Below are 144,179 nucleotides of genomic sequence, written 5' to 3'. Positions count from 1 at the left end.
TATTGCTTTTTTGCATGTTTTGATAGAGGGAAGTGTGAGTCTTCCTACTTTGACCTTCTTTTTAAAGATTGTTTTGGCTATTCTGAATTAGCAATTAATTTTTTTAAAGATTTTATTTTTAAGTACTCTCTACACACAATATGAACTTACAACCCCAAGATCAAGAGTCGCATGCTCTTCTGACTGAGCCAGCCAGGCGCTCCTGAATTAACCAATAATTTTTTTAAAAAGATTTTATTTATTTATTTGACAGAGAGAGAGAATGAGAGAGAGCACAAACAGGGGGAGTGGGAGAGGGAGAAGCAGACTCCCCACTGAGTCTGAGCAGGGAGCCCAACGCGGGACTCAGTTGCAGGACCCCGGGATCATGACCTGAGCCGAAGGCAGACGCTTAACCGACTGAGCCACCTGGGCACCCCAAAACCATTAATTTTTGATGCAAAATAAATGCCGGGACTTTCTTTCGATAGCAAGTATATGTGTAATTATTCAACTATCTTATTTTTTAATTGTTTCATTTGTATTTGTGTCAATGATTGTGCTCATCAGTTTATATATATAAAAGTCTTCAAGATGAGTACATAGATTAGATAGATAGATAGATAGATAGATAGATAGATAGATAGATGATAGATAGATGATAGATAGATGATAGATAGATAGATAGATATAGAAAAAGAGAAAGAATGGATTTGCAATGTGCTTCTGGATTGTGAAACAGATATGCACACACGGAGGAGGATTTGCAGGGCTGGGGGATACTTTGACCCAAAGCACTTGCCTGGCTGAGCCAATAATGAGTAGCAGAGGTCTAGGGAAGCCTTTGCGGCTTTGGCTCCAGGTATGTATATTAACCTGAGTCTACAAATCCCAGAAATTCCAAAAAGCAATCAACCCTGAAATTTGCTCTCCAGGGACTTTCACCCCACCTATTCCCCTCTGCCCAGACATCATTCTTCTCTGCCACCTGTCTTCCAGGTGGGTGGACCCTGGGGCTGTGAGCTGAAGAGGAACCCCTTGCAAGGGCATTATAACTGGAGCTCCTCGTTTACCTTGACTACTCTCACCTTTGGTTCTCACAGCCCACGTTCGAACGTGGAGGGACTCGGGTGTACGGGGCTGGGTAGCATCCGGCAGAATAAAGACGAAACAGGCTTTCACTGCTTCCTTTTGTGCATTGCAGGGCCCACATCTCCCTAAGTTTGGTGAGTTGCTAGGAAGACTGAAAAGACTCCATAGTAATTGTACTCAGGGCTAAGATTTATGACAGCGAAGGATGCAGAGAGACAGCAGCTGGAAAAGCTACGCATCCGGGGAGGCCAGAGAAGTCCAGCACTCCCCTGTCCTGCCTCCTCATTTGAGCCCTCTCAGAATGTGCTTTTTCTCTGGCAGAAAACTCCGGGGTCATGTGTGGAAGGCCTCTGTCCAGGGAAACCCATGCAGGTCTCAGGGGCCAAGGTGTTTATCCGGGGACGGGTTGCCGGATAGACTTATCCTGCTATAAATCACCCATGGCAACTGAAACTCAGGACTCCCAATAATGAAACCAGGCATACATCGTCAATCTTAACATCTGTGAAAGCGTCCCAGCAAGCTGGTAGGGCCTGGTCCACTGCTCTAGGTGTAACAGCAAAATCATCCATCACTGACATAATAAACCTTCTGAGAGCCACCTTCCCAAGGACTGGCCAAGGGTTCATCATGCCTCCAGGTTTCCTTGGAAACATGCAAGCAAGGAGCCAGCGACCAGGCCTGCTGTCCTGGCTCTTTTCCCCACATTTTAACATTGGCCAAGTGGTCGTCAGCCTACAGTTAACAGATGCATCTATACAGCTTAGGCAGCCTTAGGAAACCATTTACTGGCCACTGGACGTCAGTGCCATGGCCCTGGTCATAGGAGACCCAGGCAATGAAGCACACACATGGCCTGTCTTTCAAATCTCTGCTCCGTATGTGTCCTTGAGAAAATCACGTCACCTCTCCAGGCCTGCTGTGGTTTGATGCATCCCACCCAAGGGAACGTTTGCAGGATTGCTATGGCAGGTGACACGCAAGGTAAGTTCTTACTCTGACTGACTGTCACACTGGCTTAACCTCTGTCTTTCCTGTGTTGGCTCCTCATATCTGAGAGGATCTGGAAATCCATAATCTCCACTTACAGACTGATTCAAGAAATCAGCACCAACCCCCTCTAGGCCATTGGCTGATCTTTTTTAGAGGATTTATCCTGCTAAACTTATCCTACTCGGCACTTTCTACTTACGCAAAAATCTCTAATTCCTTTCAGACGAATCTGTAAATCCAGTCTGTCCCATTTTGTGTTAATATATTATCATATGGAAAACAATTCATTTACTGGCAAGGGGACATTTATTCAGCAAATATTTACTGAGCATTTCCAGTAATCATAATTCCCTTTTGGCAAACATTTATTGGATGCATACGCTGTGCAAGGCACCGGGTCTGAGCGGGGTACAAGAGATGCCACAAATACCAGACACTAGGGCCCTGGCATGGAAATTTCCATCTGTCTGCAGAGTAGGGTGACCAAGGGTTCTGGTTTGCCCAGGACTGAGTGGGGGCCCTGGGGTGCAGTATATTCAGTGCTAAAATTGGGGAAACCATGGACAAACTAGACAGGTTGGCCGCCATATTTAACAGATAGCTGGTTACCTTATTGCTGAGGCAGATACGTCACAGTTAATTATTGCCTGGAATTGTTGTCAGTGCTATGCAGGGGTGCGGGGAGTAGGGGGAGTACAGGGTGCAGTGGGGCTCCTACCAGAAGACTATACACTCAACAACACACTCCCAACCCAAGCCACTGCCTCTGCCCCCATAGAACCACCCCTGGGACCGACACTGCCTTCCAGGACCGCCAGAGCCTGGGACCCCAAGGCCTGCTGCTGCTGGAGCTGAGGTCAGAGCTTCAATGTGCCAAAGCTGGGCAATAGTCTAGAACAACCCCTCAAGCTCTCCACTGGGGCCACGGTCGCCGTGGGTGCTGCCCTGACTCCCTCTAAAGCTTGGAAAGGTCTCACCGGACCCTCTTCAACACCCAGGAGTGGAAACCCCCGTTCATGGTGGGTGTCTTGCTGCCCTCTGCTCTAAACACTCATGGAGGTCTCCTTACAGCTTCAACAGCAGAGGAGTTAAGCACCAGGCTTTGGCGTGAGGCTCTCTTGCCCCCGCGCTGGGGGGGGGGGGGGGGGGCGGCGCACAACCCCCCTGCCCAACCCCACAGACACGGCCCTCCCAGGGGTATGCATGAGCCGCCTGACCCCCCCCCCCACTTCTGCCCTAACCTTCCTCATGTGACCCAGCCCTGGGCATTGTATTTTCTGATATTTTGCAAATTTCTTATAAATGGACTTGTATGTTTTATAATCAGAAGAAAACAGGTTTTTGTTTGTTTCCTTTTTGGAGAGAGCAAGTGAGAGTGGGGGGGGAGGGAGGGGCCGAGGGAGAGGGGGAGAGAGAATCCCAAGCAGGCTCCACACCCAGCACAGAGCCGGAGACCCTACGACCCTGAGATCATGACCTGAACTGAAATCGAGTCGGACCCTCAACCGACTGAGCCACCCAGGCGCTCCAGAAACAGTTCTGTTTTAAACAAGCAAACAAGAGAGCCTCATTTTGCCAAAATATACACCAGTGTCCTATTTCTGTCCCTAGTGTGGCCACAGCCGTGAAGTAGAAACAGCTTGTCCAACCAATTCATTGTCTTGAATTATTTATCTCTTTTAAGATGAGCTGTTTGAGAAGTAAAAGCTAGACTTCCTTTCTTTATTTTAATGAACTATTTTTGTCGTCTGAGGTTGTGTGCTAGCTGACTTCTCCTGAGCGGGCTGTGCTGAGCCCCGCAATCCGCTCACTGCGCGTCTCCACAGCTGTGCTCCCCCGGGGCGCCCTGCTTACACCGGCTTTTCCTCTTTAATCCCCGAGTTCAGGATGGAAAACAAGGCTGTTCTGATTTCATTAGGCCAGCAGATTGTTTTTGCAAATCACCTAGACAGTGTCTTAAAGGTGCCGGTTAAAACAAAGGTTGTTCAACATGTTGGAAATGACCCCAAGGAAGGAAGTGTGCTGCGGTTCTGACGGACCAGGTTCTAGAAACGGGAACCTAACGGCAGAGACGGCAAACACTGATGTCGACGACGTGTCCCTGAAACTTTGCTGTTTCATTCACTCGGTGATCGTGTGATGTGTGCCGTGCACCCCACTGCCTACCCCCTGTTGGAGACGCAGAGAAGATGAAATATGGTCTTTATATGAGTGAGGGCTTTGAGGGGAAATCTGACACATGGCCCGAATCACTCAAAAAGGGCGTCGGGTGTGGCTGGCTCTCAGCGACACCGGGGACAAAGCAGACACTCCCTGCAGGGATTACCTTGGCTTCCGTCTTACTTCCCTTTCTCCTACCCCCATCCAGCCTCTGCCACCAGCCAGGACCCTGGGCGCTCACCGCCAACGAACAGCCACCATCCACTGCTCCCCCCCAAGCTCAGAAATCCAAGGAAGGGCTCTGATTGGCCCAGCGAGGGTCCGGTGCCCGGCCCTGACCAATCAGTGCTGGGCATGTGGGTGGAGTCTATAAGACCAAATGGACTTGAGATGGGAAGGGTGGACCCTAATCCAATATGACTGAGGTCCTTATAAGAAGAAGAGAGGAGACACAGAAATGCATGTGAAGATGAGAGGCAGAAATTGGAACATCTGTCGGCAAGTCAAGGAATGCGAAGGATTGCCGGCGACTTCAGAAGCCGGGAGAAAGGCAGGGAACAGAGCCTTCCCTAGAGCCTTCGGAGACAGCACAGCTCTGCTAAGACCTCAGCCCTAGCATCCAGAATGGTGAACGAATAAATTTTTTGCTTTTTAAGCCACCCAGGTTGTGGTCATTTAGTACAGCAGGCCTAGGACATGAATACAATATACAACAAAACATCCTAAAAAGTTAAATATTTAAATGCTTAAAAATAAAGCATGAGAAGAATAAGGGAGAGCATATAATTTGAGGAGAGTAAAGTCTTTCTTGTCCTACCACTAAAGCCTGAAATTATGAAAGAAAAGACTGGCCGATTGACTACATAAAAATTATGTATTTGTGTATGGTTCATAAAAAAGAATAAGGTTAAAAGGAAAATATTTGCAGTATGTGACAAAGAGCTAATACGCACAATGCTTACTGGCTTCTATAAATTAGGAAAAAATAACAGTGACCCAACACAGACATAAACAAATTCAACGACTAGACAAAGTACAGAAGAAATCCCAATGGCCATGAAAGGTGCGGAGGGTTTTCCTGCTTCCCTGATAAGTACATGAAAATTAGGATCAAAACATCTCATTTCTCCCAAAACATGCTGGCAAAGACGAGTCAGACTGGTAACCCCTGGCATGATGGTAGCAGCTCCCAAATGTCTCAGCCAGAGGGACTTAGCGATGCCAGTCGTACCGTGCAAGGTTAGCTCGGCAGACCTGGGAGCTTACGCCCCAAGGGCCGCCCTTGATTGGCTCCTGGCTTCCTGCTAACAATGATTTTGTGTGTCTGAGAGTGTGGGCCACACCAGATAGTTGACGCTCACCACGGGATTTATGGAGAGCACCTGTTTTTGTATGTCTGAGGCTATATCGAACATTCTATCAGGCTGTGGAGTCTGGGCATTTTGCCTCAGACCAAAACACAGCCTGGAAGCCTTTGGGAGCCACTTAGCAGTTACTTTCTTCTTGTTATGGATGGAATTGTGTCCTTTCAGAATTCATACACTGCAGCTCTAACCCACAATGTGGCTGTATTTGGAGATGGGGCCTGGAAGGAGGTAATTGAGGTTAAATGAAGCCAAAGGGTGGGCCCCTGACCCAACATGACTGGTGCCCTTGTAGAAAGACAAAGGGACACCAGGGATGCACATGCACAGAGAAAAGGCCACATGAGGACGCAATGAGAAGGGGCCATCTGCAGGCCAAGGAGAGAGGCCTCTGGAGAGGCCAGCCCCGCCAGCACCTTGATCTTGGACTTCCAGCCTCAGGGACTGTGAGAAAATTAATTTCTGTTGTTTAAGCCCCCCAGGCTGTGGTATTCTGTTATGGCGACCCTAATCTACCTCTGGAATGGATTAAAAAGAGAGAGAGGCTGTTCTCAGGTATTCACTTGGCCCTATAGCTCCGCTCGTGGTTCTTCTTCTGCTCTCCGAGGATCCTGAGGAGCTGGCTTTGCAATAACTTTGTGGATAGTTAAGTCACATTACAGCACTGACGTCCCAGCGCAGAACTTCTGGTCACCCAGGAAGGCAGTTTCTCTTGGAGCAGGGCTGGGAAGAGCTCTTCCCACTCAGGCTCTTGCTCCCATCGAGGATAGATGAGGCTGGGGGTGAGGGGACAGTCCCAGCCAGGCTGAGGATGTTACCCCAGTGAGCAGACAGGGAGAGCCTCTTTTCCCATGACCTCAGCCCAGCCGGGGCTCCTCCAACCTGCCCCGAGGAGCCTGTCCCCACCCCTGGGAGATGACTGTGTCCACCACCATCTCCCATTCTGGGAACCCTGAGCCCCAAGCCCACCACAAGCTCTGGAGCCGGGGTTCCTGTTGCAGCTGGCGGGTACCTGGGCGCTCGGGGGTCTGGGGGACAAGTCTCTACTCCAGGTGGGCTGGGGAGAGGGATGCGGGAACTTGGGTCCAGCGTCTCTGCTCCGGGCTCATGTAGGAGGCCCCCTAATTTCTCCTGCCCTGACCCAGCCTTCACCCCGACCTGCCCTCATTTCCAGGGTGTTACCATTTGCAGTAATGCTATTTCCAGGTAAGGCAGGGAGGCAGCTCTTGCAAGACAGGGCGCACCCACTGGGGTGTTTCCACGGGCAGGACAGGAGGCAGAGAAAGTGCTCTAGCAAGTTAGCTCTGAGTTCATGATTAGTTTTAATATTATATAATTGTGTACATTATGATAGCCAGCATCATCTTTTTACTCCACATTTATTTCATGACCACTCCGCGCTGAGCACCGTGCAAGATAAACTATTGAGTTTTGTCAATGAAGCCAAAACAAGTCATGGATTCGATTAAAAAAAAAAAAAAGTGTATTAACAGAAGGCATAAAGCACCTTATGCAGTTAAGATGATCCGGAAAAACTATTTGGAACAAGCCAGCGTCAGAACAGGGCAGGGGGGGAGCTCTTTGAGGGGGAGCAGGTCACAGGGTGGGGGGGAGACCTCCTGCTGAGCTGAACTTGGTCAGAACTGCTGAGAAGCTGAGAACGAGCTTCCCAAGGCCCCTTCGCACTTCCCGGGCTCAGCTTCTGTTTTCAGAGCAAATGTCCCCTTGCCCCTGGGACGGTGTGATGCAATCCTCTCTTTGCTTTCTGTTTATAATTTCTGTGAAACAAAGAGGTAATTGCGGCTCGCAGTTTGGTCTAATGACTTGGCTGATGCCCTCGAAGGGAGTTCAGCCCTGTGGTTCCCGGGTGGGTGCCAACCCTCTCCAGAGTTGCGTTTGAATTGCAGGCTTTCTCTTGGAGGCAGTGTTGACTCCGGGCGGGGCGGGGGCGGGGTGGTACAAGGTAGGACTGAGGGTTCCTGGGTCTCTAGTCTTTAAAAACTGTAATATGCCAGTTTATTGACATGCAGGCACATCGTTATCTTTCCTTCTGGAAGCCACAGGGCCAGATGCGAGGGTCCCTTCTTCTCAATTTGAGTGGTTAGTTCCTCTGATGCTGAAAATTCGGGAGAGCAGCCCTTGTCTCGAGGCCCTGGGCGGGGGGGGGGGGGGGGTGGGGGGGGCGGAATCTGACTTCACACCTCCAGAGCCCTCTTATAGCGGTCTTCCAGCAGCTTGCTAGCCAGGCTCTCCCACGGCCTTCCAGCAGCTTGCCCATCTGCTTATATTTAAGGATTCTTTAAAGCGTCCGAAACAAAATCATGGTAAAGAAACTGAAAATTGTTCAGTTCTGTGGGCCAAGCACTGTTTCCACGTACATCAAGTCACTTGGGCATATTACCTGACTTCCATGTGCCTTGGCTTCCTCATCTGGACAGATACACCTGATGGTACTGGGACTTACTCAGAGGAACACTGTAGAGACGGACACAAAATGCTCAGAACGAGCTCCAGGATGGGAAGTGCTTGATAAATGTGAGTCGCTATGTCCTCCTCCTTATCAAGGTAATCATTTAGCCCATTTTACAGATGAGAAAATGGAGGCTCAGGGGAACGCAGCAACCCTCCCAAGTACTTCCTGGAGGGGGGAAGTGGTTCAGCCACGATCCAAACCCAGCCCAGGGTTACACCATCTCTCCTGCTGGGATGCACAAAGCATTTGTGAAAACCAGAACATCATTATCCCCGCCCTGGTGTCTGTTTATCATCTACTTTCAAGTTTCAGTAGCTTTCAAATGGTTTTGATTGCAACCCTTGGTAAGAAATGCTTTATATCACAACCCAGAACAGATATATATAAAGAGAAATCAAAGTTTCCCGAAACATATTTTCTCTTACTATGTTCTATTGTTCGGTGTACCCTGCTATTTTTCTATTTGGTACTATTTTATTTCATTTTTAAGAACTGGCTTCTTCCTGGCCTCATGTGGCAGTTTGAAAACCACCAGTCAGGTAAGTGAGAGAGTGAGTTTAATCTTTGGAGCAGCGCTGCCCAGGTGTGGTCCTGGGCACCCCCTCTGGCTACCTGGGCCCCCAGCTCCCCCAGGACCAGGCCCTCCCACCAGGGCCCCAGTCTCAGGAGGCAGGGTTGCAAAGCCCCTGGAGGCAGAGGTAGCCTGAAGTTCATGAATCCCATCCGCAGGCCCCCTGCTCCGGGCCATCCAGATTCCCTTAGGCTGTGTCCAAGGACACGGATTTAGGATTTATCCAGTGAGGGTCACCCTTCAAAAGGCCGATGCTCCTTTGATGTTTGCATCTTGGTGTCCAGGGGACTAGCTCTACAGAGTAGGGAGACTAGGATGTACGAATGGAGGCCAGCTGGTGCTTAGCAAGATAGACAGAAGAACCAGAGGAAGAAGCCAAAGGAAAATTCCTGCTGGGATGAGCCTGTCCTCAGTGCCACCTTGATCTGCTCGTCCCAGCTGTGCTCTTCCCTCAGCCCACTCTTCTTCTTCCAGCCCCCGGCCCCTCCAGTTCCAGCTACCTTTGCCCTTCAGCGTGGCCTGGGCCTGCAGAATGCACGTGGACGTGACGGGCAAATTCTAGGCCCCGCCTGGGTAAACCTGCCCAAGCACCGCCCTGCGTGCTCTCCCTGCCGAGGCTTGTTGTGGACGAGCACAGAGAACAGGGAAGCCAGTTCTGTTCTGGGTTGTGATATAAAGCATGTATGTAGAGACGGACACAAAATGCTCATATACAATATGACTGGCATCTGTATGAAGAGAGAGATTTGGACACGGAGTCACAGACCACAGAGGACAAGGCAGAGACTGGAGTGAGGCGGCTCTAAATCGAGAACCCGGAGGATTGGTGGCGGCCACAGAGGGAGAAGAGGGAAGGGAGGGTCCCTTTTGGGACGTCCCACCCCCAGAACTGTTGCAGAATAAATTTCTGCTGTTTTAGGCCCCCCGACCCACAGTTTGTGGTGCCTCGTTATGGCAGGCATGGGAAGCCAATATACTCCGTAATCAAAGCCTTGTGTAATTTTAAGAAATTGCACTATTTTTAGCCCCGTCCTGGGTCATGTGTTCTTAGGAAGAGCGCATCCTAAATCTGTACTTCCAGCTGGAGGATGTGAGCGCAGACCCCAGGGAAGAGACCTCCCCTCCTCTCAACCTTCCAGAGAAATCCCCGAGGGGTTGAGTTGCCGAGAGGCTTCCAGGGCAGGCAAGCTCTCTGCCCAGGAAAAATACTGGTTCTTCAGGCTACCCACCAAGGTCTAGCTACCCTTGAAGATGGCTTGGCCCAGCCCTCACAGTGCTGTGCCTCGGACAGTGGCTGGAGGGGGCCACATGCAACGTTAGACAGGCGTGGAGGGAAACCTGTCTGGGAGAGGCACTTGTGCGGACGCCCACAGCGTGTGTGTGTGTGTGTGTGTGTGTGTGTGGCCTGGATGCAGAGAGAGGTGAGGGAGGGGGCGTCCCCGGGAGGGTAGGGCAGGGGGGAGCCGCAGGGGCCAGCCCAGCCGGACAGGAGACCAGGGAGGTCGGGGAAGGCACGGTGGGTAAAGGCCGTGACCCGCCACACGCCCTCCTCTGCTGTTCTGTGTTATGGCCGCTCCCGGAACCCCACCCAGGGGGCCACCCATGTACTGAGGCGTGCTGACCAGAATCAGCTAGCTGCTCATTATCACCCTAGTCATGTCTTACCTCCCTTGCAAGTTTTCAGAAACACAACAAATCATGCATTCCATGGCTTCCTGAATCAAATTTTATTTATTTTTTTAAAGATTGTATTTATTTATTTTGAGAAGGGGGAGGGAGAGAGCATCTCAAACAGACTCTGTGCTGAGTGTAGAGCCCGATGCAGGGCTCCATCTCATGACCCTGATATATGACTAGAGACGAAATCAAGAGTCGGACGCCCAACCAACTGAGCCACCCAGGCACCCCATTAAAAGGCAAAATATGTTGTAAGCACAATAGCTACTCAGGCTACCTCAAGGAACACTAACGTGGTGAGCATTCTTTACCAAACAGACATCTTTCTAAAAGTGAATAATCACTCCGTATACTATTCGCTAAGGCTACCATATAAAGTACCGTAAAGTCAGTGGCTTAAAGAACCGAAATTGATTGTCTCACAGCTGTCAAGCCTAGAAGCCCAAGATCAAGGGGTCAGCGGGGTTCGTCTCCCCCCAAATTCTGTGAGACAGAATTTGTCCCAGGTCTCTCCTCTGGCTTCTGGAGGTTTGCTAGCAATCTTTGGCTTATAGACACCTTACCCCAATCTTCATATGACATTCTCCCGGTGTGTGTACCTTTGTCTGAATTTCCACTTTTTATACGACACCAATCGTACTGGATTAGGACTGCTCTGTTCCAGTATGACCTCATATTAACTAATGACATCTCTAATAACCCTATTTCTTTTTTTTTTTTAAGATTTTATTTATTTATTTGAGAGAGAGAGAGAGAGCACACGAGCAGGGGGAGCAGCAGAGGGAGAAGGAGAAGCAGACTCCCCAGGACCCCGGGATCATGACCTGAGCCGAAGGCAGACGCTTCACCGACTGAGCCACCCAGGCGCCCCTCAAACAGTGGGATTCTACTCAGAAATAAAAAGGATAAACTCAGCCTCACACAACAATACAGACAGATCGAATGAACATTCAATTCAGGCACCAACACCAAACAAAATCAAAAGATGTAGGAAGGAAAGAGCAGAAGCAAGGATAAGGAAAATATAAAAATAGGCCAGGAGAGGCATGTTTCACCTGCTCTTTGATTTAAAAAGCTCTGTTAACTGGAAGCCTGCGTATGTGGTGAGTCAAGAAACACAGAAGGGAAGCTCAGTGGAAAATGTGGGGTCATTCCCACTGGAAGAATATTCAGGAATTTAGCCCAGCCCAGGGAAACAAATACGAGCTTCCTTTGCCTCGCTCAGATGGACTGGTTTCAGCCTTGCGGTGAGACAATGAAATAAGAGAAAGGCGTTAACCAAAAGGAAGTGCTGTTTCCTGTATTTCTGAGACCACAAAAACTGTGCAGAATGAAGCCGTTCAGTCACATCGGTGGCCCTGACGTGAGCTGCCAGAAGCATAGGAATCTAATGTCTCTTCAGCGGGTGCCCTTCACCTTTCCAGTCTGGAGGTGCTTTCTGGAAATGGCCGGAAGTTATTCAGAATCAGGTCAGCTGAGTGAGCTGGGTGACCGAACCCAGTTCCCTACTAGGAGGCAAATCCAAGATTTGGCTGCAGCGTGACATCCCTGGCTTCCTCGTGTGGGTTGTCATCTGGTTCTAAAGGCATTTCCGTATACAAGTCCCAGTGCAGTCTGAGCAAGGACAAGGGCACAACGGAAGCCTGGACTTTCTGCAGGTGCCTCTTTTGAAGGGCTAAAGAAGTTCTGTCAAATATCGGATCCCTGACTGTCATGCTCCCCTTATCGGACTCCCACCCTCAGTTGGGTTCCCTAATGGTCATCAGCCATTTTCAGACACAGGACAAGGGTGCTGTTGTGGGTGCCAAGGAGGAAAAGAGGGTCCACCCTTGGGGGCTGGCCAGGGACCGCGGCAGAGGGGCAGGCAAGGACAGGGTAGACACTATCTGTATTCATCTCCGGGGGCCACCATAACCAAGTACCGCAGACCAGGTGGCTTAAGCAACAGAAACTCATTGTCAAAGTTCTGGAGGCTAGAAGTGCAAGATCCAGGTGTTGGCACGGCCTCCGAGATTCTGGTTAGAGTCCTCCTTTGCTTCTCACCTACCTGCTGGTGGCTGGCCAGCAATCTTCGGCATCCCTTGGCTTGTGGATGTAAGACTCCAGTCTCTGCCTCGGACATCACAAGCATTTTCCCTGTGTGTCCCCATCTTCACATGGCCGTCTCCTTGTAGGACATCAATCCTACTGGAGTCAGGCCCACCTGACTCCAGGAGGACCTCATTTCAACTAATGACATCTGCGAAGACCCAGTTTTCAAATAAGGTCACATTCTGAGGTCCTGAGGGTTAGGGCTTCACCATATCTTTTTGGGGGGACACAATGCAATCCATAACACCACCTTTGTCACGACTGGGATGGTGTTAACTAGGTTTGTTCACCCTCAGGTACTGTTTATTCCTATACACCATGCTGTTCAAACAAATCCTTTCTTGGAGATCCAATCTGTTGTGCCCCAGAAGATCTCAAAATAAAATTTTTGTGCTTTTTTTTTCCTTCCCTTTGTCTCTGACAGGTGCCCACACACGGAACAGGCTCCTTACTGCAGGAACACAAAAGATAGGGCTTTTAACAGATAGAGCTTTTAATTCACACACCAGGCTCTTGAGACCCAGAAGGGAAGGTAGGAGGGCTTTGGAGCAGGTTTGAGTCCTAATAAAAACAAAGGGGAGGGAAATCCATGGCCCCACCCACTGATGCCTCGGGGGAAGTCATGGGGGTGGGGCGTAGGGGCGGCGTGCCGTGGGGGTGGGGGAGGGTGGGGAAGGATGGGGGGGTTCCCGGTTGCTGGGCCACGGAGAGGGGGCGTTAGGGGAAGAAGACTGAGTGTGGACAGCCTGACGTTGCGTGGCCAGAGGCTGGGTGGGAGCCAGGGGAAGCTGAGTCCGGGGGGCACAGACCTTCCCGGTGCGGATGTGGATGTCGTTCGTCGGGGTCATGGCTCAGCTTCCCGCCCTGCCCTTTCACCTTCAGCTGTCCAGGCCGCCTGTGGCTCATCCCCGGAACAGTCTCCACACCTGAGTCTTCGCTGCGCTCCCCCCCCCCCCCCCGCGGACACCCCCACTGTCAGCAGCGCGACGGTGCGCCTCGGCCCTGCAGAGACGGCGCTGGGGAGGAGGGGCGGTCTCTACCTGCGCCCGGGAGGCTGCACCCCGTTCCCAGGACTCCTGCAGCAAAGGACCACAAACCGGGTGGCTTCGAACAACAGAAGTATATTCTCTCACCGCTCCGGAGGCCAGAAATCTGAAGTGAAGCTGTCAGAGGCTTCACTCCCTCCAGAGGCTCTCGGGGAGAACCCCTACCCTGCCTCCTCCAGCTCAGTGGGCGCGGGGGGGGCGGCGGAGGAGGGGTGCTGCCTGCATTCCTTGGCTTGTGGCTGCATCACTCTGCTCACCGCCTCCCTGGTCACATGGCCCCTCCTCCTCTGTGTCAGCCTCCTTCTGCCTCCCTCTTATAAGGATCCATGTGATTGCATTTAGCGTCCCTCCTAATGAGGGCCAGGGCCTAATGATTAGCCAGGATAATGCCCCACCGCCAGCTCCCTAATTTAGTTGCATGTGCAAGGACTTGACCACATAAAGTAACACTTACAGGTTCCAGAGGTTAAAGTCTGGTATCTTTGAGCGTCGTTACTCATCCTACAATAGCGAGAATGGGAGTGGGGCACCCATCCTTGCTGCCAAGAAGAGCTGATGGGTCCCTCCCTCTCTCACCCCCCACAGGTGCCCTGAGGGGCACCCCGCTGAGGTCCTCAGGCTCTAATCCAAGGGTGAGAGCAGATCCCCCCTTCCCTTCTGCTCTCCACAAACGCCCTATGTGTCCAGGGGGCAGGTGAGTGGCCCCGAGCACTTGGACCGGCGCCAGCCCGGAGAAGCCCATTCCCTGGCCCGGCTCCAACACTTCCAGCTCCGCCTGGCTGAGGGAAACGCCGGGTCTCGCCGTCTGGGTGGCTGCCAGGACAGGCAGCTCACAGCTTCGTCCATCACTCATCGGTTCCAGTGATTCCGTCCGTACTCTAAGTGCTCGTGACGCAAGTGGGGTGTGGGGACCACGGCATCACCATCGCCTGGGAGCTCGCTGGAAAAGCAGAATCTCAGGCCCTGCCCCGGATCTCCCGAGTCAGGACCTGCACTTGGACCCGCTCCCCAGGGGAGCCTTGGGCTTGCTGCAGTGAGAGGAGCCCTGGTCTCCGCACCGCTAGGACAGCTCCCTTCTCAGCAGTACCACTGCTCGCTCCGGGCCAGGTCTGACCTCTCCTCCGCCAGCAGGAGACCGCGGGCTCCGGCTCCCTAGGGTAGGGGCCTGTGGTGTGGAGGCAAAGCCCTACTCATTGCGTTTCTTTCTCTTCCTGACCATCTGTCTTGAATTTCGGCTGCCATTCTAGAACGTGGCTTGGGCTGCCATTCTCAGGCGCGGGGCAGGTGCGCTTGTGCTTCACGAAGTTGAGAGACTCTGCTCTGGACTCGGGGAGGACTGCCTACATCCGGGAGCCGCAGGCCCAGCCCTTCCCCCGCCCGGCCACCTGCCCAGGAAGCCCTAAAGCCACGCCGGGTCCAGCCTCCCTGCCGCGAACACCTGCTGTTCTCCCACCGGCATTTCACCCCTTTCCTTCAGAAAAGGTCTCCTGCCGGGCGGGGGCTGCCAGTCACGGCGTGCTCACCTCCTTCCCCCCACCTACGTCGGGCCGCGGTCAGGTGGTAGTCACGTGACCCGGGCCTGCCTGTGAGCTCTGTTCTCCCGGCCACAGTGATTGGTCCGGCGTTGGTCATGTGACTGAAACTAGACCAATCAGAGTCCTTCCCTGGGGCTTTTCATACTGAAGCTGGGAAATCGGTCTCTGTTCCCTCTGTTCAGGGTCCCCTAAACTCGCATGATGTGAGTCAGTGCTACCACCCCAAAGTACTCCCTCATGGCAGCCTCCACACAGAGGCACCTGTCCCATGGCACCTGCCTTGTGGTACCTTGCCCCACAGAGGGTCCCCACCACATGAACAACACCCATCCGCCGAGGGATGGATTCTGCCAATCAGGGAAAAGCCTCAATCAGAGTCAGAAGTAAAAGGGAGTCCTGGCTCCACCCCAAAGCCCGCTTCTAGTCCTGAGGTCATTGCAGTCCTGTCCCCAGAGTCCTTCTAACACATTCCTTTTTCTGCCTACCCCAGTTTGGATTTGGTTTCTGTCCTTTTTAACTGAAAATGTCCTGACTATCGCGTTCCCATCTTGAAACCTTTCATTGTCTGCCACGGCAGGGGACAGGGTCACTCCCCTTGTGTAGGCATTCATAGACACACACACACACACACACACACACACACACACCCTCCCCACGATTTAACTCCGTATCCATTACTTCCTCGCACTGGCCCTAATGTCCTGCACTGGGAACTCTCCAAAGGCGCCGGCGCCCGCTGGGAAGTTCCAGGCCCCTTGTTTCCCCGCCGTGTTTCAGGGGCTGCACCCAGGAACGGCATCATCCCGCCCCACTGCGATCCTGTGGATCTGTGCTTCCCCTCCTTAGGCTGTGAGCATCCCGGAGGGACACAGCCTCTTAGCCCTGGGGGCCGTGGATTTCACAATCGTAGAACACCTTTAGCAAATACTGTGGCGGGAACATCCAAACTCCATGCGCGGTTTTTCAACTCCGGTTCCTGAGCATGTTGTGTTTCAGTGAACGTTCATGACGGTCAGGCCATAAAGTGCCTCCGTCTCTGCATCCTTACGAAGGGGGAAATCATAACTCCTGAGCATGGGCTTGTCTGGACCATGCTGATGAAGCACTTAGGACCATGTCTGGGGTCCGGTGAACATCCCCGAGGATTCGTTTGTATGATGTACATCTTCTCTCCTCCCCCCACTTCCTCTGCCTTCTGGCACCTTCCACTTGTCTCTGCCTCTCAACACAGGGGTGACTGGCTACCACAGGCACGTGCCCCACCACAGGGGGATGCTCGAGGCAGGCTGTCTGGCCGCTGAGATATGCTGAGATGCCCCTAAGTAGAAAATAAAGTACCCCTGCACCTCCATTTATGCGTCCCGTTTGCTTCATTCCATCCCCACCCCCCTGCCCCCTATTTAGAACCTATTTCCAGCCAGGTGACCCAGGACACCCATGTCCTCATCCCCGAGACATAATCCCCAGCTTATCCCCAGGATTGGCGGGTCTAAGACCCCCGTGGCAGACGCTGGGTGGCTGCATGTCAGAAGGAATCAGCACAGGCCCCAGGAAGCTCCCCCAGGCCCTGAGTAAGAGCCTTCAAAAGGTAAAAGGACACATTTTCTCCCGTACAACATCTTTTCGCTCTGATTACTATATTCTCCCCAGTGAGATTCACCTAGGAAATTTTAACGTGGATAATCAGTGCTGATCGTCTGGGTTCACTCTCTGAGAGGCCAGGTGAGTCATGAAATGGTCATCCAAGTGGACTGCCCCGGGCCCCCGAGTCAGCAGCAGACAGCACACCTGGAATGGTGCTTCTTCACAGCTGGATCATTCTGCCAAGTCCCACGACACTGAGTGTTCAACGCGACACTTAGTGTAGTCACTCGTGGGTGAAAGAGCTAAGGTTCAGAGGGACACAGAGGTGGAGACGTGGAGTGCTTCCTGGTTACAGCTTCTGTTGTTTCTGCCCGTTCAGATCCCTGTCTGCTTCTCTCAGTAACAACACCCCACTTTCCCTTTGGGAGGCCCCCCGTCCCTGTGTCAGTCCAAAGATATGAGTGGGACCCGGGTCTGGCCACACAGATGGCCCCACTTCCCCACCTGCTCTGACCCATCTGGACCAGCAGCTCCCCATAGCCAGGCCACAGAGAGGCTCCTGAGCGCACCACATCTCAGGCTGAGCCAAGAGATGGAGAAAAGAAAGGTTTTAGATCGCTTTTTCTGAATGACCAGATCCAGCCACTCTGAAGCTGAGGCTCACTGGCTATTTCAGGTAGGGGAACCCATAAATTCTCTTTACTACACACCTGGTGAAGCTGGGATCCCTGACCCTGCAACACGATCCCCACATGCCTTCCCATTCCTCGGCCCCGCACCCCATCCTGGCAATCTGCACCTTTGCCCGCAGGCAGGCCTCTATCCGTGTCCTGGGGCTGCCCTGGCAAATGACCAGCGTGACACGCTGGGCGGCTTCAGACAGCAGGAATATATTCTCTCCCAGCTCTGGAGCCAAAGGTCTAAAATCAAGGTGTCACATGTTGTGATGAGCACTGGGTCATTGAACACTACCTCAAAAACTAATGATGTACTATATGGTGGCTAATTGAACTTAATAAATAAATAAATAAAAATAAAATAATAAAATAAAATAAAATAAAATAAAGGTGTCAGCAGGATGGGCTCCCTCTGAAGGCGAGGGCGGATCCTTCCTGCTCTTGCAGCTCCTGGTGGCCCCAGGCGTTCCTTGGCTTGTGGCTGCATCACTCCCAGATCTGCCCCCATCGTCGTGTGCCTTCTCCCCGCTGTGTCTCTTTGTGTCTTTCCCTCTTCTTATAAGGACGTGAGTTTAAATCGAGATCCATCTAGTGACATCTGCAAAGACTTTATTTCCAAATAAGGTCACATTCACAGGTTCCAAGTGGACTTGAATTTGGGGAATTTGAGGGAAATCTGAGGGAAAACTATTCAACCCACCGCCATGCCCCATCCCTCCCTATTCTGCCAGGACCCTGGTCCTGTGATCCCCCCAGTTTTGCCTCCACATTCTGTAAGGGCCCTGGCACTCAAGCTGAAATGGTTCAGGATCCAGATCCCCCCCAAATTCTGAAGATCTCTCATTCCAGGGACTCCCATATGCCACTTAAAAATTTCCAGAATTTATGGGGGAAAAAATGGATGCAATATTGACGGTATAAAAAGGTCCATGAAATGACCCTAGCTTCTTTTTTTTTTCCTTTGGAGCGGGTCTTTAATATACCAGAAAGTCCTTGATAGGAGGAACTGTTTATGGCAAATAACAGAAGCATTGGAAAAGGTCTGTCTTTCAGTAGTTTTTGTTTTGTTCCTTTTGTGTTTATTCTTAATGGTGGTCAAATACACATAACAAAATTTATCATTTTAACCGTTTTTAAGTATACAGTTTATTCGGTGGCATTAGGTCCATTCACATATTGTGTAACCATGCCCACTATCCATCTCCAGAACTTTCCATCATCCCAAGCCCAAATTCTATATCCGTGAAACAAAAACTCCCCATGCTCCCTAAGCAGAGCCCAGAATTGCTGAATTAGGAGACAAAACATTTTGACAGCCAGGGTTTTTCAGAGTGTAAGTTGAAAGCTCAGCTTGGCATCAGTTTACCCCAGGATGAATAGCGGGATTTCCCAGGGCCTGCCTGCTTGTCCCCTCCTGCCACACCCTCGTCCCTGCACTCCTGAAGGGCCTTGCGACCCCCTTCACTGCTCTGAGTCCTCGTTTTTAAAGCCAGAGGTGGGCCTGAGTTGCTTGAAACCCATACAGCTTGCTCTGAGGGGGTGCGGCTCTCTTCTGAGGGCTCAGAACTGACAGACGGTTCGCTGAGTCTCGGAGGAGGAACCACAAGTGTGACGAAGAAGGTTAACTCCAAAACTCGTGTTTCCCCATCCTCGAGGCAGGGCTGTCCCGGAGAAGGTGCTTCCCAGCGGGCCCTACGTTTCCCAGCAGCCCTGTGGACGCATGGGGCCCATGGCAGGTGAACAGAGTGTTGTGGGTACCACCCACCTTAGGGCAGGGAAGAAGTGGGTTCCCTCCCCCTCCTGCCTCCCTACCTTCACTTTCCCTAGAGGAGCTGAGGCCCAAGGGCAGGAGGACAGGAAACTTCTGTGAAGATGGCAAGTATTTGCAGCTTCCAGAACCATACCCTTTCTGTGACAGCTACTGCAGGAAAGCCACGACAGACAAGGTGAGAGAGGGCGTGTCTGTGTGTCAATAAAACTTTATTTACAAAAGCAGGTGATGGGCTGGATTGGGTCTCCCGGCCTTAGAGAGCAGGGTCGGTGCTCTGCCCTCCACTCACCAGCATGCACGCCCCTCATCCAGGGCCTCAGGGCAGCTGAGCCCCCAACAGTGAGCAGACGGCTGTGGGCATCACGGGAAGGATGAAACATCATCCGTTTGTTTCTTTGCCAAATTTGGGGGCCAACCACCATGCCTGACGTGGGAGACCACTATGCACCAGGCGGGCAGACCCCTCACCAGCTCACCCTGGGGGAGATGGCCAATAAGGTGTGCAAGAGGCATGAACGAGGCGGGGGGGCTGGGAGGAGGGAGCATGGCAGGTGACACACAGGGGACAGATGGGACTCGGACGGTGTTTGAAGGAGACCCATTAGACAGGGGGCGCTGGGGAAGACTTCTCCAGGAGACATGTGGGAGCTGAGGCCCATGGGGAGCACTGGAGAGGCCCTCCTGCTGGAGGGGTGCAGAGGGGGTGTCCCAGGGGATCAGTGACGGCAGGAGGACGGAGGGTGGGCCAGAGCCCCCGGGAGCCAGGTGAATGAAGCCTTTAAAACATCACTAGGCCCCCCGCCATGTAAGAATGGCTTATGCTCAGTAGCTCATGATTCGAGAGTGAATCAGAATCTTCCGGAGGGGGTTTAAACCCAGACCTGATCCTGTAGGTCTGAGGTGGGCCTGGGAATTTGCATTTTGAATGTATTTCTAGGCAATGCTGACACTGCTGGGCCCGGGGAATCTGAGAATCACTGGGTTTCTGGAGAACTCGAGCATCCCCATCACCCTCTCTGTCACATCACCTGTTGGATCCCCTTCTCGGGACATGCCAGCTCCGAAATGCTCTTGAGTCTCATGCGGAACTGCTTCCTTTCTTGTCTTCCTTCATGGGGAGCAGAGCCCTTGTCTGTCTCCTTTAAGATGGTGTTTCCACCACTGAGAAAGTGTGCGGCATGCAGGAGGTGCTCAGTGGGTGTTTCCTGGCAAGAAATGAACTGAATGAGGGTGGGAGCATGAGCTGGGGAGGTGGGGGGGCAGGGCCAGCAACGGGGTGGCCTGCCTTGTTCTCCGTGGTCTCACATTTCTGCACATCCTATGAGTAGAGGGACTAACTGCCATTTTGTCCCAATCTTTCAAGGATGTTTGTAGAGCAGACCTCCTTGGAGGAGCTGGAGGAAGTGTTTCCTGGCAGAGGAGAGGGTGGGTTGGTTATTGTCTAGTAAAATGAATGGGGCCCCTGGGTGGCTTAGTTGGTTAAGCAGCTGCCTTCGGCTCAGGTCATGATCCCAGGGTCCCCGGGATCAAGTCCCGCATCGGGCTCCCTGCTCGGCGGGGAGCCTGCCTCTCCCTCTCCCTCTGCCTGCCTCTCTGCCTACCTGTTCTCTCTCTCTATCTCTCTGTCAAATAAATAAATAAAATCTTTAAAAATAAATAAATAAATAAAATAAAATAAAATGAAGGTATTGCCTCCCTTGGGGGTAGTGGCTGGGTGCACTTGCTAACTGCGCGTTATAAAGCACGCATGTTCCCCGAGCTCGGGGCTCGTCAGCTGTGCTGTAAGCCCATTGCGTGGCAGCAAACACCTGAGGCCTCTGAGTCTCCCCGTGGGACTTGGGGACAAGGGGAGCCAGCGCAAACACTAAGCTTGTATTAGCCACGTCTTGCATTTTTAGGGTTCTGATGCTTTGGCGTCTGGCACCTTGCTGAGCCTGGGGTGACCGCCTGTCCCAGGGATAGCCAATCCCCAAATGTAGTAAATGACTCTTCTATGAGCGTGCTTTTGAAAGATAAACAATCCAGAGCCTAGACCCCAACCCCCTCTTTTATGGGACTGTCATTCCAGGCCACCATTCCCCTGTTGGAATCAGCCCAGGGCCAGGTACCAGACTCCTAGGGGCAGCCCTTCTGCCCAGAGCCCATGGAAGTTACCCAAACTAGCCAGTTCTAAGCCTGCCTACCATGCCTGCCTTCCCCCTCCCCATGGAAACCACAACAAAGGCTCTTGTCTCTTGCTGGAGACCCACCTGGTGCTTCCCCATGTGGCCCCCATGGGGCCAGGCCCACACCTCTTGGGAAACGTGGGTAGCAACCTATCTTTCCGATCTGTCAGCCTTACTTATACCTCCAGTTTTCTAATAAGACGTTATATTTTAAAACAAAGCTTGGGCTGCTTGATCTGCTGTGAGTAACGAAGCCCCCTCTGTCTCTGCCCCAGGAGCCATGTGTCCCCGGGCAGCGTCCAGGACACCCCGTGGGAGCAGGCAAAGCCTGGGAGTGCTCACAGTCTGACCAGACCCAGGCCTGATACTGCAGTGGGAGCTGTGGGGTTTGAAGAAATCAGTGGAGGGTCTGGAAGCAAAGAGGACGCCCATCCCCACGCCCAAGCCCCGGTCAAATTGGGCATGAGAAGAAGCAGATCCTCTTGAAAGAGCTGACTACTGGGGAGCCTGCTTTCCAGCTTTTCCAAAAGGGGAGGGACTGTGAGGTCAGAAGGGAACACCAGGCCTGTGGAGTCCAGAGCAAGTCCCCCACCCCCAGGCTTTAATGCTCACAGGACCCCATCCCCCAGGGAGCTGGTGAAAAGGCAGATGGACTCAGGAGGTCCGAAAGCTCCCAGGGGGATGCCTGACTCTGCTGACCTTGGACTACGCTTGGAGCAGGGGCTGAAGGACGCACTCAGCACAAGGCTTGCATTTACCCATGCGCCTGGAGGATGGGACGGAGACGGTCTTATGCCTGGCCTGCACCACCCCGTCTCATATCAGATACCATTGCCCTGTCCCCACCTTAATACACACAGTCCCCATTCCAAAGTCAGCATTAATTCAGCAACCCAAATGGGACCCTGGTGGCTATGACTGCCGGGACCTTAGGAAATTTCTGGAACAGAAGATGGGGTTCTCAGAATGGCCCTGATCTCTCTCGAGGTGCCTGGGTGGCTCAGTCGGTTAAGCATCTGCCTTGGGTTCAGGTCGTGATCTCAGGGTCCTGGGATTGAGCACCACGTCATCGGGGTCCCTGCTCAGTGGGGAATCTGCTTCTCCCTGTCCCTCTCCCCCTCCCCCCAGTTTGTGCTCTCTCTCTAGCTCTCTCTCTCTCTCTCTCTCTCTCGCTCTCACTCTCTCAAATAAATAATCTTAAAAACAAACAAACAAAGAATGACCCTGATCTCTAGTCCCCTCCTAACATCTCCTGAGGGACCTCCAATCTCTCAGAAATCTGGCTACTCTGCCCATCCCCTTACACATAGATGGGGGTCCAAGAAATGGCTTCTGAATTAACGAGAAAAATCTATCAATCTGTATTTGTGTATTTTATAGCTCCAGGGGACCACTGAAAGAAAGAAACCTCCCAGAAGAAATAACCACATTTGCTTATGGCCTGTTTGTTCATTTATCTGCTCTTCTGGAAACTGAGAAGTCCCTATTTTTAGCACCTCCCATGCTCAAGCATGGATTTTTTTTTTCCCCCTTCAAGCTCTCTTAAAAAGTTGACATTTCCCAGCCTATAAACTGCAAAGTCATGTCATGCATTCAACAGGAGGAGACAGGGGGACAGCCACTCGGGGAGGAGGCCTCCTCTCCCATGGCCCTCAGGAAACACTCATGAGGCAGGAAAGGCAGAGAGCGGAGCCTGGAAAGTCAGCAGTGCTGTTCCGGAGGCAGCCTCCCAGCAGAAGGCCCAGCTCTTCCACCTTGGCTGACCCCTGCTTTCCCTGGGCTTCCAGGGAGGGGGGTCTGAGGGGCCCCGCCTCCGCCCACCCTGTTCTCTTTTCACTCCCGGGGTGCGGAGCTGGGGAGGCTCCTCCCTGCGTGGACGGCTCGGCCAAGCCAAACTCACCAAACGGTCATTTATGAGCGGCTCCCCGAAAAATGGGGGGCGTGTGAGCCAAGCGTGAGCCGCCATTGTAAAAATCGTTGCGAGAGGAGAGTTGTCACAACTGGGGTTCTGGGCTCAAGATTTTTCTAGCTCTGGCTCACTGGAGGAACTTGGGCAAAGCTGAATTCTCTGGGTCTCCTTTTCTCCCTGAGTGACATGGGAATGATGATTGTAGACCCCGGCCCCCAGGGATAGTCCTGGAACTGGAAAGCGCTCTCACATGGTCCAGGGGATTAACGCACCACTCAATCATTCGTGACATCTCTCTAACGTATCCACACAAGGAACAGTAATTATAGCAGCCGTCTCAAAAACAGACCCGGGGAGTCATTAGAAGAGCAATAATAATGCAAGACTAGAATAGAGAAGATTTCCGAGGCGTTCATCTTCTTAATGCCTCCGTGAGGATGGGAGGTGGCTGATATGAGTGAGACCATCACCACTGATCTTTTCAATCAGAAGGTGCAGGCAGACTGGGGCGGTGCCCCCACGAGCCAAGGATCGCTGGCAGCCACCAGACCCTGGAGGAGGCGAAGAAAGATTTTTCCCTGGAGACCTGACAGAGAGCACAGCCCTGAGGACACCTTGGTTTGCACTTCCTGCCTCCAGAGCTGTGACAGTACACTTCTGCGGTGGGAAGCCCCCCCCACCCCCCAGCGCGTGGCACTTTGAAACCAGCACAGAGGGGACCCAGGACCTGGAACCAAGAGGACCCCAAAGGGAGCTCTCAGGGGCTGCGAGAACACTCAGCGGCAGCAAGCGGGGCACCAGGAGAAGACTCCAGTCCCTCTGGTTCCATCTGACCCAGGGCAGAAGCAGATGTTGTGGGAGCCAGCCAGCCAGGGACAGTCGCCAAGCCAGCGTGCCTCCGCGCTCTCCGCCCGCCCCGTTGAGCAGCCCGGCTCCCCATCCATCTGCTTGTACCTGTGGAAGGAGAAGCTCCATCCGACCAGACCGATGGCAGGTCCGGATCAGGAAGGGCTGTGGTGTGTGTGTTCTCTGAGCTCTGAGTGCTCGCTGCTTGGAAGGCTGCCTGGCTGTGAGTTCTCTAGTTGGGAAATTACAGGGACAATGAGCCCCGCGTCCTTGCCTCTCATCCTTCTTTCTGCACCGTATACCCTCCCTGTTTTCTCACTCCTTCGTTTCCCCATTTTGCTAAGCTCCTGTGAGTGCCTTGCATGCCAACCCAAATCCTTCCCGCCCGTCCATCAGCAGATCTCAGCACCGGTCCTCATCGGCCGCATGACCCTGTCCTGCCTTGTCCCAGGGACACTGGGCTTCTCCTTCCACCAAGTTCGGATGGAGCGCCTTCCTCATCGGTGAAGGCAGCAGGTCTTCAGGGAACGGGGAGCGGGGCACAGGAAGCTCTCAGCGGAGCTCCCGGGACAGTCAGGAAATGATGCGCAGCTTCACGAATCCACGGAGCATCAAGGTTAATTGCAAAGACCAGGGGCCGGCAAACAGCCTGTGAGCCAAGAATGGGTTTTCATGTTTTTAAATAGTTGAATAAAAAAAATAAAAGAAGAAGATATTTTGTGACATGTGAAAATGATATGAAATTCTCAGTTCGGTGCCCATAAATAAAGTCTGATTGGAACACGGCCACGCTTGTTCGCTTCCACATTGTGGGCGGCGGTTGCCTTCGCCCTTCAGCCTCAGGGCAGAGCAGCTGTGACAGACCGCACGGCCCGCGGAGCAGAAAATATGTACTAGCCCATGCTTACGAGAAAGGTTGCTGGCAGAGACTCTGGATCCGAATTGTCCAACCTCAGACCCTAGATCCACTGCTCACCTACTGCATGATTGGGGGCAAGTTCTCGCTCTCTCTCTCTCTCTCTCCCCACCTGCATTTCCGTACCTCTCAAATGGACATAATAGTTCTTATTTCAAAGTATCCTTGTAAGGATTCGATGAGTTATCACTTTACAGTCTTTGACCGGTGCCCAGCACACAGAAGTACCAAGGATGGGTGAACTTACTTTCAATCTCCCAGATTCTTAAACATCACCATCCCATAGTAGAATAACGTATATAAGAATTCTTTTTTTTTTTAAAGATTTTATTTATTCATTTGACAGAGGGAGACACAGCGAGAGAGGGAACACAAGCAGGGGGAGTGGGAGAGGGAGAAGCAGGCCTCCCGCTGAGCAGGGAGCCCGATGCGGGGCTCGATCCCAGGACCTGGAATCATGACCCAAGCCGAAGGCGGACACTTAACGACTGAGCCACCCAGGCACCCCGTATATAAGAATTCTTAAGCCTTCCTTCGATTCGACCCGCAAGGGTTCTTGAAACGTATCATTTCCTTTGCTTTTCATCATTGCTCCATATGCAAACAGATCCAGGAAGTCTTGGCTCAGACTTTGCAAATCCCAGATGGGTTCTAACTTGTTACGTCAGAGGGGAAAAAAAGTCTGTCTTCCCCAGCAGGTGCAGGCTTTGTTAGACAGGCGCCACCTCCTTACTCTCCAGCATTAAAAGACGTCTTTGCAAGCTCTACAAATCTTGACTGTAAAGCAAAAGCAGAATGATGAAGCCTGGATTTCCCACAAGCACAGGGATGTTCTCCTTCCTTAACCGTGGGTGGCTGGGGTGGCGTGCGGAGGCTCCGGGACAGCTAGCACGGGGCCGGTGGGCACCGACGATATCCCCCACCTCCTGCTGCTTCCATGTGATGGAGTCGTGGCTGGGCTGCTGACCGCTCCGCGGGAGACTCGGCGGCCCAGCCTCCTGTGCAGGAGGGCGTGGTCACGGGACTAAACGCCCCCCCCCCTCACCTGGAAAGGAGGCGACAGGCCCCGCCTCTGCTCCCGGCCTTAAGGCGTCAAGCCCGTGCTCCGTGATGCCCTCCGCCCTCCCGAGAACCACACAGTTGACAGCGACACCCGAAGCGAGGGCCAAACAAAAAGATGGTCAAAACCTGGGTCCCTGAGTGACCATGTGGAGCAAAGCAGCCCGTCACCTTGGACCCCCTCCCGGAAGGGTTCTTCTTTGAGAGTAAACATCTGTTAAGTCACCGCACAGGAGCTTAGCTTTTACCCTTAACTGACACCAAGGCCCTGCAGTCTGCTTCCTTTGGGTTACAGGTGAGGAGACTGGGCAATCCTCGCCCCCACCCCAAATCCCATGCTAGGCTGCAGAACGTGGGCTAGACCCATTCTCTTACCTCATAGCCCCGAGCTCTGCCACTTACTTAACATGGACACGATGTTTACTTTTTGGTGATGGGCCTGTGTCACCTCAGGTCTCTGAAAGAATCCACCCGGTATTTAGCACACAGAGCCACCTGCTGCTGGGGATCAGTGTGGGTCCAATCAGGAGAGAGAAACCACATAGTAATTCAAACAGGGGAGGGTTAATGCAAGATTCAGTCACTGGAACAGGACTGGGGTTCGAGGAATTGGCTGGTAAGAAGCAGTAAAAGAGTAAACAAAGAGCAGACCTCATCAGGAGTAGCCCTTGCTCCTCAGGACTGGGGTGGGGCACTCGAGGGAGAGGCCCCCAGGGCTGAGATCCAAACGTCCATGGAAAGGGCCTGGCTGTGGCTGACGGGAAGGCAGAGAAGTGGCCCAGCTCGCAGAACTTGCCAGAAATCTGCCCTCCAGGTGTTGGGGCTTACGGGAGAAGCTGCTGGCCCGCGAAGAAGAGCGGGCATGCCATTGCCGTGGATTTCAAGAACATTTACGTACACACAGTGATCAACTTTTGCCCATCTTTTTTCTGTTTTCCTTAGAGACTTTCAAACCCTTTCTCTTAGAGGGACACCAGTCATTGGACTTAGGGTCCACCCTAAACCCAGGGTGATCCCATGTCAAGAGTCCCAACTTAATTGCATCTGCAAAGGCCCTTTCTCCAACAAGCCACATTCGTACGTTCCACGGTCAAGCCTGAGACACGTCTTTCTGGGAACCATCATTCAAGTGATTACTATGGATTTAGAAATCCGGTTAGGTCTATAGCAAAGACCAGGTATTTCCCTTCCTTCTGCTTCAGCATGTCAGGCCCTTGACTGGTAGGTATAACTAAAGTGAGGGCCCAGCTGAGGTGGTACTCCCATCAGAGAGGAGGGGGCCAGGACCCTAACCCCTCAGGCCACCACGCCCCTGATATAGACAGGCTCCTCCACACTAGAGCCCGTAGCAGAGGGGGAGTCAGGTGAGCACCAGAGGGCTCTGGTCCCCCGCTGTGTGATGTGGGAGAAGCTACTCTTCCCTTGCTGTCACATCCGTAGGGCAAAGTAAATAACAATAATACTCACTTTCTGGGGTTGCTATGGAGCTTAAGTGAGTTAATGTATGTAAAATGGGCAGAATTCTAAAACGGCTCCCAAATTCCCACCCCACTGGTGAACACGCCTTGCACAATCCCCTCTCCTTGAGGATCTGGTGTGTATTTGCTTCACCTAGATGACCTTGCCCTTTGGGGATGAAAAATGAAGTCTACCCGTAACTTATGAGTTTCAGTGGCATGGAAGTGATCATGGAATCATGTTAGCTGCTGTTACCACATACAGCTCTAGACCCACATCCCGATGGTTCCTCATCCACAAGAGAGGGAAAGAACCTCTTCCTTCCAGCTCCAGCATGAGAAGTTCAAAAACAGCAATTCTTGTGAATGATTGGTGGATGGATGGATGGATGGTGCTCAGCGGGAGGAAATCCAACAGTTACACCACAGAAAGTAGGCAACTTCTTCTCGGAAGTTTCCACCAGTTTCTACTGTGTGCTTATCATTCCAGAAATCCTTTCTGTGTCTCTTAGCATGCATATGAATATGCGGAGATCTGGCTAGGCAAGCCCTTCACCCATTTTTCATGCAAATGACTGAGTGCCAGATGTTTCCCTCTCTTTGTCCTGAGCATTGCACCCTCGCTCCAGCCCAGGGCATCTGACCTCTGTGTCATGAGGCTTCCTTTCGTCTGGTTTCTGGTTTTTCTTGGCCAACACCAGGCCCTGGCAGAAGATCAGAGAGTGGGGGGTGAGGGGGGGCGTAAATGAGGCAGGAGTATTTGTTCCTGTGGCTGCCTCCCGGGAGGTCCCCGGGCGTTGGCTACTCCTCTACCGAATCCACAGCTCCCGCTTGGGGTCCCCTCTCCAGCTCCAGTCCTGTGACAGCCCCCCCCACCCTGTCAGCCCTAGGGTCATAAAGTCCCTCCCGTGGCTGCCGTCCCTCGTGGGGTCCCCTCCCCCTTCCCCACACTCTGGTAAGCCGTCTTCTGTGAAACGGTGCCCCCAACAGCTGTCCCACCCCACGCTGTGTCCTCACCTGCGGCGAAGGCCAGCACCCACCTCCGGTGGTTGGTGTGAGAATCCAGTGAGCCATAAAACCCTTAGCACAGGCCCAGACCTTACCCGGTGCTGGGTGAATGCACTTTGATCTCAGCCAGGCGTTATGCCAACCCAAGAGTCCCCGAGGCCCCACTGGGCGGCGTTTGCCAGGACACTTGGGACCGGCTGTCCGACTTCTGGTCACGCCACTGTTCCAGCCACTTCACGTTGGATTCGAGCATGACGCTGGGGTTTGGGGGGTGACTGAGTGGCCTCTGTGCCCGGAAGGGAGTCATTCTCTATCCCAGGTCTACACCGGCTCCATCCGAGCAGGGGCGAGTTTGAGACCTGCTCCACTGTGGTGGGTTACACACCAGCCATCCACGTGGCTCCTGGGAAGGACCCAACCGGGAAAGATAGGGCCTTCATGCATCCTGTGACCTCACGGAGAGCCCGCACCGGGGAAGTGGAGCAGATACGAGGAGGGAGGCAAGGGGACAGAAGTGTGAGGTTGGGGCACCTGGACACAGTGCTTCTTAGCTCTGGTTCAGTCTCCTAGAAAAGGGGGTTAATTATATTTCTGCACCCACCTCAGGGGTTCCAGTGAGAATGTGCTTTGATAACCAGGGAGAAGTAATTCTGCTTAAGAGTTAGAATTTTCCCTGGGGAGTGTCTGACCCCTTTCATTCTTTAGACGCCAAGACAAAGAGCCTCAGGCCTACGAGTGCTTCAAGGACCTTTGGAAAGGTTTAAGACTTGAATAAAATTATAGGCCTCGAATTATGGACATAGCAATATGACACTCAGTCAATGATTACTTTACCTATTCCTTCTTCATTAATTGTGAAATTGAGTATACATACAAATCTCCCTACATTTGAAAACCATTTGTAAAGCTAGATTTTCTCATGTTACAAGAATTCGTAAGTAGGCCAAGCGATTGCCAGGAAGTAACAGCTAATTGTAGTTAAGTGATCGACTTGCAGCTAAATCATTTTCAGAACAAAATCCCAGCCCTGCCTAACTGCCTCAGAACTCATCGTGCCAGGTGGTTGCGCATTCCAGAATCATCTCTACTTCCGCCTTTTCTCTTTCTCACACATCACGAACACCAACCAACAAAACCCACTTTCTTTAAAGATGAAAAATGCAGAAGCAGACAAAGAGAGTTAGGTCGAAGACCAAATCCTTCTGGTTGCAGCTTCAAGAACAACGGCTTTGGAAGTGCATCTCCGCAAGACGGAGCTCCTAAGTCACAAGGTCAAAGCCACTATCAGCCGATGTGCGCCTCTGGCTTTTCCAGTCCTGCTTTCCCCCAACCCACTCCCCTGCAAGGAAGGGAAAGCAGATATTTTCCAAACCCACACCTCACAAAGACCAGGGATTTTTTTTTTTTTTTTTTTAGTGTTCACTCTCCATCACTGTAAAGTCTGTTTTTTAAGTGACTAATTGGAAAAATCTTTTTTGGCTCCCGAGGTGCTGAATCCAGATGAGGCCATCTGCCTCCTCTCAGTGTGTGTGCAGAGTGTGGTTCTGAAGCCCCAACGATCCTATTGGGGTCCTCAGGGACCCCACCTGTCTCCCTACCACGGAGGAGCGTTTTTGCGGGTCTCCCTCCAGAGAGCCTTTGTTCAAACACTCCAGTCACTTTGAATGGTTTATTTCATCCAACATGTTAATGAATGATTCTTGCAACAAGCTTGCAGTTAAAGCATTTGACTGAGGCCCCCAAAGACAGTTAACAGTCTGATTGAAAGCCAAACTTCCTATGGCTGTTTTAAAAAGAAATAACTACAGGATATGAAGAAGAAGAAGAAAGGCGATTCAACTACGGGACAGGAAGAGTCCAAATCAGCAAGGGAATAGGAAAAGTGTTCTCTTTAATGAGACGAGGCCTGCTGGCCGAATGTTAGGAATCTCGTTGTCGAGGAGCAAACGGTCTAGTTTTGGCACACAGCGTGGTAGCTTAATTAGGTGCTAGAACAAGATGTTGGAGGCTCTCAGGCAAAAATGAGACAGAAGAGTGCTTCCCTTTATATGCTTTGTTAGTTATAAAATTAGTTCATTTTCTACCTTCTGTCTGGGCACTTGGGAGCCTTCAACACGGAGGGACAGCTTCTGGGGCTGAGGCTAAGCTGAGAGTGACCCAGAGGAAGACCCACTGTGCTGTGGGAGGGGCAGGAACAGAGCCCCCAGATGTCAGGCTGGGGTCAGTCTAACCGGCTACTTCGGCAGTCCTTGCTGGGACTGCAGTAAGGGGACAGGATTGGGGTGGACAACCACTTCCAACTCTGCTCAGAGGCCACCCTAAAGAATATTCTGGAAACACAGCTTGAACCTGACTGTTCAGATATGCACTTACCCAGAAGCAGAACCTGCATTCTGGTTGTCCCGCTGAGGTGACATTTGTGTTCGGGTGGCATCCGCTAGACAAAGGCCAGCTCAAGCTTCTGTACCCCGTTCTTTTTGTTTGAACGTTAGGGCTCGTGGGCATCAAATCAGACCAAAACAATTTTGAGGGGCTGGAAATTTTTTTTAAGGGAATGCTATTTCCGGTTCTATGACAAAGTCATTCTGAAGACCTGCCTTTCGTGGGGCACCTCGGTGGTGCAGTCGGTTAAGCGTCCGACTCTTGGTTTCAACTCAGGTCATGATCTCAGGGTTGGGGATCGAGCCCCCCATCTGGTTCTGTGCTGAGCACAGAGTCTGCTTCAGTTCTCTCTCCCTCTCCCTCTGCCCCTAACCCGCTCGCACGTGCGCACTCTCTTTCTTTCTAAATAAATAAAATCTTTAAAAAAAAGACCCACCTTTTGAGACGAAGGACAAACAGCAGAGCCCGTTCACCAGCAGGGGCCGTTTACTCACCCGTCGTAGCCCGTGTCCACCAGCTCGTTCCATACACGCCCTGCACAGAGACACGCACGGCCTCCCCCGCTGGCAGCATCCAGAGCCAGAGGGACACACTTGTGACAGCCGATGAAGCTCACAGCCTACCTAAGGGCTCACTCCTGGTGCTGTACGTTCTACGGGTTTGGACACACGCGTAACGATATGTATCCGTCATTATGGTATCCCACAGAGTACTTCCACTGCCCTAAAAATCCTCTGCGCTCCACCTGTTCACCCCCCCGGCAGCCATCTTTGTACTGTGCCCATAATTTGCCTTGTCCAGAATATCATACACCTGGAATCATACAGTAAGCAGCCTCCCAGACTGGCTTCTCTCACCTAACAATATGCATTTTAACGTCCTCTGTGTCTTCTCCTGGCTTGACAGCTCATTTCTTTTAGAGTGGATAATAACCCAGTGTCTGGATGCACCAGAGTTTATTTATCCACTCACCTACTTCATTCCCTTTCATTCTCTTAACACCTTATGATTTTTTGATAGAGTGAAAAAGTATCCCGATTTACATTTTTTAGTTCAGATGTCCATGTTAGCAAGTTTATTTATGATCATATTCATCTATTTTCAATCTCATAAAACTCTGTCCACGTTTACCTCCTTGACCTAAGCCAGCGTGACTGGTTAGCAATTTGATGAAGTTCTTCTGGTAAATGTTGGTGGCCTCCAGTGATGACAGGACGCAGGGGCTCTATGTCCCTCCCCTATAACCTCCCAACAAAATCACTAAAATGAAAGTATGGCTCACCCCAAATTCTACCAAATGCACAGACACTTGTTAGCAAGCAGGCCCCAAAGTCATCAGGTCCTTGGTCCCCTGGATGGACACGCTGCATGATAAGCTCTCTCCAGGGCTGACTCAGTGACATCTATGGCTGGCCTTCCAGCTGGGCCAGGCAGAGGGTCCCCTGGGAAAGAACCAGGCGAGGCAGGGTCCCTGGCTCTCAGGTAGTGATTACACAGGAGGGGGCTCTCTCCTCCCTGAAACAAATTCTTCCTGCTAACTTTGGGTTTTCACAAGTCTTTGAACAGGGATAACTTTAATTAGCATGGCGACCAATCTACAGAGAACCAACAAGCCAAACCATTTTTAAGTTCTCTGAAAAATGATCTAAGGTGTATTAATTGCCACTTCATTTTGAAGACTTGATATAAAGAAAGCAAATAAAGGATCTGGGATGCTCATTTCTGTTCCGTGGACCAAGTGCTGGTCTAAATTGTCTATTTTGGGGGCACCTGGGTGGCTGAGTCTATTCAGCGCCCGACTCTTGACTTCGGCAGAGGTCATGATCTCAAGGTTGTGGGGTCAAGCCCCACATCAGGCTCCACACTGAGCATGAAGCCTGCTTGAGATTCTCTCTCCCTCTATGCTTTTCCCCCTGCTCTCTCTCTCTCTCAAATAAATAAATAAAATCTTAAATAGTCTACTTTGTTTCCTGGGGCCATGATGCTCCTCCAGCTAGCAGGTGCTCCCAGGCCCACCCCTCCAAGAACAGATCCAGCTTCAGCAGAAGACACTCTTCCTAGGGGGTCTTAGGTGTGGTTGTCCGGGGAGCAAACATCAGCATTCCTGCTGGTCAGGAGTTTCCAATGAGGAAAAAGAACAGCCAGTTTTACACTGCCCATCCCCCCCCCATAGCATCCAAATAGACTGTTTTACGCAAAAAGATTGTTTCCTTGCTACAAATCCTTTCCATGTAAGGGTCTGCCAGGAAACAGGGTGAAGAGCAATTATTAAGTAGATCCCAGGACACACTAACTACACTGGGCTTCCACTATGAGAAAAACTCACATAACACACCTATGTGGTTAAAGACAAGCTGTATTTGGTGCCAAGGTTTTAAAAAGCACTATTTGATATTAAAAAGTGTTCTTCTCTGTAATAATGGCCTCTGTCTTCTGAATTTTCTTCTCGAGGTTTTCTAAACTTTCCTCGTCAGAACGAAGAAATCTGAAAGTCCTATCATGCCATTCTTTCTAGATTCTCTAGATTGGAAACAGATAAAGGCACTTATTAGTCATTTCTCACAGCACACAACGCAATTCTTATGAAATGCAATCTAATTTAAAGGTTTTACTTAGAAAAATAGATGATTTCCAATCTCTAATCAGTAATTTTTAACTCTAAAACTAAAGCATTATATTTTCTTGTACAAAAGTGGGCATTTATTTCTAGGTGAAAAAATCAGTACTATACATTCTTCTTTATTGGCCACTCAAATTTTAGTCACTACTGAAACAAAAGTATCCTTCTGTTGGAAAATTTGGTCCAGTGAAACTCAAAGGTCTTGAGTCTATGAAACTTTGGCATTGCCAACAGCATGTCCCTCGCTTTTTCTATCTATAGATACTTCTATTTCTTAAGAGATGGTGAAGCATTAGCACATTTCTAGTGCCAACATCCGTGGATGTAAAAATACTGAACAATATTCATTCTCTATGTCGGTGGGGGAAAGGAGAACCATCTCGAGGGCTCATATTTTCAAGGTAAAGGGAACATCAGTTAGTGGTCCTAAACCACATTTTACCATAAACAGCAACCATCTCTCACAGCCCCAGGGGAATCACAGGTGTCCAAGCTTCTCACTGTGGCTGCTTAGAGGTGAAGAATAGAATGCTGGAGAATGGTGCCTGTCACCCTGACCCCATGCTCTCCTGGGCATGAGGATTTCCCGCCACGGTGGCCCCTACAGCTCTCCTCAGGCTGCCGGAGAAAGTGGGTTTGCTGTCTTAGCTGTGCTAACAGCAAATGGAGGCTCAGCTGGAGTGTATCTCCCCAGTTAAGGAAGAGCCATTAACCAAGTGATAGAAGAGAAACACCAAATGGGATGTTCTTTGGACTTCCCTTGTGAACTGATTCTTCACCCCGGGTACCAGCTAATGGCTACAGAACAAATCTTGCCATGAACACACCATGTCAGATCCTTCTGGAAACAGGAAGGGGCCACCAACCTTCCAGGGGCTTCCCAAGCCTCCCAGGCTAGGTCCTTGAAAAGCCACCTCCGGGTCGGCCCCCAGGGCAACCCGTCGGCCAGGGCCCCTGGTCAGCCTGCCCAGCCCAGCCTGTCTCCGCGCATGCACGCCCTCAGCTCATCAGTACCTGAGTGTCCAGCACCTTCCACTAGGGACGCGTGGATGGGTCTGAAACACTCTTGGAAATGAGCAATGAATTCATGAATGCATGACTGAGTGAATCGATTACTGAATAGGCAGAAGTCCCTCCCACTGCCGAGAGAGGCCAAGTCAGCCCGTCTACAAAGGTGGGTGGGGAGCGGGTGGGGAGAGGAGTGCTCTGACCCAGGCCAGCCGGCCACAGCGCTCACCCACTAAGCTCCGCTGCCCCCATCCTGTGTGCCTTCCAGGCGCTTGCTGCTGGGATGGATTTGCTCTCAGTGGATGAGCAGAAGTTGTAAGATTTAGACAAGCCCAGCTCACAAACTCTGTGCCCTGATCCAAAATGGGTTACTGGGGTGCCCAGGTGCATTCAGGCTTTTCCTGTGAGCTCTGAGGGGGCTGTCCGTGTCGGGGTGCACAAGGCACCAGGTTATACACCTGACCCCCCACCCACCCGGCAACTGAGTGTGCTTCTCCTTTACCTTCAGCCCCTCCCTCCAGGGGCCACCCCCGTCTGCAGGGTCATCTGGGGGAGCTGGAGCCTGCACTGTGTTGGCTCCTCTGCCCCACGACTCCTCTGAAATCACCACTGCCAAGGTCACAATGTAAGGGACAGCTCTGCAGCTGGCCGCACTGGGCAACGCCCATCCTTGTCCACCCCCCACCCCCCGCCCTTCCTGGTGCCCTCTGTCCCAGGGTCACTCCTCCTCCTCCTCGTGCTCACCCCCCTCCTCAAAGCCTGGCGCTCCAGCTGCGCCCCCACCAGCCAGCGCCCTCCTCACCCGGCCACACCCGGCACCACCTGGGGGGACTCCAGCCCAGGCTGCGCTCACTGGACAACCCCCCGGGTCACCCCACAGGCCCACCAGCTCACGAGGCCTCCTCCCCACCACAGGGCATGTTCTGGGAGACAGCAGCACCCTTCGGGGCAGGCCTGGAAGCCTGTCGCCCACTCCTCACGTCCAGTTAGCCTCCCAAATCTGGGGCAGCCCTACAGCCTCGCCCTTCTTGGTCCGGCCCTTTGCAGAAGTCTCATGCCTCAGGGGGGGAAGGGGGTCCTTCCAACCAGAACCCACCACCCGCTTCCCTCTCTAAGCTCTTCTCCGTTGTCACCAGACTCAACCCAAACTCCCCAGAGGCTCCCGTGCCGCTTCACCTCCACCGCCTGTGGGGGGGCAGGCAGCCCAGGGGTGCCGTCCACCCGCCAATGTGCCCCGAGCACCGCTGGGCGAGCAGACACCACCCCAGGCCGGTGAACCAGCCCGCGTCGCTGCGCTCCATGAACATCCCATACGGTGACTTCGGTGACTTCTCGGAGGGACGGGGGGGGGGGGGGGGGGGGGCAAGTGAAGCTGCTTTATGGGGAGGGCCCTTTAGCAGAGGCCTCTCGGAGCAGGCGACATCCGGCAGCCGTGCAAAGGGGGCGGGCTGTTCCAAAAGCACAAGTGCGAGTGCGGAGCCCAAAGTGTGTTTGGGGGGCAGGGAGCTCGGGCTGCTTGAAACCCACAGACCCACGTGGCTGTGTGGGGCCCAGAGGCCATGAAGGTGTGGGTGAGAAGCCTTTGGAAAGTGACTCGATTTATCGTTTTAAAGGACAAGGGGCTGCGGGGGATGGGCTGGGGCAGGAGGAAGCGGGGCCCCAGGAACGGAGGGAAGGACAGGAGGTGGGATGGATTAAGGGGGTGTGGGGGGAGGAAAGGGGCATCGTCAGGGGTCACCCACATCTCTGTCCTGACCTCATGGGGAGCTGGTGATGCAGTTTACAGAAGGGGGAAACTGAGGAACGAAATGTATGGGAAGGATGTGGATTTCTGTTGGGACATTTTCAGCCTGGCGTGTGACATCCCAGTGGAAAGGTCAAGTGGGCAGTGTGATATCGGAGTCTGGAGCTGGGAAGCAAGGCCAGCTCTGTGACAGGACGGCGGTCCCCGCAGGAGGGGCCCACACAGAGGGCCAAAAGGGCTGAGATTTGCAGAGGTGGGGCAGAGGGAGGGAGGGAAGCGGGAGACCAACGGGAGTGTGTGTAGGAAAGCATGATGGAAGCTGCCAGCGGCCTCGGTGGCCTCAGAGTCAGTGGGACAGGTTGGGTCTGGAGTCAAATAGGGAATGAGTCTGGGGGGAGGGACAGGACAGCGTCTATGCAGCCCCCACTGTCCCGGACCCAAGATGGGGCAAGAGCTCTGACGCTGACACAAGGAGCTTGCCTGTGTCCCGGCGAGGTGGGATGGGGCCAGGAGGACGCTGGTGGTGAGGAAGGGGACAGTCCCAGGGCAGGCACAGTGGGGGCTCAGCTGGGCTGGGGACCAGGTCAGACTCAGGAGGGCGGCAGGTCAGGTGGGGGTGATGCCGGTCCCCTCCTATGGCTCACCACTGGTGGGCAGCTGCGGGTGGTACTGGAGGAAACAGGAAAGAGAAGGGTGGCGCCCTGGAAACGGGGAGCCGGGCCGCAGGGCAAGGGGCCGGTGAGCGTGGCTGCGGAGGAGGGGAAGGTGAGCGCCTGCAGGGACATTGGCGAGGGGAGGGTTGAGTCCCCAAGAACTGTGGGTGTTGGGGGTGTCGGGGCACGAAGAGAGTGTCCCCCGGAGGAGGAGGGCAAGTCAGTGGACGGCACACAGAGGAGAGGGAAGACCGGCGGGGGGAGGGCAGGGATTCTGAAGGAGGGAGGACAGGACACGGTCTGGGAGGGACGAGGCGGCAGAGCCGAGGAGAGATGGCCACGGTGGCAGCAGGGAGTCCCGGGGCTGGCCCTGGTGCCCCAGGCACGGACGGTGTGGGAGGGCAGGAGGGACCCGAGTGTGGCGGTGATGACAAGCCAAGTGGCCCGCCGTCCCGTTCTCACGGCCCTCCACCCTGCCTGCTGGCGGGGTCTGTGAGTCTGGGGTCCGTCTGCTCCCAGGACGAGCAGGACGGGGGCACAGGAGCCGGCACCCGATAAACATCCAGGGAACAAGGGCGTGACATCACACCCTCTACCTGCGGGGTCGCTGAGACGCGCCTTCTATCTTCCTCGACATGCTGTGATTTTAAACCACTGGACACACTGGACTGAAGAATCAAGATCAATTCTGATGAACTTTTCTTAGAGACGGGATAAAGAGAACCCGACTTCAGTCCAGCACTGCCCTGAACCACGCGTGAAGAAAAGCTGCCTCCTGAGGTTCAGCTTTCTTTAGCACGGCTTGGGGACATCTGGGGGACATCTGGAGCGCAATGTGTGTTGCTCTCCCTCCTGGCAAAGGCCGGATTCCCCGGAGCAAAGGTACCGAGAGGAGAGAGAGAAAGACCTTCTCTAGCGGTCCGTGCACTGGAATTCCAGGGAGGGCTCATACTTACACAGTGTCCTTTAAAGTGGCGAGATAGGATTCCGTGTCCACTTCAGGGATGTCCGAGTCCATTTTGGACAAGTAACGGTAGACGTAGGAGAACGTCTCAAACGGGATGCGCGCAGGCCCGCCCTCGGGGTCCGCGGTGAGGATCTCGCACAGGTGCTTCATCGAACTGTTCAGTGACTAGAAACACCACAAACCAGGGGAGGAAACAATTACTACCTGGAATCGCTACAGTGAAAGCAAGACAGCAGCAGGATCAGCGCTTGGGTATATTTTACAGAAATTCTCCAGCAAGTATGCTTCAATCAAAATGAAGAACTAGGTGAATTTACACTTGCCATAAACAAAGAAATAAAAAGGAAAGGTTTGATCAAGAGGCCTGAAAAGAATTTTAATCCACAGATTTTATTTTATATTAAAACGGGAATGAGGAAGCGTAAGTCTCCTTAAAGCTGGGCCCTAAGCCAGCCCAGAACCCCCCAGCCCCTTCAGCGCCGTGACACACCCGGGGATGGAGCTGTCAGTCACCAACGAGAAGTGCCATCTGGGGGGGGGGCTCTAGGACAGATGGCCTCGTGAGCTGTCCTGATGCCCACCTGCGATCAGCCTCCATGCAGGCTCCACACAGGGCTAGCCCTGCTCTGGGCCTTGTCTCGGTTCCAGAAAGTACCAGACCTTTCTCCCCTGCACACTGTGCATCTCGCTCATGCTCCTTCTCCCTGTCTGGGTCAGTCACCCCACCTACCCTGGCCGACACCTTGACTTTCAGCCTGAAAGCCGGTCCCTGGAGAAGCCATCCCACTCCTACAAGGCACATGCTCAGAGCATGCAGACCCTCCCTCCGAGCCAGGAGGGCAGAAGGATTGTATCCAATCCCTGGTGATCTCACAAGAGCCTGCAGGCTTGCAATCAGCCACGGCAGAAACATTGACACCTCCCTCATTCATGGGCTCACGCTGCAAGTCAGGACCCTTTGCCCGGAAGAGAACAGGCTGTTGACACTTAGGGGGCTGCACTTAGGAGGGAAGAGCAAGGAAAACACAGGTGGGACAGGCACAGAGGAAAGCTTCCCAAGTGGGGAGAGTCACACCCAGACCTGCTCGACCGGGACCGTGACTGTGTGCAGGGAACGAACCTGACGCCCTTAGGGACGCACAAATGGCTGGAGCCCCGTTTCCTACCCCGACGTGTCTGTGGGTCGGGATTCTGGGCACTGTTTAGCTGGGTCGTCCAAGGCTCCAATCGGGGTGGTGGCCAGGGTTTGGGCCTCCTCCAGAGGCTCGACTGGTGATGGACCTGCTCCCACCCTCACCGAATTTGCCGGCAGCTGCCGGACACACGGCAGGGCGCTGCCCCAGGAGCTCGGCCAGCTTCTCACAGTCGTATCGGGGAAAATCCCTTCTGCTTCGGCAGGGAGAGGGGGAAAAGGACTAAAGCGAAGTCCAGGGGCCCAGAGAGGCTGGGTGGCTGGCCCGAGGTAAGCCCGCAGGACCGCCACACCCCAGCACCTCGAAGAGCACCAGGCTGGCTCGCAGGGTGAGCTGCCCTGTCCGGGGGGCGGGGGGGCGGCTGCCTGATCAGCCCGGAGCTCCCCCCATCACCACAGCTGGGGCTCGGCGCATCTGGAAAACCCCTTCCCACACTCCCCGGGACCCCTGGCCGCGGCCGTGGCACAATGCCGGGGTGGATGGCACAGCTCTGACGTTAGTCTAACCCCGGGGCAAAATGATGCTCCGACGGGAGAAGCGACCGTGTTCTGTCTGCCCAGCAGGTGCTTTCTCCGGGGTCACCGCCCGCGCCCCTTCCTCTCAGCACTGGCCTTGAGAGGACTTGGTGAAAATAGAGCTGCACGTTCTATGATCCATGTTCCTCGCTTGAAACTTTTCCGAGACGTGCAGTTATGTTAGCTTTTGCTTTTCCATCCGTCACAAGCGAGAGAGTCATTGCTGAGCCTCAGGAAGGAGGCGGTTGGCGCGCAGCAAGCAGATGAGGTCTGTGAGACCGAGCTGCAAAGGCTTCCAAGGCGGAGGTATTTAAGGAAAACATGCATCAAAGCAGCCCAGCGTCACTGCCTTCTGCAAAGGCCCGATGACGTTACCGGGGCGAACGTTTCTGACGACGAGATGAGACGTGCGGCAGTTTGTACATCCAGAAGGATTCCTAAAGCAACTGGCTTGGCTTTGCCGTGCGAGCCTGTTTCCCGGACCCAGACTCCTCAGCTCCCAAGGGCTGTCGCCAGGGAGGCCACATGCTCGCCAGCCAGGAGACCCTCCAGGCAGGTGCCCCTCCTCCAGCCTCCTGCCCCGACCCCCCCCCCCACCCCGTCCTGGACACAAGCTGTCCTGGGAGGTGGGGCTGCCAAGCTGCACTTGGTCTTGGCCAAGCATCTCAGGCTGGGCCGGCGTGTGAGATTGAGGCAGAGACGTGAGAGGAAAACAGGCCTGCAGACACCTGTTTCCTGAGCATCTCGAGGGTGCCAGCTCCGTGGGATCTCTGTTTCAGAATTTTAGCTGCTCTTGTGATGACACACAGAGCCAGCTCACGCCTCCCCCAGTGCCCTTCCAGCTCGCCGGGACGTGACAATCTGCACAACATCTTGCAGGGACCCTTTTGTCCAGAAGAAGAGGGGGCCTGGCTCCGAGGTGTGGTCTGAGGGCGCTCAGGAGGGACGGCTCAGCGTTGCAAGCAGGGGTCCCACCCCAAAGTGCACTTTTTGTTTTTTATAAAATATTTTATTTTTATTTATTTGACAGAGAGAGAGTGAGAGAGCACAAGTAGGGGGAGCAGCAGAGGGAGTGGGAGAGGGAGAAGTAGGCCCCCTGCCGAGCAGGGAGCCCCATGCGGGGCTCAATCCCAGGGCCCTGGGATCACGACCTGAGCCGAAGGCAGTCACCCAACCGACTGAGCCACCCAGGCGCCCCCCAAAGTCCACTTTTAAAAAGCCGGAGGTCCTTTGCACCTACTTCCTCACCCTCCCAGGTCTTTTCTCATGTAAAACACGGTTCTGTTCATGGACTAGTGGCAGGGGAGGGTGGGAGACAGGTATCCCCCAGCTGGCTGGGATGCGGTCCTCCAGAGAAGCCAGTTCGTTCCAGCGTCACCATCCAGGGGAGGATGCAGGGCCCCCACGTGTGAGCAGTGACCAGGCCAGCGGAGACATGGGGGTGGAGTGCACCCCAACTCTCTTCTCAGCAGTGGGGTGACTGGTGCTGGGGGCCCAGGGGCAGCCTTCCCACTTCAGGGGGCAGCTACTAAGCAAGTGTGCGGCTGGAGGCTCCCACCCACGGGCGTGGCTGTATCTTTTCCGTGGCCACAGCGAAAAAGGAGTGTTCATGGTCACCCCAGAATGGGCTTAGAGGCCTAGCTGGGGGAGCTGACTGGAAAGCAGGAGGGGAGCGAGCCGGGACACTGCCTCTACCACTGGGCCCCCAGGCACCGGGATGGGGCGCAAGCACAGCTGTGCTGGGAGGATGCTCTACGAATGCCAAGGTGAGGGCCGTTAGGAGGCTGACACTGAGAGCTTTTCAGGGTAAGAACCATTTTCGGACAGCAAATGATATTAAGGATCTTCCTTAGGAGCTGTTATTCTCTGAGACAGGAAATGGCAGACTCTCATTCGGTGTCCCGACCTGTGGGCAGCACGCATCTGGGGCTACAGCTTCTCTAGCGAGGGGCCCTCCCCCCACCCGCTCGGGGTCTGCATTCAAATCCTGCTCAACCACTTCCAGTCTGAGTCACTGAGCTGCAGTGAGGTTCCCAGAATAGGCCCTAAGTCAGAGGGGCGCTGGGGGGATTAAGGAGAACCCAGACAAAGGCTCCGAATGTTCCAGCCCATGATGAGAACTCTAGGCGTGAGGCCCGTTCACAAGCAATGTGTTTGGACCGAAGATTGTTTGCACACGTGCACATTTGCCCCTGGACACAGGGACACGTTCTTGTGATGAACAAAGTCCGGTGCTTCTCAGAGCCTCACAGAGTTGGGCTGGTGGTTTGTCATCATGGACTTTCTCAGTCAGTGGGGGGGTGCGGGGATGGGGGACTTCCTTCTCAGTTTTTTTATGTAATAAAAAAGATCTTCGTGCTTAAAAAACAAAGCAGAGGATTTTGATCCATGGCTTTAATGCTTAGGATCATTGCCGGTGCTGTAGAGATGTAAAGATAAAGGTCACAACATAAAATGTTATTCGGCCAGGCAAGGATCTGCACAGCATGATCTGCCCAGGGCAGCCCCACTGCCCCTTCGCCCCATTCCTAGCTCCCAACACCATAAGCAGAGCAGTGCTTGGTGCTCCGGGGCAGGACAGAGCGGACGGACAGTCGGCTCCAGGGGGTCGGGTCGCCTGCTTACCGTGTTCACTCCCGAATCTTCAGCTCTCAGAACAGGACCCGGCACAAAGCAGTGCTCAACAAACATTTGGGAAGGAAGGAAGGGAGGAAGGGAGGATACAGACGACTCTGAAATGTAAGCGGAGGTTCTAGTCTTTGCAGAGACCTTAAGCTGGGTTCATCTGACCAGTGACTGTGAAGAGAAATTTAAGAGCATGGAGAATGCATCTGCCGCCGGCCATGCAGAGGCCGGGGATGAAGGAAGCAGAAGCAGAGCCTATTGTGTTGACAGAGCAACTAGGTTCCAAGGTAACAGAAATCCTACGTGGAAAAGGGGATAGGCAGCGATCCACTGTAAATTACTCATCCTGCATTTCACTTCTCCGTTTCCTCCTTTTTTGAAGGTTTTTTAAAAAGCATAAAGATAGGGGCACCTGGGTGGCTGGTCAGTTCAGCATCCGACTCTTGATTTCGGCTCAGGTCAGAATCTCAGGGTCGTGAGATCGAGCCCCACGTCCATGCTCAGTTGAAAGTCGGCTTGAGATTCTTTCCCTCTCTCTCTGCCCCTCCCCGCCCCTGCCGGGAACAACTGCATAAAGATGAAGGCTAAGATGCCAAACTACACCAAAATTGTCACCTCATCACCTCCATGTCACAGCTTTGTCTTGGTGTACCTCCAAGCTCCCCCAGCCAACGGGGGCACACAGTGGATTCTCCCCATGTGCGCCTGGCCGCCCCAGGGCTGTCTGCACTAGGGGCAGGAGTGGGGGTAGGCCACGGCAGAGCCGACACCCTCACTTCTGACACCTCCCGCTCACCCTTCCCCCAACCCTCCCTGCAACACAGACATGTGAACCAGAGGGGACCTTCCCGGACAGTCTGGCCTCAGAGTCCACAGCCCACAGCAGACACGACTATCGAGGTGGCCCAGCTAGGGGACAGGCCGGACCCCACACTGACCAGCAAGGGTGAGAAACAGTAGAGGAGGAAAGGAGAGGCGCCGAAGCTTTCTCGTGCCTTCCCCAGTGTTCAGTCCAGAAGGTGACCAAATGTCTCCACCTAGTGTCCCACACGACACATGGACAAGAAACCCTCTCTCTTGCTCCGGCTTGGTTTTAAATCCTGCGCTTACTTTTCATGATTGGGGAAGTAAACCTTACAAAGATGGATCCCCACAATATGAAATATTCTTTCTCACCCTTGCTAAAATCTAAATTTCACAACTAAGTTTAAAGGCACAAACCATAAACATTAATTCTAATATTAGATATTCATTTTACAGTATTAAAATCTTGCTTTCACAGAGTTCCAGATAAACAAAGCGCCGTGAAATTATCTTCAGTAGGTACATCTGTCTTTGTCCTTCCCTCCCCAACACCCCACGCCCCCGGTTATGTCTGAGCCCCGCTCTGCCGCAGGACGGTCCCTGGCACAAATCAGCCCGGGGCGGCAGTCCTCTCTACCGCTGGCGGAAACACTGCCTTTGGGCACTTAGGTGACTCAGTATGCAGCAACCAGCCAGCATCTGGCTTTATGGAGTTTCAGCGGTTCTCACTGGGGCCATTACGAGAACCAGTAAATGGGGGTCTCTTCACGGAGTGGATATTACACAGCGGAGACAATGAATGACCTACAACAGTCTGTGATGTTGCAGAGGGAGATGGAAATCTAATTGGGAATGAATACAAGTTCCAGAAGATTGCTAACCACAGAATTAGCTTTTCATAAAGTTAAAACCCACGAAAATTAAATACTGTATTTCTTGGGGTATGTATGTGGCCCACAGGAAGCAGGAGATTTGGGAGGGCGGTTGCCTCAGGCTGGGGAGGCAGGGGGACGGGATGGAGGAAGAGAGTGCAGGCAGTCACGTCAGTGTGTTCGAGATCATGTAGGGCCCAGGGGGGTTTCCTACACAAAGTGACTTCTAAAAATTAACATCAGAGCTGAGTGTGCGCCACGAAGCGAGGACTGAATTATCCAGTCTCTGAGGTCCAAAGACGGAAGGGAGGGGCTAGGGGCACCTGGGTGGCTCAGTCGTTAAGCATCTGCCTTCGGCTCAGGTCATGGTCCCAGGGTCCTGGGATCGAGCCCCGCATCAGGCTCCCTGCTCATCAGGAAGCCTGCTTCTCCCTCTCTCACTCCCCCTGCTTGTGTTCCCTCTCTCACTGTGTCTCTCTGTCAAATAAATAAATAAAATCTTAAAAAAGTGGGGGGAGAGGTGAGAAAAGGACCCAGCTCTGCAGAAGAGGGAGCCCCTTCTTCACACATATAAAATGGTAACACTCCCTTCCCTGGACCCCAGTGTCTCACACAGACACTCAAACACTGGAGCTGAAGAGGGGCTTCCAGATTCCCAAAGAAGTCCTGCCAAAAAAATTAACAAAACAGGAGACAACAAATGTTGGAGAGGTTGTAGAGAAAGGGGAACCCTCTTACACTGTTGGTGGGAATGCAAGCTGGTGCAGCCACTCTGGAAAACAGTATGAAGGTTCCTCAAGATGTTAAAAATACAACTACTCTATGACCCAGCAATTGCACTACTAGGTATTTACCCCAAATACACAGATGTAGTGAAAAGAAGGGCCATGTGCACCCCAATGTTCATAGCAGCAATGTCCGCAATAGCCAAACTGTGGAAGGAGCCGAGATGCCCTTCAACAGATGAATGGATAAAGAACATGTGGTCCATATATACAATGGATTATTACTCAGCCATCAGAAGGGATGAATACCCAACTTTTACATCACCATGGATGGGACTGGAGGGGATTATGCTAAGTGAAATAAGTCAAGCAGGGAGAGATAATTATCGTATGGTTTCATCATATGTGGAACATAAGCAATAGCATGGAGGACCACAGGGGAAGGGAGGGAAATCTGAAGGGGGAGACATCAGAGAGGGAGACAAACCATGACAGACTATGGACTCCGAGGTCTCGGGGGCGGGGGGGATGGGGTAACAGGGTGATGGGCATTAAGGAGGTGTCACACGCAACTAATGAATCATTGCACACTACGTCTGAGACTAATGATGTGCTATACCGTGGCTAACTGAACATGATAAAAAAATAAAGAAAGAAAGAAGAAGTCCTGCCAAATCTTCGCACTCCAGCCCTTCCCTTTCCACCCCTCCTTGGTTCAGAGTCCCCTCACTTTGGGAACTGGAGGGTCATCTCTGTCTTCATTCACAAAGTTCATACTTCAACGCCACCAAAGTTGCACCATATCTGTTAGCTACTAATCATATATTTTAACTCAAATATAAAATAATTTTACGCCTCTTCCCATAGATGAGGAGAACATAGTATCTGTTTACCAAATGATGTGCAGTTCAATAAAAAGTCACCGATGCATTCTCTTCTAACACTTAAATGCATTGTCATAATATCTGTATGTTTTATCTACTGTTAACAATTTTAAAATTGAAGCATTCCCAAGTATTTAACTTCTGCAAATTAAAATAACTATAAGCCTGCGGGACGCCTGTGTGGCTCAGCTTGCTAAGCAGCTGCCTTTGGCTCAGGTCATGATCCCGGGGTCCTGGGATTGAGCCCCGCATTGGGCTCTTTGCTCAGCAGGGAGTCTGCTTTTCCCCCTTCCTCTGCTGCTTTTCTGCTCGCTCTCTCTCTCTCTCTCTCAAATAAATAAATAAAATCTTAAAAAAAAAATGTAAGCCTAAAAATACAACAGGCACTTGAAAAAGAATTGCTTCTCTCAAAGTTACTAAAGTAGTGAAAGTGTTTCTTTCGGTTACTGAAACACCGACATTACTTTTAAGCCAGGCCCCTGATTGCACAGAATTATTCATATGCTACTTGTAGGTACGTACCCCACCAAGCATGCTACATCCAAGCGCTAAAAATTTTATCCACTCCATTTTGTCTTCGCAAGGATCCAATTGCAACAACGCTCTGAAGTTCTCTATTGGCAGGCACAAAGTTTTCCATTTCTGCTCAAGATCTGCTAATTCCACATACCGCTTGTGGCCACACTGTAGAGAAAACACAGTATGATGAAATTCCTAAGTTTTTAAGTCTATAAGTATATTTTTTAAGTTTTAGAAACCTGTGAAATAAGATAATGCTTATGAATATTTAAACATATCCCAAGCGCCCAACCGCATGCAGGGAAAAGATGAACTCTGGTTCACGACATGGTTAGCCCTGGGAAAGCAGGGTGGGAAGGTGTGCGGCGGGAGGAGCACGGGCAGGGAGGGGGCAGCAAGCTGATATTGGCCTGTTTTACTTCTCAAAAGGAGAAAGGCCTGAGACGCAAATATGGCATGATGTTACGACTGAGTAAAACGGGCATACACAGACTGGGTATGGGATTCTCTGCTGTCTGTGCGAAACACTTCACAGCAAAAAATGAGCTTCAGTAAATAAAATAAAAACATTTAAAATCCAACCCGCTAAATGTGTTAACAGTTAAATGGAAGAAACCTTAAAAGTGAAAAGAAATTCCTTCCTTCCATTTTTTTAAATAATCTGTGAAATTGGTAATGCTTGTGATCTGTTAATAGCATTCTATGTGAAAAGTTCTGAGCAATTTTAGCGTGTTTTTCCCCAAGTTACCCCTTCCGATGGTTATCCGTTAGAGAAAACCATGGAATCATCCTATTTTCAGAAGTCAATGTACCACAGAAGCATGGTATGTCAAATGTAGAATAGGGACAAATCACTTTAAAGACCAACGTTATACCACTGATGTCACTTTTACTGACACGACACGGTCATTAGGAACGCCAAGCCTGACTGGGTGATACCCTCCCGATTAACTGGTTTCTCTAAAAGCAACGTGGTGGGGCGGGTGAGGACGGCCCTCGGTTCCTGGGCGAGGCCCTGCCAGGAAGGATCTCACCCCCGCCCAGGCTCTGGACCACACTGCACACCAGACGCCAAAGGGCAGTCTGTTGATCAGGGGAAGGCGGCAGCAGATTATTTCTTTAGCACGTACACAATTTTTACAAGCATATTTCAAGAAGAGACTTGCAGCCCCCATTTGGGAGTTGAATTTCCAGACTTTTAGTCCAGCAGCATCTAGTGTTTTAATTTGGTATTTAAAAGCAATTCTATTTCACTTGCCTACCATCTAATCACGAATAGCTATTTGGGGTTCTTTAAACTAGAAAAAGGCCTCTGAACACAGCAGATTCCTCCTCTGAAGAAATCTGGCAGGTGTGCGCCGGGAAAGCTGGCCTTGCAAAGGTGAGCCGGCGAGTCTGCCACATGCCACGCAGTGGCCATGCTGTACCTCGTGAAGCTGGCGGAGAACAGAGACCCCCTCCTACCTGCTTGTGCAAAACTTTCAGGAGTCCTTGAGTCAGGCCTGTGTCTGTTTTCTGAGTGGCCACAGGCATCTCGATTCTGTCCTTGACAGGAAGTGGATCTCCTCTAGACAAAGCTGAAAAATACCTAACAGCAACAGACATCTTTGAAGGCTCATCAGTACCCAGAAAACACTGGAATTCACGCGGTTTCTTAAACAAGCCATGAGCGTGACAGTGCCCAGGACACCTCCAGGGACACCAGATCCGAGGGCGGGGCTGCAGTCATGGCTCCTCCACTCCGATCCCCAACTTAACCCTCTGTGCATGCCTCAGTTTCTCCGTCTGCAAAGCCGACAATGGCAGGCCCTGTCGTAGGGCTCCTAGGAGTAGTGAGCTCAAGCTGCAACAGGCTAGACATGCTGCTAGGCACCAGGCCATCGGGGGGCTCCTGAAACTGTGCTATTCTTATCAAGCACACGCTAGGAGGGGTCCTGACCTGCTGCCAAAGGAGGTGGGAGATTCAGGACCCAGTGACCCAAGGGCAAGGTCATGGTCCAGTCATTCTACTTTGACAGTTAGTGTTTGGTCTTCCCTTCACTTGGCCCTGCTGCTTTCCAAGGGGGTTGACTTCAACCACCTCTGTTCAACCCTACAGGGTCTCGGATCAGGGAAGTCACATGTCTGCTCCGCTGGGGACCAACCACTCCACTCCATGACGTCAGATGCCATGCCTCCCCCCGCCCTTCACTTTTCCTGCCTGGTATTTTCTTTAGTATTTTTTCCCCTTAACTGTTCCTTTCTGGGATGCAGATATTAGTGCTTAGATTGGGGGCTGGGGGGGTATGGAAATAGCTTAGGGCAACAAGTCAGGAGGGGGCACACACCGGCTTCTGGCTGGTGGGGACCAGGAGAGGGTGCCAGGAGTGCTAGAGGTGGCCGGCTGCTGAAGCCACGTCATTCGCCACTCCAATGACTAACACAACAAAAAAGAAACAATATATTCAGGAAAACGAATAGTGTATCATCCACCAGGGCCACAGGCCATCATGTAAAAGATACGAATAATTAGAAACATCTCTGATTATGTAACAAAGATAGCTGTTGATAAATAGATACTTGATAGGCTAAAAGAAATGTTATACCTCATCCCCTTTTCTCTCCCCGTCCATATTTTGTTGACTTAACAGTTGGAGGGAAAGTCAAAACAAGGGCAGCAATGTGGGAGATGAAGGTGAACAGGAAGATCTAAGGTGACAGGGAGGGGGCATGGGGGCATAGTTTTGCCATATTGTTCCTAATTAGGGTTTTCACTTATTCCGGGGACTTTATTCCTTCCTCCCCCTCACCGATCAAACCACAGCGTCTAAAGCAGCGGTTCCCAACAATTCTCCCACCCCCCTCCCCAGGAAGGCACTGGCAATTTCTGGAGACATTTTTGGTTGTCTCCAGAGGGGATGGATGGTGCCTCTAGTGGGTACAGGTCAGGATGCTGCTAAGGGTCCTATTACGCCCAGACACCCCCACACCACCACCTTTCCCCCGTACACCCCCCCAAGCAATGATCCTGTCCAAAGTGTCAGCAGTGCCAAGGCTGAGAAAGCCTGCATTAGGGGCGAGCCCCCTGGTGCTAATCCCTGGAGGCGCGTGTGAGCAGGGACCAGTTCTCACTCCAGTCACATGCACGAGGCACCAGTGACAGACCCTAGCTGCGGCATGACTAGCGAGGCTGACTCACCTCCACCACCTGAAAGCCTCCTCTGTGAAGAGGTTAACCTGAATGCCTCCTGCCGTCTTCCACAGCAGGAACCTTCCTGTGATTCCTGGTTCTCTGCTTTGTCTTTAGCTTTTTTTCTTCTTCTTGTCACCGCCCCTTTGTTGGTATGCTAGTCTTCTTCCCAATGCCCTTGCCTTGTCTTAACCTCAAAGGCCAATGTGCCCTCTTCTGAGCAACATCCCTCCCTAACAGATTCTCCTTTGTGACAGCTGGGACACATCTGAGCCCATTTCACATACACTGCTTAGTGAATAAAGCTTGCTTTTTCTCCTAAACCCCAAAATTGTTCTTGAGAGAAATTAAGTGCATGGAACATCCAGAAAGTGCTCAATTACGCCTTTTAAATTAAAGTGAAGCTTAAGTTAAAATAATTTAATGTCCCAAGGAAAAAAAATGATTCAATCTTGGAATGTCCTGTCGACTACAAATAAACTCTCGTGTGTCCCATCTTTTATTGATGCTTGGATGATGGTTAAAAACAGAGGCCGTAATTTTTTTGGCAAGAACCTTGAGAGAATCTTTCAGAAGCAACTGACAGAAGTGTCTGTCACAAGACAAAGCACTGGATTAATAGGTAGCCTTGTGTGGTGGGTTCAGTAAGGGCCCCAAAGACACCCAGGTCCTAATCCTGGAATCTGTGGATCTTATTTTGCATGGTGTCAGGGACTTGTAGATGGGAGAGAGGATTCTGAGATGGGAAAATTATCCTGAATTATCTTGATGGGTCCTAAATGCAATCACAAGCATCCTTGGAAGAGGGAGGCAGAGGGAGAGAGACTTGAAGATGCCACACCACAGGCCTTAAAGATGGAGGAAGAGAACATGAGCCAAAGAATACAAGGAATGCAGCTCCAGAAGCTGGAAAAGGCAAGCAAGGGATTGAAGTCTCCCTAGAGCCTCTGGAGAGAAGGCCTGACAACTCGACTTTAGCTAGGTGAAACTGATTTTGGACTTTTGGCCTCCAGAACCGTAAAGAGAATGCATGCCTGTTGTTTTAATTCATCAAATTCTGTAGTTGTTATAGTTGCCACAGGAAACTAATTCACCTTGGATATACAGTTTAGAGAAGGTCAGTGAAATCTGACATGCTAGTTACTAAAACATTTAATTTTTTTAAGATTTTATTTATTTATTTGACAGAGAGAGTGTGTGTGCGCAAGCAGGGGGAGCGCCAGGCAGAAGGAGAGGGAGAAGCAGGCTCCCTGCTGAGCAGGGAGCCCGATGTGGGGCTAGATCCCAGGACCCTGGGATCATGACCAGAGCTGAAGGCAGACGCTTAACCGACTGAGCCACCCAGGTGTCCCAAAACATTTAATTTTATACTGGTTCTTGTGATCATAAAATTGAGTTTCTAACTCTGTCTACTGAAAAGGGACGAAGAGCTTTCCTTTCAAAACGAAATGGGGTTTATTTTAATGGTTCTAAAGTCTGTTAACTTTGTAACCTTAAAATTATGAATGTCTGTTCCTGAAAATAGGATGTTTGTTGCAAGAAACAGTGAAGGCTCATTTGCCTTCAGTGAACTAAGCTGATCAAAGTTTAACCTTATAGCGGCCTTGGGATAATTACCCCAATATGACCTCTGTTGCTTTGGTTCTAATAAACTCAACCAGATACCGAACCCTGGGAGGATTCTCTAGGATGAGGAATTTAGCCTTACAAGATTCCTTACAAAAATCATTTTGCAGGGCGCCTGGGTGGCTCAGTTGGTTAAGCGTCTGCCTTCGGCTCAGGTCATGATCCCAGGATCCTGGGATCGAGTCCCACATCGGGCTTCCTGCTCAGCGGGAAACCTGCTTCTCCCTCTCCCTCCGCCTGCCACTCCCCCTGCTTGTGCTCGCTCTCATTGTCAAATAAATAAATAAATAAAATCTTTTAAAAAAAATCATTTTACAAATAAAATAAAGGGACTGTAGTAGTTTGATTTTATAACACAATGCAGAAACGTTTTGCCCAATGCAATTGCTTTGTGTTAGTCTGAGGAAGCACCACTCTCCAACAATGGAGCTGTCATCACTTCGTGGGGAAGTGAACATTTTGCAGTAATTCCCGGGAAGGTCAATCGACCCTGATGCCCCCTAGACAGACACTCAGGTGCAGACACCACCGACGCGTCGGAGCGGCGCTCCAGGTGCGGGGGCGGGAGGCGCGCGCCGTCCCGCGGACCGGCCGGCCAGCCCAGGCGCTTACCCCGCGGACCACTGCAGCACGTCGGCGGGCTGGGTGCGGATCGCAGCCTTGGTGAACTGCTTCAGGATGTCCGGCAGCTCCGGGGGAATGCGGATCTGCTGCGCGCAGAACATGGTATCGGGAAGCGGCATCGCTCTCCGCAGACCGGGACCAGGCCGGGAAGAATCAAGGTGTGCTGCGTGGAGGGGGAGGACGGGCCGGTGAGCCTCGGGGCGCGGGCGCCCCCGAAGGGCCGGGCCGCCCTGCCTCCCCCGGATTTGGAGCCTGGAGGGGGGACCGGGGTCTGTGGCGGGGCCGGGCTTGGGGGCGGGCGGCCGGCCGGGGCTCTCACCCGCTCCTCCTCGAGCTCTTCGGAAAGTGAGGGCCAACTGCCCCTTCTAGCGACAGCCGGGAAGCGCCCCCGGCAGCAATTGTTTCACAGAGGTATCCGAGCAACCGGGACGCCTGATGGCCCCGCCTCGTGGCCCCGCGCAGGCGCACACGCCTCGGGCCAGGCCGGGCTGTCGCAGGCGCGGGCCTGGGAGGCAGCGCTTGCGCAGGTGAGGCTCCGGCCCCTTTCTGCCACTAACTGGCAGTTAAGGGCGGCAGGAGCTGAATGTTTCACCTAGAAAAGGACCTTTTGATCGATTTCCCACTGCCAAATGTGAAGGGCGAATTCACGAAGGACACCGCCCCCCCCCCCCCCACTTCCCCTTGCTCTGGCTACGTGAAGCTTAAGGACGAGATGACTCGGTCGTCCTCGGTAGGAAGCCGTCACAATCATGGGGTCTGGTCGGTGCAGGTAGCACGAGCCCCGCCCCCGAGCTCCGCCCACTCCCCCCCCCGCCCCCGCAAGAAGGACCCTGGCCCTCCTTCCTCCACGGCCTCGCTCATCCTGCTCGAGCCCCTGTCTCTGCAGCAAACCGTCCCGGTCTCCAGACCTTCACACATGCTGTTCTCACTGCCCACTCGTTCTTCCGATATAAGAGCCCCTCAAGAGTTTAGACAGGGGGCGATTTTCAGCTCAAGGAAGATTCTGTTTAACTTGTTTTCCTAAGCGAGACAGAATGGTTGAGCCTGATTGGGTCTAGAAAACATAAGCCGCGTCTTCTGATGCAGTAGCTATGGGTCGAAGGGTAGAACTGCTCCGCTCTGGTGAATCCAGGGCAGCGTACAAGGTGTGAATCATAGCTGCGGCTACCCTCAAACCCACTCTGAATGAATGAAGCCCTAAAGCCCGCCTTCCCCTGCTCACCTCCAGCCAGGAAGATGGAGAACTAGAATGAGCTATTGCCAGGAGGAGTCAATGACAAGCCCTTCCTCCTGCCCTAGAGGCATCACCCCCAACCGTGACTCCAAATTAACAGCACTTCCAAATTAACAGCACTAGCAAAAACTGAAAACAGTCACTATTTAATGTTGATACAATATGGGAAAACAAGGAATCTCATACAGTGATGAGAGAGTATTAATTAGTACATTTTGGGGGCCATTTGGCACTATATTTTGATGACTTAGCAATCGACAGATTTATCCTACAGAAGTACTAGCCTGAGTATATAAAGTAATGTGGACAAAAATGTTTACTAAAGCACATAGTAAAATGGGTAAACTGTCTTTTAGAAAACTTAAATCATAATCTTATCCACACAACAGAATACAATTCAGCCAGAATTTTAAAATGAGGTAGCTACTTAAGTATTGACATAAAAAGATGTTCATGAAATATAAAGCGAAAAAAAGCACCCCATAGAGCAGAGTCTGTGATAATAGGAGTTGAATGTACATTTGCCCATAGCACATTCTGGAAGCAAACACTAAACTCCTGACAGGGCTTACCCCTGAAAATTGGCACATAGCTTTCAAGTTTTATTTTAACCATATACACATTATTTTTATTCTGATTCATCCATTTATTTACTCAAGAGTATTGAATGCTAAATATGTCCCAAGAACTGTTCTGAAATATAGTAGTAATCCCCAAATAGTTAAAAAAAAATCTCTGAAGCTTCCATTCAAGTGGGGTAAAACACACAAATATAAGTAAGACAGGAAAACCATGTGATGTGTTAATACATATGAGAGATAAAACACAGCAGAAGAGTCAGGAATGCCCCAGTAGCTGCAATTTTAGGAATGACACTTCAGTAAAAAATGAAGAGCTTGGGGAGAGCCTAGATGAAGAACATTAAGGCACAGCAAGCAGCCTAAGTGCAAAGGCCCTGAGGTTTGACCTGTTCTGGAAGCAAGGAGGCTGCCAGGAGCACAGTGAGCACAGGGGGCCTTAAGGCAACTGTGAACTTGGGACTCTGAGTGTGATAGTTAGCTCTCTGATTAGAGGACTAATGTGATCTTAGATCTGAACATGATCATTCTGGATTCCGTGTTGAAAATAAATGGAAGAGAGACAAGAGAGTGTGGGCAGAGGCCGGGAGCTCAGGAGAAACTGCAGCGACCCAGGCAGGAGGAGGAGGATGGTGCTCTGTACCAGGATGGTAGCAGTAGAGGTGGTGCAATGTAGCCAGAATCCGATTCATTTTTGAAGACTTGCTGTCCAATTGTATGTGAAGGTTGGGAGAGAAACAAGTGTCAACGGTATTACCAACATTCTTTGTTTAGCAACTTCATCCAATTGCTTACCAACTGAAATGGGGACGTTTGAGAAAATAGATTTGGGGTAGGGGCATCATGAGTTGTGTTTTGGACCTAAGTTTGAGATGTCTGGAAGAGTCCACATAGACAGGTGCACAGACATGTCTGGAGTAAATATGTGAGTGATCTGCATACAGATGGCCTTTAAAACCATGAGAGTGAGTGAGATCACCAAGTCAATGGGTGTAGGTAGAACTGAGGTCCCAGCTGAGCTGGGCTGACAGGATAGGGTCAGTGAGGGAGTTTGGAAAGGAGAATCCAGACAGGCAGGAGGAAAATGAGGGGAACGCTGTGTCCTGACAACCAGGAAAATGGTTTCACTGGAAAGAGGAACCAACCATTTCAGGTGAGAGCTGAGAAGGAGCCACATCATTTAGTGGTGGCCATTCGTGACCTTTACAGGAGCAATTCCAGTGGAAAAGTGCAGCAAACATCTGATTGTAGCAGGGCTGGAAGAGGAGAGGAAAAATTGGAAAGAGTGAGTAGAGATAGCTGTTTGAAGGGCTTTGCTGGAAAGGAACGTGAAATGGAGCAGTTGAAGGAGTTAGTGGGGTGGAGATTTTTCTTGCGGAAGAGATGATACAACATCTGAATGATGGGAATGACCCACCACCCCTTATGAGGGAGAGGGAGAACTGCAGAGCAGTGCCTCGAGCAGGTGAGTACTGTGATCTAGTGAGCCCGTGCAGGGTGGGGGACCCAGGGATTGCACGTGGGCCCGGGGGCAGTGTGCATACGGGGCACGCACGCTGGAGGGGACGTGTGCGGCCCGCACAGCCTGGGGAGCGTATAGGCGCAGATGCAGGTAAGACAGTAAATTGACAATGTGAACTTGTGAAGACTTGTTCTGATTGCTTCTGTCTTCTCGGTGAAATAGAAATGAAAAGTCATCAGCCAAAAGAGAGAGAAGAAAGGTATGAAATGACCCCTTAGAGAACATATATGAACACTGGTTATTACTTTTTGAGACTGAGATGTAATTAACATGCAATGAATTGCACAAATTTAAAATGTACAATTTAAGTGTTAGCATATGTATACATGTCAAACCAGAAGCACATCAAGGTAACAAACACATCATCCCCCCATTTCTTGATGCCCCTCTGAAGTCCCTCCAAGCCCCTCCCCACCGACCTGTAGGTCTGCTTTCACTCAGCATTGAGACTTGTCCATGCTGTGTATATCAAATTAATTGCTTTTTTTTAAATTGCTGAGTGGTATCTCATTGCATGGATGGTCACTTATCTATTTACCCGTTGATAGGCCTGTGGATTTCCAAGCCTGTTTCCAGCCTTGAGCTATTACAAATAAAGCTACTAGGAATGTTCATGTATGAGTCATCATATGGACTTACTTTTTGCTTGGTCAATAACTAGGATTGCTAAGTACTTATTGTAATGTTTTCAGAACTGCCCAACTATTTCCCAAAGTAGTTATACCACTTTGCTTTCATATGTAAAAAGAGAGATTTCAAAAAGATTAAACCGTATAAAGCAGTGTAAAGGGGACTTGCTCTCCCCAGGCTCCTGGTTGTCGCTGAGTGAAGCACACCGCAGGAGGCTGGAGCAGGCCTGGGGCACGGCCCAGCACAGTACAGAGTGCCCAGGGGGACCCTGCTCTGCATTCCTCAGGGCATGCTAGTCATACCAGGACTAGAACCTTCTGCTCGTTTTTCTGGCCCTTTCCACTCTAAGGGGCTCCTTGAAGGCAGACACCATACAGCGATTCAACTGTAGTGCTCAGTACAGTGTGGGAAGGAAAACAGACACCAAAGCCAGAACACTGTGGGAGGAGGAGGGGAGAGAGTTACCTCCTCAGACCTTAATCCACTTATGCCATCAGTGTTCTGTTGGCAACAAGAGGGGCTCTACACCGCGGGGTATGAGGGGCATTACCGGCCACTTTCTGAGATCCACCATGCAATTTCCTTTGCTGTGAAACTTCAACCTCACAGATTACAGATGCCCTGTGGTTCAAAGAGCATTTCTCCTACCACTGCTGCGTTGAAAATAAAAATGCACTCGATTAAAAAGAAATTTTAATAAAGTTTTGAACCTAGAAACAAAAGGATCTGTTCACATGGGGCTTCATGCAATTCTTTCCTTTTTCTCTGAGACTTACAGTCAACTACATAAAATGGACTTGACTGGTTTTACTCCAAGTATCCACTTAAAGAGAAAACCTGGTGAGGCTTTGGCATGTGGATCCTGTAACCAGGTGCAGAAGTGGGTAGCATCTTGCCTGCAGCTCGAGAAGAGGGCCTTCACTATTCCCAGTGATGCTTAGTGCGGTGATGGGGCAAAGGGGAAGGGATGTGTTCTCTCCAACTCTACTTTAGAACTTAGAACAGAAGAGAGGAACTATAATCACATGTAACTTCTTTTTCTATGTAACTATTATATTAAAAAATACCTAGATCATCTATCTATGCTGATTAATAATGCACATTTCTGTAATTCTGAAGCAATCTTACAATGAAAAAAAAAACAAAAAAGCTAGGCTACAACTAACATTCACTTTATTCAATTTTGTTCTCTTGACTTAGAAGGCAACAAACCACCACATAAAAAAGGGAGCATTTTAGAATATATACACATAAAATTGGTCTGGGTATCTAAGGTGTTTGCTTTAATAGAAAATTGATGTCCCAAATAACTACGTGTTCTATTTACCCTCTAAGACAGTCATTCCTAGGCCTTACAGTCATTACATTTCCATTACGGTACTACTTTACTCTCATGACAGAACGAGGCACTCATACAAAACAGATGGGAATGAAAACAGATATACACTGTCCTAACTTTATTGTATCCATGCCAAACATATTGCTAGAGGTTTGAATGAAACCCTTACCTAAAGTGGTTGCTTTTAAAAATGACACAGGGCAGTAAGAGGGAGAGAAGGAAACGTGCCCAAATTAATAAGGAGATACAGACAGCCCAACCGAGGGAGTTAGACAATCTCCACAAACGAGGTTTTTAATAATACTTTGGTGGCAAGACATTTTACTTTTGTCTCTTCTTGATGGGAACTGAGTAGGCAACATTCTAAAGGAGTCTTTTAAACATAATCATTTCATTTTACAATGTATAAAACTGGTCATTAGAGCTTAAAATACTCAATCCTGAAAGTGAGAAGAATAGGTAGCTAACTTGTGAAGTTGAAAAAAGTGCCAGTGTTCTTAAGACTGGCGCTACATTCTCGTGTGTGTGCGCACGCGCACACGCGTGTGTTGGCGGGGTGTAAACACAATACAATGGAGAAATGTCCACTGCTTCTTTGTTTTAAAAAGTCATGAATTCAACCTAAATTCAAGAGTTACATTTTAATAATAGCATTTGCCAATACAGAAATGACATCTCTAAGACCAAATCATTTAAGAAAAAGTTATTCTCTATTACTTGAATAAGGGAAAGAAAAAAACACAAGATCCACAGTAATAACAGCTATATTAGATGTTGAAATAAAAAATTACTTTTTGTTTACATCTGGAATTGAGATGTCCAATTTCCACTGTTTCTCCAGCAAACAGGAAAAAAATCACCTAAAATCATGGAACTTTAAGGCTAGCTATACATAAACTTCACATTGGCATTTTCTTCAGTTTTCACCTCAACTATTAGTATTTAGTAGTTTAAAAATCAAACATAATTTGCTAATAAGGAACAACTGCACACTTCATACTATGACCATTTGATAAGTGGTCATGTGAAATTAACTCCCAAATGTTGATTTGTCTTCAATTTATAAAGTTAAAAATAAAGCAAAAAGGTCCTTCCTAATTAACTTCCTTGAAGACATGTAAAATGAAGCAAAACTATGCTATTTTATTAAAAAAAAAATCTACAGGAAGAAGGGCAGCAATATTAGGACTTTCTGAACTAGAGGTTTCAAATGTTTATAAGACTATTGGTTAATAATAAAATCCTGATGCTACCCATGTAAATATTATGCCAGCAAATGCTTTCCTTACGGAAGTATTCATCTGATCGAAAAGAGGACAAAGCACAACTGAAAACCAAGAGGAAATCCTTAAGTACAACAAGATAAAGTTATCACCAGTGAAATGGAGGGCAACTTTTGGCCATTCATACACATTCATATATAAGTTTGGTTTGGTTTTTTTTGTTTTTGTTTTTTTTTTTTTACAAAATATCTGGTAAGATTCATTTAAAATTCTGTAGAATAACAATTTTTAATCTTTTATGGTATCTGCCTAGAGCTCTTCCTGGTAAAACAGATAAATGTGTTCCAATGACTTTATATCAAGATCTACAAATTCTCTGAAAAATTAAAAAACAAATTTAAATTAATATAATCAAGTTATGTGACCAATTGATAATATTTTTCTCCCAAAGAGAACAATTTATATAGACACACACCACAACAGGTGGCATTACATTTTAAAATGCTCCTAATTTTTTAAAGTAGGACTAAATTTCTAAGTAAAGGTAGGGCTAGCAAAGACCTTATTTCAGATTACAAGAGAAAGGACTGCTACAAAGTGCCAAAAAGTGTAACACTGAACCCTAAGTCAAGCTTTTTTTTTTTGATACTGATGTTTTAAAGTAAAGTAATCACCACACTTTGGGAAAAATTGTTGAAATATAAAACAACCAGAACATGTTTGTTTTGGTAGCTTATGTTTGGCTGACTTTAATATTTAAAAAATCTTCAGATTAGACTCTATACATTTTAATACTATATGGAAACTCTTTAAGAGTTCCTGAAGACCTATGCTGTCCATTTTTCTCTGAGAATTTCTAGGTTATTATTCAAAAGCAAATACCACCCTTACAATATACCATTACCATTAAATACTTGGATCATGTGCCCAACTGTTCTATTTCTCTAGACTCCTTACTTGAAGCTTTGGTTATAAGGGGAAACCAGATTTATAAGTATTCAGTTTTCTGAGATTTTACAACACATTTCCAATGAAATACATTCTTCACTCCTACGTTAAAAGGCCAGCTCAAGCCAGCTTCCTTCTGGACAACTACAATCAAGTTGGTTTTATTTGTAGTTCAATTCTGTAAATAAAAAGCTCTGGAAACTTTGGGATTTACTCATGGAAAACTAGGAAAAATGTACTCCTTAATCCTCACCCAACGGTGCCCTAACCAGCAGGACCAGGTGTTCTAACCAGTCTTCTCTAACGCTGCTGGTCTAAGACCACAAACCATATCTACATTTAAGAAACATCTCAGTGTGTTCTAATTCCAGTATGATGCACTGTTGGTGATGTTACTTTGTAAGACTTGTGATCCTGCATGACTTCTGGCCACTGCTGCCAAAGAGGAGAAACAGAGCTGTGTGTGGAAAAGGGGGGCTGCAGGGAACGAATGAAAATGTTCTCGTGGACTTGTTTTCTCTAAACACAGACATGCCCCTAACAAGCACAAAATCCCAACCCCTAATGCTGATCACTAGGAATATTAAATTATCAAAATTAAAAATAATTTCCTCACCTAGCACAAGATACTATACAATATTATAAACACAGACATGTGAAAAAAAATCAAGCAGTAGAAAATGTACAACAGCTTTGGTGCTATACAAAATAACTTCCAAAAACGATTGACAGTGAAGCACAGAGTTCATGTTCTCTTACCACAAACACTCCACTGCTGATTTCTACTTGTTTCCTTTCAAGTTCTTGGTGAGGTCTGAACAGCCAAGAAAGACAGAATGTACAGTTTACTTAATACGAACTGCTAGGAACACCATGATACTTGCGCTCCAAAAGACGTCATTAAAAAGTCTTGCCTTTGCACTATGGCTCTGTGGCACGTTTCCTGTCAAGATCACAGCAGGTCCAAAATAAAGTGACAACTAGATTTAATAAATTAATATACATTTTGTTTAAAGATGTACAATGCACATTCTGTTTAATCCAAGGTTTTAGGGTATCCAGGAACTTCTATTTACACATGTACAGATCTCAGACAGCTACGATGTCGGAAGAGCAGGAAGGGCAGCAGAGCCTCGCACTGCTGCTCTCTGAATGCTGAGAACACAAGTCAAATACAGTTAACTTAAAAACAATGCTGAGAGATCACTGGGAAAAGTCTCCAAAGAGAGAAGTCCACAAAAAAGGACACGTAAAGGCAAGGGGAAGGTCAAGGTAGTTGAGACAACCACTTTATTCTTGGGACGACTGTGGAGGTGGTGGAGATGTGCCTTGTTTGCCAGATTTCCGTTCATAATTCACGAGGCGTTGGCCCACAAGGTATCTAGGTTGTAAAAACAGGGTGGTTACTCTTACATGATCTTACATATTTAAACATTCTTCCTAAGAGCAGCCAGTGATACAGTTTTTAAATGCAAATCAGATCATTCCCACTTAAAACCCTGCAACGGTTAGATCGGTAGAAGGGAGCTCGAGAATGAACACCTGGCAAGAGGCGCACAAGCAGGCACCTCACAGGGAGTTGTAGGCCGGTGGGAAAACAGGAGAACAGCAGATGTCAGAAGGTCTCAGATGCTGGGCAATGGAGCACGTGCTCTGGTCCGTATGTCAGGGGTTCTCACAAACTCACACACTTGGGAGGTAAGGCACAGTAAGCTTTTTCAGGGGATTTCTCTGGTAAAGATATTTTATAGAACAGCTTAGTGGATAGATCTGAAAAAAAACAGACTAGAATTATGGCCTTCAGAAAGCTAGGTAGGGAGGCAAGCGGACCGGAAAACCTCTAGCTATAGAGAAAAGGAGAAATCAAAGGGCAAAGTTTTCAATGAGGTCAAAGGGGAGATGGCAGAGAGGTGAGTGAATGCAAGGAACAGAAGGCAGGAGGTTGTGGCCCAAGAACAGAGCATTGTGTGTTCCTAACTCACACACTATGATGAGAGGGAGGAAAGGGCCAAGGATGCAGCGCTGCAGAACTAGAAACAGAAGTGACCATGCTGGAGTGACAAGATGTCACATCACCAGGACAACAGCAGTCATTGTGGAGAAGCAGTGGTGTGCCTCACTAAATGGGGGGATTGGCCTGCAGGTTGACCCTCAGAGGACAGTGGCTGACCAAGCTGAGGATGTCGCAAAGAGCCCCAGGAGGCCGGGGTGACAGGTACCCATTTGGAGTCAGCACTGCAGACTAAGGAGTGGCCTGTAAGTCCTTAGCCACCTGTGCAAGCAGGGGAGAGTGAAGCCAGCCCGTGACAGGGTGGCCCGGGAGCTGGGTCTTTGAGACCCAGTTTACTCATCAATAAAGTAAGAACAACAGTACCATGTCCCATGATCACTGTAAGAAACAGAAAGCATACAAAGGCCATGGCAACAAAGGCCTGGCATGTGCTAAAGACTCAGGGTAGAAACTTTCACCATTACTTTTTCTACCTTGACTTTCACCTACCACTTTTCTGCCAACAAATACTAGCCTAATGAGGTATTTTGGCAGTTTATGCCAAGTAGCTTAATGTGTCACTTTTTAAAACATTTCACTAATCCTACGGTTTCTTCATCCATGATCCCACTGTTTTAATACTTTCTGTCTTCCCAATTCTTTTCTAAAAGTTTACGACTCCTTTCCACACTGTTCCCCAACTAACCAGTGGATTTTTAAACTGTGAGAATTTTATAAGTGTTTTAAACAATGACAACTGAATTGACTCTAATGTAATACACACAGCTCTACCTGACATACACGTCATCACAAAACATACCAAGTCATGTCAAGGGGTTAGCATTACGGCAATGAAAAGGCAATGAAAAGCATAGCAAGAAATGGTGTGAGTTAACTTGCCCAGGACCAAAAAGTAACTCAGTGGCAGAAAAAGGAGACTCTGAACACATCCCCCACTTTCCCTAATGCCCCAGCACCCTCTCGTGCCCTGGCCGGCCCCACGCACACCACACGCTCAAATACTGCTAGAGAACAGGTAAACAACAGCACCCAAGATGTGGCCTCTAGGGAGCCTGCACTTCAACAGTTTTCTACATGAAGGAACAAATGGGGAGAGAGAAAAGAGTACACTGGGCTGCAGAAAGTGACAAATAAGAAAGGCTGGGAGGGGGGTGAGAAAGGACACCGGGGCAGCTGAGCAGGGGAGCAGGCCGGAGCACAAGCACTGAAGAAGAAAGCAGCAGAAGCCGAGGCCGTGTCTCGTTTGCTTTCTGCCTGCAGAACTTACTCGTCATCCTAAACAAGCAAAGTGACACGAACTGACATTCATCACTGACATCCCCCCTCTCTGTTCTTTCTTGGTGGACAGAATTTTCTACTCTGACCGCCGAAGTGTACTTGTCCTTTTACTGCCAGCAAATGCTTTGGAGAAGCCTTGAACATCCTGAATTTCATTCTTAAAAATATTACTCTTAAGAATCCTCAGAGTAAATAAGGTGACCATATAATGTGCTGTCTAAACTGGGACACTCACAAATAAACTGGGGTATTGTTAACAAGGACACGAGATGGCATGTGTACACTGGGACTTTCCAGGCAAACCCGGATGGAGAGTTATAAACTCCCCTTCCCTGCTGGACACCACTAAACCAGAAGAGGACTCAGCTTTCTGTCATAACACGGAAGGTCAGAGGGCGATTATCCCCGGAAGGTGTTTCCCTTGGGCCGCTGTCAGTCTCTCACTGAGGTCAGGTCACAGTGTCCCCCAAACAGAGGCCCTACAATACTTCTGCAGGGGCCTCACAGCCTCCCTCAGCAATGATCAGAGTAACCCAGTGGTCCCCCGGCTGCAGGCAGGGCTGAGGCAGGTTGAGTCCTCATACAGGCTTCTTATTTTTATCCAAAACTATTTAATATATTGTCAGACCAAAACATTTGGAAACAGACTAAAAACTATTTGGAATGGGCATTAAAAAGTCTTCCTCCCCCTTCCTAGTTTCTCCCAGTCTTTTCATCTCCATAAATGATAACTATGTATTCCCAGTTGCTTGGCCCAACTGAGTCCTTGATAATGCTTTCTTCACACTCAACATCCCATCTGTTAGCGAATCCTGTTAATTCTACCTCAAAATATATCCAGAATCTGAGCACTCTTCCCAATGATGACTTATATTAGAAAGAAAAATTAAAAAATGAGACATCTTAAGCTAGATGAATGGAAGTCTAGACTTACTTGTCATTTTTAATGTGTTCATAAAGGCGCTTGAACTGGCGGACCTGGAAGGACAAGATCCCCATCAATACCACAACCATCAGTAAAAATGGATAAATTCGCCGGTGGACCAAGTTTTGCATTTCCGCAGTAACACCTGTAAAACCAAAAAAGAAAAACTCTAAGTGTATGTGAAAGGACAGGGAAATGAAAATATGTTCTTCCCCTAGGAAGAAGGGACTCAATTAAAGCTCAATTAAAACTGAAACTTGTGTGTGAAATGGAACGAGGCCTGGAGTGAGGCCAGAACGCAGCGGTCCCAGAGAGAGGAGCCTCATGAACCACACCAAGGGGCGGGACCGTGCTTTCAAGGCCACGCAGGAACCAACAAGAGGATGTTCACTAACGAGGAACAGTGAGAGTCATTCAAAAGAAAGGTCATTGTGGAGAGTGAATTAGTGGCAGAGGCTTCAAATTAGGGAAACCACATAGGAGGCCACTGCGGTTACGGTGAGAGCCATGGGGAAAGGTACCGGATTAGAGAATGGGTTCGAGAGGCTAGGTCAGCGGGACTTGGGGACCATTTGAGTAAGGAAGGCAGAGAGACTCAGGTGACACAGATGACCTACAAGGTTTCTGACTCATGCAGCCTGTTGGATAACACTAGTCACTGAGAGGGGGAACTCAGGAGAAAAAGATTTGGAGGGGAAAACTTTGTGCTTATCATTCTGAACATATGCTGGGTTTAAGGTCTTGTGAGGACTCTTCAGCACACAATTGATAATATCTAGTTGATGAAGCATCACTAAATACCAGCCCCTCTTTGCTTTTCCTTTTATGGTAAAGAACGTTTTGAAAATTAAATATAACAACATTTTTCCTTGACTTTACAAGTACGGGCTCACAGCACTTCTAGTCAGGAGACAACCTGAAGGAAATCTGTTCCTATTTTGGGGACAGTGTAAATGTTAATACTTTCTCACCTGCCTAGAGAAAAAAAACTATACCAAAGAGCTTTATGATTCTCCAAATCTTGCCCTAAGTTGTCAAGTCTAAGAAAAATAGTCTTCTGAAATCACTGTTTTAGCTAGATTTATATTTCCAACTTAATCATATGGAGCCAGACGGCCTATGATACTGGAAGTGACACTAATATAGTGGTGTTCATAAAGGTGCTCTCTTCAGCTCCCCAGCCAGCATTACCCACCTAGTAAAGGAACAACGCCGGATGCTATGACGTAAGGTACACACAGGGAAAGCAAGAGCACAGAGATCACTGGCGCTGCCAGTTTACGAATGATATAGTGAAGGTCAATGTTCCGGATGCCATTTGCATAAACCTGAAACATGAGGGAGAAAATTAGAACAAGGATACACGACAAATTCCTCCAATTAACAGAGCAATCTCTACTGAATCCAAGCCACAGGGAGTTAAATTTATTGGTTATTTTTCCCAAAGTCAAGACAAATTTTGAACACCAACCTAAGTATGGAGCTCACAAGTTTTTACAGAAATGCATTTACTTCCTTACACTTTGTAGTTAACTCTGCTGAGGGATAAAATAAGACCCCAATCGAGAATCCTGACTACACTAGCCTTGCACCATACAATGCCAGACACATCCAATAATGTTAGATGAAGACCACATAACCTGAAACAACTGCGCACACATCTTGTGTGAGTGATCTGTATTATTACTCAAAATTGCATTCATTTCATCTGAATATAAGAAAACATTATCAACAGGAAACATGTTCCTGAAAAGCCTGTATAAATGAAATTTTGACAAATCAAAGATATTTTACATAAAAATTTAATATGAAAGAATTCTACAGTGAATTTTTTTTTACTTCAAGAATTTCTACAATATTTTCATCATATCCAGAAAGTTCTAATGAATAGTACTTCAGGGGAAAGAACGAATGGAAGTGGGAAAACTTTGGGAATAATGGAAAATAAAGATGGTGTGCAGACGGGGACAGAACAGAACAACACTGTTCCTGTTTTCTCCCCAGCACTTGAACTTGTGGCCCCAGCAGAGTACCCTGCAATTCAACCCAATCCCTCAGGAATGGGCCAGAGCATTCAGATGTGCATCACAATAGGCTTAACCCTCCAAAGGCATGCCTCCAATCCAAAGAAACCTATTTAACCCAAATGCATTTAAATCAATGCAACAAGGCACCCCAGTGTTTCTCAAACCTTTTACTCACACATATGTTAAGAGAAAAGAAGGCATGGCATCAGAGAGCAAAATATTAAAAAGATCAACAATGTTTCACAGCCTCCAACTGTGATTAAACCCTTATTCTTCACACTCCTTTGCAAGGGCCAGAGTCTCACCTGGAGACTCCACAGTGGAGAGATGCATGCGAACATACAGCAACTCCCTGGCTCACCCTACCTCCAGAAATCTCTGGGTTCAGGAATTTTTTTTGACAATTTTCTTGTGCATACTGAGCTGAGAACTACTGTCTTTATTTCCTATACATCAAAAGGAGATGTACCTTTACTGCTACAGAACTGTAACACCTAATTTATTTGGCACTAACCTAAGGATAAGAGTGTTGCCCACAAGTACATTTTCTAGACAATTAAAATTTAAAGAAGTATGTACCAAAATCTGTTATGTTAGTTATTTTAGATAGAAATCTTCCTGAAGTGAATTATCGTAATTCCCAGCCTATTATCAGAGTACAGAAGCACAATCTACTTTTTTCAAGGTTATCACCACAATGATCAAGTTATCTGACAGTTCCAACAATACAATAATAGTCTTAGGTGCTATGCAGCTAGAATATTCCCAAACAGCTTTGCTTTTTCTTAAATTAAGATACGTGTTTTTATTTTTTATTTTTACTATTTTTTAAGGCTCTGGGATACATATATTTTTAAGTTTTTATTTTAATTATAGTTAATAACATACAGTGTTTTATTAGTTTCAGGTGTACAGTTTCAGCTTTACTTTATCAATCTATTTTTTCCTGCCCTTTATTTTTAAAAAGATTTATTTGAGAGAGAGAGAGAGGGCGTGTGTACAAGCAAGAGGGGCAGAGGAGAGGGAGAGAGAATCTCAAGCAGACTCTGCACTGAGCACAAAGGTGGACACAGGGCTTGATGTCACGACCCTGAGATCACGACCTGAGACAAAACCAAGAGCTGGATGCTCAATCAACTGTGCCACCCAGGTGCGCCTGCCCTTTATTTATTGTCTTGAACAGTAACCTCTTTACTCTACTACAGATTTAGAAAACTGAGTACCAAGCCTACATCAGAACTCCTGCCCTGAAAAGAAATCATATATGCTAATTTTGGCCTTTACTTTAGACAGGGTTTTAGGTACTCTAAGCCACTGGTTAAACTTCAGATAAGGGAAGTTTTAAAATAGTGGCTGATGAAAATTCATGGTGATAAAACAGCGAACTGTCTTCTTCTTTAAAAAAAAAAAAGTTATATATGCTTATTAGAGAAAATGTGTAGAAAACTCAGAAAGGTGGAAAAACGAAACGTAAGCACCCCAGCGGCCAAGCACAACCTCTGCCACTCACAGTCTCTCCTGAAAGCTGACTCTGCTCACCTGCTCAATTACTGTTTTCAACCACCACTGAGGACCCATCAGTGTTATAGCTGCAATGATTTTGGCGTGCAGGACTCCAAGTGCCCAGTCCTAGGGAAATAAAACCATTTAAGATTTATTTATTTGAGAGAGAGCGAGCAGGGGGAAGGAGACAAGTAGGGAGCCCGATACTACGTGGGGCTCGATCCCAGGACCCTGAGATCGTGACCTGAGCTGAAATCAAGAGTAGGGCGCTTAACTGACAAAGCCACCCAGGCGCCCTGGGAAATAAAAACCATTTAACAGATTTTCATTTTCAGCAATAAACCCAGCATAGAGGCTATATAATTTTCCTGCATATTTCATTTCAAACCAGAAGTTCTGCAGGATTAGTAACAATTTTACAGAAGACTAACAAACACTAGAAAACCCAGGGAAACTGCCCACCCTCCCCCACACCCCCACCCCCTACCAGAGCTCAATTTCAACGTTTCTAACAAAACAAATTCTAGTATATTTCAGAAACCTACAGTACTTTTCCAAGAGAATTAGGAAATAAATAAAACAGTGCCATAATTTTGTTTCATCAAACCACCTTAGGCTGCCGTGTTGGTTTTAGCCAAGCTAATTATGTCAAAATAAGCCTGTGGAGTCATGTTCGGCCTAAAGAAACTATCCCAAAGGCTCCCAGAGAGCTTCTAGCTCTAGTACTGCTGAACTGTTATTAGAACCTCCAGGGCCACACCAGGCTCCCCGCTGTGCCTCTGGCCTGCCCATGCCAGTGTCCCACCCGTGCTGCACCGGGCAGCCAGAGTCATTGCCACCCCCACCCCCCACCACGTGATGACTTAAAGCCCAAATCAGACCACATAAGGGCAATTCCCTGCTTACAACCCCAAGGTCCTCAGCATGGCACACAAAATCCTTCATAGCCTGGTGTCTGGTTTTGTTTTTTATGTATTATTTTATTTATTTTTTAAAAAGATTTTATTTATGTATTTATTTAACAGAGAGCAAGAAAGAGAGAGAGAGCGCACGTGAACACAAGTAGGGGAAGCAGCAGCAGAGGGAGAGGGAGAAGCAGACTCCCCGCCGAGCAGGGAGCCCAACGTGGGGCTCGATCCCAGGACCCTGGGATCATGACCTGAGCCGAAGGCAGACACTTAACGACTGAGCCACCCAGGCGTCCTTTAATGTATTTTTTTTAAAAGATAACATGGAACATTTAGATCTATTCTTATATAAAACCAAAACCTTTTGCAGAGAAGGCTGGAGTCCTCTGTGACTACCAGCCCAAGTCCTGATTCCTCCCCAGCAACGACCACTGCTAACACTGGTATGTACCCTCCACATTTTTTCCCCTATGCATTTACCTGTATCTACACATATTCATCCCACAGAAAAGATGTAGTATCATTTTTATATGGATTTTGCTCATACCGTTTTTCCTTTTCATTGTCCACCATCTTCAGGCTAATGTTCTGATTTACTGATTTGGTTAGTATTCTGAGAATCTTCTTTAAATGGGATCAAAGGTTGACGTATGCTCTGAATTCTTGCACATCCTAAAAATGGTTCATCACTCTGACAAATAGCTAAATGACATTATGCCAGGATATAGGAAGCTTGGTTTTTCTCCCTTTTCTCTCAATGGCCTATAGATGCTCTTCTGCTATATGGCTTGTGGTGCTACAGAAAAAAGTCCACTACCAATATGATTTTCTTTTTTGAAGTTTGACTTCTCTTTACCTTTAGAATTCAGAAATCTTACCAAGATATGCTCAAATATGTGTTTTTCTTATCAGTTTCATCTCAATGTCCACTTCACCAAATCTGATGAGTCCTTTAACATACACAATCAGGACTTTCTTCAATTCAGTTAAATTTTTCTATTTCATTCCATGTTGCCTCATTTCTGCACTCTGAAGCTCTTATTAGGGGATGTTAAATTCCCTTCACCTTCCTACTTGTTCAGTTTTGCTCTGTGCTTGGCAGTGGTCTTCCAAGAGCCCAATCTTAACTTCCACGGTGACTACCCACATCTTTAATTCATCTACTGAATGTCTGAGATCCATGCGATTCAGCATCACAGTTCCACTTTGTTTTATTGCCATTGTGTGTGCATACACACATACTCCCCTTGATCTCCTGCGTTTTTATTCTTCTGTTTGGATGCTCATGGCTTGGTGAGCAAGCAGTTCCATGTCACAGGGCATGTGTTCTGATTGCTCTGCTTGACCTGTTTTTCTGTTGTTGCTGTGCACTCCCTTAGATAAAGCATTTGGTTATTTTTCTCTGCAGGTTCGATGAGGCTCAGGTCTATAACCTAAAGGACTGCAAAAGGACATTTTAGTCCTTTAGACCTTTGGGAGAGCAAGTGCCAGTCTCCTACAGAGAACATGGCAAAAGCCTCCCCGCTGCTTCTGTATGGTCCCAGGCTCCCAGGCAGGGAAGATTCGACCCACAAATTCAGCTGTCTTTTGGCCTTTCGGAGTCTAGAAGGCACCCAGGTGAGGTTCATGTTCACCTGAGGAAGTCCACAGACTGCTCAGGTTCAAGCTCTTCAAAGATCCACTGATATATCTAGACCTTTCCCACAGGATAGGACACATAATACTAGTTCCTCTGCTAGAATTCCAAGAGTCTAATCTCCCATAAATCTATAGCTGCTTGACACAGGGAAGGCAAGTAGCTTAGAGTCAGGAATGAGACAAAGCAAACTGTTCTGTCAAATGTTAGAGTTTTATCCAGAATTTTAAAGATACCATGCTGTATATATCCCTCTACAACCTGTATTTTTCTTCTACTTAAAAACATGTCTGAGGGCACCTGGGTGGCTCAGTCGGTTAAGCGTCTGCCTTCGGCTCAGGTCATGATCCCAGGGTCCTGGGATCGAGTCCCGCATAAGGCTCCCTGCTCTGTGGGGAGCCTGCTTCTCCCTCTCCCTCTGCCTGCTTGTGTTCTCTATCTCCCTGTCAGATAAAAAAACAAACAAACAAACAAAAAAACATGTCTAAGAGCTATCTATAGCAAAACATACAGCTCTACTTCACTCTTTAACTGCTGCACTAAGTGTCAAAGTAAAAATAGATCACATTTCTTTAGTCATTCTCTGCTGATGGACATCTGGGTTGCTTATAATTTTGACATTATAAAAAATGACACAGTGGAAACAGCCTTGGTTGTACTTCCTGCCCACATGTAAATATTTCTTTGCAGCAGATCTGGAAAAGTGAAACTGCTAGGTCATAAATATAAATATTCTTAGAACTGTATAGTTTCCAGTTACTCTGCAAAATGACAATGTTGGGTACTGTCAAGACCACCAAGGACACACATGTAATCGTGCAAGCTGCATTTACTGCTCACTGCAGTGAGGAGGAACACACAGTATGCAGAAGCTGGGGTGCTCACTAACAATGTTAGAAAAGCTTATTATAGTATTTCGGTTTGTTTGAGGTGCTAGGAGAGAATTTAAGGAAGCAGGGCTTTGCTCTATGTCAAATCCTTTAGGAAGTGAGGTAATCTATATTGGGTCTCTTACTGAATTCTTTTTTTTTTTAATTTTTTATTGTTATGTTAATCCCCATACATTACATCATTAGTTTTAGATATAGTGTTCCATGATTCATTGTTTGTGCATAACACCCAGTGCTCCATGCAGAACGTGCCCTCCTCAATACCCATCACCAGGTTAACCCATCCTCCCACCCCCCTCCCCTCTAGAACCCTCAGTTTGTTTTTCAGAGTCCATCGTCTCTCATGGTTCTTCTCCCCCGGGTCTCTTACTAAATTCTATCCAGAAGCAGGGACTGACTGAGGCTAAAACTGTAGTAGCCAATGATGTTAGCTGGGAATGGGGGGTTGTCTTCTCATTTCTGCGGTTTGGACAATGCTCATGTTTTGCCTGTGTTCAGACATGATTACGAAAGGGTCTTGCTTTTGTCTGGCTCCATCACGGTCACAGACTGGTCTTGTGTGATGCTGATGTTCTGTGAAATTGTTTCTGCCAGACAGGAGAACACCAAGGCCTAGCTGATGATGCTAGGCCAGCTCCTGGATACCAGGGGCTACTTGCTCTTCTTCAGTGCTGCACACTGCATAACATCAAGACGCAAACAGTACCTATTTGCTGCATTTGCAGTGATTACCGGGTTAAGGCAGCATCTGCCTGACCTCCTTCCATAGTAATGTTCTGTTTTTTCTTTTGGGATATCAAGTAATCTGTAAGAGGACACTTTGCCACCATTCAAATAACTACTTCTGCATTGTAGTGGTGTGAAACATGCCTGCAAATTCCTCTCCCATTAGGTGGTTGGGGTCTATAGCCCCTTACCTCGAATCTGGGCCAACCATTGTGCCTTGCTTGTATCCAATAGAATGTAGTGAAAAGCAATACTGTGGGAATTCTGAAATGAGGTCATAAAAGGTGGCGCAGCTCCTACCTTGTTGGGACACTCATTTCTCTCAAGTGCAGTGTAAGAAGCCCAACTACCTTGACGCTACCAAGGTGTGAGGAAGCCCAGTTACATCCACGAGCTCCAGCCAACAGCCCAGTTGGGGTGAAACCAACAACCAATGTCAATCCTCACAGGTGAGTGATGATGCTTCCAAAGGATTCCTGCCACAGCTCTCAAACACACTCGGCTACTGAGTCTTCCCAGCTGAGGCCCCAGGTAACATGGAGCAGAGACAAGTCAATATGGCCTGTCTTGTTTTCTAGCCCGCAGACTCTCTGGACACAATAAATGGTTGTTTTAAGCCACACAGTTGTGACGTAACTTGCTAGGCAGCAATAGTAACTGAAGACCCATTGACCTTCACCTGATGGGTTCCGTAACCACTGACAATCCTTGCTGGAATCATTTATTTTGTTAACTATTGCAAAATAGTGATTTTCTAAATCTGTTAATTCTTCTACATTTGTTAGCTGGCATTATTCTGTAAAAAACAGCTTTCCTTCAATCCCTGATGCTATCTGACTATACTGCGATACATCTCTTATACAAAGACATCACATGTGCTTATTTCCCTCTCTCTCTCACTCTCCTCTCCAAGTCTGATCCAGAGCACACTGGATTTGAGGCAGTTCCAGACATATGCTCTGTCTCACCGCGTGATCTGCCCCCTCCTCCCTCCTAGAGTATCGTTTTCCTTTCTTACCCATTCCTCTATACTCTACTAGGTTGTTCTAGACATTGTACCCTACAGAAAACCAAATCCCAACTCCCAAAACCAGGATAAATACCTCTCCCACATGATGCTGCAGCAACCTGTGCTTGCCCCAGTCACAGAGCAGCCTACCTGTTACCTGTCTGTCTGGCCCACCTGCCTGTAAGGTGCACAGGAAGTTCCTACATTGGCCTCATTTCCATCTGAGTGAGTTATACAATACAGGGTTTTAGCACTAATGTAAATATGTGCTGTTAAATGAAGTTTTTGTGGAGGCTCTTCATCTGGAAAGTAGAGGAAGGGAAATCCCACATAATTTTCATTTCCAATAAATCCACTGTCATATACAAGAGGAAACAGAAACAAGGCTGAGAAGCCTCTGAATGACCGAAGTCAGTGCCTAGCTCTTTCCCCTAGGATCTCTTAAGAATTTGAAGTCTATGATGCTAATTTCCGGCTCTAAATACTATAGAAAAGTTTCCCTACTAGCTTTAAGATCTTTGTTGTGACCTATACAGGTTCGTCAGAATGCTCTTTTTAATAAGCCTGTGACTTTGTGGGAAAACATGCTGTAATTATTTTAAAAATGTAAGTTACTGCTTAAAGTCTCAAACCTAAAAGAAGCAAGATATATCACCTTAACTAAAAAGTGGAAAGATCAATGCATATTAGTTTGTATCTTTAAATATCATGTGAAGCCTAAATGAACAGTGACATTTCAACCTATAAAAACCTTTTAAAGGAATTATATGACCTGCATATTCTGAAGGCAATAGATTAAAATGCATTATTTAATCGATTTTATAAGGGTTCCTACAATAGAAAAAAATAAGGAGTCTTTCTAAACAAACCACCTATAATCATTTAAAAAAAAAAAAAAAAAAAATCAAGGATTTTTCTGATTCCAGGTCCACAAAGAAAAATCACGAGCAAAAGTCAGGCACTTACCTGCCATGGGTAAAAAAGAGGAGTCTGATCCAAGGGAACCCTCAGGGGAGCAACAATAACCAGTTCAAACAGGAGCCCCAGCAAGAGCGGGACAACTCCCGCCAACAGCACGGCAACTATCAAAGTCTTCATGATCTATTAGGAAACGAGGCCATGTCACTAGAGAGTCTTTCTGATTTTCAGCTAAACTATTCCATTTGGAAATTTATTTTTCTTCTTTAACCTGATGCCTAACAGAATATATTATTACCTCACATACATTTTATGTTACACCATTAAATGAAATTTGAATGTGTATATACAAGCTCAAGCTATAACAGAAGCATGAAATTATTATGCATTTTTGCTATAAAATTCTAAAAAATTCATTTTATTACAGATATTAATCAGGTGGCTGTGCTGTTTTTTTTCGATCTCATTCTCAGAAGTAGGCTTCTGTTTGTCCAAGAAAAGCTACTGATTATCCCAAGCTGCTATTCCAATGGCGGCCGACTCAAAGGCTGACCCGTGACCCCTGAGGTGGACTGGTATAGGGAGAAGGGCTCTGTATAACCCCAGTGAAGGTAATTAATCAATCTGATCAAACTCGCTCCCTTCAGAACCCTCTATGGTCCAACAAAACTCACTATGATGACAGAAATGTCCTATATCTGTGTTGCCAATATGGTAGCCATTAGCCACATGGCTAGAGCCACAGCTCTAGAATTTGAACAAAGCAACACAAAAGGAAAATAAAGTCAAAACAAAGAGAAAAAAAGAGAGACTATGAAAGCATCACTACAGAATCCTGATGAAGAAAGGAGTCTTTAGAGTGGCTCTGATGTCTGAGGACCTCCCTTTTTCTTAAGGTAGCCTCAATGAGTACGTCTGCTGTTTCAACAAGAGACTAATACGATGTGGGTGAAGATGCAGTACTTGTTTTAAATGGCATACTAAAGATCAAGAAGAGTATCAAATGAAAACTGGTATTAGCTGGTTTCTGTATTTTAAATATAGTTATGTGTCTCATTATCTTGTGGAATTAAATAGCAATTAAAGCCCTCTGTTCATAATATAAAATAAATCTCATGTTTTTCTTTCAACACTAATATTAACCTTTCAGTGAAATGAAAATCTAAATTCAGATACAAAACCAAGATTATACAAAAGAAGAGGCATAAGTAGTGACCTAAACCTATTTACCAGTCATAGCCAACATCACAATCAATAAATCACCACACCTGGACAATCATCTTACACTGCCATTTTTTTCCCCACCTTTGTGCAACTAAGTACTTTCTGAGTAATAATTTCCATTACTTACTACACTTTCACATTAGCCAAGACATTCTTGAATTAGCAATAGAATGTGTAATTAAAGGAATCCCATTTATATGAAAAACATATAAAACTTAATCCTGAAGTCAAGATTTTACATATTCAAATAGATCAAAAAATCAAATTTTAGAAAAAATATCTTAAAGGAAATTTTCACTTAAACTGATTTTAAATTCTACAGAATATCTTATTCTTTAAAAATTTCCAAAACAACTTTTCTAATTGCATTACTTACTTAAGGGCCTAACTGGATCACTTAATAGCATGATTTTCTTTTGACCCTTGAATACATCTGGACACATCTGACCATGGTTCTCAGAATGAACCAGAAAGCTACTACAGCCTTAAAGGAATAGTCCTTCTAATTAAAAAAAAAAAAATCAATTCTCTTGACACTATCAGCATAATGAAGAAATGAAAGTGAAAAGATTTAAAGAAACGACTGAAAAAAAATATCCACTACTCCTGTCATATAAGATCAGTTCTTTATTAGAAAAACCTACCATGAGGGACCACTCTTTAACCTTCTGGAAGATCACTCTGCGTCCCTGTGGCATCCATGCCACGAGCACCGTCACTGCCCTTATGGTGAGCCAGCAAACATAGAGACCACAAGCAGCTGTGTAGAGCTCATGAATTTTGGCAGTCCCCGTCCAAAATGACATTAACCAACGGCCAGCAAATACTGAAAATAGAAAGGCTGATAAATGAGATATATGGCTATCTATGTAAAAAGAACTATAATCCTGATGTTTTTCTGTTAGTATTTTCAATTATTTCAATCATTTTACGTGATTAGTAAAAAGACATCACATTTGGATATAACAATATATTCATTAAAAACAAACAACAACAAAACCCCCACGAACTCTAAAGAATGCAATTATTTGATTAAGACATAACCAAAGCACAGGAAGTCACTGAGGACAAGCTCTCCTGTGACACCTACCCTGACTGGCATGCCGATTACCTGTTCTTTCAGAAATGAAAAAGATTGAGGAGGTTGTTCTTGTTTTTATCACCAAATAAAATCATTATACACATAATATGACAAAAGTAGGGAATTTATTTATTATTTATGCTGTCAATACTTTCATCATTTAGGAACATTACAAATAATTTAGATTAACTTTCAATTAACTCATTCATCAAGACAGAAAACTAAGCGTATTTTAATAAGAAGTGGGCATAATAACATTTTGAAGCACAATAATCAAAGAACATATTAATTTGCTTAGGAAAAAAGTAAGATCCAAATATGCCAAAACTTAAACAGATTTGAGAAGTGTCTAAAGAACTGCCTCAGATAAAGAGTGAATACAAATAAATTTTACCATGTACCAATAAAAATCTACATCAAGCAAGATGATTTATAAAGTAACTTTCTTCACATGGTTACTCCTCAATAAGGCTAGAGAGAACAGCAAGGTCCAAATGTCTTGTGTATTTTTCTATGGATTGATTTCCTCTTAATACAGTACTATTTATTATTTTCAAATACCTAAAAGAAGCTAATGGCTGTGCTGAGCATTTTCCATGTATTATATCATTAATCCTCCCCAAATCCCCCAAGTAGCCACTATATCTCCATTCTGAAGATTAAGAAACCAAAGCTCAGCAACAGAACCTTGCCCAAACAAGGTCATGTGCAGGTGGAGGCTGAATTTGAACTCATGCCTATGTGACAAAGCTCATGCTCTTGACCAATGAACCACACTGCCTCCAATTAAATTAAACCAGCTCATCAACAGTTAAGTCTTAGGAGCCGCAATGCTTGGAAGACTTCTTTGCAACCTCACAAAATGGTTTGGGTGTGAAGACAAGTTGTTTTTAAAGACAAATGTTATGTGAAACAAACACATGGATAGATAGATATAATTTCACATACTTCAAGTGTTTTTGAGAGGACAGGGTTAAGTTTTTAATTTGTAGTAAATTATCATCAGAAAGTAAACCATGGAGGGAAACAGCCTCCTTCGCCACCTTAAATGCATATATGACACCAAGCATTTCTAGGATTAAACATGACTATGTTCTTCCCATTAGATGGTGAGATTGGGTTAACAGGGAAATATTCAGTTAACAATATTTAATGAAATTACTTTTACTGCCAAATTCAGGTACTACGTTTCCTTCAAGTTTTTCTTAATATTTCTGATAAAAACATGAAAATGGAACATAAAAACCACAAATGTAAAACAGTCCAAAATTCAAAAACTAAGTTTTCTCAGCAATATGTTTACTACACTGCACCTAACCGTTAATCACTTTGTCATTTTAACAGCTGTGATTATGAGTAGTGAGGATTTAGCAAGCACAGTTCTAAAGGTCAAAGTCATTATTCAGAAACATGCAAAAAAATTTTTATCACCACTTGTCGTTAAATCACAATTCCTACAGATTAGAGAATATTCTCATTATTTTTAGAAACCTCACTTGAAATTATATTTTCTACTTGCTCCTTCCTGACCTTATTAGCCCTCATGGAAAAACTCAAGTATTTAATACAAATTTGATTTATAAAATTATAGAGGTAGTGCTATAATCAAGATACGAACTCAATATACATTTATGTGTTTGTAAGAGATGAAAACTATCTTCCACTTAATGATTACTTAAGCAGCTAACCTGTATCCGTATGATTTAGAATCTTCTTGCTTGCTATACACACTAACCGGGAGGGTGGGGGCAGCAAGCTCTTCCTGAGACTTTGTCACTGGCTTTGGACTTGACCCCATTTACCTCTGACCTTTGCAGAACATGACAAACTATTATATTCATCCACAGTGTGTTACTTGTTAGATAAGGAGACGGTGTCTAGCCAAAATTTAAAGATTAGTATTTTTGAATACCAGATGATAAAGGGAAACAGTCTGACTTTATAAAGTGTCTAGTAACACCATACAGTGGACTGGAAAGATACAATGAGGGCAAACGTAATTAACATCAAAAGACTGGCTTGAAAAAATGATTTAAGCCCAGATAACTTTTTGAAAACTCATTCTATAAAGAGACTATCTCCAAGAAAACTGAGCGACCACATATACTTTACTTCTAAAACTGAATCAGGAATTTTATCTTGATTTTGTTCACCCCTCTGTTCCAGTACAAATGACTCCAAGGAGAGGGGGAGCCCTAAAAAGATCAATATCCCATATTCAAAAATAAGGGGCAAACTATTTCAAGTTTATACTTGATGAAAGATACAAAGCATCTTCTCACGTCATTAGCTCATACCTGGTAGAGTAAGGCAGATGAGGCTGGCAATCAGTAAGGTTATGCACATGAAGACAATCAACAAAAAAATCTGTAAGGCAAAACATACGACTGCATAAATGGTTCATGTGCTCAACGTATTTCATGAGACCCCTCAAAGAATCAGCACAATTCTCCCAGTAAAAGTAAATTGCCTATATTTCCAGGTTTCCTTCCATTTCACATAAAAAGGAATTTTTATTTTAGGTAAAACTACCATAATTTTGGCCAAAAGAAAATATTTGAAATAATTTTCATATAGTCAGATACATCAGCAAGTAACAATATATTTTTTAATCAGAGCATACAAATAAAACATAATCAGCTTAAATTTTCCCTATTAATTAAAACTAAAAACAATCCCTTTTTAATCAAATTCTCAAAAACAAGTTTTCATGAGAGGAGAGTGCTGTCCAACTAGAACCTTCTGTGGAAGCTGCACGGCTCGACACAGCAGCCAGCAGCACAAGTGGTCACTGAGCGCCGGACACAGGGCCAGGGTGAACGAGTAATGAAATTTTACACTGCATTTACTCTGGTGTAATCCTACTAGAAGAGTACTTTTTTTTTTTTTTTCGGCTTTATTGAGGTGTAACCAACAAAATTATAAAGTGTACAATGGGATTTGCTGTATGTACACATTGTAAAGGGATTCCCACCATTAAAGTAATTAACACATCATCATACCACATCCTTACAAACTGTATTCACTTTTAATTAAGTTTAAATGTAAATAGCCACGCGTAGCTAGGGGTTCCTGCACTGAGAAGAGCAGATAAAAAGGGAACACACTAAGAGGAAAGCAGCTGCCCTGGGCAGAAAAGGAGCAAGGGTTGCTTGCCTTCTACCTTACCAGGCACCCCTCTTCCCCTGCCCAGAAGGCAAAGCTCTAGCGGGAAGACTGAAAAGGACGTACAATCACACTCTGAAGAGGAGCCTTTAAGGCTGTCAGCTTTCGCTGCTTAAGAAACCTCCTACCGGTTGTCTCTGATCTGGGCCAGAAAGTACCTTTTGCCCATCTAAGAGCCTCATCTCCCAGGACTCCTCCCATCTCTGACGCTCACCTGCATACGCCCCACCCTCTAGATACACTTAATTCCCTGCAGTTCCAAACCTACCATGTCTAACCTGCCTCTTGGTTTCGCACGTGCGTGGAGTGCCCTTCTGTTTTTCCATTTTGTTCTCTGTCTAGCCTAACCTTAGAGACTTAAAATCATCACCTCCTCCACATGGATTCCTGAATGCCTTCCAAAAAAGCGTTCTGTGGAGCAAGGAGTGACCAACTGTGCAACAAGTTACCATATAGCAAGTGAGGTGAGGACTAAGGCCTGAGGATCAAATTTAACAACACAAAAGCCACGATGGCGACCCGTCAGGAAGAGTTTTGGTGGAGTTTGGGGGGAAAGTTGTGCTGGGACAGGCACTTCCTTAACCAGTCTGGTCTTCAGTTTCATCAGATGTAAACATGAGATTACTACTCCCTTGCAGTATTGGGATGGATAGTAAGTGGGAAAAACATTAGAATGCCCATTCCAGTTCCTGACACATAGCTAAACTAGATCAATAATGTTAATTTCTTATTTTCACTAGGGTCTTTAACACTGCTGCTCTCAAACAGCAGGGAGCAAAAGCACACAGAATCCCAACACTATGATCCATCTCTAAAATCTGATAAACTTACCTGATATTTACATGTATCAGGCTGCTAATGGGAGGACTAGGGGTTCCTGTCAGGAGACTTTAAGATATGTCTATACAGAGGACTACGTGCTAATAGCACTTTTCTCAAAAGACATTTGAAAAAAACTTGACTTCCACTTCAGTCTTATAGTACCTACCCTGAGTGGAAAATTTAAAGGCCGACGATAAGGCTGAAAGCCAACCGGCCCTCCTTGCTGGAGTATGGCTTGGTGGGCTGCATGTAGGCCTTCCCCCACCACGGGAATAGCGTTGTTATTTCGAGCATGCTGATTATTGTTAACTTGTTGATTTGCACTGTTCTCGTTTTCTTCCTGGTCTCCCAATAAATAGGAATGAAGATCCCTGTGTAAAAATTACATTCTCACTTCAGATCAGAATAAACAGCAGACATGAGACTTACTTTCTTATTATTACTTAAGGTAGAAAATGTACAAGTAGAATCTGTACACAGCAATGTTAAGTACTTCATTCTGGTCTAAATGTTGGTACCTGCTTTAAAGTAAACCTTTCCAAATTTAATGTTAATGTCCACAACACCCCACAAATTCAGCTCAGCTACCATGTCTGCTGTGGCGTGGAGCTCAGCTACAACCTCCAGACCACACTTCAGTCATGGCAAACATGCCAGGGCGAGGAGGAGGCAGCTTGGGGCAGGCAGAGACAGGCACCTGCTCAACCCAATACAACCAAATGCAGATTTCACAGTAAGGTCTCTGCAGAATACCACATATTTTCTGAAAGAAACATTTAAATTACAAAGATCCAACTTTAAAATAAGTATCTAATATGGAAAGCTTGAAAAAACTAAAGGCAACATGTTGACTAAATGCCGGAGAAACCACTTGCCAGGATAGGACTTCTAAAATAATCAGGATTACTGGGTGGCTCAGTCAGTGTAGCTTCTGCCTTCAGCTCAGGTCATGATCCCGGGGTCCTGGGATGGAGCCCCTGTTGGACTCCCTACTTGGTGGGGAGTCTGCTTCTCCCTCTCCTTCTGCCCGCCCCCCCCCCACTCTCTCTTTCTCAAATCTTTAAATAAAATTTAAAAAATAATCAGGATTAAGTTGGTTTGCTTTTAATGCACTGAAAAAAATGTTTACTTATACCCTGTGTAATGCAGTCAAAGAACCTGGCCCAGCAGCAAACCTCTGTAAGAGGGTAAAAACATGCATACCTTCTCCATAAAAGAACGGACAATAATAATTAGAAAAATAAGAAAAATTAAGAATTAAAAGAAGTATTATATACAACCTGCAGATACCACTAAATGGTCTCTTCTTAAAACTACTATTTCCTGAGGTGGCGGGGGGAGGCGTGGAACGTACTCTGTCAGAAAGGTTATCACGGGCCTACTTACAGCAAGTATCCAGCGGTAACAGTCCATGCTCGCACAAGCCCTTTCAGCCACTGCCGCGTGTGTCCCTGTTCAAGCAGCGCTGGCAAGACCACCTGAAGCAGAAGCAGCTCAAGGGACAGTTCACTCACTGGAGCATCACTAAGACAATTACAAACAGCTGTAATTTACAATATGAATCTATTTTCCATTATAACTATATCAATGTTAAACATCTGATGGGAAAACTCCTTGGAAGAGTCTTATGAACTCACCGTCGTTATCACCTCTCCCCCACTCTCCCTTGAAGCCAGCAAGGCTTCCCCCTCGACTCCTCCAAAACTGTTCCCCACTAGGATCACCAAAGACCTTGGTGTCGTTAAATCTGATGATCAGTTGTGGTGCTCACCTCATTTGCTGTGTAGCAACATGTTACACAACTGGTCACTCCTTGCTCCTCAAAACACATTCTCCCTAGATGCCTTTCTAGATCTGTTAGTTGTCCTTCAGCTCCCTGGGCTGGAGACAATGAGGGTCCCAGGCTCTGGTCCTCTCTCCTCTCATCTATGCATGCTCTCTGGATAAATGCAAACTCATGTGGCTTAAAATACCATGTTTCTGTAAATTTCTATGTACCACTCAGACATCTACCCTAACTCCCAACTTTATATCCCAAGTGCCAACTCAATGTCTCCTATAGACATTAGACATCTTACATTATCAAATTTCCACTCTTCCCTTTTAATCCTGTTCCCCCACAGCCTTCCTCACCTCAGTAAATGGCAACTCCATCCTTCTAGATGCTCAGGACAGGAACTTCCATCCTTGACTGCCTTTTTTTCACTCCACACTCAAAGAGTCCTACTGAGTGGACCCTAAGAATACCCTAAATCTCAATTCTCATGACCTCCATGGCTACTTCCTTCACCTCAGCTACCCTCCCCTCCCACCAGGATCCCTGCGTTATCCTCCCAGCTGGCTTCCTGCTCCTGCCCTGGCCACCCTAAGCCAGTCTCTTCTCATTCCAGCAGCCACAGTGATACTCGTTAATCTGCACCAGATCACTCTTCTGTTCCAACCTTTCCAAGAACTCCCTAAATCACTCAAGTTAAAGCCAAAGTGCTTACACTAGCTTAGGAACCTCTCTAGGATCTGACTTCCCATGACCTTTCTGACCTCACAGCCAACTACCATGCTTTCCTTCTACTCCAGCCGAACTGGCCTTCCTGCTGCTCCTCAAACAGACCTCAATGTCACTGCACTTGCCCGACCCCCTGCAAGGACACTCTACCTCCAGGAATCCACATGGCTCACTCCCTCAGCACTCCTTCAGGGCTTTCCTCAACTGTCCCCTCCTCAGGTCCCCATCAGTCACTTCTAAATTACAACCCCATTCTGACCACTCTCTCTATTCCCTTTGTCTGCTTCATTTTTCCCCACAGTATTTATGGCCCCTGATATACTATACTATGTTTTATCTATTTCTATGGCTGTCTCCCCCTCACTGAAATGTAAGCGCTACAAGAATAGAATTTTCCTGATTCTGTTTTGTTCACTGTTATATACGTAGTGCACAGAAAAGTACCAGGCATATCATGGGCCCTCAATTGTTTTTAATGGAAGAATGGGAGTAAAAACCACTATGTAGTCCAAAAACTTTGCTAAACTTCTAGGTATAACTGACTACCAAAATGGGTCTATCCTAACAATATCTAAAGCCAAAACCTGTGCTTCCTGGTTCCATGACCAGATCCAAATACATAAGGAGGGAGTAATGATTTAGTTAGGGAAAAACTCAGAGAATAAAACCTTAATTCGGATTTTGAAGAAAGATAACAAAAGCTTGCCAGGCAAACAGGGGGAGGAAGGTTATTCCAAACAGAAAGGGAAAAACAAGGGATAGCTAAGTATTTTAGGGAGACTTAATGGAGGGGAACATGGCTGGAGAACAGAATTCAAGTCAGACAATGCTGGGACAAGACGCTGGAAAGTCAATGTGAGATTATGCCAAGCCCTGCGTGTCTTTCTAAATGACCCAGATATTATCACGTAGATTATGGAGAGGCAGGGTGTTAAGGATGGGTTGTAAATGGAGAAGAAGAGGAAGGCCTAAACTAAGGCAGTAAGTGGTAAATCAAGTTGGATTAGATAAGAGATCTTTAAAAGGAGACTTGGGGCACCTGGGTGGCTCAGTTGGTTAAGTGTCCAATTTTTGATTTCAGCTCAGGTCATGATCTCAGGGTCCTGGGAGCAAGCCCATTTGGGACTCCATGCTTAGCAGGGAGTATACTTGAGGATTCTCTCTCCCCCTCTTCCTTTGTCCCTTCCCCCACTAATATGCTCTCTCTAAAATAAATAAATAAATCTTTAAAAAAATAAAATGAGACTTAAAAGATTTAAAGACCAATTAGAAATAATTGGGTGACTCAGTCGGTTAAGCATCTGCCTTCGGCTCAGGTCATGATCCCAGAGTCCTGGGATCAGGCCCCGCATCGGGCTCCCTGCTCAGCGGGAAGCCTGCTTCTCCTTCTCCCTCTGCCGCTCCCCCTGCTTGTGCTCTCTCTCTCTTTCTGTCAAATAAATAAAATCTTGAAAAAAGAAAAGAAATCTGAGGAAGAAATCCAAATTTCCTGGCAGATTTCTGTTCAGGTAACTGAAAGGATAATGCAAGTCACTAAAAAAAGGAATACACGAGGAGTGTTCATAGAAAACAGGTTTTTGGTGACTTAAGCTTTTAAATCAAAAAGATTTTATAACCACAAGCCTTATATCTTACTTTTAATCTATAACTAACTATACAACTACGGTGTATATGATACGGTTTTCATAGAAAGATGTCTGTGGCTAACACGCTCTCGTTAAGTATGGTAAACATTTCAATGCTGAACAAAGGCACACTTCATTTGCAGAAAAATAAGTAAGTCTTCCTTTGGAAAATGTAAATGCTAAACTAATGCTTATATAATCAAAAACGGCAAAATTGAACTATCAAATGATTTCCAGTATCTGTTTAGAAATGAATGTTTTAAATGTATGGACTCTGGATATCAACAGAGATAAAATAGTAAAGCTTCCAAATTTCAAAAACTCACCTGTAGAGCATGACATTGTATGGAAGAAAATTAGGCAGCAAACTCTTAATTATACGTATAGGAAGCCAGAGCATCAGGAGGACAATGGAGCCAAAGACAATCTGCAGTAAGAAAAAAGGCATGACAGCACTGTAAATCATTCCCATGAGAGACAAGCAGACTCCTGCACATACCCAACCGATACACAATCCAAGTCTACACCCACCCAGGGTCCAGAGTGTTCTCACTCCACACACTATATACTTGGGTCACTCTGTGAAAAGAATGCATTCCTAGGGAGGCTGCTCCTCTCTCTCTCTAGGACACAAGGGCTCAAACACAGGAGCCACAAAGGATAATCACTGCATTGTATGTGAAGAGAGAGTCAGAAACTTACAAAGAAGGACCAGAGTTGTCTGCAACTTAATAAATCACTTGTAAGTATTATAAGACATGACCCATTATTAATGGCTACAAACTTTCCGAACGGCACAATATTGCTTTTTAAATTTTATTTTGGAAAAACTTAGTTTTAACTAGGTAATTTCTTCTTCCAGGTGGGAAGAAGCCTTGACATACTTCTGTAAGAGTTTAATTTAAGGGGGACCTGGGTGGCTCAGTCGGTTAAGCATCTGCCTTTGGCTCAGGTCATAATCTCGGCATCCTGGGATTGAGCCCCGCATCGGGCTCCATGCTCCGCGGGGAGCCTGCTTTTCCCTCTCCCTCTGCCTGCCTGTCTGCCTACTTGTGATCTCTGTCAAATAAATAAATAAACTCTTAAAAAAAAAAGGGGGGGGGGGCGCCTGGGTGGCTCAGATGGCTGAGCGTCTGCCTTCGGCTCAGGTCATGATCCCAGGGTTCTGGGATCGAGTCCCGCAGGGAGCCCGCTTCTCCCTCTGCCTCTGCCTCTCTCTCTCTCTCTCTCTCTGACTTTCATGAATAAATAAATAAAACATTAAAAAAAAAAATTTTAAAAAAAAGTTTAATTTAAAAGCTATTAATGAATCTCCACTGCTCCAATGCATATTAAATGTAATTCAGAAACCCATAATTTGGCAATTATACTACTAAAAAACTAGAGGGCGTTTTTGTCTTAGTAAACATTTTATTTATGTTATCGAAGTAACCAATAAAACAACTATTTGACAAAGAAGTTCTACAAGCTTTGCTAAACATAAATTATTCAATATATCTACTCTACCAGTCCCTGACCCAAAAAATCCCCAACAAAACAAAAGGATAGCACACTTTACTTAAAAATCAATAAAAAGGTATGCTTACCACTGACAAAATAAATCTTCGGAGATGCCTATAAATGGGCAAATGGATCATTTCTTGTACTGGATTAAAATCTGGATCATTCAAATTCCTTAGAAACCATAAGACGCCAGGTCGAAGTACCTGCAAATATATATATATATATATATATATATTTTTTTTTTTTTTTTTACCAATATCTTCAGACTCCGTATATGAGCGAAAATATTAACATAAAAATAAGCTCTTAAAATTTTGGCTTCATAATAAAATGGGCCCCAGAAAATTCACATGGCTTTCCTATGAAAACAAGTTCCTAAATCAGGACCTATATGAAACTATCTTGTGTTTGATGTCCTTTGATGCTTTTCATCATTCAATGAAAAAAAATTTATTAAGTACAATTTGTCAAGAAAGCTAAGTCTCTGAGGTGAAAAGTAAATACTTTTTTTAAAAACACTTGTCACTATATTGCATCATCTGGTAAAAAAAGAATTATGTTGCAATTTATAAATGCTCTAAATAGAAGATCTGATTCCAGTCTTACACTCCTGAGAGGAGTTATCTTGTTAATTAAGAAACCCTAAAGCTTCTCAGCATTTTCATTCTACTGTCTACATCTTTTTTCCCTTTCTCAATGGAAATCATCAACCCAAGAGGCTGTGGGTGACGGGGCAATGGATGAGTCTGGGTATCAGCCCTGGGTGGTTCAAATTCACTGAGTTACCCTGTGTAAAGCCTCTCAACTGCCCAAACTGTATTTCTCCATCTTCCAAGTGAGGGGGTATACGACCTCTAAGGTTCCATCCAGCTCCCCAATACTAGGATTCTGTACCAACAAAAAACCACCACACCAAGGAGATGAAAAACTTCATGTAAAAACATTTTATCACTTAACAGTGTATTTCAGAAGTTATACATAATTACAGTTTTGAAAAGATTAAGTTAGTCTCAATCACTTGTTTCAAAGAAAGAATACAAGTTTTATCTGCAAACAGACTTTACTGAACTTACACTATATAATTCAGGAGAACATTTTGACCCCAGCCCGCTTCTTAACTCCTCACTATCTCAAAGAACAAAGTACACCAAGAATAGCATTAAGCCTTGATGCTGTTGTATTCCATTCACACTGGATTAGTCGGCCTCCTCCGGCAGCCCTGCACATTTTCCTCCCTGCATTTCTCCATCACCTCTTTCAATGTAGAGTAAGCTGACTTGTCTGATGGCTGTATTCCTTCCCAGGGTATACGATCAAAAAGAATGGGGATCCTGTCTTTGTTTCTTACTATTACACATCAGCACAGTGTCTGGCCCAGAGTGAACATGCAGTAATATTTGAGGAAAGAATGCACAGCAGCAAGTATACTTGTCAAAATTACTCATTTTTATACTTCCCACTGCATCAGAATGACTGAGCTTGAGATATATACTAATTAAATACTGACCCTACTTTTAGTCTCTTCAAATCAGTAAGGACTATATTCTAAAAATAGGACGAGTACAAGTACCCATCAGGCAAGTGAACTGGAATCATAAAGGACCCTCACTGTAATTCCATACTTAAGGTGCCTGATTACGTATCTTACATTTTGATCCTACAAAACCATATCCCTTTTGGGTATTTCCAGCACCGTATTTCCTTGAATGAAGTCCAAGACAGACTCACATCACATAAAATTCCAAAAACTTGTATGAGAGGATGGTCGCAATAACTACCAAATAAAGCAAATGCTTTTAGTTTTTTCCCTCAATCTACTCCTCTTTCAAACTCATAATTTTAGAAATAATAAAACTTGTCAATTTTTGAGACAAATGACTAAAAAGAGTTTAAAGAAATAAAGCCAAACTCACGTATCAGCTATACCTTCTTAGACAAAAATAATAAGAGAAAATTAGTTAGGAAATCATCACAGCCTTTGAGGCACGACTTGCGGTTAAAACAAAAGTCCTTCCCATAAATTTACAGCGTTGGCGTTTCCGTGCAGAACTTACCTCTCTCAGCAAGAGGATGAAGGAGGCGAAGTAGAACACATACACCATTCCCACTAGCCAATGCAGAAACATGGTAGTACCTGGAGCTGACTGAAAGCTCAGTTCTCGATCTTTCAGAGTAGCATCAAACATTTCCTAAATCAAAACAGAACAGGTGAGAGACATTTGTACCACTTACATTTGCCAAATTAACATCTCCATCTTCCAGGAAGTGAATAAATCACTATGTGTATGGGTTATGATGTTCTAGGACTACAGTTCTTTTAATGCCATTTCATGGTGTCACAGAAATATAAATGATATAAGGCTGGATACTATTTCAAAGATGTATAATGACACTTTAAAATTTTAAATATAAGAAGAAAGACTGATGAACCAGTTGGTGACTAAGAACTTTACTAATGCTGCTGAAGAACCATTTTTGGTTAACAATAACTTTTCAGGGATGCCTGAGGGGTGCAGCTGGGTGAGCATCTGACTCTTGGTTTCGGCTCAGGTCTGATCTCAGGGTCCTAAGTTGGAGCCCCGCATCAGGCACCATGTTGTGTTCTGCACTTGGCGCCAAGTCTACTTGGGTTTTTCTCCCTCTCCTTCTGCCCCTCCCCGCTGTACGCTATCAAATAAATTAATTAATTTAAAAAAATACCTTCTTTCCATGGTTACAGGTCTACATTCATGACAAGTTCATTTTTTTTTTTTTTTAAAGAGAGAGAGAAAGAGAGAGCACGTGCACAGGAGGGAAGGACAGAGGGAGAGAGAGAATCTTAAGCAGTCTCCCCGCTGAGCGCGGAGCCCCACACAGGGCTCGATCTCACGACCTTGAGATCACGACCTGAGCCAAAACCAAGAGTCAGACGCTTAAAAGACAGCGCCACCCAGGTGCCCTTCCTGACAAGTTTTAATAGTAAGGTACAGGTGAAAATGTTATCTCAGAACCAAAAGCAGCTTTTCTACATACACAATATTTTTGAAAAGTCAAAACCTGATTATCACTGACAGCAATTAAAAATTATAATCAGGACTGAGCAGCTTAGTTAAAAGAAATGGTTAGAGTTGAATTTATTATTACAAAGACAGTGTTCTTATCAGATTGTTCTCCTTATGTGTATAATGTCTTGGCATTACTGTAAAATTTAGAAGAGTAAAATGAATAAGAAAATTCTTCACTGGTTATTAGAAAGGTTCCAGTCAAAATACTCTGACATCAAAAATTTGCACAAAGCCTCAAAAAAAATCAGGTACTCAAGAAAAATTAGTAACATTAACATTTCACAATGATCCATTCTCAGGAAAAAAAAAAAAAAGGCAAATTCTTATCACATAGAGTTTCCTTTAAAAGGAATCCACTCTAAAGATCTCCCTTTTTGACACCTTTACATTATTAGATTATATGATAATGAATAATAAACTTACCAGGGAACAGATATCCAGCCACCAGCCACAAATGAGAGGGAACACTCCAATCTCTACCACCACTAACAAAGAGACCTTAAGTAAAAAAAAAACCCATCAAATACCATCCAAATGGGGAGAAATCGTTTCCAGCTTTAACTTATAACAGGAATTACCTTAACAACGATGTAGCAGACTCCCAGCAAACGACGAGACCTGTGAAATTTAACAAGAGTTGCCAAGCCCTACAGCATCTAGTCAAGGAAAAATCGAGCATTCAAAGGTACAAAGAAACAGGTACTTATTAGGTAGTACCTGTGCTGCCTAAATAACTACGTATTATTTGACAGAATTAATTTATTTCATATTTCGTCTGCCCTCATCCTCACTACAAATAGCTACAACTTTTACTGAGAGGACAGAAGAAGAGAAACAGTTTTGTCCTTAACAGGAACAACTCTTTGGTATGAATAATAATATCACCAAACATCCATGTTAGTTCATTAAAGGATACGTGACAAATTATCAGTGTTATTGCTAAAAGTATATACCCAACTATGGTTGTGATTAAACCTTCAAAATGAGATGCTTGGACCTGTAAATAAAAATAAATAGCATTTAATTTTACCATCTGGCCTATGTCCCAGCTTAACAATGTATTAAACAATCCGAGAAGACTCAAAGTGAACTGTCTCAGCAACTTACAACTAGACAACCATAAAATCCCCTTGAATGACATCTCTACAAACCAGATTCTCCCACTGTCAGCGATCTACTCAGGCAGACAAAATAAAAGTAGAGTGATTTGAACGTCACAAAAACAAAAGCTGCACGACACTAGTCTGCACTCTACTCCATCCTGAGGGGGACTGCGGGCTGAGCAATGAAAGCAGCAGCACACCGTGCAAGCAGCCCACCTGCCAGGTATGCCTTAGCTACCTCACCTCCTGCCCCCGGAGGGACTGCTTAAGTTTCCCCTGCTCTCCAAATCCGTTCCATTTTCAGCTTACAGAAAGTAAAAATTTGGACAGTGACAAATTTTTAGGTTCCTGAATTTCAGACAGCAAGTGCTGACAGTTTGGAAATTCAAATTTATCAAAGCATGTATCTGAACTTTTCAAGTTCTTGTGTTCAACTAGTGAGAACTGAGAGCTGTGTTAAATACTGTAACACATCTCTCTGCTCTTTCAGAACACTTCAGAATGTGATCTTTCAGGATTCACAGACACAAATTAAACAGAACATTCCAGAAATGTCAGCTCATCCTTAAAAGACTAGTTCTTTCTGGGGCCCCTGCAAAACAGTTGTAGTTGTTGGGCGCCTGGGTGGCTCAGTTGTTAAGCGTCTGCCTTCGGCTCAGGTCATGATCCCAGGGTCCTGGGATCGAATCCCACATCGGGCTCCCTGCTCTGCGGGAAGCCTGCTTCTCCCTCTCCCACTCCCCCTGCTTGTGTTTCTGCTCTCGCTATGTCTCTTTCTGTCAAATAAATAAATAAAATCTTAAAAAAAAAAAAGTTGTAGTTGACCATTCAAATATTTATCTATCTAAAAACAAGAACAAAATGTCAAAATTAAAACAAATTATTTAGAAAACACTATAAGCCTATCATTCCAAGACAGATCAATCCTTTATTTTTTTAGTTGACTGATATACTATTACTTTTCTAAATTCACTATGGGAAAGCTGAGGAAAAGGGAGAGAAGGAAGCAAGGTAATGGAATGGGTCAAAAATCAGCCTTAAGAAACTTTCCAGCAGCGTGCCTTTGGCCCACCCAACAGGAAGGAAGACAGTGCACCATGGGATTCAGGACACATTTTCCTTAGCTGGCAACTTGACCTACTATGTCTTGAGCTACTGTTAGTTTAAAAAAAAAAAAGAATGAGATCATGTTGGATAACTATTCCTTTGCGTAAGGCAAATTGAGAAATGAAGTAACTTTATAACACTATCGTTTACTCAACAAATATTAAGTCTGGGGGCAAGTAATGAAAGTAAGTTTGTAAAAGTATTATACTCACGTGTTCTTCAAATCCCAAACCAACCAGGGAGAAATGACCAATGTGGTAAGGGCAAAATGCTAAAAGGGGGAGAAAAATTAAATGAAAACTTCAAAATCAAAACAATGAACACTCCTAGTACCAACCCACAGTAAAAGAAACCAGGGCTTTTTGGAGAAATGGAAGATTCCAGAACTGGGGCCAAAAATGTACTGCCTAGGACATTCTCTATAACCAGAGAACAACAAAGATATCAAGGTCTAATAGGCTCATGACAAAAGGACACAGGAACCACCATGAAGAGGGTCTTACTGGCCAAGGAAAGGATGACATGAGCATCAAAGAATGACCAAAACTGATGGAAACACACAGAATGCTTTACAAATCCATGAGTTCATAATACTCAAAAAGAGGAAAGCCAAAAACAACACAAAGGGAAAAAAGGCAACATAAAAAAAAAAAAAAAACAACACTTTCCTCACCCCTGGAAATAGCCCATCAACTGTTTACCCTGAAAACTGATTAACTGGAGGGACAGAATTGCATACCTGTCTTGCTTCTTCTGAACAAACTGGTTCAGGTTAACTAAGATGTTACTTAGATGCTCCATTTTAAAGGAAATATGGAGACAAAGAAGTGAGGTGGTAGACATCATACAGGAAACAATTAGACAAATGTAGAAGGCAAGACACAGGACAGCTAACCTAGTCTCTTCAACAAATCAATGGCAAAATAAGGTAGGAGTAGATGAGGGGAGCAAAGAGAAGAATATTCTAGATCAAAAGGAACTTAAACTTAACAACCAAAAGTAATGTGTAGACCTTATTATCTGGATACTTATTCAAACAAACCCAACTGTAAAATGACACTTACGGAGACAATCTAGGAATTTTTAATATGATGGATTGTCAGGAAACACTAAATTCTGCTAATTTAGTACAGTGTGATAATAATACTATGGTTAAATGAAAAAATATCCTTGGGGCGCCTGGGTGGCTCAGTCGGTTAAGCGTCTGCCTTTGGCTCAGGTAATGATCCCAGGGTCTTGGGATCGAGCCCCACTTCGGGCTCCCTGCTAGGTGGAGAGCCGGCTTCTCCCTCTCCCTCTGCCTGCCACTCTGCCTACTTGTGCTCTCTCTCTCTGTCAAATAAATGAATAAAAAATCTTAAAAAAAGTACTAAAAAAATGAAAAAATATCCTTAACATTTTCAGAGTAAAAATTTTGTAGTCTCTTTTCTTCAAGTCTTTCTTGTCATGTTAATAAAATTTTACTTTTTTTCTTAATAAAATTTAATTACATCTTCCTTATGGCAAAATTAATTGAACAGCATAGATTATTAGGGAAGCAGGGAGGGGGACTCAATCATTAAGACAAAAGTCAGAGTGAATCTATAGGGATCGGGCCACCAAACCTTTTTAATCAAGTATTCCATGGGCAGAAATTTTTTTGAGTAAGTATTCCCAACATACTGAAATTTGTAAATCATACACACATTTTACTAACATATTATGTGTATTATAAAGCACAAAACGGGGCGCCTGGGTGGTTCAGTCATTGAGCGTCTGCCTTCAGCTCAGGTCATGATCCCAGGGTCCTGGGATCGAGCCCCGCATCAGGCTCCCTGCTCAGCAGGAAGCCTGCTTCTCCCTCTCCCTCTCACCCGCTTGTGTTCCCTCTCTCGCTGTCTGTCAAATAAATAAAATCTTAGAAAAAAAAATAAAGCACAAGAAATTCTTAGAGTAGGGGCGCCTGGGTGGCTCAGTTGGTTAAGCGACTGCCTTCGGCTCAGGTCATGATCCTGGAGTCCCGGGATCGAGTCCCGCATCGGGCTCCCTGCTCGGCAGGGAGTCTGCTTCTCCCTCTGACCCTCCTCCTTCTCATGCTCTCTGTCTCTCGTTCTCTCTCTCTCAAATAAATAAAATCTTAAAAAAAAAAAAAAAAAAAAAAGAAATTCTTAGAGTAAGAAAAAACTATATGCAGAATTTTTCCTATTTTGTTGTCTCACCCAACTCCGAGGATGACTCAAATAGGCCCCTGGGAAAGGCAAATTTTCAAGTTCCAACTCTATTTACATAGGGAAATATTAACCTGAAGCACCAATTGTTAACAATCAATTTCTATCCCATTACACAGCAACTATTAGGTAAGTATCCTGAAATTAAGGTCACTTTCTCAATATCATTCCCTTCTACCAGGAGATAGCTGCATTTTAAGTTTATAATTCTGCAAAGTACATAACCACAAGACTCCAAAAATGCAGGTCTAAAATTCCAGCAGAGCAACCCAAGTAGGAAAGAAACAGGAGTGTGGCTTAATCCCAATGACCATTCACCTTTAAGGGAAAGTACACTCCTAAAAAGAGGAAAACAACTTGGTTCATTTCAAAAGATTCTAAGTATAATATAAATAGATTTATAAAGATTTTTTTTATAGTATAAGCTTAGGAGGTTGGATTAGAAAAAAAATGTACTTAGATGTGATCTGCTTTACATAAATGAGTGTTATCTTTTCTATAATTCATGTAGTTTTTTCCTTTTTTTTAACTTTTAAGTTCATTTTTTTTTTTTGTCATCTCTACACCCAACGTGGGGCTCGAACTCATGACCCCAAGATCAACAGTCGCATGCTCCTCTGACTGAGCCAGCCAGGTGCCCCACTATAATTCACATGTTAAAGGTGACTTTTTCCTCCAAACATTAATTTAGTATTAAGCTTTTCTTGCAAGAACAAAGACTAAATCTACACATCATTTTTTCCTCTCAAAGAAAATTTAGCCAAGAATCAAAACAGTTTCACACTCTCTATATATCAATTACTTTACATAATGAAAAAGGTATGCAGAATAATCTGCATTTTTATGTTTCCACCCCCCATGCAAAAGGAAACAAAGAATGAGTTTCCTGTTAATTTGCACCATCTTAAATAGCTACTAAAAATTAAGAATCAATGGAATTTTTTCAAGATAATTTTTTTGAACAAGATACCTGTAAATTTATTTTGTTCTTTTATAGGTAATATTCAGAAATTAATTTTTTGTCTTAAACTCAAATTTACATAATTCAGTGTCTTTTTGACCACATGGTTTCCTGTTGAAGACAACTGCTTTCTAAGTCGCAATGTGGTCCCTAACCCAAAGCAATTAACTTGGAATTCAGCGGAAAAACTTTGGAAAATCCTCGGCAGGAATAAGGGTTAACTCACATGCATAAAAAAGGAATTTCTCAAAGATCATCCCTACAGAGTGATCTGTAGCCTGAGGTGTCTCTAAGAGAGACACAATTCACAGCTCAATCTAGCAAGAGCCTGATTCTATCAGACTCCACTTTCTTTCCCTTCAGAGATGCAGGAATTGAATTCTAAGGCATTGTTTTGCTTGATTCAGTTTCTTTTATTTTTCTCAAAGCAGAAAAACCTGTCACCCCTCTCTTCCTTTCCCTGATTACTCCCAACATCAGGGATTCCTATGTGGTCACAAGAATCCTCACAGCTGCAGCTGGGAAAAGTGTTTGGAAGTGACTTTGCATTTACTGGAATTTGGTTCCACAGGGATTTCACACTTAGGAAAGGTTCACTCCCTCCTCAAGCCTATATCCATCTCTAGTGACAGCTCTCAAGCCAGGGTCTCTGGTAAGGCCTTGGTCAGGATTCTGAGAAAAGAAACAAGATCTTCTGCCAAAGGGAAGAGCACACAGATAATCAGCACAAAATTAGTTCCAGACACAGGATGCTGCATATTCTCAAGTCAGTCTAAAATCAGCTTTTTTTTTTCTTTTTTAAGATTTTATTTATTTGAGAGAGCGAGCGAGCACATGCGAGAGCACAAGCAGGGGGAGCAGCAGGGGGAGAGGGAGAAGCAGACTCCCCACTGAGCAGGGAGTGCCATGCGGGACTCTATCCTAAGACCCCAGGATCATGACCTGAGCCGAAGGCTGACAACTGAGCCACCCAGGCACCCCTAAAATCAACTTCTATAAAAAGAGATGGAAATGCCCGAAAGAAGCAGAGATGGTACGTAACTGTAGTCAATGCTGCTTGGGAAAGAAAAGTATCTGTACACCTGGGGCCTTCCTATACAGGATGACTATCTAAAACCGTTTCACATATTCTGGTGTTTAAAAACGAAAACAAGGGGCACCTGGGTGGCTCAGTCATGAAGCGTCTGCCTTCGCCTCAGGTCATGATCCCAGGGTCCTGGGATCGAACCCCACATCGGGCTCCCTGCTCAGCGGGGAGTCTGCTTCTCCCTCTCCCTCTGCTGCTCCCCCTGCTTGTGTACCCTCTCTCTCTGTGTCAAATAAATAAATAAATAAAATCTTTAAAATAAAAAATAAATAAAAAATAAAAACGAAAACAAAACCTATAACAAGGCTCCTAGAAAACTGAACTCCTATCATACTACCATAAATAACAGCATTATAACCACCACTTACCAAAAACAAGAATGAACAATGTGTTTAAAGACACCACCCAGAAGACATGTTCCTAAAGGAAAAGAGCATTAATAAAACATAGTCAATTCTTCTTCCATGTCTAACTGGACTACTCCACTTAGACTGAAATTTTCACTCCATAATGTTGAGGTTTCATTACGTGCAACTTCTCATTTTTCATTAGACAGCTCATAAAACTAAGCCTAATAAAATTCAAGTTCATAACGTTACATGCCGGAAAAAAAAAAAAAAATCAATCCATAAACATTTCCTCTTCAGAAATTAGTAAGCCACTACAAACTACACAGATTCTCATAAATAGCCAGATTTCTTTTAAATCAAATGATGCTGAAAAATTCCAAATGGAGGAAAATTTGAAAATCACATTAATTCTGAACTTCACATCAATGTAAATCACACAGTGCTTCTTTCCAGGGTCCATTTTGTTCTCATGGCTTCTGCAAGGTCACTTCTCTTCCTTGGTCCCTTTTCTGCCTATGGCACCCTCGTTTTCTTAGGAGAGGTCTTAGAATACTCATTCTCACTTGGCCATTCATCCACCCCTTCCCCCATTATGCATTATCACCAACATGATTGCTACCTTATGTTAGTTTCAGTCAGTAGGGGTTCTTCGACAAGTAGCTAAAGTCATCTTGATACCCAAAGCCACTTAAAAATCCCAAATGATTTTAAACTACAGACCCTGAAAAGAGCATCACTTCCCCTAAAGAACAGGTTCTTTAAAGAATTATCCCTCCCCTCTTTATAATAAGGTAAAGATAGGTGAGGTTCGGCAAACAGTGGAAATCTAGCACATGAAACTGGGTCTCACTATGAGCACTGCAAAGCATTAATTAATATACTGCAAGGCTTAAAAGAAGACCAAGTTCTTCTTAACTACCATTAAATCTGTATTTCATTTTCTTTTCTAAAAATCAAGTACGTAATAATGACCGTTTTAAACACTATTACCTTTGTTCTTTGCCAGTATTTTCAATGCACAAAACAGACTTTCTTCAACATATCAAGTAATCAAAAATCAAAGGGCATGGTGACCTTTAGTATAAAAAGCCAGACATACTATAAATTTGAAATCGCTGAATCATTAAGATAAATAATTAAGTCACAACTCTATTTTTAAAAAATATTAGCTTTACTTACTAGAAAAACTAGCGATCCATCAAGTCCTAGCATCTGAAATAAATAATAACGATATGCATAAATTCAAGATGCAACAGCATTTTTTATTCTATTTAGAAAAAAGGCTCACTTTCAATTATATTTAAACATAATCCTTACCTACTACTTTCCAATACAGCTTACCATTTTCAGAGAGTAAGAAACTTGTTTATTAGAGTTTTATATTTGGGCCTCCTTTTATTCCAAATCATATGATTATAAAGTCAAAAAGTTCCATCATGGGTTTAATTCTTACATTAGATAAGGAGCCAGCCAAGATTTCATGATATATCAACTGCAGTATCAGAATATTTCAATTTAAATTGTTATTTCATTTTACAGAAGTCCATAATTTGTTTGTATTAAAGGCCAAAAAACAGAAAAATAGTCAACAATAGATTATAATATTTTTAATATTTTCACTACAAACAACACATCACTTTTCTCTAGAATACTTAAAGTTCTACTGCAGCCTCCAAAGACTGTAGCCACAAAATTGGTGTATGCATCCACATATGCCCAACTTTAACACATAGTTTAAGGTTAAAACACTACAATGCATGATAGAAAGAATCTTACTCTTTCCCACGTAAGCTCTTCTGCAGCTCGGTCCCACTCTAAAGCATTCCAGTTCATGTCATCTGGAAATATAATTATAGTTGAAAGATTACTGATGGAACCTGAACCATAAATAATAAAACATATGCTTTTAATTTGGTGTTTTGCAAGCTGCTGATGAGAAGCTAAACCACATTATTTGCTTGTTAGGTAATAAGAATACACACACATAAACATAACACACATAAGGTGATTCTAGATTGTGGTTAAGTGCTAGAAAGGAAATAAATAGAATTATGTGAAAGACAGGAACTTAAACTCTCTGAATCTAGAATGAATCTGGAAAATTTGAGAAAAACGAGGAAGCCAGGGGCAAGAATTCTCCGGGGGTGGGGAGGGAGTGGTAGAAGATACAGTATTGAAAGGCAGACAGGGATCAGATCATACAACGGGGCTGGGGAGGAGGTTAAACCTGGATTTTGTTTTGTTCTTTAGTGTAACAGAAAAACCACTACCAGATTTTAAAGGCAGGAGAGCACTACGAACACTATGTAGAGCACGAGTGGAAGAAAGAAGCTACGCACTAAGAAACTATTGTGTTAGATGAAGAGAAGGAAAGGATGGCTGCACCAGGGTGGCAGCAGGCTGCCTTCTTGAGCCTCTGAAGATAGACTTGCTGCTCCCTACAAGGGTCCCTTGCTCCCATCCCACAACTTGCTTGTTCTCATCCTTCAGGTCTCACCTCAAATATCACTTACTCTGAGCTACCTGGAGAATCTTATTTAAAACAGACTCTCCCAACAGCATCCTCAGAGCAACCTGCACATTTATCACAACGTGTCACAAGGTATTTGTGCACTTGGGTACTCCTGCTTCTTCACTAGACCAGAAACTCCATGAAGGCAGGGACCTGTTTGAGTGCCTGGCACCAGGAGACACTCAGACACCAGCAATGTCCAGCGGACCTGGAGACACCGCAGTGCTGGACAGGAAACCTCTGGAGCGGGAGGAGAAGTGGGGATGGTGAGCTACCCCAGCTGACTGGCGGGTACAGTCCTGGATCTTCTTTAGAATCTGGAGTTAGACTGCTAGAAAATGAGAAAATGGTTTCCTTCATGGCATCTGTCCTGCAATGTACCTTCAAGAATTCTTTGATATTAAAAGTTGTGCTGACTCAAGAGAAATGGAAGGAAATAAAGTAATCTGTATCAAATTCCTTTAAAAAAATCAGAGTCTAGGGCGCCTGGGTGGCTCAGTCGTTAAGCGTCTGCCTTCGGCTCAGGTGATGATCCCAGGGTCCTGGGATCGAGTCCCACATCGGGCTCCCTGCTCGGCGGGAAGCCTGCTTCTCCCTCTCCCACTCCCCCTGCTTGTGTTCCTGCTCTCGCTATGTCTCTCTCTGTCAAAAAAATAAATAAAATCTTTAAAATAAAAAAAATAAAAAATAAAATAAAATAAAAAAATCAGAGTCTAGTACAATTTACAAATAATTTCTTCCTAGCCATCCTATAAAAGTCCTGTGTAGAGTAGGATTTTAAAACATAAAATGAGGGGCACCTGGGTGGCTCAGTCGGTTAAGTGTCTGCCTTCGGCTCAGGTCATGATCCCAGGGTCCTGGGATCGAGCCCCACGTGGGGCTCCCTGCTCAGCGGAGAGTCTGCTTCTCCCTCTCCCTCTGCCTGCTCCCCCTGCTCTCTCACTCTTGCTTTCTCTCAAATAAATAAATAAATAAACTTTTTTAAATTAAATGAATAAAAAAAACACAAAATGTGCCCTGCTTCACAAAAAAAAAAATATTTACACATATGTATATCCATAAATAAATCTGCCAAAATAAAGTTAAAACAGGTTAGAAACAGAACTCCGAACCCATAAAATTTTGAAGACTCCAGTCCTTCTCCTCAAGGAAAGCTGGAAATGGACTCATGGTCACAAAGGAAGGGTAAGTATGGGCCAGCAGCTATTACCCTGGGCCCCGTTGTTGGCATCGGCTGCATCCTCCCCGCCCGCATCATCCTCCTCCTCATTGTCCTCCTCCTCCTCTTCTGCCTGATCATCCTGGGCATCGGGGTTTTCTCCCACCACGGCGTTCTCGGCTGGTGGGTTAGCAGGCTGGTCGGGGGCAACATTTTCAGCACCATTTCCTCCTGCTGGAGCCTAAAATGACAGAAGAACCCAGAAAATGTAGCTAATTTGTCTCAGTTCTGCTCTATTTCCAAATCGCACTCTTCCTGTTAAAAAAAAAAAACAAAACTAGCAAACAAACACAAACTATTAAAACTCCAAAAAAACACCTCTCAAAGTCATCTTTTCTACAAGCATCTGATTTTGGATCTACTCAGCATATAAGAACATAAACAAACACACTTCACAGTGTATATATTCATTCAGTATAATTTAGGGGTTTCACAAAGTATTACAGAAAATGGGTCAACAAATCTGGCTAACTTTAACACTTCAAGCACATCCCAAACCAGTTACTAGTGGGGTTACAGAAGTTTCTATTCATGCCAGCAGAGCAAGAATCAAGAATTCAGAAAGTTAAAGCCATTACCTCTTTGGATACATAAAAACAATACATTATAACATGTCACAAAACGCAAAAAAGGAGGCATTCAACAGAGTAAAAACAAGGAGCAAGCTGTCTATCTTAACAAAAGGGCAGAGAAACTCCTTCTGGAGCTCAGTTTCAGGAAATAGAGCTGCCTCAGCCAACAAGAGGTCCAGATACGAGTTTTGACTTATTCTTAGTACAGCCAGTCAAGGACAAACTCGAAGAAAACCAAGGTTCAGATTTCCCATGACTGCAGTTGGATCTTGCAACAAAGAGAACTTTGGTTACTTTTCACATGTAGGCTGAGCAAGAAGGGAGCAGCGAAGATTCAGCCAGTGATTCCGACCCCAGGCTGACATCTCTGTACCCGAGCTCTGAGCTCCTGAGGCAAGACAACCTAGAATTATTTCTGCACCAGCATCTCCACAGTCTGCTCCTCTACGTGAACACTGGGTCTCAGCTACTGTCCAGCAAGCTCCTATAAAGGTCTAAGGACTTCCCTGGGCCCAGCTGCAACCTCTGCCTGGAGGCTGCAGGGTCGGAAGAATTCCTTCATGGAATGATCTGAAGGTCTTCAACATAGTCTTCATCAAGGCTATCTGGTGGAAGCCCAGAAGGCTCTCGTGGAACCTGGACCTGGGGAGATTTTCTCAGGATGATCTCTGGCTCCTCAGCCATCATCTCAGTTGGTGGTGACCTTATTTGATCATTCTGGACTTCTCTATTTCTTTGTGTCTTTGGTACTGTTCAGTCTCCATTCTTTAACTCTGGGGAAACAGAACTCAGACTCCAGCACAGGTGCCACATTGGAGGACGGGGGCCACAGGGGTGGGGGCAGCCCACGATGAGACTCAAATCCCACGACCAGCTCCGGGAAAGGGCCATAATCCTTCTTTATAAGGCATCTCCTGACTTTACCGACTGCCTCAGGGACGAACATATATTTACTTATATACCTATACGTTTATACTCATACAGATGTGTAACTTAATTCTCTGTTATCAGTTAAACACTTGAGGAAACAGTTTCTCATTCCTGCTCAGGAGGTAAACCTGTCCACATGGACTTTGTCAGTTCCCCATGCATCGTCCTCTGGCTCTTACTGAGTTCTGCTACCTACCAAATGCAACGACATAGTTATAGTTAAAGAAAACACGAATTCCCCGTGTGGAGTTAATGAAGATTCTAAAAGAGCAACTACATTAAATGTTTCAAAATATGAGATACAATGATAAAAGTATTAATACTAGGTAAGAAGTGTCTTTTCTTTCTAGTCTCACTTCTTGTATGTGTGACTTGCTAAGGAGAAGTTATACTCAACTCTGTAGAGAAAAAAGTATGGCAGAATTTGACTGAAATCGAACTACACACTGACACAGCAGAAGTTCCTTAAATGAAAAATTAAGTTGTTAATTATTTTGAGTATCTTAGAGTCAATTTTTCATAATAAAATCTTATGAAGCATAGTTTTTGTACATAGCTAATGTTTTGACATTTTCAGCCCCATAATTTCTCAGCAAGACACTAAACGTCATTTATCTTATCCTCTTTCTCTTAACACGTCTAGCAAATAAATGCTCCTGCATCTAACCTAAGCATGCATCTCTCATAAAGAAAAAGTGAAACTGCACCAGATTGTGTAACAGTGATCCACTGATTCTACTTTTAGTAATGTTGCTACTGGGAGCAGCAAACACAAGGCATTTTACATAAGAAGAAACTGATGAACCAAGAAAGCAGGGAGCCTCCTCAGCGTCCTGCAGCATGTCAGCATCATCGCCAGGGAGTCTGTATGCTCACTTCCAGGCCAGCGTTAAGCAGTCAATCCAGGCAAAGGGAATGAAAGAGCATTTCAGTACACCCCCCAACAATGCTCCCAATCTCACTCAAAAATTAAGCAGCAAAGTAGAAGTGCCTTTTTCTGATTTTTTTTGCATTTCCCTTAATCTTCTCCCAAACCTTTTCACTGTCCTGCTTTGCAATGAGGGGCAGAGGACTCAAGGGTTTAGATCTTAGAGAATGACAACAATTCCCATTCTTATGCAAACAGAATCGATTCAGGGGTGGAGGGAGTTACCTCATTTTGGTGGTGCCCAGCCGCATTGAAGGGTGGAGCAGCATGCTCCAGCCAAATCGGTGCTCCCCCGTGGACTATCTGCTCTCGCAACCACACAAGGCTGATGAATGCACACAGTGTGCATGTTACCACAAAACAACCCTGCAAACAATCCGCCAATAAATTGTCCCTATTAAAAAAAAATTATATAGAATTACTCCAAAGAATGCTTAAAATTAAGAAATGAAAGGTAACATTTCATCTTAAACTAAAATTTCAGAAAGAAGAGCCAGAAGTCATAATTTTCTACGTAAAAATCAGTTTCTCGGAATTATTTCTGAGAATGGTGAAATTCTATCTTATAAGCTGGCCAAATACATTTGCTTATATATATTATATGTATTTATATTATAGTAAATGAAGAATAACATCAGAACTACACAGAAGTTAGCTACCTAGCCATTCTTTGAACATGGTTTAAAAACAGGCAGGCGACAGGCGCCTGGGTGGCTCAGTTGGTTGAGCGACTGCCTTCGGCTCAGGTCATGATCCTGGAGTCCCTGGATCGAGTCCCGCATCGGGGTCCCTGCTCGGCACCCTCCCCCCCCATGTGCTCTCTCTCTCTCTCATTCTCTCTGTCTCAAATAAATAAATAAAATCTTAAAAAATAAAATAAAATAAAATAAATAAAAACAGGCAGGTGAAAAGCAAAAACCAAAAGCAACCAAACACTGACAAAGGCCAAGTACGTATGTAATTTATGAAAGGTGAATGACTGTCCAACCCACACTAAGAATTTCCTTATCCTTATTTTACACACAAGTTTAATAAACTTGGTTAGCTGGTACCCACACAAATGAAGATAATCAACAAATCAGAAGAGAAGAACCTCCAGAGAGGCCTAAAGACAATGTAAAGAAAGAAAGCTGAGAGATACTCAGTATGCAATGTGCAAGAAAAAGAAATCTATAATACCCTTTAGGTATCTATCACTTAGAAAGCAGATTAAATTTTGATGCTAACTGCAAATATAAGTATGTTATTAGTTCCTCAACAAATTCAGATAGACAAATTATGTTATGATACATGCAGTATTGTAACACCAAAGACCTCTTTGTTCTTTTCCTCCCAAGGGGCTTGTCCTTCCCTAGTCTATTTCTGATTTCAGAATAATTCAAGGATAACTCAAGAATCTTGGTGGCCTTAGGAAAATCCTTTATCATAACGGAATGACTTTTTCCTCCATGGAAAATCTGAGGAAGAGTCCATTTGAGAGACCTCAGCCTACTGGCTCCAAACTTAATGAATTGATGTGGCCCACAGATATGACCTGAAATGTCTCATGAAGGCAATTCTGGTGGCCCACTATCAAAAACCTAATCGAAAGAGGAATCCTAACCACTTCCATGCTAAGGAACCCTCCAGGTTAAGAAAACTTTGATAACTTCAGACTAAAATACCCACTTCTCTACTCCGTACTTGTCATCAGCAATAAGAACAGCAATTGTTTGATGTCAATTTTCAACAGTGACAAACCCTTTGTAGAGTCCTTTTCCCTCATACCTACAATCTGGGCTGGTTCTGTGACTTGCCTGGACCAAGGTGAGGCTGCCTGAGTTTAGAGCCTAGAAGAGAGCTGGTGAACTTCAACTCTCACCCTTTTAGAACGCTGCCCTGCGACCACCATGTACAGAAGCCCTGCTGGCTTTCTGCAAGATGAGAGGGCACATGGAAGAGGACCAAGGCACACGGCTGGAGCCATCTCAGACCATCCAGCTCCAGTGAAACCCATGAGTAACTGAGGCAAGCCCAACATATGAACTAATCCACTGAGCCCAGCCCAAATGGCTGACCCCTGGAATTATGAGCCAATAAAATTATTGTTTTAAGCCAGTAAGTTTTGGGGACAGTAGGTTTTGAAGCAATAATTAACTGATACGTTGCGCCTAGAGATGATCTCAAGAACTGAGCTACAGAATATGTTAAGCAGCTGCCACAATATTAAGAAATTTAAGGTAACATTTCAGAAATAAAAGTAATACTACAGAGAAAATGAAACACAGCTCATTAAAAAAAAAAAAAAGTAGTTATTTAAAAGTGCTTCCAGGAAAACTGGCGCAATTCTTCAAACTGTAAAAGGCAGCATGGGATTACAAAACCAAACCACGGTTATGATTTCTTTTGACTACCCCCAGCTATGCCTGTGGGTTTCCTCCTGTGTCAATCAGCAGTCTCACGAAGGCAATTCTGGTGGCCCACTAACCAATCACATTAGAAAGAGGGAGCCTGCCAATGTTAAGACAAGCAACAGCTCTGAGCTTCAGTGATAATTCTGCTATACGTTAACCTAATACTCAAAATTCACATACAGTTTTTACATATATATGTGAATTTAATCTTTGAATAGCCCACCCAAAGCCCTGAGGCATGATCTTCCTCACTTTACAGAGGAGAAAATGGGCTCAGAAAGGTCCAATGATTTGCCCAAAGTCACCAAAAAACCTACAGATACAAACTATATTCCAATGCTAGGGTTCCTTCTGTTACAACCAACTACCTCACTGTATCGCCTAAGTGATTACACCCGCCAACCTGTTGGTCAATGGTTCTACCAACAAGAAGTAAAGGTAGTAGGTAAGTAGGATACTACACCTTGTTTGGCATTTCACGGACATGGCTTCCATAAACACCTGTTTTTCATATAGTCAAAGCCTACCAATTTAGGCTTTGGTAAATGTTAACATATTTAGCCATTTAAAACAGAAACCATTAGAGAAATAATATATCTCTGCTTTATTAAACCGCATAGATCGGAACTCAAGTCATCTTTTCTAAACAACTGAGATACGGACTGGTCGCTACCATGCACTCATTAACTGCAACGGTTTACAGAATTTTAGCCCAAACTAAATGAACAAGAATACCCTATGTGAAATGGTTCTTTTATTAGCTTATACATATTAAAATAAAACTTCCATCACTCTTAGCAGTCACCCCTTGCTTTTATCGGACTTCCCTCGCTACTTCCAATATGCATCTTGGCGTGTATACAATTCCTAAATGCAAGCCAGAGGTGAATGATATCATATACACAAAGACATAATGAATAGCGGCTGAGCCATTTAAGACAAACTTCTTACACTTCTATACTGAGACCATGTTCTGGATGGCTGACATAAAAACCTGATGTCCAGAAATGGGAATGCTGTCCTGTTTGTGTCTACTGCATCACTTCACAAAAGGCTTGTATTTTTATACAAAGGGTTATCATCTTATGCTAGTTCCAAACTTTCAAATGTGTTAAATTATTGCTTCTCTTTTTTGTCACGGCCACAGCTAGGAGCACCCTATTTCAAGGCCCCAGTCTACTTCTAAACATTACTTTATCAAAGCTGTTCTTTATTAATGAAAACAAAAAATAATTCTAATGTAAATAAGTTCAAGCTGAAAACCTTTTATCTATTATTCCCTATACTGCCAAAGACACAGAAATGAAATAACCTGACTGTTCTATCCCAAAAACGTATTACCAGCAAGTAGAAAAACCAAGTCACAGAGACATCTAATGTTTCTAAATATTTAGAAACATGATTAAAAATAATGATGCAGAGGGGCGCCTGAGTGGCTGAGTCCGTTAAGCGGCTGCCTTCGGCTCAGGTCATGATCCCAGGGTCCTGGGATCGAGCCCCGCATTGGCCTCCCTGCTCGGCAGAGAGCCTGCTTCTCCTTCTCCCTCTGTCTGCCGCTCTGCCTACTTGTGCTATCTCTGTTAAATAAATTAATAAAAATATTAAAAAATAATAATAATGATGCAGATGCAAGAGACTTAAAAGAACTCCTCCTTAATTTCTTTTCTATCAGAAATACAGTATGCCCTCCTGCTCTCTTCTATTGCCTTGTGGCTTATTTTTATGGTAATATACTCTGAATACTTTGTTCCATTGGATGGTTTTATATTGTTCTCTGTCTTTACTGACATAGCAATCAGAAACCTAAGGTCAGCTGGGTACAAAAGAAGATTTAGCAAATATAGGTGCAATCGTTGGCAGGCTTAATATTTAATGATCTCGATACAGTTAATCATTTACACTATTCATAATTCTGACTTCAGTAATAAAAACACATCTTTCCCAAGAAAACACAATTAAAATGCTTAATGTCAAATTAAGATACAGTAAAACAATGACAGTGAACAAGTTTTTAGTCCATATTCTAATAATCACAAGAAACATTTGAAAACTAAATTTGTATTCAAATGATTATATGTTGTTAAAAAATCCACGTTTAAATGAACTCTCAGCATAGGAACATGACAGCACATACCTCACACTGCACAGGAGCCTATTTAACATATCGTCCCACACCTTACAAAACAGTCCTTTAAAACGGGTATGTTTTAAAACAAACATGTACATATGTCAGCTACTTCTACTGTAGCTATAACTCTTCTCCTTGGAACAAAAGGACTTTTCAAATTATAACAAGAATAAAAGCGTGCAGGAAGACTGAGCACCAGCTCTGCCGTGCAGCCTTGCAGCCTCACGAGTACTCACGTGGACAGCATGTCCAGTGGCAGCGTCAGTAGTGAGCTCACGGAGCCAGTAAACAAGCACTTGTAGATACGGCCTACCGAAAAGGGTGAGATGGCACACGGTTACAACACACATCATGAACTCAGACAGGTACTCAATTAAACGGAGGTAAAGTGTAAGCCCCTGAAATACTTAGTCTTTGCAAGGCTGTCCTAAAATACTACATTAAAAAAACCCTGGGGCACCTCTTAGTCAGAAAGGCAAGAACAGAAACAGGGCCCAAGAGGAAACAGCTGAGATTTTCTTTCTAACCAAACTACATGTATGCTAGTTTAAGCATTCCCTATAGCCTCGTATCAGAAATTTTCAGTGACTTCAATGGCTATTTTCAAAAACCAAATCAAAATGAAAAGGTAGGAAAAAATTTCTGTAATAGAAATTTCTTACATATGTGTATAAAATATTCAAAACAAGTATGCTTGTAACAAAGTAAAACAACAAACCAAATGTCTGCAAATAAGAAAATGGATTCACAAATTAAAGGCCTCCTTCCTACAGAGTGCTCTGATGCATCTAAAAAATAAGGTAGCTCAAAAAAAAAAAAAAGTACAGTAGCTCAACACATTCTCACATGGAAAAATACCAGGGTACACTGCTAACTTAAAGAAAAAAGTTAGACTATGTATTCTGTGACAGAACTTAAATTTTAATTATGAGCATGTATATGAGCATATGTAAACAAGTCAGAACAGAGATCCAGCTTGTTAACTGCATTACTTAAATCTTTTAAGTCCCTACTTAACTTTTGATTATTTGATCTGATTTTGGAGAGGTGTGTTAGTCTTCCACTTGACTGTGAACGCTTTACATATTTTGAAGTCCTGTACTCTGGTGCATAAAAGTTCTTAAGTTTCGGGGCACCTGGGTGGCTCAGTCGTTAAGCGTCTGCCTTCGGCTCAGGTCATGATCCCAGGATCCTGGGATCGAGCCCCGCATCGGGCTCCCTGCTCTGCGGGAAGCCTGCTTCTCCCTCTCCCACTCCCCCCTGCTGGTGTTCCCTCTCTTGCTGTGTCTCTGTCAAATAAATAAAATCTTTAAAAAAAAAAAAAAATTAAGTTTTGCTTTCTTATGACTATGCCCTTCACTAATATGAAATATAATGCTTTGCTCCATTTAAAGCTTTTCATCTTGAATGACATCTGGCTGATACACACTGTTCCTATGTTCTGTCAGCATTTGCTAACATCCCTCTAGCATTAACCTGGGCTGCTCTGTACTTATTTCTCATAGTAAACCACGTTCCTCTGTACACAACTGTGTAAACTCTTATGATCACAGAAGTTGCAACCTTACCCTTTCCTCTCTTACTTCCCTCCCCCTGCCCTCCGTCCCTGTCCTTCCTTTTGTTGGACTTTCCAAATATTTGCTGTTTCATACTCTGATTTCTCAGGACAAAAACTCATAATCCCACTTCTATTCTTCTGGCACTTATCTTTAAGTTTTATTACTTTTTATTAAGATAAAATTTACATGAATCTTAAGTATACGTCTGGGTGAATTTTTATGTATGTACATATCCAGGAAACTGCCACCTAGGATCAAGACATTCAGCATTTCCAGCTCCCTGGAAGGCTCCTCAATCCCCTCCCTAGTCAGTATCTCCAGCAAAAAGATAACCACCATTCTGATCTCTATCACCATAGATCAATTTGGCCTACTTTAAAATTTCACATAAATGCAATCATACAATCCATACTCTTTTGTGCCTCGCTCCCTTCTCTCAAAGTAAAACTCATCCATGTTATTCCATGTCCCAATAATGAGCTCTTTTCTCACTAAGTACGACTCCACTGTATAGAAAAACCACAATGTATCTACTCTACTACTGTTGATAGGTATTTCATTGGTTCCAGTTTTAACTACTATTAGCAAAGCTGCTGTGGTCATTCTTGAACATCATTTAGTGGACACAAGGCTCTGGTTTCCATCAGCTATATTCCTAGAAATGGAACTGTTGAATCATAAAGTATTTATAATACTTAGCATTCATAGATACCTGCCAAACGGTTTTCCAAAGTGGTTATACCATATATACTCCTACCATCAATGTAAGCATGTTCCAAATGCTCCACATCCTAAGAAACATTCGGTATTATCTTGTTTTTTTAATTTTACCCATCCTGCTGAGTATGTAGCAATATCTTCTTGTGCATTTCCCTGATGACTAATGATGCTGAGCAGTTTTTTGTGTGTTACTGGCTATTTAGATCTTTCCAGAAACACCTATTCAAATCTTTTGTCTACTTTTTATTTGGGTTGTCTGCTTTTTTCTTACTGATTTTTAGGAGTTCCCTACATACTCTAGATACAAGTCCTTTGTTTGACGTGTATATTACAAAAATCTTCTCTCACTCCGTGGGGGCCTTTCTCTCTTAAAGGTATCAAAGCATGAATAAAAGTTCTTAATTTCAATTAAGTCCAATTTATTCAGTATTTTCTTTCTTTTACGGTTATTCTCCTATATTTTCTCTTTTTTTCTTAAGATTTTATTTATTTGCGCACCTGGGTGGCTCAGTCGGTTAAGTGTCTGCCTTTGGCTCAGGTCATGACCCCAGGGTCCTGGAATCCAGTCCTGTATTGGGCTCCCTGCTCAGAGGGGAGCCTGCTTCTCCCTCTTCTCCCAGCTCATGCTCCCTTCTCACTATCTTTGTCTCTCTCAAACAAATAAAATCTTAAAAAAAAAAATTTTTTTTTATTTATTTATTCAGAGAGAGAGACCGTGTGCACACGAATGAGGGGAGGGGCAGAAGGAGAGGGAGAGAAAGCATTTCAAGCAGACACTGTGCTGAATGCAGAGCCTGATGCAGGGCTCAATCCCACGACCCTGAGATCATGACCTGAGCCAAAATCAAGAGACAGACGCTTAAGTGACTGAGCCATCCAGGTGCCCCATTCTCCTATATTTTTAGAAATCTTTTGGTTTTAACATTCACATTCAAGCTTATGATCCATCTCAAATTAATTTTTGTGTCAGGTGTGAAATAATGACGTTTCATTTTTCTTCATTTGGCCATCCAGTTGATGCTATACCATTTATTGAAAGAATCATCCTTCCTCCACTAAACAGCAGTGGCACCTTTGTTGTGAATCAGGTGATGGTGCAGATGTCGGTCTAGTTCTGGACTCTAGTTGGTTACTCCCATAATTTTTAATGCAGAGTCACACAGTATTTTCCTATCTCTGTCTAGAGCGTCTACAGTCTCCTCACAAATAAAATAAACAACTTAGGAAGCTCTCATTTCTACCCTCTCCTCTTAGCTTCTCCCATGTTAAAATCATCTAGAATTTTAGTTCCAGGCTACCACCTAAAAATTGCTAGTCATTGTAGATTAAAACAACTGCTAGTTAGCTGTGGAAAGCACCTGTCTCTTTTTCTTTGTAGCTCATGCCTTTCTGATTCCTCACTCATTTTGGTAAAGTATATTCTCAAACACTTTTTTCATAAATAGTTGGAGGTGGTTTCATGCCCTTACATCTACTGACATGTCTTTATTTTGTCCCTCCATCTGAGAATAATTTATGGGTAGATTTCAGGTTCAGAAATGTTGTCAAAGTCTAAAGTTTCTGCTGTCCTGTAGCATTCAGGGCTGCTAATTTTATGTCTGACACCTGTATGATTTTTACTTTGTAGGATAATGTGCAAGTGGAACATCTACCATTTTATTCAGCCCTGGAAAACTTGAGAATGTGTCTAGGTTTGTGAGGCTCTGTCCTTCATCATGGTCAGCTCTCTTTCAATCAAAAAGATGCCTGACATTTCCTCATGTCCGTGATCTTTCACCTTGTGAAAGTACTTTCTAGACAGGTACTGAAACAAATGGATGCAGCTTTCATCTCCTGGTTTTTTTCTCCTCATACTTGCAACTTCTTGTCTCTTTGAGTTACATCCAAGAGAACCCTCGCTCAATCTCCTAGTTCACTACCTCACTTTTCAATAATACCTATTTTGCTATTCAATGTATCCCCAAAGATTTTCATCTTCATAAATGATCAATTTTATTTATTTTATTGTAAAGAAACACAAGGATATTAATTATACTTATTTAAAAATCTCATTTGCATTTAACTCCAAAGAATCACAGCTACATACTCTGGCACCATATACTATCTACCCTTTTGCATGTCTCTAAAAACAAAAACCCAAAAGGGATCAACTAAGGGCTAGTATACCAACCTCCCAGAAAACCTCCTCTATCTTGAAAGATAAGCCTCCCAATTATTCAGGACTATTACAGATATATGAGCTGTCTTTTAAAAGGGAGGGGAAAAAAAAATCTCAAAATAATCTAACTTTTGCAATCCCTTGGAAGTTCTAATATATTTCAAAGAATAAAAATCAAGATCCTTCTAATTTGATTTTGCTTCTTCAATTCTTTCATGAACTTTCATTATTAGCCTCTGTATGCTGTTTTTCATTCCCACATTCATTCAAGAAAATGATCTGTTAAAAACAGTTCTTAATTTAGGTGGACAATGTTTCCTGAGTGAGGCTTTCCTAATACATGAAATTGTAACATCAAATAAACATCATTCAAACAAAAATATGATGCAATATTACCAAATTGAATACTTATACAACTTTATAAGTTGTATAACTCCAATCACAGAGAAATGAATACTCACATGCTGTAAGAGGAACAACTCCCAACCATGCAAAGGCCACAAGTGTATAATGAAACCAGTATCGTATTGCAGTGCCAATACTTGTAACCAGTCCGGCAAATATGTCTTGGATGGGAAGCCGTGAAGGCATATCTGGAGAATAAACTAGTAGAGAAAAAAAAAAGTACATATAATTTCATAAAGATTCAAAAATAGCTTAATTCAAAAATATAAAATAGGCATGTAGAGCTAGCTTAACTTTCAATCTTTGTATTTCACTTAAATATCTTTTCCTATTAAAAAAGTGAATCAAACAGTTAAATAATACATTTACCCAGAAGTCCTTTGAGAGCAAATCACATGTGAAATGTAGAAACCAAAAAAAAAAGGCCTCTGTGCAGGAATAAAGATTCAAGAGAAGTTCACATCCCTCAGTCATTGCCATGAACTTCATGCAAAGCTAACTTATACATGTTTTAGCATTTAAACAATGCAAGGGGCGCCTGGGTGGCTCAGTTGTTGGGCGTCTGTCTTCGGCTCGGGTCATGATCCCAGGGTCCTGGGATCGAGCCCCGTGTCTGGCTCCCTGCTCCGCGGGAGGCCTGCTTCTCCCTCTTCCACTCCCCCTGCTTGTGTTCCCTCTCTCTCTGTGTCTCTCTCTGTCAAATAAATAAATAAATAAATAAAATATTTAAACAATGCAATTATCTGGCTTCCCAAATTATAAAAGATCAGATAAAGCGAACAGGAGCAAAAGGTGAAGCTGCTGACATGTTAGCAAGAAAGAACCCTCCTAAGTAAAAACCACAATAAGATATCACCTTATACCTGTCAAATGGCTAGTATCAAAAAGATAAGAAATAATGTGTTGGCAAGGATGTAGAGAAAAAGGAACCCCTGTGCACTGTTAGGTGTGAGAATGTAAACTGTGGAAAGGAGTATGGAGGTTCCTCAAAAAATTAAAAATATATAGTATACAATCCAGTAATTCCACTTCTGGGTGTTTACCCAAGGAAAACAAAAACACTAACTCGAAAAGATATATGCACCCCTATGTTTACTGCAGCATTACTTACAATAGCCAAGATATGGAAGCAATCCAAGCATCCATTGGTAGATGAATGGATAAAGAAAGAATAGTGTGTATGTATACTTATACACACACAATGGAATGTTGCTCAGCCATGAAAAATAATAAGACCCTGCTATTTATGACAACATGGATGGATCTAGAGGGTACTGTGCTAAGGAAATTAAGTCAGTAAGTTGAAGACAACATATGATTTTTCCTTACATATGGAATCTAAGAAACAAAATAGATGAACAAATAAACAAAAAAGCAGTAACAGGCATATAAATAGAGAACAAACTGGCAGTTGCAAAAGGGAAGGCGGGGGTGGGCAAAATGGGTACAGGGGAGTAAGTCATAGGGATGAAAGGTAGAGCAGAGGGAATATATACAATAGCATTGTATGGTGAAAGATGGTAACTACACTTGTGGTGAGCACAACATAACATACAGTTGTGGAATCACCATGTTGTACACCTGAAACTAACATAACATTGTGTTTCAACTATACTTCAATTTAAAAAAAAAAAAAAGATGACCCAGTCCTCCTCCCAAATACAAGCCTTAGACACAGCACTCAAAAACTACTATCTGTAGCAAAGTCATTTCATGTAGAAGCAAACAGCCTACGGACATTTGTTGGCCAATCACACCTCCCCGCCCAATTTTAAAACGATAATTAATATTCCAACCAGTAAAATCAGGTCTTTCCATCTCTCTGTAAGATGTGGTTCAACACACTCAGAGGAAGGTTTTGCCACGTTTGAGAAAGATTTCCTTTTTAAATGGTTCCAATGAAAACCACTGCTCTCCCACAGGTATCGCAGAAAGAACACATGGGAGGAGCAAACACCTTCCTCCAGTGAGGCCAAAATAAGGACTTATGATGTGTAAAGTTTTAAAATCAATGATATAAAATTAATGAATGACCTATTATAAAACTATTCACAGCTACAAACATTAAGGAATAAGCTATTAACAAATAGCAATTTTTTGCAATATACCCACAAAGACCACTTACTTTAAGAGGATACTTGATATACAAGTCATTAAACCAGTAAATAAAGTTTTTGATAAGATAAAGAGAATGGCCTATGTCAAATGCTAACTAAAATGTACCAACACACATGGGCACCTGGGTGGCTCAGTTGGTTAAGGAACTGCCTTTGGCTCAGGTCATGATCCTGGAGTCCCAGGACCGAGTCCCGCATCGGGCTCCCTGTCAACAGGGAGTCTGCTTCTCCCTCTGACCCTCCCCCCTCTCATGCTCTCTCTCATTCTCTCTCTCAAAGAAATAAAATCTTTAAAAAAAAAAAAAGAGTACCAACACAAGCTTTTATCGGTCTCAAAATAAAAAGCTCACACGAGTATTTCCTATGAAACTTCATGAAAATATTCAATTACTTAGAATTAGTTTGCTATAAACCTTAAGTTGTAGATACTATTAAAAAAAAAAAACCCATGAAAACATAAAAAACCTTTGGAAGGAGGGCAATGTACTACAATCCCAGAATGAAAAGTATACTTCAAATTCTTGATAAGCTGCCAGTATAGTCCTCTACTTATTTAAGATGAATAACATTAAGTATCAATCAGTAGGCACAGGAATTATAAAATATAACTGGAATTTTAAAGACCTGCAAAATATGTGCCATAGGCTTAACAAAAATATTAAACTTAGAAAGTCTCATTTTTAAGAAGTGAATTAGGGGGGGCCCTGCCCGGCTCAGTCAGTAGAACATGCGACTCCTAAACCTTCTCTTTATTATTATTATTCCAATCTACACAATTTTAACTCAAAAGATATCCCGTTTGAACAGTGAGGACATATTTGATAAAATCAAGACATCGTTATTAATTTTTCTGGGTGAATGGTATCATAGTTACTGTTTTTAAAAAGAATCCTTATTGTTTAGAGATACATACTAAAATATGTACAGATGAAATTATAAATGATGGGATTTGCTTTAAAAAAGGATAGAGAGGTGGGGAACAAGAACATAGGTAAGGAATACCATGTAAAGGCCATGAGCTAAAAATGAGTCAAACTAAGAAATATGAACATGGGGGTTTCATTACACCTTTTTTATTTACATTTGAACTTGTCCATAATAAAAAATTTAAAAAGAGGGGCACCTGGGTGGCTCAGCCCGTTAAGCATCCAACTCTTAATTTAGGCTTAGGTCATGATCTCAGGGTCCTGAGATCAAACCCTGCATGGGGCTTGTGCTGAGCATGGAACCTGCTTAAGATTCTCTCTCTCCCTCTCCCTCTGCCCCTCCCCGCCCCACTAGTGGCATGCACACTCTCTCTCAAAAATAAATAAACAAATAAAATTAAAATTAAAAAAGAAAGAAGAAATATTCTATAAATCAATCACTCTCACATAAACATGCATCTGTGTGTTAAAAGCTGACACGTAGTTTTAAAAAATAATTTCCAAAATGTTACAGCAATACTTTGTTATTATCAATGACAGACAAAGTTAAAAAATAGCTGCTTTAAAACTGCTTAAAAACCTTTATGCATGCAGTTATAACCCAAAAATGCAATGCAAACTTCTAAAGAACTTACTTGGTGTGAAAGCAAATCTGTGCTTGCATAATTCACAGTATTCTTTTCGACTGTGTTTCAGCCACTGAACTAAGCTGCAATCACAAACGCATTCGTAAGTGCAGTATTTACAACAAAGAAATTTTAAGGCTTCACTGAAAACCAATGTTCTGTTTTATTAAAATTTAACATATCATGGAGCTTTTATAATTGTGACAGTTTCATATTTACAATATTCTGACTTTTTATAATTTAAAGCCTTCTGAAAGTACACAACTATAACAGATAAAAACAATATGTATTTCTACTATTAAAAAAGTTCAATTAACTAATTGTAATCTCCTCCAGGCTAACCTCAACTATGAAAGAATCTCCAAGCATCACATCAGTTCTAACACTGGTCTGGTAATACCGCCACCCTGGGTAGCTCGGTCCCAACCCTGGTTGTCACTAAGTGGTCGGCTGTGTACCCAGAACAAGTTACTTTAACATTTCTATGCTTGTTTCCTCATCTGCATAATAATAAAAATATTCCACCTCATGGTTCTAAGGATTAAATGAGTTAAGATGTGTAAAAGCAATGAGCACCACCTGGCACAAAGCATCACATAAATGTAAGCTATTATCATGCCAAGCAGAATCAGAGAACCTTAACACTTCCAATGAACAAAATAAGCTCTCCATAGTAGAAATGAACAAACAGGTATCACATGCACCCGGAAAACAGTAATACCAAAATGACAAGGAATGGTAATAAGGAATATGGGTAATTGCCAAATTTTCACAACAAAATTAAAAAAAAAAATAACTACTTCAGAGAAAAGTTCATTGAAACAATCCCCATTATACAAATGACAAAACTGAAGCTCAGACATAAAATTTTCTAAAAGGATGACTCACCATTCTTGATGGATAAACTTAATACTGCCCGTACATACACAAGGATGATAAAGAGGTTTCTCAGGTGTTCCTTCTGACCGACACACTCTACATATGTCTGTGAATGAAAAAGATAAATTGAGTTATCTTTGATTATAACTTAAAAAAAAAAACCAGAACCCCCAAACAAAAATAATGTGTTAAAGCAAGAATCCATCAGCAGCAGAGAACTGTTATTATGATAATAATAAAGTATATTCCAAAACCAAAAAATCTCCTAATATATAAAAAGGCCAGTTGTTCCTTTCAATGAGAACTGTACTCATTAAACTGCATGCTTCCATAACTAATGCTAAATAGAAATACACAAAAACAGGTCACCACTGATATCCTCAGAGTTTACAGTTTAAAGTCCTAAGTCCAGTCCTAACAGTTTAAACTCCACAAAAACACATCCAAGGACTTAACAGCAGTGGGCAGCATAGGAGACACCCCTTTAGCTTCACCTCACTCCACCAGAGACATAGAGATACACACAAATAGGGTGAGGGGGCACCCCAAAACCACAAAGGTGCCAGGCCAGAGAGAGGTGAGACAGAAGTCACCCTAAGCAGAAGCTACCAGAGCCCAGCACTACCTGGTCGGAGGCCAGAGGCAAGAGCTCACCCTTTACTCCTCCCCACATGGTTCTGAGCACATCTGTCCACCTTCTTGCCTGGGGTGGCCCATGATATGTTGAGGAAGAACCTCAAATGCCAAGAACCATCCCATTCACAGGCTCCATAACGCTCCCTCTGAAGGACAACCTATGAAACCTGGTCGCAACTTTTATTTAGACCTTCTTCTCTGTGATCTGCAAGGCGAAGTGCCCACCCCAAGTGGACAATCTGAAGGGCGACAAGCAGTGTGTACTAGAGATAGGGACTTAAGTAAAACTTTTGATCTACTCTCTCCACAGAGTTCCTCATTCATGGGGAATAACTGCAATCCAAGCCCATCATTAATGGATTTAACCAGTCCCCAGCACCCGCTGAGACTAGGGTGCACACACACTGAGCAATGGGGAACTTGGCCCCCAACGTTAAAAAAGCACTGTGTTGCTCAATCTAGTATGGCTGAGCACCACTTACCAAAGTTGAGGGATAATGAGTACTCAGGTTGGCTAACTGGTTAGCGCACTAATCCCCGTAGTTATCGATAAGCTAGGCAAATCACTGCCGACATAGAAAGGCCATACACCACCACCCACAGAAGAGCTTTTGCTGTGCCAGTTCCACCTACACGAGAGCCAGAAGGGGTTGTCCAGGTTGAGTCAAATCAAGCACATGCTCCAGGGCTGTGTCTTTCAGTTAGCTTTAGAACCACACCACCCCCCCGCCCCACTACCACCACCTGAAGGACTTTGGTTTCCTGGAAGCGACCTGAGGGTCATGAGAACAATGCTGGCTGTCGAAATCATTTATGGTCAGAACTACATGGGATCCAAGCCTCTTCAAACCTCCCACTTTCACCTTCATCCTTGATTAATGAAAGCATCTTTGGCAAAAGCTTTCTCTCTGGTCCGTCTTGCACCAGTCTAAGACTTTGGGCTCTGGCAAAGCAGTATGAACATCCCAACAATCCTGCCTAACCAGCCTCTGCAAAGTTCTGACACAAACAAAATAGAACTACACTAGAATTCTATGATTCCCAGGGCAGTATCCTGGCAGCTCGAGTCTGCTTTGAGCACTCTAATTTTCTCCAAATGTACACTTCAGCCTAGGGAAACTGGGCTAAGAGCCTGGAGCTCACCCAAGGGGGGTGGGGAAGACCTGGAAGGACCATCCCCCCGTGGTGGACCTGCTGCTGCCCACATGGGCGATCCAACATCAAGCTAGCATTTTAACTGCACTGAATTCAATACCTGCACTGGAGCTGAGATTACCACAGTGGCCAGTAACTGGACTTGCCCTGCAATGGATCCTCCTCAAAGGATTCAAAATGGACTCACTGAAATATAGGCTCTCAAAAGAGTCTAGTGTTATTTTTCATCACTGCTCTCCCAGGTCTCAAGTAGGTAATCTGCACATCTGCTGCCTTGCTTGGTTGTTGAAGTCGATCATCAAGCTCCCTTTATGGTACCGAACCTGGATTCCTGGTCACCATGGCTGTCACTGTACGCACTATGACTTCTACCTAAAACAGCTGACAGGTCCATGGGACATGCAACTGATGAGGTTATCTAGAATCACTAGAGCTGCTGGTGCCTGTGGGCATCAATTAGTCCCACAATTACCACAGTTATCCAGGTAGGAGCGGCACAAGCACTTAAAGCCATTTGGAACATGACCACACCAGCCTCAAGTGCTAGGATGCCTGTGGATTAACTTTAAAGACAGGCATGTGCTACAGAGGGATTAACCAGGTAGGATGGTTTGGGTGCAAATGTGGGTGAGCCGGTGCAGACAAAGGGTGAAGCAGTCCCACACTGTCCTGTCTCCGCAGCCAGCTCTCAGGCAGCTGCAGAAGTAGGGCACAGCAGCGAAAGTGTGGCAAGGAGTATCCTGCATCGGGACACAGTGTAGAGGAAAGCAGCAGAGACACTGCCGCGCTCACACAAGTGAGAGTCGCTATGTTGCCCTCCAGAAACAAGGTGACTGACTGGGCAAGGGCTGCCCTTGCTGGCACACTGCTGCCAACAAGATGCAGGGACAGTGGGGGATATCCACATGAGTGTGAACGGTTGATGCCAGTGGGCTCATCCTGTGATGGGACCCATCCCCACATGGGTGGCCCAGCCCCAGGTGGCACAAGGGAGCTATGGGGAGGACCATGCAGAAGGCACAGTGTGGGGGCGGGGGGAGCATGTGCACGAGACACTTATCTTCAGAAAACCACGTTCAACGACAAACCAACACTAAAAACTAAGCAAGCACAACAAATCTAAACCAACTCCAGGGCTCTGCTTAACAGAGTACAGAGTACTGGACTCATCCACCTCTGTAAGGTTGAAACCATTTTCACTGTAACACTAAGACTTTGCCTTTTACCCTCATTGTCTTGCCAGGATACAGTGGAGTTTTCCAGAGGCTACATAACACAACTGACTGAATGCAGCCAAGATGAAAAAAATCCACCAGCCTCCCATTAAATCAGACATTTAAGAGATTTGCAAATATAAAACAAATCCACTCTTCTCACCAATATTTTGGGTTTGAAGTATATAGTTATTTCTTTGAAAAAAATTATATTAACATATAACAGGTGTGTTAAGTGAATTAATACTTCCAAATTTTGTTTCATTTTCTAAGGGCAAACGAAAGCTCTTATGAGTCTTTATGTTTTTTAAGAGTAGGCCAAAAAAGTTAAGAACTACTATTTTTTTTTTTGCTCGTGAAACTTTTGAAAAAAATCAGAGAATAACTATGGTTCTCTCAAAATACACAAATAGACAAAATTTTCATTATTTTGTAAGGAGTTTCATAAGCCTCCATTGATTCTACAAAAGAAAGGGAAGGGAATATTAGACTTCTCAAATGCCTTGTTTTAGAACCATGGAAATTTTTTTACATAATCCAAAACAAAATTATAGCAAAATGGAAAATAAGCAACCCCTAAATCAAAAATAAATTACACAAATGAAACATATATATGTGTGTATATATGATAAATAGATTTCAAGTTTAACCACAGAAAAGATTTACTTTAGAGACTTTAAAACAGTAATATGATCATATATCCCTAGTAGGCTATATCCTAAGACAGAAAGAACTGCATTAAATCCTAAACAGAATTCAGTAATCATGGTGTGAAGAGCAATAATATTGATAATTTTAAAACTTGGGAGGATAAAGCCAGTAAAGTAGTATGATGGGTGGTATTGTGGTTGTGTGTACGTGTTTTTTAAGTTATCTCTCAGGGCGCCTGGGTGGCTCAGTTGGTTAAGCGACTGCCTTCGGCTCAGGTCATGATCCTGGAGTCCCTGGATCGAGTCCCGCATCGGGCTCCCTGCTCAGCAAGGAGCCTGCTTCTCCCTCTGACCCTCCCCCCTCTCATGTGCTCTCTCTCTCTCATTCTCTCTGTCTCAAATAAATAAATAAAAAATCTTTAAAAAAAAAAAAAAAGTTATCTCTCAGAATACATAAGAATTTACAGATGAAAACATTTTATATCTGGGATGTGCTTTAAAATGAGATGGGAAAGGGTTGAGATGAAAGAATTATCAGCCAGGGCGCCTGGGTGGCTCAGTCGTTAAGCGTCTGCCTTCGGCTCAGGTCATGGTTCCAGGGTCCTGGGATCGAGCCCCGCATCGGGCTCCCTGCTCGGCGGGAAGCCTGCTTCTCCCTCTCCCACTCCCCCTGCTTGTGTTCCCTATCTCGCTGTGTTTCTATCTGTCAAATAAGTAAATAAAATCTTTAAAAAGAAAAAAAAAAAAGAAGAAAGAAAGAATTATCAGCCATATGCTTTATCTGCTGAATCTAGATGCTGGTTATTGGAGGTTATTGCATTAGTCTATTTCATTTTTAAAATTTTACATAATAGGGGCACCTAGCTGGCTCAGCTGGTGGAGCATGCAACTCTTGAGTCTCAGGGTTGTGAGTTCAAGCCTCACACTGGGTGTAGAAATTACTAAAAATAAAATCTTTTTTTATTTTATTTATTTATTCGACAGAGAGAGACAGCAAGAGAGGAAACAAGCAGGGGGAGTGGGAGAGGGAGAAGCAGGCTCCCCGCCAAGCAGGGAGCCCGATGCAGGGCTCGATCCCAGGACCCTGGGATCATGACCTGAGCCGGAGGCAGACGCTTAACGACTGAGCCTCCCAGGCGCCCCAAAAAATAAAATCTTTAAAATGGGGAAACATCCCATGCTCATGGATTGTAAGAACAAATATCGTTAAAATGTCTATGCTACCCAAAGCAATCTACACATTCAATGCAATCCCTATCAAAATATCATCAACGTTTGCTGGAACAAACAGTACTAAAATTTGTATGGAACCACAAAAGACCCGGAATAGCCAAAGCAATCCTGAAAAAGAAAACAAAAGCTGGAGGCATCACATTCCAGACTTCAGGCTGTATTACAAAGCTGCACCTCAAGAGAGTATGGTATTAGCACATAGATCAATGGAAGAGAATAGAAAACCCAGAAATGGACCCTCAACTCTGGTCCACTAATCTTCGACAAAGCAGGAAATACCCAACGGAAAAAAGTCTCTTCAAGAAATGGTGTTGGATGGGGCGCCTGGGTGGCTCAGTCGGTTAAGCGGCTGCCTTCGGCTCAGGTCATGATCCCAGGGTCCTGGGATCGAGCCCCACGTCAGGCTCCCTGCTCGGTGGAGAGCCTGCTTCTTCCTCTCCCTCTCCCTGCTGTTCTGCCTACTTGTGCTCTCTCTCTCTCTGTCAAATAAATAAAATCTTTAAAAAAAAAAAAAAAAGAAATGGTGTTGGAAAAACTGGATGGCCACATGCAGAAGAATGAAACTGGACCACTTTTTTTTTACACCATAGACAAAAATAAACTCAAAATGGATTAAAGACCTAAATGTGAGACAGGAATCCATCGAAATCCTAGAGGAGAACAAGAACACAGGCAGCAACCTCTTTGACCTCAGCCACAGCAACTTCTTACTGGACACGTAAAAGCAAAAATGAACTATGGGGACTTCATCAAGATAAAAAGCTTTTGCACAGCGAAGGAAACAGTCAACAAAACTAAAAGACAACCTACCAAATGGGAGAAGATATTTGCAAATGCCTTATTAGATAAAGGGCTAGTATCCAAAACCTATAAAGAATTTATCAAACTCAACACCCAAAAAACAAAAAAATCTAGTCAAGAAATGGGCAGAAGACACGAGCAGACATTTCTCCAAAGAAGACATACAAATGACCAACAGACACGTGAAAAAACACTCAACATCACTCAGCATCAGGGAAATACAAATCAAAACCACAATGAGATATCACATCACACCAGTCAGAACGGCAAAAATTAACAACTCAGGAAACAACAGATGTTGGCAAGGATGTGGAGAAAGGGGAACCCTCATACACTATTGGTGGGAATGCAAACTGGTGCAGCCATTCTGGAAAACAGTATGAAGGTCCCTCAAAAAGTTAAAAATAGAGGTACCCTATGACCCAGCAATTGCACTACTAGGTATTTATCCAAAGGATACAAACACAGTGATTTGAAGGGGCACCTGCACCCCAATGTTTATAGCAGCAATGTCCACAAAAACCAAAATATGGGAAGAGCCCAGATGTCCATCGACAGATGAATAGATAAAGAAGATATGGTATATATACACAATGGAAAATTACTCAGTCATCAAAAGAATGAAATCTTGCCATTTGCAACGACATGGATGGAACTAGAGGGTATTATGCTAAGCAAAATAAGTCAGAGAAAGACAAATACCGTATGATTTCAGTCATGTGGAATGTAAGAAACAAAACAGTTGAACATAGAGGAAGGGAAGGAAAAATAAAATGAAATCAGAGAGGGAGACAGACCATAAGAGACTCTTAACTCTACGGAACAAACAGGGTTGCTGGAGGGGCAGTGGGTGGGGGGATGAGGTAAATAAGTGATGGGAATTAAGGAGAGCGCGCGAGGTAAAGAGCACTGGGTGTGATATGCAACTGATGAATCACTAAATTCTACCCCTGAAAATCAAACAATCAAACCAAATCTTTAGGGGCGCCTGGGTGACTGAGTAGATTAAGTGTCCAACTCTTGATTTCAGCTCAGGTCAAGATCTCAGGGTCATGAGATCCAGCCCTGCATCCGGCTCCACACTAAGCATGGAACCTGTTTAAGATTGTCTCTCTCCCTCCTCCTCTCCCTCTACCCCCCTTCCCGGCTCGCACGTGCGTGCTCTCTTTCTCTAAACTAAATAAACAAGATCTTAAAAAAAATAAAATTTTACATAAAACTTTAAAAAAATAAACAATGGTTAAACATGCAATTTACAAATATCACAGTTGAACTTTTATTGTACTGACACTACCAAGTCCAATTTTATCAATGAAGTTCTTCAGCAAGAAGGCTTAGCATGTGACTTATTTCATATGTGCATGCACGTACACACACACAAATTTGAAAACTCATGTTAGATTTTTATTTCACTGATCCTGTTTTTAAAAATGTGGTAAAACTTTCATTGGCTATATCTTCATTAGGGGAAGAAAGCAGAGTAAGATTTAAATAATACGTCTCAACATTCCTAAAAGCCTCTTTATGTACAACCAACAACCCAATTCCAATTTAAAACCATTTAATCTAAATGACTTTAAAATGGAATTTGGTCCAAAAATATCATTAATCTCTTTTGCAGTGCTGGCCCTGTTTTTCCCCACATCATGAAGATGTGACTGAGTTTTGTTCAAAAGCACCTCATGTATAAATATTACCCTAAATGGAAAGGTGAAGATTGTTGGTATAAATAAACTAGAATGGTGATAAGCCCTAGCTATAAAATACTTGTAAGGTAAACATTTGGCTGTTTAGCAGGCCCCAATCGCTGCTTACCATGGCATAGTCATACTTATTAGGAAACTGGAAGCGGAGAAAAGCTGCCAAAGTGAAAGACTGCACCTGCTTTCACTTTATATCCTCAACTGAATTTCCTTAGCTAGTCTGTGTGTGGACTAGGAAGGAATGGAAGCTTCTTCCCTGCCAATCCATGTTGCAGTAGAAAAATCTGAAACAAGGCATACGTATACAGAGCTAAACATTTTTTCTGCAAGGATACATAAACTATTAACAGTTGCTAACTTTGTGGATCAGTTTTGGGGGAAAATACACATATTTTATATATGTATGATGTCTACAGTATGTATTTGTGTAGTATTTTGCTAATACCTTACTATTAAAATTAATAGTTTCCTTATAAACTTACATTCAAAGACATGTACAAGAACATTCATAGCAGCACTATTTCATAAAAGTACCTCCAAAATAGGGGCGCCTGGGTGGCTCAGTCGGCTGAGTGTCCCGACTCTTGATCTCAGCTCAGGTCTTGATCTCAGGGTTGTGGGTTCAGGCCCTGCGTTGGACTCCACCTCCAAAATGGAAACTACTAAACTGTCTATCAACAGCAGAATGGATGAATTTTGGTATATTCACATAACTGAGTATGATATGGCAATAAGAATAAACCAACCAACTAAAACTACAACCACGATTTGGATTTATTGCATAGTGATGTTTAGTGATAACTCCCACACCCATACACAAAAAGAACTCAGACACAAAGAATACCTACTCCACATGTAAAAAGTTTACAAACAGGAAAAACTAACATTTATTAGAAGTCACCATAGTAGTTACCTCTAGAGGAAAGAGGCAGTCAAGACTACAAGAGGACTGAAGGGAATGGCCCAGATGAAATCGACACACTTCTCCCTATACCTCCTGCCAAGTACACCTAAAAGCCTAGGACATTTTTTTTTTTTTTAAGATTTTATTTATTTATTTGACAGAGAGAGACACAGAGAGAGAGGGAACAAAGCAGGGGGAGGCGGAGAGGGAGAAGCAGGCTTCCTGCCAAGCAGGGAGCCCGATGCGGGGCTCGATCCCAGGACTCTGGGATCATGACCTGAGCCGAAGGCAGACGCTCAAGACTGAGCCACCCAGGCGCCCCTGCCCAGGACATTAAACATAAATAAACAGAAGATGACTCTAAAAAGTGAAGAAAAGGCAGAGCAGCAAGGGAACTGGTGACCCAAGGAATCACATCCAGTGAGTTCTCTGGGTTTGTGTTTTGCTTCATGTATCCAGGAGACTGGTGGTGGAGGTGGAGAAGCTGACAATCTGAAAACATCAATGGGAAAAGACAAACTTACCCCAAAAAAGCCAAAGACCAGGAAAGAGGCAACCTAGCAAGAGGGAAATTTTTAGGCAATAAATGCCTCTGTACCCCAGCCAAACACCACAGGAGAAAAAATGCAGCCCTGGGCGCCTGGGTGGCTCAGTCGTTAAGCATCTGCCTTCGGCTCAGGTCATGATCCCAGGACCCTGGGATTGAGCCCTGCATCGGGCTCCCTGCATCGGGCTCCCTGCTCCGCGGGAAGACTGCTTCTCCCTCTCCCACTCCCCCTGCTTGTGTTCCCTCTCTCACTGTGTCTCTGTCAAATAAATAAATAAAATCTTTAAAAAAAAAAAAAAATGCGGCCCCAACACCACCTCTAGCAGCCAAGGCCAAGAGGGAAGCAGACCTAGATTAGCTAACTCTATTTTAGTTACCGAGGCCCAACTAAATTATCACGCAAGTTAACGAGGAAATGAGCATTAAAACATAACCGCCAATTACAAGAGTATTCCCTTTGACTTGCTCATTCTTTCAACTTGGTTGTATGATCTTTTCTTGAATGTTTTATTTTTTTCACAATTTAATGTCAATATTCTATACATATTTTCTATCTACTCCTCCAACTTTGTTATATTCTTCCATTTGTATAGTAGGCTGCTCCCTCTGGCAAAACACATTACACCACTGAAATATAAAAATAAAATAACTAGATAGTACAGCAGCTAATGACTAGCGAAGCCAACATTTCCGCATTTTACCAAGTTCTCTTTCTTTGTGAATTTTCTAAGTCCTTTGTCCAGCTTACTAACTGGGGTCTTAACAGTAAGAAAGCAGTCCAAAAAAAAAAAAAAAAAATTCAGCAGAAGATTTGAACAGATACTTCACCAAAGAAGGTATACAAATGAAAAAATGCTGAGGTCATTAGCAAAGTGCAAGTTAAAATCACAATAGGATGGTGATGGTTGCACAACAGTGTGACTATATTTAATGCCAGTGAATTGTACACTTAAAAATGGTTAGAATGGTAAATTTTGTTATGTATATTTTACCACAAAAGAATTTTAAATCACAGTACAATACCACTACATACTGATTAAAATGACAAAAAGAAAAAAAACTCTTACCATATGATGCAGCAATCATATTCCTAGATATTTAACTTAGTAAAATGAAAACTTATGCTTGTACAAAAACCCAGATGAATTTGGATAATGGCTTCATTCATAATTTCCTCAAAATGGAAACCAATCAAAGCATTCCACAACTGGAGGATAAACTGTGGTACATTCAATATTCTTTTCTACAACATAATACCATTAAGCAATAAAAAGGAATGAAATACTGATACATACAACATGAATAAATCTCAAATGCATTATATGTTAAACAAAAGAAGCCAGACTGAAAAAGCTACATACTAGATGATTCCATTTATAACATCTGGAAAAGGTAAAACTACAAAGACAGAAATACATCAGTGGCTGCCAGGGTCTGTCTGGGAGTGGGATTGATCATAAAAGGGAACAGGGATATTTGAGAGGAGGGCTGAATTAGTCCATCCCTCGAATGTGCTGGCTACATGACTGTATGCATTTGTCAAAAATTCATGGGCACTACCATCGATAGATGAATAAAGGATATATATATATATGTGATGCATATACATATATAAATATATGTGCGTGTGTATACACATATACACAATGAAATATTACTCAGCCATAAAAAAGAATAAAATCTTGCCATTTGTAACCACATGGATGGAGCTAGAGAGTATAATGCTAAACAAAATAAGTCAAAGACAAATACTGTATGATTTCACTTGTATGTGGAATTTAAGAAACAAAACAAATGAATGGAGGAAAAAAAAGAGAGACAAACTAAAAAAACAGACTCTTAACTACAGAATAAACATGGTTACCAGAGGAGAGGTGGGTGGGGTAATGGGTGAAATAGGTGAAGGGGATTAAGAGTACACTTATCCTGATGAGCACTGAGTAATATATGGAACCGCTGAATCATTATATTGTGTATCTGAAACTAATGTAATACTGAACTGGAATTAAAATAAAAAATTAAACTATCCCAGACCAAAACAAAACAAAAAGCTCATGAACATTAAATAAGGTAAGTTTTACTGTGTTTATCTTATACTTTAATTTTAAAAAAGACTTCCTACAGTACTGTCTAAATAGACATATGAGAAGAACAAAGGAGAAAGGATAATGACATGAAAAGAAATTATTGTTCCTTCACTAATGAAGTTGTATACTGAAATGTATCCCAACAAGCCCATTAATTTCATCCAGCCAGATAAGAATTAATGCTGTCAGGGACTGTGGAGGAAATCATCAGCATTGGACATCAAGTATTTCTGGCATTCCATTTTCTGGATAAATAGTAGGACTGTACTTCCCTGCCACCTCTGAAATTAGACACGGACATGTGACTTGCTTCAGTCAATGAAATATAAGCTACAGTGATGTATATCACTCCTGGGGAGAAAATCTGGGGGAGCTAATGAACACAATACATCACACTGCATTTTCCTGCCTCAATGATTGTGGAAGCACACCCTAGGAGCCTCCATCAATCTAGGTCTCCAAGTGACTACAGTTAGCAGGAGCATCTCCCCCCACCCTGTAGTAGACATAATATTCAGTGAGAAAGGAACCTTTTGTTGCTTTAAGCTGCTGAGGTTTGAAGGTAGTTTGTGACAAAGACAAATTAGCCTATCCTGTTTCATAAAGGGTCTCAGCAGCTTGGGGCAGGGAGGGACTTAAAACAAGCACAACTACCACCAATACAGAAAGTCAATGAAAGAATAAACCTATCTTGGGGCGCCTGGGTGGCTCAGTCGTTAAGCGTCTGCCCTCGGCTCAGGTCATGATCCCAGGGTCCTGGGATCGAGCCCCGCATCGGGCTCCCTGCTCCGCGGGGCGCCTGCTTCTCCCTCTCCCACTCTCCCTGCTTATGTTTCCTCTCTCGCTGTGTCTCTCTCTGTCAAATAAATAAATAAAATCTTTAAAAAAAAAAAAAAGGATAAACCTATCTTGTACATGAAGACCAATCCCACCACCCAAAACCCCAACAGAGTAATATGACCAAGGTTATAAAAGAAAATGTCTATAAAAGGCGCAGCCTGGGGCCCTTTACTAAAACTGAAATAATAAAAGTTTTACGGTAGAATAAAATTCCCGCCAGATTTACATGCAGTAAAATTACAAATCTAGCTCAGGCCAAAATAAAAGCATTGCATTTTATTTGTTATGAATGCAAATCAACTTAGAAACAGCAAAGCAAAACTCTTCCCGCTTTTCTTTTCTTTTTTTTCCCCTCCATCTCCCCAGGCTCTTCCTGCTTTTCAAAAAGCAAATTTCTTCTGTTTAATCCTGTGGGAACTTTTGTTGCTTTATTTGAATACCTAGTATCTTCACAAGGCATACCTTCTAAAAGTTCCTAGCACAGTGCCTAGCTCAATAAATATAAAGGTGGTTTTTTGTTTGTTTTAATGAAAAATCTCAAATCCTGGAGACTGCCCAGGAAATGAGAGGGGGAGAGAAAAGAACAACCAGTAAGAGTAGGTTCTCAAGTTGGAACCAGCTGCTGAAGTCAACACCCATGTTGGCTTGGCTCATGCCATCAGTTTTTCTAGCCAACAATTCAGCTCACCAAATATATCCTAAGTACCAACTATGAAAAAAAGAAGAAGAAAACCCTAGAAGTTTTGGGTATATGTCATAATTTTTAGGTCATTATCTACCTTGAAACTTTTTCCACATTAGATTTCAAAGTGTCTGCACATTCCTTCTGGTAATTATCCTTCTGGTGATAATTCAATAAACAAAGGACTGTTAAATTATTAGTAGTAGACTTTATTTTTCAGAACAATTTTACATTTACAGAAAATCTAAGATAGTGCCGTGTTCCCACACACAGAGCACCCAGTATCCCCTATTATTAACATCTACATTAGCATGGTACTTTTGTTAAACTTAATGAGCCAATATTCACACATCATTAACTAAAATCCAGTTTATTCAGATTTCCTTAGTCTTCACCTAATGTCTTTTGTTGTTGTTCCAAAATCCACCTGACATTTAGTTGCCATGTCTCCTTAGCTTGGCTAACACAGTTTCTCTTGGGTCTGGCAGTTTTTCAGGCTTTCCTTGTTTTTGATGACTTTGGTCATTTTAAGGAGTACTGGTCAGGTACCTTGCAGGATGCCCCCTATCAGAATTTGTCTCATGTTTCGCTCATGACTAGAATGGGGCTATGGCTTTGAGGGAAGAAAAGGACAGAGGCAAAGTGCCATTTTCATCACATCATAGCAAGGGTACACCATTAACATGAATTATGACGGTTACTGTTGGCCTTGATTACTTTCGCTGAAGTAACAAAGGATTTTTAATATCTGATTACCAACAAAAATTTTTACAATTAATAACTATGATCACAGTAAATAAATATTAAGAATATATGACTGAAAAATATTACTCAAAATGTCTGTAAATAACCTACATACCCAAAACCAGGAGAGTGGGTATCTAAATTGTGGCACATTCACTACATGGAACATGGAAAAATGGGTAACGTTAAATACGCAAAGCAAAAATAAAAAATGAATAGAATACACACTGTACTTCCTACCTAGTACTTCCTACTAGATAAAAACATCAAAATAGGGCGCCTGGGTGGCTCAGTCGTTTAGCGTCTGCCTTCGGCTCAGGTCATGATCTCAGGGACCTGGGATCGAACCCCGCATCGGGCTCCCTGCTCAGTGGGAAGCCTGCTTCTCCCTCTCCCACTCCCCCTGCTTGTGTTCCCTCTCTCTCTGTGTCTCTCTCTGTCAAATAAATAAAATCTTTAAAACAAACAAACAAACATCAAAATAGCCTAAAAGAGAAAATACGAAAAAAACAGCCATTATAATTGGTCAGATGAGAACATGGGTGATTTTCTTGCCTTCTTTCCCCAAAGTTCCTAATGCTTCATTGCTACTTTTACAATTACCAGAAAAAAAACTACCTATAAAAAAAAATATGCATGTGCTAATTAATTAGGCCTTGCAAACATAAAGCCCCAATTCTACATGTATCCCAAAGTTTAGGTATTTTCTTATCGCTCCAGATTACCAGTAATTACAAACTTAACATTCACTGTACTGTTGCTCCTGGAAGCCTGAAAACTACATGTTTTTGGCCTCTTTGCTGACTATGCTTGAGTTGCACCGAATCAAGGAGAAGTACTTTTGTGGGAAAAGGTGAAGCCATTTTCTACTTCTGGCTCTAAAAACAGCAGTGGCAGCTAATTGCAGGTCCTTGAACTCCTGCAGTAGTTACAGAGATCCTAGTGGTGATTCTTTTTTCTTTTTCAAGTTTTATTTCTTTAATCTCTACACCCAGCGTGGGGCTTGAACTCAAAAGCCGGAGATCAAGAGTCACATGCTCTTCCGACTGAGCCAGCCGGGCGCCCCCTGGCGGTGATTGGCGTGCCCCCCGCCCCCGAGCAGGGGACACCTGTCAGTTCAACAGCACGGGCAGTGGCTCCAACACTTACAGGAAGGGTGTGCCAGCTATCAACTTAGTCACCTCCGTTCCAAATCTGTCCTTCAGTACCTGTCCAGTGGTAAGTCACTGAACTCAAAACATTTTTTTAAAACCAAATTTGTCACTAGGAGGTACTGGAGGGACAACGCAGGAGGAAGTGGTTTTCCGGCTCCTGCTGCACTCAGTAGGTTTGTTATAATGACCACCTTTTCACAACCCTACTGATAAGAACCCAAGACACTCCAGGTCTTGTACCCAACAGGGTACCCAACTCCCCCCACATGCCCATCCATTAACTTTGGTTCTCCTGCACCCTGAGGGGTTATTTCCTGCTGGCCCAGAAACTGTGGACTAGCTCTGGACAACTCCACACTCCTGCACTGATGTCTAAACCACAACTGTCAGGAGTGGCCCGACCTCTTCCAAGGCTGTCCCTACTTGGATACTCACCCTCTTGCTCAGGTATCCTTTACAGTATTCTTTACATCTCCATAGCTACCCTCTTACCGTAGCTTAGTAATTCAACTTCCTCTGTGGTTAACTTACTGTGTGCTGTCTGTCTCTTCACTAGATCAAGACAGAAAAAAAACAAGATTTAAAGAAGAACCAATCAGAAGTTTTAGAACTAGAAAATACAGGGAGTGTGGGATCACTCCTGGACTTGAGCTCTACAGCAACGTTTGCCTCAAGAAAAAGTACTTTGTACAATTCTTTGGAGTTATCAACTGAACTAGCTGTTTTTTCCTCCCATGAAACATCATGGTTTGTTTTTGAAACATCATGTTTACCATGGCTAAAAAAACTGAAGAAACAAAAAACAAAAAACAAGTTATTCAGACAGATCTGGGTATTCAAGCATTTTATCACTAAAGAATGAAGTGAGCCTAGGAGCCAAGGAAAACAACTGACGATATTTGTTGCCCATGATAAAAATCAAACTTTCAAGCAAAAATTAGGATTTTAGAAAACTTGTAATCACCACAATGAGCCTGACAGCTTCCCCAATACCTAAAAGGCTTTTCAAGATGAGACAGGTAGTGACGTTAAGGAATGTAAGCTTTGATAATACACATGAAACGTGTCAACATTTGGAATATCTGCATAACTCAATGATCAAGTATCCAGCAAAAGACCAACGTGATGTTACAAAACCATGCATGAGTAAAAAAATAAACCAATGGATTTTTAAAAATAGCTTTATTGGGGGAGCGCCTGGGTGGCTCAGGTCATGATCTCAGGGTCCTGGGATCGAGCCCCATGTGGGGCTCCCTGCTCAGCAAGGAGTCTGCTTCTCCCTCTCACTCTCCTCTGTGTGCGCACACTCTCTTTCTCTCTCAAATAAAATCTTTTAAAAAATAGCTTCATTGGGGAATCATTGACATACAATAAAATGCACTTAAAGGGGTTATCACTTGATAAGCTTGTCAATGATAAAACTGTCATCACAACTGAGATAATGAACATATCCATCACCACCAAAATTAACTCAGGTCCCTTGATAATCTCTCCATCCCATCGTTCTCTCAGTCCCATTCCTAGGCAACCATCAATCTACATTCTAGTACTATGGATTAATTTGCATTTTCTAGAGTTCTATGTAAGTGGCACATACTGTGGCTTCTCTCACTTATTATTTTGAGATTCATGTATGTTGTATGAACAGTTCATTTCTTTTAGTCACAGACTCGTAATCCATTGTATAGGTGTATCACAATTTGTTTATTCATTCATCTGTTGATAGGCATTTGGGTTGGTTCAGGTGTCAGGATTTTACAAATAAAACTGCTATATACATTCACATACAAGAGTTTGTATGCATTCATTTCTCTTAGTAAGTCCCTACCAGTACTATGGCTGGATCATATGTTAACTTTTTAAGAAACTGCTACACTGATTTCCAAAGGGGTTGTACCACTTTACATTCCAGCAGCATATGAAAGTTACTGTTGTTCCACATTCTGACCAACATTTGGTATGGTCATACTTTATAATTTCATTCATTCTAATAGGTATGTAGTGATGTAGTTCTATTCTGCTAACAGCTTTATCGAAATATACATACTATAAAGCTCAACAAGTACACAATTCAAAGGCTTTTTATGTATTTACAGAGTGATGCAGCCGCTACCACAATCTAATTTTTTAACATCCTCATCATCCCAAAAAGAAACCTTGTAACTATTAACAGTCATTCCCCATTCTTTCTCTTTACATAGATTTGCCTATTTGAGCCATAATTTGGATCACATAAAATGTGGTGTTTCATGACCAGTTTCTTTCACTTAGCACAATGTTTATGAGGTTCAACCAAGTTATAATACATACCAGTATTTCATTCCTTTGTACTGCCAAATAATATTCTATTTTATAGGTATGTTACATTTTCTTATGCATTCATCAGTTGATACACAATGGGGTGTGAAGATATATTTTGAATTCTCCTAGGTATATACCTAGGAGTGGAAATGCTGGGTCATATGGCAACTTTGTAACACTATATCTTACATTCTCACTAGCAATGAATGAAGGTTCCAATTTCTCCACATCCTTCTCCACTGAATATCTGTCCCTTTTGATTATAGTCATCCTAGCGGGTGTGAATTATTTCACTGTGGTTTTGATTTGCATTTACCTAATGACTAGTGATGCTCAGCATCTTTTCATATGCTTATTAGCCATATGCATATATTCTCTGGTGAAGTGTCCAAATCTTCGGGCCTCTCTTAAACTGTGTCATTCGTTTTCTTACTGAGTTGAGTGTTTTATATACTCCAATAAGTCCTTTATCAGATATACATTTTGCAAACATTTTCTGTGGCCTGTCTTCATTCTCTTAACAGTGTCTTTCAAAGAGAAGTTGTGAATTTTGATGCCATCCAATTTATCAGTTTCTTCTTTTACAGATCATGCTTTTAATGTTGTATCTAAGAAATCTTAGCCTAACCCAATATCACAAAGGTTTTCTCCTATATTTTCTTCTAAAAGTTTCGTAGTTAGCTTTTTCATTTAGGTCTAACATCCCTCTGAGTTAATTCTGGTATATGGTGAAAGGTATGGCTCGAAGTTCATTTTTTGCCTATGAACAGTCAATTATTCCAGCACCATTTGTTGAAAAACTATACTTTCTCCACCGAACTGCTGTTGTATCTACGTCAAAAATCAACTGTCCACATGTGTATGAGTCTATTTCTGGACTATCCTGAGCCATCAAACCAATGGATTTTAATTTAAGTTGATTTAATGTTTAAAAGGTGAGGTATGCTTTCAGATATAATACCGCTTAAAGAAACTACCACTTGTTGAACTTTGGCATAGTATCAAAGGACATCAAAAATTACCTGAAAGTACCCCTCCCTTTTTCAAATTATCTGTGTGAAGTCCAATCTTCTTCATACACTTTAACCAAAACATATCGCAAGAGTAACTGCAGGGGCAGAGATGTGAATCTGTCTTCTAACAATTCAGACAAAAAAGATTTGCAAAAAATTGAAACAATGCTACTTTTCTCACCGAAGTTTGTGTCTTGGAAAATACATTTATCATAAAGTTATTTTTGTTAACACGTACTGCATTTAAAGTTCTGTTTTTGGGCGCCTGGGAGGCTCAGTTGGTTAAGCATCTGCCTTTCAGCTCCTGTCATTATCCCAGGGGAGTCCCGCATGGGGTTCCCTGCTCAGCGGGGAGTCTGCTTCTCCTTCTGCCCCCCTCCCCATCTCTCATGAATAATTAAATTAAAAAAAAATAAAGTTGTTTTCATTTCTAATATAGCAAAAAGATATCCTCCACATAAACAAAAGTCCTATGGGTCTTCAGTATTTAAAAGTATAAAGGAATACCAAGAGCAATGGTCTTCAAACTGGTCCATTTAATAAAAGTGCCTCTAAGGAACTCTGAAATGGCTAAGAATGGGGGAAATGAAATTCACACAGGAAACATAGTTGACACAGGGCCTAAGTACAGAGCAGGTATTCAATATGTGATAAATGGAGAAGAAAAAAAAAGAGAAGGAATCTCCAAATCTTTTATCTCGAAAGTGCTATAATGTGCTATAACGTGAGATAAAATGCTTTTATCTCAAAAGTGCTTTACACTGAAAATGCTAAATCTAATTGTATGTAAATTTTATCTTATTAACCTATCATTAAAAAATACACAAGTGGGGGTAGGGAACAGAGAGACAGAGAAATAAGATTATAATGAAGTTGTTACAAGAAATGAGCATACAGAAAATGTTTCAATGTCTTCCAAGCCTTCAAGAACTCACCATGTCTGTTATGCACTGAACTGTGTTGTTTCCACCAGCTCCACCAAAATTCACGTTGAGTGTGTGTGTGCCTGTGTACGTATTTATTAGAGAAAGAGAGAAAAAGCACGAGAGCGTAAGTGAGGGGAAGGGGCAGAGGGAGAGGTAGAAGCAGAAAGCCCATTGAGCAGGGAGCCCAACGACAACGCGGGGCTCAATCCCAGGACCCCTGAGACCCTGGGATCATGACCTGAGCCAGAGGCAGACCTTTGACTGAGTCACCGAGTTGTCACTGGGCACCCAGGTGGCCCACCAAAACTCATAATATTGATGTCCTAACCCCTAAAACCTCAGAATGACTGTATTTGTAGACAAGGTCTTTAAAGACATAATTAAGTTAAAGATAAGGTCATTAGGGTGGGCCCTAATTGAACATGAGGTGCCTCTGTATAAAGAGATTAGGACACAAAACTGCAAAAAGAGAAAACCACAGAGACACACAGGAGGAAGACAAAAATCTGCAAGCCAAGGAGAGAAGCCTCAGAAGAAACCAGCCCTGCAGACATCTTGATCTCAAACTTCTGGCCTCAAGAACTGTGAGAAAATAACTTTCTATTGTGGAAGCCACCCACTGTGGTACTTTGTTATCACACCCATTACAAATACAATATCCAAAACTGAATTTATCTCTTCCCATTCAGAGCTAATGAAACTACACTAGAAATCATTTTCAAATCCTCCTCCCTGTATCACCTCATCAATCACTATATTCTATTAATTCTACCCTGATCTGTTGTTTTTCTTTCTCGTTCTTTCCATTTCCACTGCCCGAACACGAATTCCCGTTAATATCTTTCTATATCTATCTATGCCCACTGCAATAGCATTCTAAAATATAGTCTGAATTAATAAGTTTTCCCTTGGGGTCTTACTTCCTGTTCTCTTTTTAAGAACTCTTTCCATTTTACCTGTATTATGCCAAAAATATGCGATCTTCACGTCCTTACAGGAGAGAAGTAAAGCCCAACTAAAATAAGCCTGGTCTGGAAGAGAATACCCAGGTAGCCCAATATTAATCACACACAGCATTCCAGCCTAGAAGGTATTCTAGTTCAACAATGGAGGAGACAACTTTTGGGATGTCTGCCCTGACCAAGAATGGACACAGCCAGCCATAACTTTCATTCGTTTTCTTTTTATTGAGATGTAACTGACATATAACATTAGTTTCAAATGTATAACATAGATTCAATATATGTATATATTGAGAAATGATCACCACAATGAGTCTAACTAAATACATCACCACACGTAATTTTTTCTTGTGGTAAGAACTTTTAAGATCTACTCTCTTAGTAACTTTCAAATATACAATATAGTATTAATTATAGTCACCATGCTGTATACTATTATCTCCAGGCTTTGTAACTGTTAGTTTGTGCCTTTTGACATGATTTTTATTCTTCCACTATCTTCCCCACCACCACCCAGCTACCTGGATCATGGGTAGGCACCTGACCCAACATGGGCCAATCAGATTCTAGCTCCCAGAAATTTGGATTTAAGATTAAGTTAATAAGGAAAAAGATATATTCAAGAAAACAGTAACAGAACGGCAAGACAATTAATGCCTCACCTCTGCTCAAAACCCTATCTCACAAAAGTAAAAGTAAAGTCTTACCTACTTGTTCTCCTTCTACACTCCCCCTGGCCCCATGATCTCCCTGACCTCATATTTTACTTCCTCTTTGCCCAACTCATTCACTCCACTGCAGCTACACTGGTCTCCTGGTTATTAAACATTCCCAGCATACCCCCGTCTTAAAGATTTCACACTGGCTATTGTCTCTGCCTAGAATGCTCTGCCCACAGAGTATGTCTAACTCCCTCCCTTACTTTGCTCCTTCTCAGTGAGGCCCTCCTTCATCGCCACATTTAAAACTGCAACGCCATCCTCCTATCCTGGCACTCCTATTCCCTACAGATTTACTGTTCTCCACAGCATTTATAACCTTCAAGTTATGCCATATAATTTATTTTCTGTCTTCCCTTCCTCCCCTACCAAGCCAAAAGAATGTAAACCCAATGAAATAAGGGATTTTGTCTGTTTCCTGCCTAGCCCAAAAGCATAAAATAGTGCCTGGCCTGTAACAGGTGCTCAGTAAGCATTTGCCAAATAAGTGCATGTCTGCTTGGTGGTCATAAGCATGCCAAAGCAGCGAAAGTTGATCCGTGGTGAGAAGAATGAAGCAGACATGTCTGAAAGCAGAGATGAAAGACCATGTGGTTCTAGAAATATGACAACGAGCTATCTGGTTCTGACAACTTCCCATCCTTTTAACTCATTTCTTCCAAATCTATGTCACCTCAGGTTTTGCCATAGTAAATACAGAACGTGATCAACTGCAATACACTTCAACTCCATACCTTCCCAGTATGTCTCATAAAGCATAAAGAATAACTGCTTTGGCACTCCATAAGAAAATTACTGATGATATTTTGTATTACATTTTGCTAGAGTAAGGAGTGACTTAGCAAAATTTAAAAAAAAAAGTCAGCTCTGTACCACTGGACTGAAATGAGAACACTCTACTATGGCAAAATGCATTTTATATCTTCATGAGGGTTTCATATATCAATACTTGCTTGCAACATCTATTCCAACAGTGTGGTGTTTTTTCTTTTAAAAAATGTATATCCTTGAGCAAAAGACAGATTTTTTTTCCTGAAACTGAAAAATCTCAGTGCACTGCAGGATCAGACTCCTAATCCATAAAACAAGGAAGCTGCATTTCTAAGGTATCTTCTGAAGTTCAAAGATTTGATGATAGCAGTTTATACAACCTATCCACACTCATACAAACTACATAAAAAAACAATATGAATGATTCATTTATCCTGTGTAATGAGAATGGATTATAAACCTGTTGATTTTACAAAAATAAAATTTAACACACCGAACACTTTTTAGAGATCTTTAAAATCTAGCGAACACTTAATATGAAAGGCCAAAATCCATCTGGCAAATAATCAATTTTCTAACAGAATTCAATACTGTTTACTACAAATACAAAACATTCTGAGCATTATAATATCACATACAGTACCCTAGAGAAAAGCAAGACGCTATTTTTAAGAGTGAGAAGAGTTACACTCTACTTGTATCCTTAGTATTTTAATAACATTTTTAGTCTGTTGGCTCAGATTAACATATTAAAAAAAAGTAAACATTATCAGTGTTTTTAACAATAGGTGACAATTTTTTTTTAAAGATTTTAGTTATTTATTTGACAGAGAAACACAGCGAGAGAGGGAGCACAAGCAGAGGGAGAGGGAGAGGGAGAAGCAGGCTTCCCGCTGAGCTGGGAGCCCGATGCGGGGCTCAATCCCAGGACCACCGGATCATGGCAGAGGCTTAACGACTGAGCCACCCAGGCGCTCCAAAGGTGACAATTTTTAAAACTTAATTTTCTTTACATATTTTTGTAATTTTCTTTCATTTTTACTAAGTCTCCTACAAAAAAAAAAAACTTTCTTTTATAATCAGATAAACAACCCAATTGCATTTTTTCAATTTAAGAAATAATCTGTAATAACTAATTTAGCAAACAGAGCAGTTGTTTCCAACCTGTTCTTCGCTCTATCATGAAATCCTCTGTAATGCTCCCTTTCCTTCCAATGTTTTTTCCAGTTAAATTTAAATTTAATTTTGAAAATTTCCGAAGTCTTCTGATTTGGAATTTAGCAAAAGTGGGCATGAGAAGTATTAAAATTCACTTTCGTTTCATGACTAATAGTTTCATAAAACAAATGCCAAAAGAGGTTCTGTCAAAATATGTAAATGATTCATCCTATAAAGGGAGCAACAAAAATTAAGTTATTTTATCTATTTTAACCATAGTGTCTGACAGACCCGAGTCTGAATCTTACCTCTGACCTTGCTCCCTGTATGACCTTAGGCAAGTCACTAACAATACCAACCCTCCGTTTCCTTTCCATAAAGAGTGGATATTGCCTACCTTAAAATGTTGAGAGAATTGAATGAGATGTGTATAAAGCGTTTAGCAAAATAAACGCCATATACACGAGCTCATAGTTATTTCAATAGGAAACAGTGTTCAAGTCAATAAATAAAAATCATTTATATCTTACCCTGATTATAATTTTACAAGGAAAAAAATGTTCAAGCATTAGGAGTACATGGAAAACCTTTCTTTCATAATTCCATATAAAATCAGATTCTGCAATCCCTGAGTTTCCACTAACTACAGCACCGTAAATGTGGTGCACAATGAGTGCCCAGGCTCAAAGAATGGAATTTAATGTAATATGCCAGCACACATCGTGATAAACAAATACTTGCCTTATTAGACGGAGTCATTAAAATGTGAATCCAAAATGACCTGAAATCTATGCAGATGGAAAAAAACAAAGTAATTCCTAACCTCTCAGCAGTTTCACTTTACCATTTTTTCCAAAGGAGTCTCCTGCAGCCACCAGCTTTCACTCCCTGTATATAATAAACACAACTGAGGCATAATGAAAGGAAAACTCTATTTGTAATCATAATATCTAGGTTCAAATCTCTTATTACTGTGTGAAACTTGGACAAGCTGTTAAAATAACTAAGCCTGAATTTCCACATCTGTAGAAGATATTACTACGTACCCACTCACTGGGGCTACTCTGAAAGATCAAGTGTAAACGCATGTGAGTATGCTTTGTAAACGGTCACACACAAATGTCATTACAGCTGAGGTTCTTACCATCTAAGGAAAGACTTATTTAAAAAATGGTAAATCGACATCTACCAATTCATTGCATATACAGACAATAGCAAACGTGTATCACTCACTATTGCACACCATGGCAGTATTCGATGATTTTCATCCAAAACCACCAAAACTGCAATCCATTAAGATTGAAAGACATATCCCCACATAAAGTCACCCCAGGCATAAGTGCATCTTCACTGGTAACCAAACCATCAAGAGACAGGATTATTTATTTATTAATTTCCTCTACAGACTCACGAAATTATTTTGTAAATTCTAAAAAGATAAAAGCGCTTTAAAATAACCTACCTTCGGTGGATAAGCAAACGCATTTAAATACTCAAAAGATATTTATACCTTATGTATTCCGTTTACAAGGGTTAGCTCGTTCCAAAACAACCATATCCGAAACACACGCACTAACAAAACAAAGCACAGAAAACCGGGCTTACTGGTGTCAGGGATTCGACACAAAATAAACTACACCAAAACAAAAGAATTCTAAACAACTTCCCTCCTCCTAATAACCTCGTTGGACCTTACTCTTCCACGTTTAGTAAACAAATTATTTGGAAGCAGGGACGCAGAGGGCAAGGTTCTTAAATAGGGCTCAGTCCACCGCATCCACCGCACTCAGCCGTCACCTGGCGGGGCATTTTTCGAGAAGTTTCAGAGTCAACAAAGAAGTTTTGTTGTCAGGGGGTAGGGCCTGTACAGCAGCAATAGGCGAAACGACAATAAGACAGACAGAACCGGGTGGAGGACGGGCGTGGAATACACCCCCATACTTCGAGCAGCGATCACAGCGTGTCCCCCGGGCACTGGGGAGACCGAGCGGGCGGGGAGGCCACGCCGGCCCCGATCCCCGCGGCCCGAAGCCCCCTACCCCGGCGGGCCCCCGCCCTCCGTGCGCACGGGCGGGAAACGGCGGGGGGCGCCAAGAGGTCACCTTCCGCTCCCCCCCGCGGCCCGCCGCCCCTCGCGCTCAGCGCGGCGGACAAACGGCCTCAGGCGCCGGCCCCGCCGCTGTCACCGCGCGCCCCCGCCCCGAGGGGAGGCGCCCCCGCCGCGCCGCCAAGGGGGCCCGCCGCCTGCCTCGAGTTCCGCGGCCGCGGCGCGGGCCTGGCCCGAACCCAGGCGCCGGTGCAAGGGCGCGGGCGCCGCCGCTTACCTTCCTCGGCGGTGTCCATCTTGTCTGGGGGGGCGGCGGTGACGCAGCCGCGAGGCTCCCGCGGCCGGGGCCGGAGCCTTCCGGCCGGGGCGGAAAAGGAGGGAGGGGGAAGAGGAAGGAGGGAGTGGAGCCGGGCCCGGGCAGGTGCGCGAGCTCAGGTGCGAGAGAGGAAGCGAGAAGAAGGAGAGAGGGGGAGAGGGAGAGGGAGACAGGCTGACAGAAAGCGGACGTGAGAGGGGAGGGGGAGGGGCGGGGAGAGAGGAGCGGAGAGGCCTGGGCGGGGCGCCGGGCGGAAGGGGCGGGAGCGCCCAACGACGCGCGCCGTCACTTCCGCCGCCGTCGGCCGCGCGTGCGGGGAGGGCTGAGCGCGGGCAGGGCAGCGAGCCTCCGGGCTCCGGGCTACCTCGGTCTTGTTGTGGGCGGCGGGGCGGAAACCTAAGCAGGAGCCGAGCTCTGGTGGCACCGAGGGCGGCGACAAAGGAGGCGCAGAGGCGGGGGTTAGAGCTGCGTGAGCAGGCGCCTGGCGGCGAGGCGGTGACCGCGGCGAGGGTCCCGGCCGCCGTGCACGGCAGAGGCCGGTCCCTGGGAGGCTTAGGGATTCTCTGGGTGAAAATACGGGCCCTGCGCCCCCTCCTCTCCGCCGCGACACGCTAGTGCTGCGTGTCTGGAGTGGGCCCAGGAATATGCATTTTTGTTCGGCACCCGGATAGTTCTGGTGCACGTTTCGAGGAAGTACTGAAACATCTCTGAAATGTAAGAAGACGCACACTAACGTTGCCAAAATTCCTCCCAGGGAGACTTCTGCCTTTGGTTGGAAGGACTTCAGTAAACCTCTTAGGCCGAGGGTTGACACATCCACCTCTAAGAGAAATCGGTTCAGAGGCGAACAGGGCTTGATATAGTGAATTATGAGCGCCTACCTGGCCAGAGTTGACCTGCTTCGGCCTTAGAAGAGGCTGACCTCTGCCTCCGTCAGTAGTCCACCTTTCCTCACCATAAGCTTGCCTTTTTCTTTAAATAGAGATTAGAAAATACGGTTTAGAAAGACCACCACCCTAGAAGCACCTGAGTAGAACCAAAGATGTATCTAAACCCCGCCCCCAAATATTTTAAACAATATGCAGATGAGTTACAGAAAGATTCGAGAATGCTAGCAATCTCTTTTCCATCTGTGTGACTAAAGGAGTTGGAAAGACCCCTCCTCCAAGCCGCCTAAATCAGAATGAAATTTGGAATAAAAATAATGAAACTTTAGAGTCCAAAAAGAGAGCAGCTCTTGAAAACTAATGTCACTGATTTGACTGATTTCACTCATGTTACCCAACGCAGGAAGGCAAATTCTTCCTGACACGATAATGGAGGCCCACTGATTTCAAGGGCTGAGCTTGAGAATTGATCACATTTAAGCTTTTACTTAAAAATGTTGATACTATCTCCCAAGAAATTGAATTTGAAGGAGACTCACTCCCCAACCCCCATCCCTCCCACCCAACCCCAACGTGGGTTCACATCCCTGTAAGGCCCGTGGTGGAGCACTTCTCCCTGAGCTCAGACCAGGGGCACAGTTTAGGACCACCAACCCCAGTCTCATGTTGTATGACATAGGGGGAGGGATTCTGTGAGACAGACAGATTTGCTAAGAAAGTACTGGTAATATTTCAGGGCAGGTATGTAAACAGCACAGCAGAGCTGGGGTAGGACTGGAGGGAAATGTGTGTATGTAGTGAGGTGGAGGGCTCACTCCTGTCTTTAAGTGTCTTACTTAGTGATGCTCAAAAACATTACTTGTAGAATCGAGAATTGCCCCAACGTTTTCTCGTTTAGCCTTTGGAAGTTAAATATAAGAGTAATAAACCAACATTCATTGAGTCCCTGCTGTGTGCCAAGCACTGGTCCTGGAAACAGCCTTTTAGGACACGTAAATCAGTCACACTTTTCTTGGTCGCCAATGACAGGAACCCAACTAAACTTGTAGGCAATGTTGGAGGAACGTACTGTTGATCTGAACAAATTGTGATGGGGGTCGTGATCCAGTGGGCCTGAGGGACTCCTAGAACCAGAGTCCCTCTCTCTGCCTCCATCCTTAAATTCTGCTTCTCTCTGCATATGAGTTTTCCTGCTGTAGGGCCGGCTTCCTCCACGTGCCTGGAGAAAAGGCCACTGGTAGCTCTCAAGTTTCTATCTTCTGCCTCACCTTCAGATGGGCCGAGGGTGATGATCTATAGAGCCAAGTTAAAAATTCCCAGGGAAGGACAGGTATTGGTCCAGGTAGGTGCCCATCCCTGAACCAAATGATTGTGCTAAAGAGCTAAGATCATGGACTCTGCCACTGAACTACATTATTGAGGTGGAGAGAGGAACATTTCCCCTGAGAAAGGAGAGGACAAAATAATAGATGTGCATTATATTAGAATTACTGTTTTCAAATGAGAACACCAACATTATATAAAAATATTTTCATTTGCCACACTTTATCCAAAGAAACCAATGTTAAAATGCGTACAGAATTTCAATCTGGAACAAATGTTATTTTGATCAAAAGAAACACTTAAAGGTATAGCATACACATGGTTCCAGCCTCAGTTGTGTGTGGGTGTCTACTGTGTCATGAGGATATTCTAGTCTAGTAATGCTGGGTTTCCATATAGCAATAAAATGAGCAAGAGGAGACATGTAGGAAAACAGAGTATAATATTTTGGGCACAAACTGTAACAATAACAATAATTAACCAAACTCCTTATTATGTCCAATGAACATCAATAGCCACTCTGTGTAGTAAATATTATACCCATTTTACAGATGAGGAATCTGAGACTCACAACTGATAAGTAACTAGCTCTTGGCCATATACATAGAAGAGGAACCAGAATTAAAGCACAGGTCTATCCAGCTGCAGGCCTCCCACGTTTTAAACCTCACCAGTTTGCCATTAGCAGCCACCCTCTACACTGACATTAAACTCAACTTTTTACTGTGAGCCCATGTTTATATAGAAAGCCATGACTTTGCAACAGTTGCCCAGAATTGCTGCTGAACAAGCATAGATATGGCAATTAGGCAAAATGCCTTACTCTAAGCTTAAAATTGTTAACATTAACAAATTATTGGGGCGCCTGGGTGGCTCAGGCGTTAAGCATTTGCCTTCAGCTCAGGTCGTGATCCCAGGGTCCTGGGATCCAGCCCCTCATCAGGCTCCCTGCTCCGCGGGAAGCTTGCTTCTCCCTCTCCCACTCCCCCTGCTTGTGTTCCCTCTCTCGCTGTGTCTGTCAAATAAATAAATAAAATCTTTAAAAAAATAAATTATTGAAGGCAATTTATGGCATTATCTAAATATTAAAATCTTCCTATTTTCTCTTCCCTTTTCATTGTCCCTTCCTTCCTGTCTTCCCTTTCCATTCCATCTTCCCTACCCCTCCATCTTTCTTTTCTATTTTCCTTGCCTTCCACAACAGCGATGTAGGCAAAAACATGGGGACCAAAGGAAGAGGCATGCAGGTTGGACAACTGATTATGTTGAGCAAATAAGTAAAGATATTGAGAATAATGATGGTCAGATTTCCCACATTGGAGAAAATACTACTGTGGAAAGGGAAAGGTTAGAAAGAACCCTGAGGTGTTGGATTGGAAACATAGCTACCATTATGAACTCACTTTAAAAAATAAGAGCAGATAAAGAAATTTATATACATGTGTGTCCATGTATTATATATAATACATATTAAATATTACATATACTGGGAATATATATACATTAAAATACATACTGGGAAATATATATATATATATATATATATACACTTCCATATTGGGACAATTGGCAAAATTGAGATTTGAATAGGGTCTTTGAATGTTAATGTATGTTAATGTTGTATCAATATTGATTTCCTGACTTCTTCAGAGATCCTTGTTTAGTTAAATACATACTAGAGTGTTTAGGTTTGATGTAGGATTAGGCTTGAAACTTACAGTCAAATGGTTCAGAAAAAGACTCTGTGGGGGGTGTGTGCGGAGACGTGTGCACGTGCGTGAATGAGAGAGGGAGGAAGTTAAAAGTTGGTGAATCTGAGTGAAGGTAGTATGAGAGTTTTTTGTATTGTACTTGCAATTTTTCTGTGGGAAATTATTCTGAAATACTTTTTTAAAGGTAAAATTTGTAGGTGCTGATGGAACTCCAAAGCAGTAGTTCTCAAATTTGGGGGATCAGTCATAAACACCTTTGACAATCAGATAAAATCTATGATTTTTTTTTTTTTCCAGAAAAATTCCATAAGCACAAAATGTCGCATACAATTTCAGGGGGTAGTTCAAGTGCACAAACTCCTGGTTAAAAGAACTTCTCAGTTACAGGATTGAGAAAAACTGATAATGTTCATTTCCTTTTCCAAGAATATAGCAGGCTAGGTTATTTAAGCCAACAGTTGAAAATGCTAGGTAAAATATAAAAAGCATATTCTTACACGTTGGGAAAAATGGTAAGGAAATTACTGGGCCAAAATTTAAGGACAAGAGGTAAATGGAACCTGGAAGTTGCTTTGCTCCGCTGAGCCAGGCAAACTTGAGCTTGTGTTTTGACAGCTTCCAGAAGCAAGAAAAATAATTATGGAAGCCCAGAACCTGCCCAGCACGAGACTGTGTTAAGGGACCTTCTACCGGGATTCTCCCCAAGGCCCATAGGGCTGCTATCTCCGGGGAATGGTGAGCCAAAAATAAATCTGACCCCTCTCCAAGACATCTAGGAAAAGTTGTCTGCTGATGATACCCACGAACCAGCCCTAGCATGGATTGCACCCCAAACTCCTATCACCCCAGTGACCAAATAATCTCTGACAGTGAATTCAGTTCAAAATGATCTTGGACCACTGGGAGCCCCAAGCACCTGGTAGAAGCAAATGCGGATTCCGTCTAGAGGAATGCACTGTTTCCTAGCTGTCTTGGTCTGCTGGGTCTGCCGTAAAAGAATACCACAGACTGGGTAGCTTAAACAACAGGAATTTATTTTGTCACGGTCCTAGAGGCTGGGAGTACAAGGTCAAAACGCCTTTAAGTTTGGTTTCTTCCGAGGCCTCTCCCCTTAGCTTGCAGATGGTCGCCTTCTTGCTGCCCATCCTCACATGGTCTTTTTTCTGTGTGTGCACATCCCTGGTGTCTCTTCTTCCTCCTACAAGGACTGCTCTCCTACTGAATTAGGGCCC

General features: G+C 44.6%; 2 protein-coding genes across 7 annotated transcripts; both read right to left on the bottom strand.

Annotated features, from left to right (window-relative positions):
* Nucleotides 1–25,291: 25,291 nt before the first annotated feature.
* Nucleotides 25,292–52,023, bottom strand: ROPN1L (rhophilin associated tail protein 1 like). Of its 4 annotated transcripts, XM_036104674.2 has the most exons (6): nt 51,623–52,023; nt 51,292–51,466; nt 47,349–47,472; nt 45,888–46,049; nt 37,737–37,912; nt 25,890–28,069 (listed from the first exon to the last, which is right to left on the bottom strand). In XM_036104674.2, the coding sequence occupies exons 2-6, from the start codon at nt 51,420–51,422 to the stop codon at nt 27,874–27,876; spliced, it is 789 nt and encodes a 262-aa protein (XP_035960567.1). In that variant the 5' UTR covers nt 51,423–51,466; nt 51,623–52,023; the 3' UTR covers nt 25,890–27,873. The 4 variants fall into 4 exon arrangements, with proteins under 4 accessions (XP_035960591.1, XP_035960567.1, XP_035960573.1 ...); XM_036104698.2 differs by lacking the exons at nt 25,890–28,069; nt 51,623–52,023 and adding an exon at nt 25,292–25,626 and having other exon boundaries at nt 51,292–51,597; XM_036104680.2 differs by lacking the exon at nt 51,623–52,023 and having other exon boundaries at nt 25,891–28,069; nt 51,292–51,597.
* A 4,400-nt stretch (nt 52,024–56,423) lies between these two features.
* On the bottom strand, nt 56,424–139,249 carry MARCHF6 (membrane associated ring-CH-type finger 6). Of its 3 annotated transcripts, none has more exons than XM_036104653.2 (26): nt 138,987–139,248; nt 114,472–114,568; nt 113,593–113,666; nt 109,971–110,114; nt 105,309–105,381; nt 100,777–100,945; nt 98,113–98,302; nt 96,167–96,228; nt 95,570–95,602; nt 94,409–94,460; nt 89,998–90,056; nt 88,492–88,572; nt 88,154–88,222; nt 87,999–88,073; nt 86,586–86,720; nt 84,615–84,734; nt 83,355–83,455; nt 80,287–80,424; nt 79,067–79,271; nt 77,211–77,280; nt 74,477–74,658; nt 72,657–72,791; nt 66,558–66,647; nt 64,187–64,319; nt 63,001–63,136; nt 56,424–60,158 (listed from the first exon to the last, which is right to left on the bottom strand). In XM_036104653.2, the coding sequence occupies exons 1-26, from the start codon at nt 139,003–139,005 to the stop codon at nt 60,068–60,070; spliced, it is 2,733 nt and encodes a 910-aa protein (XP_035960546.1). In that variant the 5' UTR covers nt 139,006–139,248; the 3' UTR covers nt 56,424–60,067. The 3 variants fall into 3 exon arrangements, with proteins under 3 accessions (XP_035960546.1, XP_077922686.1, XP_077922685.1); XM_078066560.1 differs by lacking the exon at nt 138,987–139,248 and adding an exon at nt 122,389–122,683; XM_078066559.1 differs by lacking the exon at nt 72,657–72,791 and having other exon boundaries at nt 138,987–139,249.
* Between the last annotated feature and the right edge of the window lie 4,930 nt (nt 139,250–144,179).

The sequence above is a fragment of the Halichoerus grypus genome, chromosome 2, assembly GCF_964656455.1.
Source record: "Halichoerus grypus chromosome 2, mHalGry1.hap1.1, whole genome shotgun sequence".
Lineage (NCBI taxonomy): Eukaryota > Metazoa > Chordata > Mammalia > Carnivora > Phocidae > Halichoerus > Halichoerus grypus.
This window is presented reverse-complemented; position numbering and strand designations above follow the sequence as displayed.

Bases quoted from the DNA above. Each gene is read 5' to 3' on its own strand.
- ROPN1L (XM_036104674.2), bottom strand. From the start codon at position 51,422: ATGCCGCTTCCCGATACCATGTTCTGCGCGCAGCAGATCCGCATTCCC. The intron at 47,473-51,291 runs GTAAGCGCCTGG...TGTTGCTGTTAG, and splicing joins GTGCTGCAGTGGTCCGCGGG to GTATTTTTCAGCTTTGTCTA. The intron at 37,913-45,887 runs GTACGTACCTAC...TGGTGTTTCTAG, and splicing joins GATGTAGCATGCTTGGTGGG to TCACTGAACAGTTCGATGAA.
- MARCHF6 (XM_036104653.2), bottom strand. The intron at 88,573-89,997 runs GTGAGTATAATA...TTTTATTTACAG, and splicing joins GTTTGGGATTTGAAGAACAC to GTCCAAGCATCTCATTTTGA. The intron at 83,456-84,614 runs GTAAGCATACCT...TTCTTACTGCAG, and splicing joins GAAGATTTATTTTGTCAGTG to ATTGTCTTTGGCTCCATTGT.